Genomic DNA, 110,287 nt, shown 5'->3' with positions numbered 1-110,287 from the left:
GGGAAGCGCGGCCGCGGCACCGCGGGCAGGGCCCGCCCGGGACCCACCTGCGTCCATGGCGGCCCCGCCGAGGCTGCGGCCGCCGCCGACTCTCACGCCCTGCGCGGCTGCTGGCGCGACGCGCCGCTCGCGGCCAATGAGAGCGCCGCTCGCCGCCGGGCCCCGTGCCTATTGGCTGTCAGTAGTTCGTCACAGCTCGGCGCCACGCGCCGCTGTCTGCTGACAGGGAGCTGCCATGTTGCCGTACGGAGAGGCAAAGCGGAGCGCGGGGCGGCAGCGGGCCTGCGGTAGGGCCGGAGCCGGGGCTGGAGGGTGGCGCGAACTGTGAACGCTCAGTTCCTAGAGCAGAGCGCCGATGGGCGCTTCCCGTGACACGTACACCTCGGAATGATGTGATGAATGGGCGCCGCCATGGTGTTGTACGGAGCCGGCCCAGCTCCGCCCCTCTGTTCCCCGGGAGAGTAACCCCTTCCACCATGCCCGCCCCACTCGGAGACGCCTTTCAGGGCTCGGCTGCCACGGACCCAGCGGCTCGTCGGGAGGCGGACGCTCAGCTGCGCCGACGAGGCAAGCGAGAGGCGCCGCGAGCGAACCCCCCTTTCCCCACCTGCCCCGCGCCGTACAGCTGCACCCCGGCCAAAATGGCGGCGGCCATGTGGCGGCCGCCATGTTGTGCCGTACAGAAACCCCTTCCCCACCGGCGAGGGGCGCCGGGGTGACCCGGCTCCGCCATCTTGCCGTACGGCGGCGCGGCGGGGCCGGGGCCGGGGCGGGGGCCGGGGCGGGCCCGCCCCGGCGCCGTCTCCTTCCACAGGTAAGGGCGGCCCGCCCGGCCCGCCGCAAGTGCCGCGGCCGGGCCGCCCGCGCCCCGGTCCCGCTCCCCTCCCCGGGCCCCCACGGCAGCGACTGCCCTTTGTTTCCCTCAGGGGAGACCGGCTCGGGGCTCCCGGATCCTCCAGCCCCGGCCGGGCAGCGGAGCGCCCCTCGCCACGGGGCCCGGCCCTCCCCGGCCTGTCACCCCGAGCGCCCCCGGGCTGTGCCCCCCGCGCCCGTCCGCCGCCTCATCCCTCGCTGGGGATGCTGCCGGCGGTGAGTCCCCGGGAAAAGTGCCTGTCTCGGGAGTCCCATTGGAAACGGAGCCTGGTTCCCCTGCTCAGGGGCTTGCTTGCACTGCAGGCATTGCTACACCTAATTAAGTGTTGTTAAGCACACCCGGCGTAAGAAGCAGCCGGGTTACGCTGGGCAGCGTGCTGGCTGAGCTGGCTGTTTTGGTGGTGGTCACGTCCCCCTTCCTTGTGGACGGGCTGTTCCTCGTGGGGCTGGTGAGAGGAATAATGGATCGATTGCTGATGAAAATGGAAACAACACCTTATAGTCCTACGCTTCCTACGCTTGTTGTGAAGTGGAGCTGTTGACGCAGTGAATGAATATCAGATATTTCAGCCTAAAGTGAAGTAATTCTTAAATGAGTGTAATTTAATTCGTAAATGAGTGCAGCTTACCAAAACACAACTTTCCCCGAAATCTCCTAAACTTAGCCGTCGCCTTGGACTTGGTCGCCTTAAAGGTCTTTTCCAACCTCAACAGTTCTATGATTCTATGGTTCTGTAATTCTTAAAGTACCAACCCTCCTGATTTCCAAAACGTAGCTTATTTTTCAGTGGCTTTTCTCTGTTCCCTTTTTAGATTCCCTCTGAAGGATTCGAAGCGCTTGATTCAGTGGCTGAAAGCCGTTCAGAGAGACAACTGGACTCCCACCAAGTATTCCTTCCTTTGCAGCGAGCACTTCACCAAAGACAGTTTTTTCAAGCGGCTGGAAGACCATCACCGGTTGCTGAAGCCCACTGCTGTCCCCACCATCTTCCAGCTCGCGGAGAAGAAACACGGCAAGCTGGATTATGTCAGGAGCCGAAGGAAAATAGCCAGGCAGGTGCTGGTGCAGGATGGGGAGGCCCCGCAGGAAGGCGGCGGTGAGGTAGCACACAGAGCCCCATCTCCTGGCCAGGACTTCATGGTGATGCAAGGGACGAAAGAGATGGAGGAGGCCGCTCTGAAAGAGGAAATAGGGTCGATGTCCAAGGAGGAACAGGCCCTCCACAGCCAGCTGGACGGCCCTCGGAGGAGGACGTTAGGGGATCATTTGGGTGCGAAGCCTGGGGCGCAGGTAAAGCCCGAGAGGTCTCCTGGGAAGGACTGTGCCAGGGGCAGCTGGGCGGGGAGCTGGGTGGCAGACAGGAGCGGCGTGTCCGTGGACGACTTCACCCCTCCTGCCTCCGGTGCTTGCAAGTTCATCGGCTCCCTCCACTCGTACAGCTTTTCCTCCAAGCACGCCAGGGAGAGGCCGTCTCTCCCCAAGGAGCAGCTAGAAAGGAAAAGGCCAAAGAGAGACGTGGAGCCGAGCTGCAGCAGCCAGCTCTCGGGGCACGACAAGGCCGTCGCAGAAGCGTCCCCGACGTCGTCCCTCACCGCCACCCCCCAGAAACCCTGCCCGGCTGTGTCGGCGTCCCCGGCGGACCTGACCCCTCGGCCCGCCGCCGAGGCCGTGCTGGGCCGCAAGGGCGACACGGACGCCAACCCCATGTCCATCAACGAGGTGATCATGTCGGCCTCGGGGGCCTGCAAGCTCATCGACTCCTTGCACTCGTACTGCTTCTCCTCGCGGCAGAGCAAGAGCCAGGTGTGCTGCTTGCGGGAGCAGGTGGAGAAGAAGAACGGAGAGCTGAAGCTCCTGAGGCAGAGGATCAGCCGCTCCGACAGCCAAGTCAGGAAGCTGAAGGAGAAGCTGAATGAGATGAAGCGGAACAGTTTCCCTTACTTGAACAGCCTGATATCCCAGGACTGTGGTCAGTATTCCCAGGGGTGCTGCTCTGAGGTGGAATTCCCTGTTTTCCTAGGGGCTGTTTAAGTTGGAGGCTGTGAAGGTGTGATGGGGAAAAGGGATGAGAAAGGGACACTCTGGGAAGGAGAAGTAGCAGCTTGTGTAAGACCAATGGATGCAGGTTAAAGAATTCACTCAGCGGGCACACAAGTTAATTCTTACATCCCTAACCTTCCCAAGATGTGGAATCAGAATTTCGCTTGTGGTGTTGCAGGCAACTCTGTTGATGAATTTATTTTCTTTTCTTTCTGGATTATTTTAACTTGTTTGTGATGCAGTGGCTCCTGCTAGGATTTTCCTTCTCCTTTGGCACGTGCCTGTGATTTTTTTCTGGTGTGTTAATGAGCTGTCCTAGCAGCAGGTATCTGGGAAAGCTGTTACTGTCCTCAGTGGCATAAGAAATAGTTTTGATATTGGATTTCATATAATGCGCTCAGTACTGAGCATACAGGAAATATAAGTGAGGTGGGAGGTGTCAAACATGGCAATGTCATGATGCACATTGAGGTCATGATTTGTGAGCAAATGTCTGTCTTTGCTTTGATCCTTTCCTCCCTTGGAAGGCAGAAGAAGTCAGGAAATGTAATAAAGTAGGGAGTGATGGAAGATGTTTCTCTATCAATTACAAAAATAATAATTAACCACCTGAAAGCGTAAGGGAACTCGGTGAGGGATCAGGTCATGTAAAAAGTTTGTTACCTAGAAGTCAAATTGGGCCATAACCTTTCTTGGAAAAAAAATGTCTTTTAATGTACAATGTTTACACAGTGCCTGTGGTTGCAAGGTGCATTTCAGAGCAGGAGTTTAGGACCATCTGATGGTGGTGTGTGTGTGGCTGCTGAGAAAACGTTGGGCTGCCTTGGAAAGGATTTGTGATGTGGGGCTTGCTTGGAGAAGTTGTCACCCTTGGAGGGTTGGGTGTCTCCTGATGGCTAATTCTCACCTTTCCTTTAGGAGAAACACTCCATGGCTTCTTCTGGAGCTGTTGGGCAGTCAGAAAAGTGATGCTGGCATAGGCAGACACATTCTCCAGCCTGTTGCAGCATGGCCAGCTTCCTCACTGGAAAGACTCTAAAATTCATGAAGGTCAACACCCAGCACTACTTTTCCCATATGTATCTAATTGTTCAAAGTATGGGAAAACTCACACTTTTATTTGGGTAGAGGGGGAAAAGCTTTCCCCTGGGAAATCAGCATCATCTTGTTGTACCTTCTGGTCTGTCCTTTTGTATTGTTTAGGTGTCAAACTAACAAAAATAACTAAATACCACTTTAAGGTTCCATAGTTGTCATTCATGTATATACATATATTTATGTATGTATATGAAATATTTATTTATACATATATTTAAAAAGGTGTCTGCCTTTGTTGGAATACCTTCACTGAGATACTAATTGCAGAAAGAGTATCTTTAAGGATGTTTTTTTTTATTCTGGTAAGCACTATGATTTTTCTCCTTTTTCCCAGGATTAGTGCTTTTATAGATACATCTTTGAGAAGTGAAAATTTTATATTCTTGTAAAAGATATTCTTCATATATGCTCTATTTTATAAGGGAAAACGTAATTTTCCTTAATGAATTGACCAATTCATTACCCATTCTGCCATCTTTCATCAACAAAACTGGAGATCAGTGTGTGAAAATGAACCATTTTGGCAATTGTAGCTTGGCATGATGGGGAGTTTATATGGAACCCTTTAGCTGGGAATTTTTTTAAAGGGTTGGTTGGTGGATTTTTTTATTTTTTTTTTTAGCTTCGTCTTGGTGCTTTTCTGTTTTGGACTCTTTTTTTGGTGTGCTTGTAGTACTAGTGTATGGCAGTGAAAATAGCTGATGAAGTGCAGCCAGGTGAGTCTGGTTCATGCCCAGACACCAAGTTTTACTGTAATACAAAGCTGAGTTAAGCAAGGCTTTTCTTATTCATAAAAATACAGTCAGGCAACACATTAGGTTAATAATAGTCTTTGTTAGCAGCCCTGTCTCAGCTGTCCCAGCTCATCTGGTGTGTGGTTGAGGTGATGGTTTTAGCTGTGAACCTGAGCCAGCATATTTTTTTCTGCTAAAGGCAGTTCCTTGAGTGTAAGTACCTGACTGGATTGTGCAGGTTGTTACCTGTCTGCATCCCTCACGTTCAGCTGTTTCCACAAAATCCTGAGCACGAAACATGAACTTAGGTCCACACCCACTCAGCAGGATCTCATTCTGGTGCTGGTTCTCACATACTTTCGTCTAATGAGAGAAATAAATTCTGCTGGCTGTATCCAAGCTGCAGCAGGCTGGGAAGAGCAGGTTTCTGCTGCACAGCACTGCCTGCCAGCCACGCTTGATGCTGGAGGACTCAGGCTGGGCAAGTGGCTCCCAACTCCAGCTGTCACAGTGTGCTTGAGGGGTGTTTCCTAACCTGTCTAACCAGGGGCATTGACTGGTTTAGGAGAAGCCCCAGGCTGTTTCCAGCACAGCACAGCTGCCATGGTGGCCTTTTCCATCTAAACTTTGAATTTAGGTGTTTGTTTGGTAGGAAAATATTTCCTTCTGCTTCACAAGGTCCACGGACCAAAGGCTGAGGAACGCTGCTGGCAGATGAGTATGGTTAGGCACGGTGTACCAGGCAGGGCAGGGTGAGATGTGGCTTCTGGATGCACTGGGAGAAATGAGGGAGATCCAGCAAGCAACCAGGGATGTGTCCTGGAGAAGTCACAGGTGTCCTAACAGCACTGTCCTCTGCTACCCAAGCACTGTCTGAGCGTCTCCTTCTGCAGGAAGGTTTCACAGCTCTGCTGTGTCAGCTGTGCTCACTCAGACAGGAGGTCCCAGCAGCTCCTTCCACAACACCTCCTCCTCTTGCCGTGCTCCAGTTTGGTCTGGTTATAAAACTACATCTCCCAGCAGGCAGCAGGATCGGTGTCCTACCCAAACATGAGCTCACTTCCCTCATAGCCATCTTATCACCCTGCGCAGAGCGCTTTCTGGGGCGGGGGGGCTGCAGGTAGAGCAAATAGCAAAATATCTGCAAATATGGCTGGGCATGGAGCAGACACAGGTAGGATTCCATGGGATTCAAGTTTCTATGTTCAGCAGAGAGGTAAAGCTCTTAGAATTCAGCTGCTTGGGGGTATGAGGAGCCTCTTCCATGCTGCATGTTTCTTTTCATGAAGGTCATATTAAAGGCAGGAGAGTTTGCAAAATGAGTTCCTGTGAAAAACGGCTAGAACTCTGCTAGGAATCCTTGGGAAATCTGGCTTGGATTTGTCTTTGAATATCTGTGCAAAGCCAGTGTGGAAATGGGGTCATTTACAGTACGTTTTACATGCAAATGAAGCATAGTTGGCAAACTTCGGGTGAGCAGAAGGACGGAGCACTTAATGTGTGATTTTGTGCTGAGGTGGAGTCCTGAGGCCTGGTCTGTGGGGCCTGAAGTGGTGTTGCCCATTGTGGTGCAACAGATTTCATTCATGTTGCAGAAAAGGAAAAGCAAAATCCTGTTCCTGACTGGCAATGAGAAGTGGGGTTGTGCGTGGTTGGAGGTGCTGTGCTTTCACCTGTCTGAGAAGGACTGGACCAGCAACGGGCTGGTGTCCAGTTCTGCTTGAAACTGAAATGTGTCTGATGGGTCACAGAGATGTGCTGTCAGGAAAATTGCCTCCACCGGGGCAGGCACTGCTAGCCTGCAGTTGTATGTTAACTTGAAGCTAGATTTTGGAAAAAAACTGTTTTTATTCTCAGACAGCAGGTGCTGCTTGTGATTTTTTTTTTTTTTGTGCTCTGTCTGGGGTGGGAATGGCCAGGGTAGAAAACTGGTCCATAGGGTAGGCATTGCGAAGAGCAAGAGAGCTGTAAAGTAAACTGAGAGTGAGATATGTGTGCTTAGGGGCTGAATCCATGGCAGAAGGTATCTTGAGAGATTTCACCATGGCCTGAACACTTGGGTGGGAGGTGAACTGTTTTGTGCTCAGCATGAGAGCACAGCGTGCCAGCTTTGGGACTTGGTTGAGGGAGGTGGCTCTTTGACCTCCCCCTTGGAGAGAAAGGCAGTTGGAAGGGAGGAAACAAGATTTTTTGCACTGCTGTTGGTTTGGGGTTTTTTTTCAGTGGGATGGTCTTGTTCTTTCCAGGTTTTTTTGCCTAACAGTCTACAGAGTTTGTGCATTAAGCATTTAATTTTGCAGTGAGTTGGCAATGACTCACAACAAAAGCCCAGCTTGCAGCTAGGAAGCAATGAAACAGCAAACTAAGGAAAACTCGAGAGAAAGGCTGAGCTCAGGTAGGATGTTTGGTTTCTCATAATAGAGTAGAATTTAAAAAATATTTTCTCTGTCTTTTGTAAAGCAGAACTTTGGCAATGACTACAGGCACTGGAGCATTACCACCTTGGTACTTGGCTATGAAATCAATTACTGAGTCTATAGCATGAACATTTGTGAATATAACCAAATTCCCAGCTTTTGGAGCAGAGATGGGATGATCTGTTCAACAGCTGATCTGCTGGCACCTGGTGGGATGCATCTTTCTTGGGGGAGAAAGATGTTCTAGCACAGGAGCTGGGAGTGCTTGTTGATAGGGCCTTAAACTAGGTTGGAAAGAGGAAAGGGACAAAACCAGGGTCACCAGGGAAGAGCAGTGGGCTGGAGTGCCTAAACTTGAGGAAAGGAGCACTAATGGGATCCCCCAATCTGCTTCACCAGGTGCTGGTCACAGTGTACCACACCAGAAATGTCTCTGCATTGGTACCCAGCAGGAGGGACCAGTGAGGAGCTGGAGGCTTTGGCCCAGTCCCAGAGAACTGGCATCACTGGCATAAGTGGAACCTGGTGGGAGTTTTCCCTGTGATTGGAGTGCCCTGAGGGACAGTTCCAGGCTCCTCAGGAGGGATAGGCAGGGCAGGAGGGGCAGAGGGTGGCACTGTGTGTAACAGAAGGGTTGGAGTGTCTGGAGCTCACAACTGGCAGTGGCACAGTTGAGAGCCTTTGGATAAGAATTAAGGGGCAAACAAATTTTGGCATTGCACTGTGGGAGTCTACTCTGGACCTCCCAGCCAGAATGATGACACTGACAAATTATTCCTTGAGGAATTAAGGGATGATTCCAAGTCACCTGCCCCAGGGGACTTCAACCTGCCAGAAATTAAGTGGGAGCATCTCACAGCTGGTACAGCCCGGGCCAGAAGGCTCCTAAAACACCTGCATGGCAACTTTATGGAACAGGTCCTCAGGGAGCTGATTTGGAAGGATGATCTTGATCTCCTGCTTGTTTTCAGAGAGGATCTCATGAGCAGAGTGAACATTGGGGCCGACTTGGCCACAGTGACCACGGAGCCATCGAGTTTAAAATCTCTGGTGACAGGAGGAAAAGTGCCTGGAAAACCTCAGCTCTGGCCATGAGGAGAGCAGACCTCGGGCTGCTCAGGGAATTAGTGAGTAAGGTCCCCTGGGAAATGTTCTTGCAGGTGCTGGGGTCTGTCAGTGCTGGTCACTTTTAAATATCATTTCCTAAGGGCACAGGAACAGCAATTCCTAAATGTCAGAAGTCAAGCAGGTGATGCAGAAGGCTGGCTTGGCTGGTTTCTCTTGGAAATAAGATGGAATGATGGAAGATGCCCAGTAGAAGCAAGGTCAGGTGATGTGGGAAGAACATAGAGATGCTGCTCACCACTGTTGGGAGAAAGTTCATACAGGCAAAGCTCAATTGGAGTCAAAGCTGCCAAAACTGCAGAGAACAATAAATTTTTTTTTTCAAATATATAAATGGCAAAAAGGAGTTTAGAAATATCATTGCCCCATTCCAGGATGAGAATGATCACCTCACAAACAGGGACAGGGACAAGGCAAAGGTGTGTAATGCTTTCTTTTAAACCCAGTTAGCAACTGTGCTGAAGGAAGAATTTTAGGGAACTGCCCAGTTGATGCTGCAGATCCCACACTTTGAAGACTCAAGTATTTTGTTTGGGGATTTATTTTTGGGGTTTTTTTTTTGTTTTTTGAGGGGTTTTTTTGGTGGTTTTTTTGGGGCATTTTTTGGATGTGGTTGTTGTTGTTTGTATAGTTTTTTCCCTCAAGTTTTCTGCAGGAAGTGTTCTCCAGCTCAAGGAAACGGGTTAGCTGCCTTGTTAGCAGCCAGCTGGCCCCTCCCTGTGGCTTTACTGATAAAGCTGTGTAGGAATTTGTACCAGCTTAGCTTTCTGTGCCAGGGATCCCACTCGAAAGCCACACTGTGTAGCCGTGGCCTGAGGGGGCTGTCCAGCTGCTCTGTCTGGTTTGTCTCACAGCAGGGAGAGCTCAGGATCTCCTGGGGCAAAACCTGGACAGCCAGTTCCAGTGCAGGGTGGGATTTGGCTTGTAAACTCTCTGGGAATGGAAAAGATGTAGGAACAGTCTGCCTGTGAGTTTGGAGGGGTGGAGCAGGGTCAGGTGGTGAAATGGAAGTGACCTGTGTGCTCAGGGCCTGGGCATGGGGGTTGTGGCCTGAGTGACTTCCTGAAGGAAAGAGATCAAGGTGATCAGGTTGCTTATGGGTGTGTGGTTTTGTCTCCCAGACTGTTACAACTCATGAGTGTCATGGCTCATTTCAGTGAGGTTTTGTAGAACCACAGGATGGTTTGGGCTGAAGGGACCTTAAAGCTCATCTTGTTCCTACCCCCTGCCATGGGCAGGGACGCCTTCCACTTCACCAGGTAGTAGAGGAATGGGATCTTGGAGATGCTGGGTCCCTAATGGCTTCCAGAAAGTGTAGGAGAAAGTGACTGCAGGAATGTCCTTGTTAAGAAAGAGGATGCAGGGAGAGCTTCCCTGTTAGTAGGCAAAAGAGGAACTGTGCATATGAATGCAAGAGAATCAGCATTTAAGAGGATCCCCTCTGAGGGTGAAGCTTTATGTGTGTAGAAGGGTGACCAGGGTCTCTTGTGCTGCAAATTCTCAGATGTCATTTGTATTCTTGATCTTATCATACAGTTACCTTTTAAGCCACATTTGTGGGGTTTTTGTAAAAATTATTTGCTAGGAGTTTAGACCTTTAAAAAGGTATATTAGACCTTTAAAAAGGTATATACAGGCTCCTTCATCAGTGACTGTATCTATAAACCTAAAATTTGAAACAAAGCAGCTCAGCATGGAACTTCTTGTTGCTGCAGTAGTCTTGCATTTACCTGCCCCATGACATTAAAAAGCAAATTGCTTTTCAAATAGCTGCTTTTTTTTTTTTGCTTTTTTTTTTTCCTGGTGGATTCAATCAGACTCTCTCCTGTCTGCCTCCCCTCTTGCTTTTCCACTCTTCCAGCCCAGCCTTCCAGCCAGGAAAGAAAAAATTCTTAGTCCACTAGTCAGAGACCAACACTGAAGGTAAGAAGAGCATGGGATGAGATCAGGATGTCTGCACTCACTGCACTTCACTGAGCCCTTGGTCCTTATTCACTTCTGCTGCTCTTGACTTTTGCAAGCCACATGAGAACTAAAGAGCTCTTTAGCTTTGCTGCCATATAGGTAGTTTAGAAAAGTAATAATGATCACTTGGCTATGCTGTTTGCCCAAGTGCCAGAGACTTCAGGATGTACAGTTCCATCTTCACTTCTCAGCTGGCTGGAATTCCAGCTCTTTGGAAGTGAGACCAGCTCACCAGGTCAGGCAGCTCCAGAAGGTGCACAGAAGGCAGTGGCATCAAGCTGTGGGTGCTGGAAATGATCATTTGGCTTCTCTTGGTTTGTAATCAAGTCTAAAGAGTGGGAATGGCTGCAGCCATTCCTTTCATCTGTTGTTTTGATGCTTCTCCTGAAGTGCAAGCAGGAGAAAAGAAAGTGCCCTATGAAAGCACTGTGGTGACAGAAACTGTCCTGCTCCTGGGATGCTGACCCAGGAGAGGGCAGCAGCAGCCCAGGCTGAAGGCTCCTGCAGCTTTTCCTAAGCTTTACTTTTCTCTTCCATCATGGGAGATGAGCTTGCAAAAAGTTTGGAAAGAAATGCAGCAGAGAGTGAAAGGCAAACATCAGCTGGAGGGAGGAGCAGTATGCTCCTTATCCACAGAACTGTGTGCTCCCCTCATGGAACTGGAAAGGTGAGTACAAGGGAATACTGCCCAGAACACTGACACTGCTGTACAGATTGTGGGAGCCCTTTCCAAGCTGCTGGGGACTGCACAGTCTGACAGGGTGTTCTGCAGATCCTGGCTCAGATGCTGTAGACCTTTATCATGATTTCCTAGTGAGCTCTCATGTTTCCTCATGTTGCTTCCCCTGCAAAATACTTCAGGATGAAGCAAAGTAGCAGCACTTTGCTGACATGGGCTGGCTTCTCAAATGTGCTCTCTGTGGGAGAATGAGTACCACAAGTGGCCTCTTTTACCCAGGAAAGCTGCTCTTCCTTCTCCTTTGGCATTTCAGGTGTGGACTGTCCTTCCTCCTTGCTCAGTCTTTTAGCCTGACATTTCATAAAGAGCACAGTGAAACTCAGACTGGTCAAGCAAATTTTGGCCACAGTCTATTTCTTTTAGGTTGTGATTTCTGCCTGCAGTTGAGTCTGTGCCTTTTAGATCAGCCAGACAGGCAGCTTGTTCTTTATTCTTGATCTCACTAGGAGTGGAAACACCCCCCTGCAGCGCCCACCTTGCCAGTATGAAATATTTATCTCATGAGGGGGAAGAGGACATGCTTTAAGCTTACTTCAGTCATATTTCTCTGCATAACAGACTACTGAGAGTAGCAAGCACCCAGTTTGTGTGGGAATCCATCTTTCCCAACATCCTGTGGGTGATGTTTTGCTTTCCCTACTTACACCTTAGTAGTGGATCTGCTCTGCTCTTCACGTGGCTTTAAATTGTCTGTCTCCATTTTCCTGATGTATTTTTTTCAAGTCACAACCTCTGAAAGTAAAATGCTAAACTGTTTATCAAAACTCTCCTATAGCACCAAGCCTGACAGAGTTCAGGAAGCATTGTACAATGCTCCCAGGCACATGGTGTGACTCTTTAGGATGGGCCTGTGCAGGGCCAGGAGTTGGACTTGATGAGCCTTGTGGGTTCTTTCCAGCTCAGCTTATAGTGTGGTTCTGTAAAATGATTTGTTAAAGAAGTTTTACCTTTGTGAAACAGACCTTGGTTTCTTTTTCATAACTGCAGTGACAAAGGGAAGTATCATTCTCTTCTGTTTACTCTTTGCCTTACAGGCACCCAGGTATTTTTAAGATGTTTGCCTTAGTCCAGAGCCTTAGTAGAACAGCTTCTGAATGATCCTTGCTTGTCTCTTTGTAAAAGTTCAGGCCATTGTCAACCTCTTAAAAATATAGCCAAACTTTGATCTTGAGTATGTACACAGCCTGATTTTCTTTTGAAATGAGGACTCATTTCCTCAGCCTCTGAAACAAACAGGAATGGTGTGTACTCAGTGCTTGGGAGAGATTAGCCCAGAGTGTTAGAGGTTTCATTATCATTTAATGATTATTCTTTATTCTGAGGTTTCAGGCATCTTCTTCCCTGCACATAGATGGAAGGGGGCTTTTCTTTCAGTTCAAGCTACAGAAAGGAGTCAGAAGTGGACCACCTGCACGAGTGCCCTATGTATGGCTGAGAGCTGGTTTGGAAACAGACCCACTTTCCATGACTGTTCATTGTTCCCCATCTCCCCCCTTGGAGCTGGCACTGCTCTGAAGAACAGCATTGCTGTGGTGTTGAACCATTCCTGAGGTGTTTTGTGTTCACCTCCAGCCAGCTGGAGGCAGCTCACAGCAATGTGCAGAGCACAGATCCTTGAGTTTTCATTCTTCCTTCTTTCTTTTCCTCCACAGAGACTCCCCAGCTGAACCCTGTGATGGAACCCCTGTCCTGGATGCTGGGCACCTGGCTCTCAGACCCACCAGGAGATGGCACCTTCCCCACAATGAAGCCCTTCCAGTACCTGGAGGAAGTGCACATCTCTCACGTGGGACAGCCCATGCTCAACTTCTCGTAAGTCAGGGGGTCTGCCTGGGCTGGCAGCTGCTGCTGGATTGGGGCAGGCATGGCTCCAGGGTGATTTGTTGGTTGGGTTTTTTTTCCAATGGCAAAGTACATAAATTTTCACCTACCAAACAAGATAATGCTGTGGTATGTGACTGCATGGTCTAACTTTGATTTTCCTTGAAAATTTGTGATTAAATGGCATTACAAATGCCAATTACAGTGGCCCATGAAGGGGAATTTTAGATGATTAGCTTTAAGGCATTTGCAACATAGTGTGGCAAAAGCTGGTAGGCCAAGAAATGCTTATAATATATTGTAATTAAGAAATAGTTAGCTTCTGATTGAGATAGCACGAATTATAACATCTGTATTGACTCACACTTCACATGAAACTGAAAATGGAATAAAAGTTTTTAAAACACCTCTCAGTTGCCCCGTCTCTGAATCAGAAAAGGCAAAAACTTGTGATTAATTGGCATTCTTTTTGAAATTCCCACTTAGAATAAATGAAGGAGCTATGGCATGGCTACAAGTTTTCTCCATTTTAAGCTGTGGTCCTCAGTCTTCACCACTGTGAAAATCTGAGAAAAATTAGTGCTTATCAGACCATGTGGGACAGGAGGCAGGTAGCTTAACTACTTGCTTTGGCTTCAAGTGGTTGTTCTAAGAAAAATCAAAAGAAATCCAGAGGGAGGAAGTGACAATTTGGCTGCTGCTCAGTAGTGCTCCAGTGTTCCTTCAGGAGGGGTGAGTTGGAAAGTGTGTTGCTTTGAAAACCAAGAGAAGAAGATTTACAGGATGGAAGTGCTGTGTGAGAGATGCCCTGTGTTCCTGGAGTGTGATGGAGCTGCCAGCTCAGCCTGTGACTGCTTTAGTCCAATTTCCAAAAGAAACAAAGCTCTGACAGTCTTGCTCTGGCTGCACCTCCCTCCCCAGCTTGTGAACAGTTCCTTGAGTCCCCTTTCTTTTTTTGCCCCTCCTTTTCTTTGTGCCAAGGAGTTACACAGCTGTGAGCTGCTGAGCTTTAGGAAGCACCAGGAAAATAGGCAGCAGTCCTGAAGGACAGACACCCTGTGCTTTCCTGGCTCCTGGAGCAGTGGCTCTTAAGAGACAGTCCCTGTATGCCTTAAATGCTCCAAGCACTGAAGGCTGCCTGATTTAAGTTTGTTTCTCCTTTGATAAGTATAATCACCCATGATATGGGTGACCAAACCTACAGTTCTTAAGAATAAATAAGAGTCTGAAGAATAAATAAGTCTGAGCTGAATTTGTTATCTTTTTGAAAGGGGTGATGGGAGAAATATGTTTGCTCTGTTGCTTCCTATGGCAAGGAATATACAGAAAAAAACAACTTTTCCAGGTGTAAAAGCTAAATAAGGATGATACAGTAATGCCAGATACTTATTTGAGAAAAGGAAGTTTTTGAGACATGTGGCTTCAGCATCTGTGAAACATCTGAGTTCCTGAGGGGTTTCTGAGCTAGTTCTTAGACCCAGGGTTCGTGGAAAGTCTAAAGCTTGAACTTAAAGATTTAACTCCAGCTCTAAGAAATAGCTATGCCTCTGGAAAGTAATTGTATTTTTCCAGGTTTACATCTCAACCGTGAAGTGTTGTCAGTCTTGTGCTCTTCAGTGAGTACTGCAGGCACTCATGTGGTTAAATAAGAGGAAACCAGGGCAAAAAATGCCTTTTGAGTGCAAAACACATCAGCATTTGTGCTCTGTTTGCCCTCAGGTTCAACGCCTTCCACCCGGACACCAGGAAGCCCATGCACCGCGAGTGTGGCTTCATCCGCCTCAAGCCTGACACTAACAAGGTGGCCTTCATCAGTGCCCAGAACACAGGTACACTCCTGATACCCACACTGGGGAAAAGAAGAGCTTCTTACCCTGCTGGGCCATCTCATCACTTTTTCAGAAAGTTCTTGCGCCTCTCACAGTTTTATTTAATTAATTTGCCCTGTTGGAATCGCTGCTCTTTGGTGCTGGACCCAGGGTGGTTCCTAAACTAGGAGAGCCTCCCGGTGTGTGGGTGCAGCACCTTGGTGCTTCTTGCCTTATGATGTCTGAATGAGAGAGAACCACATCTCAGTTATTATAAGTGAAAGTTTAAACCCCAGCTGATGCTTAAGTTTGCACCTAAAATGACAGGTGCTGAAGGGAGGAGTGCCAGTTGTGCTGTGGCACTCATCGCACACGGTGTGAGTAAGTCCAGCTGGATTTTTGTGAGCAGCATTCCATGTCTGATCTCCAGTTGTCAATAAATAAAAATAAATAGGGCAAATTAAACCATTCTCCACAGGGAGTACTGGTCTGTTAAGTAGCCTAATAGAGCATGGAGTGGTTTGGGTGGGAAGGAAGCTTAAAGCCCATCTCATTCCACCTCCCTGCCATGGTCAGGGACACCTTCCACCAGACCAGGTTATTCCAAGCCCTGTCTGACCAGACTTTGAACACTTCCAGGGATGGGGCAGCCACAGCTTTTCTGGGCAATCTGTGCCAGGGCCTCACCACCCTCACAGGGAACAATTTCTTCCTAATATCTAACCTAAATTTCTCCTCTTACAGGTTAAAAGCTTTTTCCTTGTCCTGTCCTTGTCTGAATGTGTAAAAAGTCCCTCTTCCTCTTATTTATAAGCCTCCTTTTAAGTACTGAAAGGTCAAAATAATAATTGTGACATGCTTAAATAAATTTTGTAGCCTAATAATATGTGTGCCCTTGCTTTTCCCTAGGTCTGGTGGAGGTGGAGGAAGGGGAGGTGAATGGACAAGAGCTGTCTATAGCTTCTCACTCCATAGCCAGGATCTCCTTTGCCAAGAAGCCCCATGTAGAGCAGGTGAGTGCACACAGAGGGAGCCATTCCCACAGCACTGCTTGCCCCAGGAGAAGTCTAGTTGGGAGGATGTTATTTAGCATGCTTTAATTACAGAATGCCATCAGGGGTTCTTGGAAGTACTGCATGGCATCCTGGCTTATTCTTTCTGTAAGAGCCTTCAGAAGAGATTTTTTACATTATGAGACCCAGAGGGATCATTGTGATAAAAACTGACAGGCTGGATCAGACCAGCTAACCCAGAATCCTGTCTCCAGAATGGCCAGTAGCATGTCCTTAGGGAAGAAGAGGAAAGTCTTGAGTAAATACTCTTTTATGGCAATGGGATTAGTTATTAATGCTAGTTTTCTGGATTGACTGCAGTATGAGGATGCACATTTAAGGTGTGGTCAGTATTGGGCCTCACGAGGATATTTCAGGAGCACCTGCAGCTCTTGCTCTCTTGCTTTCCAGGGCATTCAGACCTTGCTCTGGGCTCTTTTCCCATCTGTGCCTGCAGGGTGGGGCTGGCACTTGCTGTCAGCTCCACTTTTGGTTGGCTGCTTTTGGAGTTTGACTTTTTTGGGTGTGTAGTGGGGATTTGTTGATACAGCTGGTAGGGTACAGCCAGCTGTGAGTGCAGTGGCACTGCTGGAGTCAGTGTGGCATCCTGAGGTCACCTCTGGAAGTGTCAGTGTCACATCTGAAGCTGTGGTGGCTGAGCAGCAGCTGAGACAGCGAGGCTGAACAAGCTCTCACAGCCTGGTTTGTGTGTGCTATAAAACTGACCATTAGACAGCAGAGAGCACAAGTTTGTGCAGATGTAGACAAAAATTTGATTTGCCTACACAGATAGTGTCCTAACTTTGGGAAGTCCCAACTCCCCTGCCTTTGGATGCATATTTTCAGTTGTTGGGTTTCCTCTTTCCCAGGAACAGCTGTATTGTGTCCTTCCCATAGCAGAATTAAAGGCATTAGATACTGTGGATGTCAGCAGGGAGGCAGAGCTCTGGATTGCAAACATTTAAATAGAAGAGACTGTCCTCTGAGCCACTGCCTGAACTGTGGGCAGATAGACTGGCAGGAGGAGAGGGCAAAGCACAGAAAGCCAGCAGATGTCTTCCTAGCTGAGGGCTCCAAGGCTGGCCTTGGCTGGAAGAAGGAAGCTCTGGGGCTGGAGGTCTGTGCTCATCTGGCACCTGTGGGAAGCTCAGGCCCAGGGACTGGTCCTAGTGAGTGTCTGGGAGGCCCTTGCTGGTGAAGGAGGATGTGGAATGAGAGGAGTTGTCAGGAAACCAGCTCCCAGAGCCTTTTCTCCTTCCCCAAGAACAGCTTAAATTGCCTGTGGAAACAAAGAGGCCACAGGTTTGTGAGAAGGACATGTGTGCTGCTGCTGTAGTTGCTCATTTTGAGAAAACTTCACCATATTGTTGCATTCCTGGTGAAAAGTGATTCAGGGTGGCTGTGGCTTGGCTGAGCTGTCACTGAGGCAGGAAGGCTCATTTCCTGCACCAGGCTGTGTCCTGAGTGGTTTAGGTTGCTTGAAGAATCACCTTTAAAGGTGTTATCAATGCAGATTTAATATAAATTTGTGAAAGCACAGCTTAACAGAATTTAATGGCAAGGTTGCCTCTGTTGCTACTCATGGACGAGGAGGGGGCAAGGACAACCTCCATTTGTTAGATGCAGGGAGAATATATTAACTGAAGATGAGGAAAAGGCAGAGGTACTTAGCACCTTCTTTGCCTCAGTTTTTACAGTAGGACAGGTCATCCTCAGGACAGCTGGCCTGCAGAGTGGATAGGCAGGGACAGGGAACAGAACAGTCCCCCCTGTAATCCAGGAGGCAGCAGCTGGTGACCTGCTGAGACACTTACATGCTCACAGGTGAATAGGACCAGATGGGATCCACCCTAGGGGCATGAGGGAGGTGCTGGATGAGCTCACCAAGCTGCTCTCCATCATTTACCATCAGTCCTGGCTCACCAGAGAGGTCCCAGAGGACTGGGGGTGCCAGTGTGGCTCCATCCACAAGAAGGGCCATAAAGAAACTCTGGGCAACTCCAGACCTGTCAGCCTGACCTCAGTGCCCAGCAAGGGAATGGAACAGCTCATCCTGAGTGCCATCACACAGCACCTATGGGATAGCCAGGGGCTCACACCCAGCCAGTGTGGGTGTAGGAGGGGCAGGTCCTGCCTGACCAGCCTGATCTTCTTTTACAACCAGCTGACCCACCTGTGGGTGGCTGTGGGTGTTGTCTACCTGGACATCGTGTCCCACAGCATCCTTCTGGAAAAGCTGCAGCCCTCAGCTTAGACAGGAGCACTCCCTGCTGGGCTCAGAACTGCCTGGCTGGAAGGGCCCAGAGTGGTGGGGGTGGTGCTGCATCCAGCTGGTGGCCAGTCACCAGTGGTGTCCCTCGGGGATCTGTGTTGGGCCCAGTCCTGTTTAATATCTTCACTGATGGTCTGGGCGAGGGGATTGAGTGCACCATCAGCAGATTTGCAGATGACACAAGCTGGGAGTGAGCGTCAGTCTGCTGGAGTTATTATTGAGTGCACCATCAGCAGATTTGCAGATGACACAAGCTGGGAGTGAGTGTCAATCTGCTGGAGGTATTAGGGCACTGCAGAGGGACCTGGACAGGCTGGATAGATGGGCTGAGTCCAACAACATGAGGTTTAACAAGTCCAAGTGCCTGGTCCTGCACTTTGGGCACAACAACCCCTGCAGCGCTGCAGACAGGGTAACTGGACAGTGCCCAGGTGGAAAGGGACCTGGGGATACTGGTCAGCAGCAGCTGAACATGAGCCAGCAGTGTGCCCAGGTAGCCAGGAAGGCCAATGGCATCCTGGCCTGTGTCAGGAATGCTGTGGCCAACAGGAGCAGGGGGGTCATTCTTCCCCTGTACTCAGCACTGGTGAGGCCACACTTCAAGTGCTATGTCCAGTTCTGGGCCCCTCTGTGTGGGAAGGATGTTGAGATGCTCAAACACATCCAGAGAAGGGCAACAAGGTTGGTGAAGAGTCTGGAGCACAAGTCCTGTGAGGAGTGGCTGAGGGAGCTGGGGGTGTTTAGCCTGGAGAAGTGGAGGCTGAGGGGAGACCTCATCATTCTCTGCAACTCCCTGAAAGGAGGGTGTAGCCAGGTAAGGGTTGTTCTCCCAGGCAGCCAGTGACAGGACAAGAGCTGCACCAGGGGAAGTTTAGGCTGGACATGAGGAATGAGTTGTTCACAGAAAACATGATTAGGCACTGGAATGGGCTGCCCAGGGAGGTGGGGGAGTCACTGTCCCTGGAGGTGTTTAAGAAAAGCCTGGATGTGGCACTCAGTGCCATGGTTTAGTTAATAAGATGGTATCAAGTTATAGGCTGGACTTGATGGTCTCAAAGATCTTTTCCAGCTTAGCTAATTCTGTGATTCTGTGAACGTGCCTTGTTCCATGGATAATTGCTTAGAGCTGGTATTGTGGAGAGGGCTGCTTTCTTTAGGAGAGAAAACTCCTTGTTTATTTGCCTCTGTAGTGAGGCTGTCCTTCCTTAGTGGTGCATTGACAGCAGGCAGGTGGATGGCAAAGGGAAGAAAGCACAGGTAAGGGATTCAGCATGTGGACAGTCATTGCTCGATTTCCTTATTCCTTTTCCTCCCCCCGCTTTAGATTACCAGAAAATTCAGGCTCAATTCCGATGGGAAACTCGAACAAACTGTCTCAATGGCAACCACTACGCAGCCCATGACTCAGCACTTACACATCACCTACAAGAAGGTGACACCCTGACACCAGGAGTGCCGGGTCTCCTCGCTGAGGGCAAGGAGCAAGGACGTCATGCACCAAGAGCAGCAGCTCAGGAGCACGGCATGGCAGACCCTGGAGCTGGCTGCCTGCGCTCGTCCCTTGGGCCCCAGAGCTGCCCATCCTGTTGGGAATGTTACTCAGATGTTTCTGTAATGGTATATAAAAAAAATAAATAAAAAGCTTTTATTTTTATGGCTGTGTCTTTGGTGTGACTGCAGGGTGGTGTGTGCTGCCTGCTGCTCGGCAGTGCTCGTGGAGGGGATTTGTGCTGCCTGTTCATTAGTGGGTGTTGTGGTGGAGATCCAGCCTCCTGGACAGCCTGGAGAACTTTGGGGAAGCTACAGGTTTTGGAATGGATTTGCACTGCAGGGAAAGACTCTGAGAACTGCAGAGCCTGTCCAGTGAAACTTGGCTTGAATATCGAGAGGGAGCACCTACACCTTGCTCTGGGAGTTTGTCCAGCAGTTTGAGGGAATTGCTGCAGTGTGGGAGGTCAGGGCCAGACTTCAGTGCAGAATATCACAAGAATTTGGAGGACAGCTGTGAGCCAACGAGCAAGAGAAAGTGCTAACAGCGGGACTCAATCTCCAATTGTCAATTTCCAACTCTGGAATCAGGATGCAGCCTTTGACCTTTGTGAGATCTGTCACCGAGTCCCTCAAAAATGAGGGAGGCAAAGGACTTTGATCACTGCCGGCCTACAGCAGAGACTCTTCAGCAGAGGCTTGGACCAGATGACCTCTGGAGGTCCCTGCCCGCCCCAGTCACTCTGTGAGTGTAAGAGTGGCACAGCCCCACCCCAGCAGGAACCACCTGGAAGGGATCTGGGCAAACACTGAGGTGTGCAGCCCACTGCCAGGTGGGTTTTGTGCCACAGGATCTGTCTCTGTGGATGGGGGAGCTCCTGAGTGTTCTCCTCAGAACCCTGTGATGTCACCAGAGTCAGGATCACTCTCCTGCAGTGGGTAACTACAACCACAGCGCTGGGCAGTGCCAGAGCACTCAGGCTGTGACCCACAGCAGCCGAGGAGCTTCCCAGTGCTGCCAGCGACTGAGGAACCTCTGAGTGACAGCAGTGACTGAGGAACCTCTGAGTGCTGCCAGCGACTGAGGAACCTCTGAGTGCTCCCAGTGACTGAGGAACCACTGAGTTCCACAAGTGGAAGCCAAGCCTTCGAGTCCTGCCAGCGGCTGAGAGCAGTCAAGTCCGGGAGCAGCAATGGCCGAGGTCAGGGAGGAGGCACCAGCGCCACGAGTCGTGCGGGTCTGCCGCATCTGCGTGGATTTCCTGCAAAGCCCCGCTGCTGCCGTGGAGCCCTGCGGACACGTGTTCTGCCACGCCTGCATCCAGCCCCAGGCTGCCCCCGACGCCGCCGCCACCTGCCCGACCTGCCAAGGGCCCATCGGGAGCATCCGCCTGCTGCAGGGCCATGAGAACCAGGCCCCGGTGGCCCCGCGTCGCCCCCGCCGCCGCCTCCATCCCTTCGTGGCGCGGTGGCGCCAGCGGCAGCAGCGGCAGCAGCAGCAGCAGGGGCAGCAGCAGCGGCAGCAGCAGCAGCAGCAGGGGCGGCAGCAGCAGCAGCGGCAGCAGCAGCGGCAGCAGGGGCAGCGGCGGCAGCGGCAGCAGCAGGAGGAGTAGGCAGCTCCTGGAGGTGGCCGGCGCTGCTCATTCCCCGATGGGGACAGGGCGCCGCGCCCCCCCGGGCTCCAGCAGCGTGTCCAGAGGGTGTTGGAGGAGCTGGACGGAAACGGGCCGGGGCAGGAAGGTCCATCGTGGCCACCGAGGGAGCGGGCGAGAAGAGCTGGCCTCGGGACCACGTGCACCTCCTCCCCTGGATCCCATTTGATGTGGATCCTCCATGGCCCCTCTGAAATGAAAACCAGGATGCTAAGAAGGGCCTCGTCTGGTTTCTTCTGCTCCTTTGCTCATTAGTGCAGGACTGGGGGAGTGGGAGCTGTGGGACAGGGAAGGATACAGCAGTGGGAACTTGGGCAGAGGGTGGGATAAGGCTGAAGAACTGGTGGAGAGGGAACAATGTGGATGTTGAAAATGGAAGAGAGGGGTTGCTTCTGTGCTGCTTTGCTTATTCTTGGGGGGATAAGAGCAGCCCAGAAAGAGAAGAGGAAGGGGAGAGCCCCCTGGATTTCTCAGCAGATTCCTAAAGGAGTAGTGCCTGCTCTTCCGGAGGGTCAAGGTGAGGACAGAGACTGAGATGGAGATTGGGGCAGACCCTCCTTCCCTCACCCCACAACAGCGGCAGGAGGCAGCCCTGGCATAGTCACCAGCTGAAGGGCACTGCCTGAGGGAGAAGGGGCAGCTGGGACAGACCTGTTCAGGGTGTCTCCTCTGAAGAAGCCCAGAGCCCTTCCCCATTTGGGGCCTCACCAGGAGCTGTGTGGTGGTTGTGCATCCCAAACGGTGCCAGGTCCTCATTGTCACCCTGCTCCATCCCGTTCCATGAGCCAGGTGGCTGCAGAACTCCTGGCATTGGGACTGAGCTTCTGCCCACAGCTCCCTGCTGCCTTGGCAGACCTTGTTTCCCAGGAACAGCCCTCAAACATTGGTGTCAAGAGTGTTGGGGGCTGTGTCTGCCCCAGCCAGGGCGGCCAAGCACGGGGTGAGGCTTCTCAGGGCGACCATAGCCTCACTGTGCCTTCTGCCCTGGAGACGATGGAAATCTGGAAGTGTAGGTGGGAAAACCCTGGCAAGCAGGAGGTGGCTCTTTGGTGCTTCCCAGCACCTCCCCCTGAGCAGCACCCTCCTGTTGGAGGCCCAGGCTGGCTGTAAGAGATCCCTTGGAAGGAGGCATCCTTCATGGGAGCTGCTCAGGGATCCAAATGGTGTTTTTAGGGTATGGAGGAAAGAGGCAGGAGGGATCACCTCCCTCTGGCAGACCAGTCACATGTCCAAGGCAGGGCATTGGAATGGCTTCCCCCCTGAGGAGATGGGCATGGTCCATGCTCTGCAGCGAGGTTCCTCCTTGGGAACACAGGACAGCCCGTGGCACTCCCAGCAGTGCCAAGGCAGTGCCATGACGCTTCTGGGAGCATGGAGAGGGGTCACGGTTGAGTGAGGCTTGGAGTGAGAGGCTGATCCCACCTCTGCAGCACTGGCAAGAGGTTTGCTGTGCTTTGGCAGGAAAAAGCATCCTGGATCCCAACCATCCCTATGGCTGAAATGGACCTGGGGCAGGGGATGTGTGTGCAGGCACCGCCCCTGGAGCACAGCCAGTCCTCCATGCTCCCACTTCTGTAAATGGATGTTAACTTGCTGGGAACTGCTCTCAGCCTTGCTGGTTTCCAGCAGAGCTTTTAGGAGGAGCAGTGGGAACCACCCCAGTGCTGGCTCCAGGCGAGTCCCACCGGACCACGGTGGTTTTGGCATGTGCAAAAATGAAATAAAAGCGCTGGTCTCTGGGGAGCCAGCCAGCCCAGAGCGGATGAGCGCTGCCATTAATGTGTCATTAATGTGCAGCCCTGGCGTCGGCCCTTTTGGCACTGCAGAGGTAATTACAACCCAACTATAAAGCCTTGCACATGGGTTTATTTACTGCCTTATTAGCAGCATCTGTTCTCCCACAGAAGTGGCTCAGCTGTTTGCTCTCATTCAGGGAAACCAGTGGAACTCACCTCCTTGGGCTGGAAAGTGAGCTGAGGGAGGTGAGCACACCACTGTGGTTTCGTTTTCACCCTGCTTGGTGGTTTAGTGCCTCTCCCCAGCACCTGAGCCCAGCACAGCACCAGGGGGACACAGAGCTTCACCCCAAACCTGAAGGACATGGCTGTGTTTGAGATCCAGCAGCGTTTCTCTTCCCACCTGTCTCCCAGCATTGCCCCACAATGTTTTACCATCAGAAAAATCATAGAATCCGGGAATCATCAAGGTGGGAAAAGCCCTCTAAGATCATTGAGTCCAACCATCAGTCCAGCACTTCCACTAAACCATGTCCTCAAGTGCCACATCCACACATTTTTTTGAAAACTTCCAGGGATGGTGACTCCACCACTGCCCTGAGCAGCCCATTCAAATACTTGACAAGCCTTTCAATGAGGAATTTTTCCTTAATATCCAGCTTAAACCTCCCCTTGTACAGCTTGAGGCCACTTCCTCTTGTCCTGCCCCTTGTTCCCTGGGAGCACAGCCCAACCCCCCCGGCTGCCCCCTCCTGTCAGGGAGTTGTGGACAGCGAAAAGGTCCCCCTGAGCCTCCTTTTCTCCCAGCTGAGCCCCTTTCCCAGCTCCCTCAGCCATTCCTTGTAAGGCCTGTGCTCCAGGCCCTTCACATCTGTTTCCTCCTCTGGACACAGCTCTCCTCTCCAGCAGGAGCCATGGGTGACTGGGCATGCTGTGCAGGACCCTCCGCTCACTCAGAGCTGCAGCTGCCCAGGCTCCCCAGTGTTTGCTGCTGCTGAGCCACAGCAGCCAAATCAGTGCTGCAGCATCCTCTGCCTTGGCTGCTGGCCTGGCCTGGCTTTGCTGCTGAGCACATTTCCCAAGGATAAACGGATGCTGGGTTTGTTAACTGAATGTCATGGCACATGCAAGTTAAGTGGCTGCAAATCCACCAGAGAAGCCAGCTCGTTCAGGGCACAGAGCATCACAGGATGAGGGAAGCACCATCCAAAAGGCTTTTGTTGCCTGTGGTGAGACATGAGGCTCCTCAACAAAAATTCGCATTGTAGTCCACACCAACCAAGGTGCCAGGTTGGGATGCAAAGCTTGGAATTAAAAGTGTAAACATTTATTCATGGGCATGAGATGTCCCAGCCAAATCAGGGCACCCAGCTGGGGTTTTTTATGAAGTTCTTATGTCCATCACATGCTCGGGTACAGCACAAATTGACTGAGCACTGACACCCACACTAACAGATCTCAAATCACAGTAAAACTTGGCAAAGCCGCTGTGTTCCTGCTCGTCCATGGATCCAGGTGTCCTTGAGTCCCTCTGGCTGCAGTGACTGAGCTGTGACACCAGACAAGGCTGGGAGGGTCTCAGAGCCTGGGATGCTGCAGTACCTCGGTCATCCCAGGGATAAAGCCGTTCTTTATCCCTCGGGGACTGCTCTAAGCCCCCAAAAGCAAAATCCTCTGGGCTGGGCTGTTTGTTTTACTTCAGCACGAACAATACCAAAGTCTTCAATAAAACTCCACTGCTTCTTCATATCACAGTGTTTAATTAATATATATAGTATCTATATACACATAAAGTTAATATACTTTTGTACTATAAAGGAAGCTTGACATTCAGAGAAGGGATTTTTCACCACATTTACCAAGCCTGCCACACACCTGGGCCTCCAGCAGCACCACCAGGACAAAACCCATTCCTCAATCACCTGAAACAACCAAGTAAACAAGGAAAAGAGTGTGAGCCAACCCCAGCAGCTGTGCTAAGAATCATCTCTGGCTTTCTTCGGGGTGGGGGAGGCCGTAGCCCACAGACCCATTTGCTGGGAGCAGGTTTGCACAGATTTCCCCCCAACCCGAGGTGGGGGGAGGAAGTTTTGGTGCATTGTAACCTCTGCTCAGGGGCAGTGAACCCATCCTCCCTTACAGAGACTGGCTGTGGAACCCCCAATCCCGGGAATGCCACATACACAGGACATTAATGTTAGAGGCAGCTGAGGTTAATTAATCCATTAATCCATCAGAGGCCCCCCACAGTGCCCCCCAGAGTCATTCCTGAAGCCTTGCACCACAGGACTGCACGGCATGCAGCAAACCCAAAATCTGTTGTGAGAGACAATGCCTGATTTTCCTACCTGGCCTGAGCACATATTAAACCATTGAATTCTATGCTTTTTGGGGGGACCTTTACCACCAAGAAGACCAGCTGGAGAGGATCAGCAGAACATCACTGGGATCCACAGTGTGCTGATATTTGTCTTGTTCTCTCCCTCTTACACTCTTTCTGTCCCCCCATTTCCTATTTCTTTCTTTCCCTCTCTCTCTCCCACAGTCACTACCAAACAAAACCCATACCATTGTCACCGGCGTAGGTGCCAGTGACATTTGCACCTTAATTCGGGCAGAGGCGCTTCTGACCCCCTCGGTAACCTCATCCTGACATCTGCCCGAGGGGCTGGGGCTGGCTGCGGGCACTGCCAGGGTGACTCAGCCGCTCCAGCAAACCCGGGACCCGCCTGGGCGCTGCAGCTCCGCGGCGCGGATCGCTCCTGCAGCCTGATTTGCTGGGAAGCTGCCAGCCGGCTGCCGCCTCCTCCTCTCTGCAGGCAGCTCTGCCCTGCTCCCCGCTCCTCGGCGCTGACAAAATGACCCGGCGGAGCGCGGGGACACGGCGCTGAGCCGCTGTGGCGGGCGCGGAGCGGAGGAGCCGGGGATGCGGCCGGAGGATGCGGCACGGAAGGTACGGGAACCCCGGCGGGGGGCAGCGGGGGCAGCAGGGACCGCGGGTGGGCACGAAGGATCGCGGGTGGGCACGAAGGATCACGGCCGCTTTCAGCCTTGCGCTCCGTCCTGCCGGGCGCTGCGACCGAGGGGACACCTGACCCCCCAAATTGGGCGGCAGGCAGCGTGTGCCGCGGGAGAGGCTCTGCCCTTGTCCCCGAGCCCTTAAGGACAGGAATTCCAGGTGCTGGAGGACGGACAGGTATTCCAGGTGTTGGAGGACCCTTCCTGCATGGGTTTATGAGCTGCTTGTGGCCATGCCCCGCAGATGAGCATGTCTGCCTTGTGGGGCCACAAACAAGAATTAGGAGTGTATTTGACCTTATTTCAACTGCTCCTTCTCCAAAAATCAGATCTGCTGGGGGTTGTGCTGATGCAGAAATCCAGCCTGCCAAAATCTGCCTCCCAAGGTCAGTGGGGCTGTGGGGGATCCCAAGAGGGAGGCTGATAAAATAGCTTTTCCTTGCCACTCCATGATTTAGTGTCAGCACTCCTTGTCCCCACAAGGACTCCCCACCCTTGGGAGAAATGCAGGATTTGGCTTGAAGAAAGCAGACAAAATCCTCCTTAAACACAGACCCCACAGCTTGACCAGAGCATCACCTGAGTCTGGTACTTCCTCCATTACCTAATCCCAGCTCTCCTGGGAGGACATCACCCTTCTTGGGCTCCAGAGACCCCAGGAGCATTTCCACCTTTGCTCCAGCAGCTCTCCCATCTCAGCAAAGGGGGCTGTGAGTGTTCAGGGAGGCTCAGGAGTTTTGCAGCAAGCCCTCGTGCATCTTGGGGCTCTCAGGGCACCTTTGCAGGGGACACAGGACTCCAGCACCTGGTCTCTGCAGCCAGCACGTCCATATTCCCAGATTTTCCATGCAGGGCCATGCTCAGGCTGCTCACACAAGAGACCTAGTTTCTGCTCTCCCTGCTGCCAGAAATATCCCAGCTGCCTGCAGTGGAGAGCAGGTGAGGAGGGCTGGCAGGCTGGCAGTGGTGGGGCAAGCATGGTGCACGCTGAGGCTGGTCACCACACACGTGGTGACACCCTGTGTCAGGACTGTGGCAAGGGGATGGCAGATGGACCAATCTCCACCCTGGCAATGATGGATGGGGCACCTCAGTGCTCTTAGTTCATGGGCATCCTTTTTTTCTTTGAAGGCCAGGTTGGACAGGGCTTGGAGAAACCTGCTCGAGGGGAAGGTGTCCCTGCCCTTGGAAGGGGGATGAATTTTAAGGTCCCTCCCAATCCAAACTGTTCTGGGATTCTCTGATTCTCTTCCTCAGGATGGGGATGTTTGGGAGCTCCCAGCCTAGGAACAGGAGGAAGGAGGCTGAGAAGCACGAGACACAGGAGCCATGTCGGCGCGCGGCCGGTGCGCCAAGGTGCTCCCCTCCGAGCTGAACAAGGTGTGCCCCGAGAGGGGAGATGACCCTGCCACACACCCCAAGAAGATGAGCGACTTCGAGGTGGTGCCCAACCTGCAGCAGAGCAGCAGCAGTGTCTCAAGGAGCAGGAGGAAGGCGCATTTCCCCGCGGGCAACAATGAAAAGGCAAGTTCAGGAGGTGCTGGGAGAGGGGACAGTTGGGCACGCACGTGAAGGAGTGTTAAGGAGTGGCTCACTAACAGGAGCATTAATAACTGATCGGGTTAGTGTTAGGGACAGACAGAAAACCTCCAGACATCTGAGGCACATGTCCAGCGCTCATATCCCTTCTCCTTGGAGTGCATCTGGCTTTGTCCTTGCAGACAGCGATGGAGTTTCATCCTTCACACCCCAAGAAGCACCCAGATGTGCTCCCATCTCCTCGGTGTCTGGCCCCTGGAATAACTTCTGGGCCTTTCCAGAAAGCCTGACCCCTTGCTGCTTTTCTTGCTCCACCAGGAAAATCTCATCTCCTGGATTCCTGAAAACATCCGGAAGAAGGAATGCACCTATTTTGTGGAAAGCTCCCAGACATCAGATTCTGGGTAAGCGAAACACTCCCTCCTTCCCTCCCCTTCAGGAGAGCAGAAGTGAGGGTTGGTGATACAGCTACAGCACCAGAAAATCCCAACTTTCTGTCACAGGGATTCAAAACCCTCTTTTTAAATGGTTCTTCAGCATGTGGCGAGTCACCACATGGCTGAGATTCCATGTCCCAGGGAAAAACATTTCCAATGCTTTTGCAGGCAGCCATTTCCATCCTAAATATTCCTGTCCTAAATCTCTACCAGTGGGAATATTTGGATTTTTTTCCCCTTAATTTCCCCCCAGACATTGCCCTTGTTTCTGCACAAGTTCTGAGCTGGAGGAGCAGCTGGGTGGGAGATGTGGGGCCCGTGTTGTCCCTAAGGAGAACGGCACCTCCTGCCCAGGCTGGGGCTGGGCTTTGCCCGTGGGGTTTCAGCTGCTCTCCATGAAGCTGTTGGTGTGTTTTTCAGGAGGATCGTTTGTGAGTGTGGCTATCTCAGGGAACAGCACCTGGACGATGCTGCCAAACCTCCCATCTTCCTGGGGAAGGAATGGGACCCCAGCAGGCACATCCAGGAAATGCCGACGGATGCCTTCGGTGATATCCGCTTCACAGGGCTGGGGCAGAAGACAGGGAAGGTGATCTGCTTGTCCCATCCGTGGGTGTGTGGGGAGCCAGTGTTTGGGTCTCCCATGGCAGATGGCAGAGGAGCGTTTCCCTCCTGGATGAGAGGATGTTGGGAAAGGATGGAATTGCCCCAAAGGCAACAGTGACTCAGGCAGTGGAGGGGTTGAGACAGGACCTCTCCTCTCAGCCCTAAACCCCTTCTGAAACCACAAGACTCGTGATTCAAGGAGTGGCTGTTCCCTGTCCTTGCCCTTAGATTTGTCTGGGGAATGTTTGTTCCCAGGAAAGAGAAGGGGAATAGGGTCCTGGACAAAGACCTGGATCAGCAGCAGCAGGACTGTGCTGTGGAATGGTGTTGGGAAGCCTCTGGGGTGGGACAGGAGGAATTGTGCTGGAGGTGTCGGGTTACCCCGACCCAGCTGTTTATACCCAAATGTGTGCGTGGTCCCTTTTCCTGCAGTACGTGCGCGTCTCCTCGGACACCCCCCCACGGGTCATCTACCACCTCATGACACAGCACTGGGGCCTCGACCCACCCAACCTGCTCATCTCAGTCACCGGGGGAGCCAAAAACTTCGTCATGAAGCCAAGGCTCAAGAACATCTTCCGGCAAGGCCTAGTCAAGGTGGCCCAGACCACAGGTAAGAGACTACAGAATAATAAATTGCAGAATCATAGAATAGTTTGGGTTGAAAGGGACTTTTAAAGGTCATCTGGATGCAGAGGGCCTCCCTGTGGTTGTAGCTGGCCATGCCAGGTTCAGTAAGCTGGGCTGTTCTGGTGATGCTGAGCTCCTTTAGCAGACCTGTAGGTCCCTACCTGGACCACGATCACCAGGGATGGGCTGCTCCTGCTCAGTCACTGCACAGAGGCTCAAAAGGAGCTGGACTCAGAGAGGTGCTGAAGAAGGCGTTGCCTGTGCTCCCAGGGCAGGGAAGAGACACCTTCTGGGGGATGGAGCACCTCAGGGACCCACGGCCATATGGGGGAGGCTGGGAGATCACTGTGGGCAGAGCCTCGCCCTTGCCATGCCCCTCTGTGACCCCCAGGAGCCTGGATCATCACAGGGGGGTCCCACGCTGGTGTGATGAAACAGGTGGGAGAGGCAGTGCGAGACTTCATCCTGAGCTGCAGCCACAAGGAGGGCGAGATTGTCACCATTGGCATTGCCACCTGGGGGACCGTGTACAACCGGGAGAGCCTCGTCTGCCCCATGGTGAGCCAGGCAGCCCAGGAAAACCCAGCTGCACCAGAAGTGACGGGCATAGAACTTTAGAATGCTTTGGGTTGGAAGGAACCCTATGGCTCACCTTGTTCCACCCTCTGGCTTGAACTCTTCCAGGGATTGTCCCAGGCTGGCATTTGCCGAGAAGCCTCTCCACCCTACCCGGTGGTTCTGTGCTTCTCCTTGTTCCACCCTCTGCCATGGGCAGGGAGCACTTCATTAGACCAGGCTGCTCCAGGAGCCACCCAACTCTTCCAGGGATGGTCCCAGGCTGGCATTTGCTGAGAAGCCACTCCGCCCTACCCAGTGGTTCTGTGCTTCTCCTGGGTGGACTCTTGTGGGTGTGAGGGCCAGTGGAGCATGGGGCAGGGCTGATGTGAGCACTGTGGGGGCACAGGGACATTTTAGCCAGACTGTCCCCACAGGCTGACCCATTCCTGTCCCCACGTGCTGGTTACCTTGGCTATCAGCTGCTCCTCTGCCAGGCTTCTCCCAGAGTGTCTCCTCCTGCACCTTACAGGGGGGCTTTCCTGCTGAGTACGTGCTGGATGAGGAGAACCAAGGCAGCCTGTCCTGCCTGGACAGCAACCACTCCCACTTCATCCTGGTGGATGACGGGACCCACGGGAGGTACGGGGTGGAAATCCCCCTGAGGACCAGGCTGGAGAAGTTCATCTCAGAGCAGACCAAGGTGAAAGGAGGTAATGGTAGCACACAGCTTGGCCTGAGGCAGGAATGGGCTATCCCCCTGGAATGGTGTCCTTCCTGGGCTCCAGCAAGGGGCTGTGGCTTCCCCAGAGGATCCAGGAACAGGGGCTGAGAGCATTGCTATGATAAACGTGGAACCTGGTTCCTTCACAACACAGATCAAAGAACCTTTCTCTGCCAGACTTATGGGATCACTAAAGGAGTCCCCACACCTTGGGATGCTGAGCTGGTCAGAGATAGTCATTTCTCCCAGAGGGCCAGGTCCCAAGGGAGTTTCCAGGTGTCATCTTCTCACTGTGCAGGTGATCTCCTGCCATAACACATGCACACATGTGCTCACAGAACCCCAGAATCCCCTGAGCTGGAAGAGACCCATAAGGATCCTCAAGTCCAACTCCTGGCCTTGCACAGAGCACCCCCAAAAATCCCATCACATGTCTGACCTGCCATGCCAGACAACCACAGGGCATGGTTTTCCTCCCCTCCCCTGAAGCCTGAGACGTCAGGGACACTGCTCCCACCTTGCCTTTCACACTCCACCACCCAGAGGAGACCATACCAGGGGATCGGCCCCATGGGAAGGTGACTCTGGATTTTGCTTCTCTGCAGGTGTTGCCATCAAAATCCCCATCGTGTGTGTGGTGCTGGAAGGAGGCCCTGGGACTCTTGATGTAAGGAACTGCTTGTGGCAAGCTGAGGCAGGGGGCAAAGGAGGGACAGCTCCTTCCCAGGGCGCTGCTCCCTCTGGTGCCACACGGAAAGGAGCGCTGGGAGCAGCAGAGGGTCCCAGGCTCAGAGAGGGCCTGGCTGGGGTCCTGAGCAACCTCCCCGCTCTGTTGCAGACCATCTACAATGCCATCACCAACGGGACCCCCTGTGTGGTTGTGGAAGGGTCGGGGCGGGTGGCCGATGTCATCGCGCAGGTGGCCAGCCTGCCCGTGGCCAAGATCACCATCGCCCTGATCCAGAGGAAATTGAGTGTCCTCTTCCACGACACCTACGAGCTCTTCACTGAGGGCAAGCTGGTGGAGTGGACCAAGAAGGTGAATGCCTTGCAGGCTCCTCAGCTTTGGGAGAGCAAAGAGGTGCCAGGGGTCCTGGCTACGAGCAGCAAGGGTCCCAGTGGGAAGTTTAAGCCTCATCTGCCCCCAGCCACCCTCGTCATTGTCCTGCTGGGCACCCCAAGGGCTCAGGCTCTGCTCCTCCACTGCCTCCTCCCTTTGGGCAGAGAGGGAGTGTTTGTGGCCAGCCCATGGTGGAGGACACAGCACAGGGGCTCTGCAGGCAGCGAGGAATTGCCCAGCACCGTGCAGGGCCTGTGGGAAGCAGCAGGGAGGAGATGCTGCTGCCCACTGCTTGCCCTCGGCTCTCCTTGCAGATCCAAGACATAGTGCGGAGCCGGCAGCTCCTGACCATCTTCAGAGAGGGCAAATATGGCCAGCAGGACGTGGATGTGGCCATCCTCCAGGCCCTCTTCAAAGGTGAGGGGTGGGGGCCTCCCTGGGAGGATGGGGCAAGGGGAACAGGATGGGGGTCGAGGCACCTCCTACCGCTGCTTGACTTATGGGGTCACCAAAGGAGTCCCCAAACCTTGTTACTGGGGAGAGATGATTATCCAAAGGGCCACACATCCAAGGAGGCCCCCAGGTGGTATCTGCTCACTGGGTGGTCTCTGTTCTAACACGTGCACTTTGCATGCAGCATCCCGAAACCAGGACCACTTTGGTCGTGAGAACTGGGACCACCAGCTGAAGCTGGCCGTGGCCTGGAACAGGGTGGACATTGCCCGAAGTGAGATCTTCACAGATGACCACGACTGGAAGGTAGGGCCATACCTGTGCTGCTTGTCTGGTCAGGCTTACAGCTTGCCAGGCACTTCTCACCTTGGCTGTGCCCAGGAGAGTTTTAAAGGGATTTCCCCTGTGCATTAACTGGGGCTGTTCTTCAAAAATGCTCTCAAATGCCCAAAGCAGAGCTAAGCACGCACAAAGACAATTCCTATTTTGCTCAAAACCAGTGTTTTTAAAGACACACCTGGAACCTAAAATACCTCTTGACAGCTCTGCCCTGTGGTCACTGTTCAAACAATTGTCAATTTGTCTCTAAACTCATCTCACCCAGCCTGGTGTTTCTCTGCTCATATCTTATCACAGAGTGGGGCAGGGGCCAGCTCGGCCATCCCTGCCTGATCCTGCTGTTGAGAAGCCAAGGCTGAGCAGGGTTGTCTGTCCTTCTTGATGGGGCTGTGGAACTTGGAAGGGATTTTCCTATTGCAGTCAACCGTTTGGGTTCCCCCAGCTCACACACCTTTGATGAGACTGGGAAGGGCTGGTGGGAGCTAGGAACCCTAAAGTGAAACATTTGGGGATATATGCCCCATCCCTGGAAATGTTGAAAGTCAAGCTGGCAACCTGGACACCTGCAAGGTGTCCCTGTCCCTGGCAGGGGATTGGAAGGAGATGAGCTTCCAACCCAAACTGTCCTGTGATTTTGTGATATTCCTGAACTTGGGATAGGTGCTCTCTGCCCAACCCATCCCTTTGCCCAGCAGCCAAGGGGGCAGAGGGCTCCACTGCCACGGGAAAGTGCCCTCTTCTAACCTCCTGGGAGTGTCCCACAAGTTTCAGTGCATGCCACGTGCTCTTTCACATCCAAAGACTCCTCATGTGCTCAGGGACAAAATCTGCCACCAGTGAGGAGCACGGTAGGGTGCTGCTCTGAGCCCTCACCTCTGCCTCTGCCCTGCCAGCCCTCAGATCTCCACCCCGTGATGGCAGCTGCCCTGATTTCCAACAAGCCAGAGTTTGTGAAGCTGTTCCTGGAGCAGGGAGTGCGCCTCAAGGATTTTGTCACCTGGGACACCCTGGTTTACCTCTACGACAACCTGGCGCCGTCCTGCCTGTTCCACAGCAAGCTGCAGAAGGTGCTGCTGGAGGAGAGGGAGCACACAGCCGGCTCCAAAACGCCCAGGCTCCAGATGCACCACGTCTCGCAGGTGCTGCGGGAGCTGCTGGGCTGCTCCACGCAGCCGCTGTACCCCAAGCCCAAGCAGACGGAGCGGCCCCGGCTCTCCATCCCCGTCCCGCACATCAAGCTGAACGTACGCATCTCCGGGTCCCCGCGGGCAGCAGGGAGGGCACACTGCCTCAGGGAGCTCTCCTGGAGGCTGCAGCTGGGTCTGTGGCCTCTTGGCTGCTCAGAAATCATACTGAAAGTGCCTTTTAGTTGTCTGCCCTGCGTTCCAGGTGCAGCTCCCTACACCTGTAGCGCTGTGTGGATGTGTGGTGCTGGTGGGCAGGACCCGCTGGGGTGGGGGCACAGCCTGATCCCAGCCCTAGAAAAAGTGAAAATCCCAGGATGAGTCCAGTCTTGGCCACCCCTCTACCAGGGCAAAGTCCTTTCCGTGGGTGCTGGAGCAGCACCAGGTGTTTGAGTGGCTTTGTGCTGAGCGTTGCACACCTTGCAGGTGCAGGGCTCGAGCCTCCGGTCCCTCTACAAGCGCTCTCCTGGCCGAGTCACCTTCACCATGGACCCCGTCCGGGACCTGCTCATCTGGGCCGTGGTCCAGAACCGCAGGGAGCTGGCAGAAATCATCTGGGCCCAGGTATCACAGCCCAGAGAGGCTCATATGGAGCCAAACCTCACAGCCCCTGGAACCTGCTGGTATTTGGGATAGTGGGAGAGCTGTCCTGAGCCTGACCCCAGCCAAACAGGAGCCAGATAGCCAGCCTGAGGGCACTTAGTGTCCATCCCCAGCCATGCCATGAGGCCAGATCCCTCCCTTCCTGGCCAAAAAAGGCAGAGGGGATGTGCTGGGCCAGAAGTGGGCTAGTCAGGCTGAGAGAGCCCACAGGAGCACGGCAGCTGGGGTGGAGAAGGCTTCCACTCGTAAACAGCATTCCAGAACAAGAGGCAGTGTAGCTGCTGGCACAGTGAACATGCCAAGGAGTCACTCTGTCTCATCAGCCAAGGGCAGGGTTGTTCCCATGGCAGTGGGTTATCCACAGGCATGGCAAGCTGTCCATCCTGAGCACCGATCTGTTTGGGCCACCCTCCTTCCTTCCTGTGGGAGCTGCGGAGGGCTTGTTCTGGGACTTGACAGACAGAGTGTCCATGCTTTCCTTATTCTCTTCTGTGCCAGAGCCAGGACTGCATGGCAGCTGCACTGGCCTGCAGCAAAATCCTGAAGGAGCTGGCCAAGGAGGAGGAGGACACGGACACCACCGATGACATGCTGGCCCTGGCCGAGGAGTACGAGCACAAGGCAATCGGTGAGCAGGAGGGCTCCTGGCCCCCAGAGCTGCTCCTGCCCCCCAGAGCTGCTCCTGGCCCCCAGAGCTGCTCCTGCACCCTGCAGGGCTGGTGAGCTTTACCCAGGAGATGTCTGGGGGGTGAGAAATGAGGGTCCCATCCTCACAGTTGGGGATTACGCTCCAAAGGCCATGCCCACACACTGGTGGGAGTACAGGGAGTACCAGAGTGTGGTGCAATGTCCTGATCCTGCTCAGAAGGGTGACTCTGTGGGTGCCTGGCCCAGAGCCCAGCCTTGTCTTTCTGGTACTGGCCCTTCCAGGTGTGTTCACAGACTGCTACCGCAAGGATGAAGAGAGAGCCCAGAAGCTTCTCACCCGTGTCTCTGAAGCCTGGGGGAAGACAACCTGTCTGCAGCTGGCGTTGGAGGCCAAGAACATGAATTTTGTGTCCCATGGGGGTGTCCAGGTGGGCTCCCAGCAGTGGTCCTTGGAGGGAATGTACCCAAGTGTCCCCAAGATCCAGAGTTCCTCATGGGTGGCTGTGGGACTCCGCCCTTCGGCCTCTGTAGCCAGCACTCCTCTTTCTCCCTCTTCACAGGCTTTTCTAACCAAGGTCTGGTGGGGGAAGCTGTCTGTGGACAACGGCCTTTGGCGGGTGGTTACCTGCATGCTGTTCTTCCCCCTGCTCTACACCAACCTCATCGCCTTCAGGTACTTCTGGCAGCTGGGACACCTTTGCACTGGGGCAGGGCTTTCCTCCTGCCTCCCCCTGAGGCTGGCTGGGGCGGCTGCCGTGGCACCTCCTGGGCAGCCGAGCCCACGTCCATCCCTGCTCCCAGCAGGGAGAAGAGGCTGCAGCCCGTGGGCTGCCTGGCGCGCCTCCGAGCCTTCTTCACGGCACCCATCGTCATCTTCCTCATGAACACCCTCTCTTACTTCACCTTCCTCCTGCTCTTCGCCTACGTGCTGATGGTTGACTTCCAGCCGCGGCCGTCCTGGCGGGAATACCTCATCTACTTCTGGCTCTTCTCCCTGGTGTGCGAGGAGACCCGCCAGGTATGGGCAGGCAGAGCGGAGCTGGGAGGTGGCACAGGAGGGGAGACACCCCTCTGGGTGCTCCTGGGAGGTGTCACACAGCTCATGTTCCCATGCTGCTTCTCGTGTCACCCCCTATTCTGAGAGGTCCCAGCACGTGGAACCACCAGATCCCCTGTCTCTGAGGGCAGGGATTCTCCTTGGCTGCATCTGGCTTGGCCCTGTACATTTGCAGAAGAAAATGCTGTAGGGCTGGTGGGCATTTCCCAGGAGGTGGTTGTATTGGGAGTGTCAGGAGATGGAGGGACCTCTTCCTTTGGGTGAATTCTCAGCAGGATTTCCAGGTTTTGCTTGACATTTGAGACTTTCCAGCTTTTGCTTCAACATCTCAGTGCCTTTCTCCTCCAGCCTGAAGAGCCCCAATGTCCCTGGCGTCCCCATGCTCCTTCCCAGATGTCCCTATACTCCTCCCATGCCCCTAGAGAAAACCACATAGGCCCAGAGTCAGCGAGAGTGTCCAGTGATGCCAGATGATCTCTGTGGTCTCCCCCCTCTATGAGGCACATGAGTATCTTACACCCAGCCCCTTTTCTCTTCCCAACAGCTGTTGTATGATCCAGATGGACTCGGGGTTGTGAAAATGGCTTCCCTGTACATCAAGGACTTCTGGAATAAGCTGGATATCTGCGCCATCCTAGTCTTCATCGCAGGGCTGACTTGCAGGTGAGCTGCAGAGCTCAACAGTATTTTCACAGAATCATGGAATCTCAGACTGGTTTGGGTTGGAAGGGACCTTAAAGCCCATCCAGTTCCACCCTGCCTTGGGCAGGGAGAGTTTCCACTGTTCCAGGTTGCTCCAAGCCCCGTCCAACCTGGCCTTGGACACTTCCAGGGATCCAGGGGCAGCTACAGCTTCCCTGGGCACCCTGTGCCAGGGCCTCACCTCTCTCCCAGTAATTCCAACCTAAATGATTCTCTATGGTTTTATCGTGGTACTGAGGTATTTCCTCTCTTCCGTGTCCAGGCTGATCCCATCAACTTTATATCCTGGGCGCATCATACTGTCCCTGGCTTTTATCATTTTCTGCCTGCGCCTGATGCACATTTTCACAGTCAGTAAAACACTGGGGCCCAAGATCATCATTGTGAAGCGCATGGTGAGAGCTCCCCTCTGTCCTGCTGGGGTGAGGCTGGACCACCCTGCTGCAGCAGCTGGATATGCCACCCAAGTTATCCCATCCTGGAGAGGGGCTTGCTCCAGGACACAGCTATCCTTCCCCTCTCTCTTTGCAGATGAAGGATGTCTTCTTCTTTCTCTTCCTGCTGGCAGTGTGGGTGGTGTCCTTTGGGGTGGCCAAGCAGGCTATCCTGATCCACAATGAGGAACGCGTGGAGTGGCTTTTCCGTGGTGTGGTCTACCATTCCTACCTGACCATCTTTGGGCAGATTCCCTCCTACATCGACGGTACGGGACACTGGCTGTGACAGCCATGGCACGAGCAGGGTGGCTATGGCCAAGCTGATGTACCAAACTCATGCCGTGCTGGCCCACGGAAGTCCCACGGAGCTGGCAGTGAGCAGAGCACCTGGGATGGCGCAGATGGAGGTCAAGCCCCTGCCTGGTGCTAAGCTCCCTGGATGCTGGCTGCTGTCTGAGAGCAGAACGTGCTCCCCAAGACACCCGAGGTCTGGCCACCACGGAGTCACTCTGTGCTCTCCCACAGGGGTCAACTTCAACATCGACCAGTGCAGCCCCAACGGGACTGACCCCTACAAGCCCAAGTGCCCGGAGACAAATGCGGACAGCAAGACACCCATCTTCCCAGAGTGGCTGACGGTCATCTTGCTGTGCCTGTACCTGCTCTTCACCAACATCCTCCTCCTCAACCTCCTCATTGCCATGTTCAAGTGAGTCTGGGGGGCTCTAGATGTGGTGGAATAGTGGGATCCCACTCGGGGATTGTAGATGTGCTAGAAGTAGCTGCAGCTCAGGGCTGATGAGGGAGCTGGGTAGAGCTGGGACACCATTCAGACACGAAGTGCCCTCTCATCCCCCTGGCACGGCTGACACCTGGGCTCTGCCCCAGCTACACCTTCCAGCAGGTCCAGGAGCACACGGACCAGATTTGGAAGTTCCAGCGGCATGACCTGATCCAGGAGTACCACGGCCGCCCGCCCGCGCCCCCGCCCCTCATCCTGCTGAACCACCTGCAGCTCCTGCTCCGGCGGGGCTTGCTCCGCCGGCCGGCCACGCGCCACCAGCTCAGTGAGGACCAGCGTCCCCCCCTGCCCTTTGCCCCTCCTCAGGGCATGGTACCACGTGCTGAGGCACAAGGCTGGGCACAGGGGATGTGCTCCTGGGGTTTGGGGCGGGCAGGGATGTGACAGCGCCGCCGTGCTCTTCCTTTGGCAGAGGAGAAGCTGGAGAAGAACGAAGAAGCCGCCCTTCTTTCGTGGGAGATGTACCTGAAGGAGAGCTACCTGCAGCACCAGCAGTGCCAGGAGAAGCAGAACACGGAGCAGATGATCCGGGACATTGCACAGAGGTACGGCTGCTCCCTGGAAAGGAAGTTCCTTCTGTCCTTCGGTGTCCTGGGCATGGAAGAGTTGGGATCAGTGCAGGGGTGGCTGCTGAGGGCGTTCCAACCTGCACTGTATCTCCAGGGTTGATGCGCTGGCAGAGCTGCTGGACTTGGACCGGGTGAAGAGGACGGGGGTAGTGGAGCAAAGACTGGGCTCTCTGGAGGACCAGGTGAGGCAAAACAAGGACAAGTACCCAAGAAAGGTGAAATTTTTCCAGGGTCTGAGTCAATTGAACCAGAACATAGAATCCCTCTGAATCAATACCCTTTGAGGCAGTTTGAGTTTCCTTGCCATTAACATCTGAGGGTTAAAGGTTTATAGGAAAAGTTCTGTTTGACTCCAAAGTAAACAGGATGCAGGTGGGAAGCGGTAGGGTGGGCCACTGCCTCCACTGGTCACCCAAACAGTTAGAGCTGACCCAGCTCTTCTCCTTGGCCTGAGAGGGCCCTCCAGACCTCCTGGAGACAGAGACTGTCTGTCCCCTCCCTCTGGAGCACTGGGGTGTCCAGGGAGCCCAGCCTTGGCATATCCTGTTCCCATCTCCCTTTCCACCTGCTTTGTAAAAATATTCCCCTGGAGAAAGGTTTCCAAGGCAGACACCAGGACACTGCCAGGATCCCTGCTGCCCACAAGGCGCGGCGGTCGGTGCCAAGGGCAGCGGTGCCTCCTGCCAGGGCTGGATCCCGCGGCCCTCGGGGAGCAGCGGGGCCGGGGTGACCCTGTGCTGTGCCCTGCAGGTGCACCAGAGCGCCCAGGCCCTGAGGTGGATGATGCAGGCGCTGCGGGGCAATGGCTTCAGCTCCGGCGAGGATGTGCCGCCCGTGGGTAAGCAGAGCTGGCTCCTCCCCAGCAGCAGCAGCGGGGCAGCCCAGGAGCTGGACCGGGGCTGAGCCGCCCCTCACACCCCTCTGTCAAGCAGCAAGGCAGAGGTTCCTTTGGTCCTGGGAGGTTTGGTGTCTCCATGATGTCATCCAGCCCCTCCTGAGTCCATTCCCACCCGCCCCGGGGTTTAATCCAGGACCTGCCAGAAGGGAAGCCGGGGTCCACGGCCCCAGGGGACATCAACATCCCCATGGAGAGACCCAGCCAGCCCCCTCAGCAGGGCCCCAGTGCACAGTGCTGGACTTGGTGCCCTGCTTTGTGGGACCCTGCTGTCTGTGTTTGCCTCACAGGCTCCTCCAAAGCCTTGGACACCAAGGAGATTGACCTGGAGGGGAGAGCCGAGGAGAGCCGGCCCCCGTACCACGTGCTTGCCCGACACCTCCTGTACCCGGGGTCTCACACTCTGCGCTTCCCTGTGCCCGATGAGAAGGTGCCCTGGGAGGTAGGAGCTGCGACACCGGGCGGTGGGGCTGGCAGGAGAAGGTTTGAGGCACATCCTGGCAGTGGTGGGAAGAGGAGCCCATCACCCCATTTGAGAGCTGTTGTTCTTCCCAGCCCTGGGACCCTTGGCTTCCCAGAGTCACTGCTTGAGTGACCCCAAAGAACAGGGCTAGGATCCATTCCTGCTAGGACCTGCGGGGCTAGGAATGCCTGGGGATGCTTGGTTGGACACAGGGTGTACAACCACCCACCTCTGCATTTCCTGAAGCACGGCTGGCTCAGGGGCAGGGACAGGATCCAGCACTGGCCTCCATGGGGGTGTGAGCCCTCCAGCCAAGACTGAGCTCAGCCCCCAGCAGAGCCTGGAGTATCATCTGCACAGTGATGCCATGAGCTGGGCAGAGGAGAGACTGGGCCATAAGGTGTCTCTGGGGTCCCAGCCCCTGCCTGCTGTGAGAGCAGGGACACAAGCAGGGCTGACACAGCCATGTGCTGTGCAGGTGGATTTCCCACTCTACGATCCCCCTGCCTACTCGGCTGACCACAAGGACATGGCTGTGCAGGACCCCTTCAGCCTGTGAGTGTCCCCCCACGGCTCCCAGCCCTCTCCCCCTTCCCTGGGTGGCACAGCCAGCCCTCCCTGCCGGGCTGCCTCCCACCCTGCAGCTCCTTGGAGTCTCTCCTGAAGATCAACTACAACACCATGGACGGGCTGATTGACCGGCAGAGCTTCCACGGGCTCTACACCGTGCAGGACGGGCTGCCACTGTGAGTGCCACTGCCCAGCAGCTGCCTGGCAGGAAAAGCACGGGGACACGGAGAGGCCAGGGCTGCCTGGGTACATCCATCCCATTATAACTGCATGCACTGTCCCTAGGGCTGGCCCCCCAAGAAAAACCCCAAAAGATGTGGGATGCAGTGGTAGGGAAGGGTTCTGGGGGTGCACAGAGGGAGTCCTCACTCTCACCCTGGCAGGAACCCCATGGGCAGGACGGGGCTGCGAGGCCGGGGGAGGCTGCACTGCTTCGGGCCCAACCACGCCCTGCACCCCGTGGTGACCCGGTGAGTGTTCCTGCTCCAGCACGGGCTGAGGGCTGCAAAAGGGGCCATGGGGTCACCTCAGAGAGCTGCCAAACCCCACACTGCCAACGTGACCGCTGCTGGGCAGGGGGGAGCCACGGCCAGCTGCAGCATGACAGGGGCCTCTCCCACAGCTGGAGGAGGAACTTGGATGGGTCCATTATAAGGAAGAGCCTGAAGAAGATGCTGGAAGTTCTGGTGGCCCAATACCCCCTGTCAGATGTCTGGGCTCTGCCTGGGGTAAGGGCTGGCAGGAACCAGAGCTGGGGAAGGGGAAGGGAAGGGAAGGGATCCCACAGAAAAGGGGGAATCCCAGGTGTGTGCTGCAGCCTGGCTGAGGAGGTGCCTCTGCCCCTCCTGCAGAGCAGCTGCATGCCAGGCTGCTGGGGAGCCGTGGTCTCCTTACATTCACCCACTCACCCTGACCCGCTGTCTCCAGCCTCTCTCTCTCTGCTTGGGCAGAGCTGAGGACTTGGGGCAGGAGAGGGAGGATGGGAGGCACCAGCAGACCTTGTGGTATCTCCTGCAGTGGTGGCAGGCAACTGCCCGATGGCCAAGCTGGTGGCAGGGAGGGAGGCTGGAGTGTGCTGTGGCAGGCCCCAGAGCTGACATCTGCCTTGGCACAGGGCTCACTGGAGCCAGGAGAGACGCTGCCCCTGAAGCTCAAGTGGATCCTGCGCCGGGAGTTCTGGCCCCAGTTCCAGAACCTGCTGAAGCAAGGCACTGAGGTGGGGGCACACGGCTGTCCCTGGGGTGTCAGTCACAGGAGGGCTCAGGGGCATGTGGGCATCACCCTGGATGACACACAGGTGTCATCAGGCTACAGGCACGTGGGGACATCACCGCAGCGTGGGGACATGTGGGCATCATGGTGTCACAGGGCCACGTGGGTGGCCCAGGGCACAGAGGCAGGGTGCATCACCTCTTGGCCACTGCTCCCACCGGAGAGCAAGGGGCAGGGGAGGTGAGGATGTGCCATAATCCATGTCTGGGAGGTGAGGATGTGCCATAATCCATGTCAGGGAGCAGCCCAGAGACCCGAGGGAGGGCTGCCCACAGCAGAGTCTGTGCCTGCAGCAGCGGCTCCCCATGGCTCCAGCTGCAGCAGGGGCAGGCTCTGGCCTCCAGTGGGGCAGAAGAGCTGCAGGGCAATGCCCCACCCACCCCCAGGGTGCCCTCAGAGAGGTGATGAGGGCTCTGCTCACGTGACATCTGCATGCACAGGTGCACAAGGGGTACCTGGACGACCCCCGCAACACGGACAACGCCTGGGTGGAGACGGTGGCCATCAGCGTGCACTTCGACACCCAGAACGACGTGGAGATGAAGCGGCTGAATTCGGTGAGGGGCTGTCACCCCCGGGGCTCCCTGGCCCAGCTCACAGCTCCCTGGGCACTGCAGCCACATCTCCAGAGCCACATCTCCACAGGACTCTGGCTGCAGGCAGCGGGGGAAGAACAGGGGGTGAACACGGGGCGGCACCTCAATGCGTGCCCCAAAAGGAAAGGCAGGAGGTTGGGGATGGAGGTGCTGTTGAGCGGGCTGGCAGCACACGTGTGACATCTGTCCCCTTGCAGTTCCTCCAGGGCTGCGACCCGGAGCTGTGCATCCGCTGGCAGGTGCTGGACAAGAGGATCCCCCTGCACGCCAACCACAAGGAGCTCCTGCGCAAGGTCTCAACCCTCCTCGGTGCCTACTACTGAGGGACGCCTCGTGCTCAGCTCCTGCTGCCCCACACCAGGTTCTGGCTGGGACCTGCAGCTCCATCCCAGCTGCCCTGGAGAACATGGGAGCTGCTGGGGTTGAGGCACTCCAGGTGCCTCTGTGAATGTATGTTGCAGGTCTCTGGGAGGAAAAGAGTCCCCTCCCTGAGGGCACGGGCTGCCTGGGCAGTGCATCCCAGTCACCTGAGCCACCAAGTTCAGCCCCAGCTTGTGTCTTGGTGCTTCCACATCAGCCCACAGCACTAGCCCAGAAGGATCCCCCTGCACGCCAACCACAAGGAGCTCCTGCGCAAGGTCTCAACCCTCCTCGGTGCCTACTACTGAGGGACGCCTCGTGCTCAGCTCCTGCTGCCCCACACCAGGTTCTGGCTGGGACCTGCAGCTCCATCCCAGCTGCCCTGGAGAACATGGGAGCTGCTGGGGTTGAGGCACTCCAGGTGCCTCTGTGAATGTATGTTGCAGGTCTCTGGGATGAAAAGAGTCCCTCCCTGAGGGCATGGGCTGCCTGGGCAGTGCATCCCAGTCGCCTGAGCCACCAAGTTCAGCCCCAGCTTGTGTCTTGGTGCTTCCACATCAGCCCACAGCACTAGCCCAGAGTTTGGGCCACACAGAGCCACAGGGCTTTTCCTGTGAGATGGTCCTTCTGTCCACTCCAACCTGCTCTTGGCTTCGGGGTGGGCACTGGGGGCTCACCAGTCCCAGCCATCCCTCCACCAGAATATCCATCACTGCTCCCTGCTCCTGCTCTGAGCCCTGGCAGCCCCACTGCCACAGCTCCCACAGGATTGCTCTGGAGAAGGCCTGGAGTCACTCCTGTGGTAGCTGTACCCATACCTCTTGTTGCCTCAGACCCAACAACATGGTCCTGAGCTGTGATCCAGCACTTCTGAAGGTGTGAGCAGCTCTTGGCTTATATACCTATGGTTTCACAGCCCTGCACAGGCGCACCTGCCATGCCCCAAAGTGTACGTGATCCTGCTTGTGTATGCTGAGCGCTGGCTTGTAGTTAAACTTCCCTCCCCTCTCTGAGCCAAGGCCCCAGCTAAACGTCACCTGCCTGTCCCCACCCCTTGTGCACAGGGATGGGAAGTGGCAGCTTGCTGGGACACAGGTGATCCGTGCTCTGGTGTTCCTTGGGCAGGTAGGGACAGGAGAGGGGACATCTGTGTGCCAGTCCCAGACATCCCTGCATTTAAGAGGTCTTTCACTCACGTTTTCTGCTGCTTGCCATGGGAAGAACAAGGCACAGTGGACACATTTTTTGATCATCCAGAAGAGCCCCACGGTGGCATGTTGTGCTTGGGACTGCTCAGGAAGGGATTCTGGTTCCCCACCTCCTCCCAGTGGATCAACAACTGGCCAGCCAAGGCTGCTCATCCCACGCTGGTGGCCACCATGGCACAACTGCAGTTTCACCGGTGATGCACAGGGGTTTGGCAAGGGGAGGGGGCTCAGTCTGGCAGTGTATTCAACCCAGCTCAATAAACCATTATTAAACACGGCAGGCTGCTGGTGTCTCACAGCCGTTTAACCAGGGGCCATTCCTGGGGGCCATGCTTGGAGCACACCTCCAGGACAAGCCCAATTCCCACCCCAATCTTGCTGTACAAACTCACTTTGCCCGCAGACTCACCCCAGTGATGGCTGGCTCACAGAAGGGTTTGGTTTGGACGGGACTTCAGTGATGGTTTCCTTCCAAGCCCCCTGCCATGGGCAGGAGCGCCTTGCAGGCTGCTCGAGAGCGTTTAGAGCTGATGTGGGAGCTGTGCTCCGAAGTGCTGGCACGGCACCTCCTCCCACTGCCCCTGGACTGATGTCTGCTCCTGCTCCCGTCCCCTCCAGGCCGGGGCACGGCCGGGGAGGGACGATCGTGCCTCACAGCAGCTGATGAAGCTTCTAGACTCAGCCTCCCAAAACTGCGGAAATCTCATTAGCAGCACTCAATTCTGCGCTCCGGGCCCCGCAGCCCCTGGGGTTCTGCCCGCTGTCCCGCCGCGCTGCTGCCCCCGCCCCGCTCCCGCTCCCGCACCGCCCCCGGCCCCGCACCGCCCCCGCACCGCCCGGCCCGGGCCCGGCGGCGCCCGCAGCAACAGGTGGGGCCGGGCGGGATCCGCCACCGAGCCGGCACCGGCACCGCGCCCACAGCCCGAGCGAAGCAGCGCCGGTAAGTGACGGCCGGGCTCCGGGGGCGGGGGCGCTGCGCGGAGCAGCGCCGGGGCCGGGCAGGGCAGCCGGGGGGCCGGAGCATCTGCCCCGCACACCCCGGGCACCGGGAGGCTGCGGCTCCTGAGAGCCCACCGAGCCCTTCCACGCGGTGGGAACCGGCATCGCAAAACGCATCCTTGTTCCCCCGGAGAGACGTCCTCGTTCCCCCCCGTCAGAGCCCGGGGCATTTTGCAGAGCCAGAGGGATTCCCGGGAAGCCCAACTTCAAACCCCCGGGCAGAATCCACTGCTGTGGGCAGGGCTGCGGGCAAAGCTGCAGACAGCGTCCTTCAGGTGAGCACACCTCGGGTATGAGCGTCCCGCAGGTGTGAGCGTCCCTCTGTGGTACCCTGAGCACGGGCACACCTGAGGGATGCTGCTGCTACCAGGGGAATGCCATTAGCAGAAGGATTCTGCTACCAGAGGGACAGCAACTTGGTGCCCATAATGACATCACATGGGACATTTAATTCCCATGAGAAATGTTCCCTTGGCCTCCCAGTCCTCCCCTCCATGAGGATCTCTTCTCCCAGGATGGCCAAGGCAGCAGCAGGGACATGAGCAGCACCAAAGGCAGAGGAAAAGGTGTCCCACCTGCTTCACCTCCTGCCCTGCCCCTGGCAGCACTGGGGTGTCCTTTGGGGTTCCCACACCACCCCCTTTACTGTGCTAGGCAGTGGCTCCTCCCTTTCCCTCCCACCCCCAGAGTCAGGCTGTCAAACCACACTCTTTGTTTACTTTAAAAAAACAAACTCACCTCCAAACACTTCTTTGGTGAAACTCGTGGAAACCTGGCTTGTACCAGCTCACAGACCAGAAGGGAAGGGAAGGGAAAGCAAAAGAGCTCCACATCTTGTTATTTAAAACCCTGGTGGTGATTAAATCAGTCTGATGATCCTTAGAGTCTGACTCATCACTTTTTTTAAACACTCAGGGCTGGTGAGATAGGGATTTACTGCTGCTGCTCTCCAGCAGCAAACTACTTGATCCCCCCTGGAAACTGGCAGCAGGACGGGGCAGAGGCTCCCAGGCTCATCTCCACACCCCATCTTGTAGCTCCCTTTATCCACCTGTGTGGTCTCTCCAGAGACAGGGCTAGGGAAGCTGGGGTTTCTATTTTTAATGAAACCAAATTAAGCTGTCCTGGGAAAGACAGCCAGTGTCACTCCACCCTCGTTCTGCAGTCTCATGAGCCCAGCCTCTCACCCCTTTGCCAGGGCACATCACACATGAGCCATGCCCGGTGTTCCAGGAAATAATGCCGTGTCACATCCCCTCCACCCACAGCTTCCCTTCAGCCATGGGAGAGGCCTTGCAGGAGCGCCCGGGGGCCGTCCTGCTGCCCAGGAGCTGCTGCCGCCCCCGGGGAGCTGCCAGCAGCCATGCTGAGCTGGCTGCCTGCAAGATGACCCTCACCAGCAGCACCAGCACGCCGGCCCCCAGCGTGGCCCAGGCTTTCTTCTGCCTCCTGCTCTGCATCCCCTGGGGCAGCTCCTGCCCCCCCAGCTGCCAGTGCACAGAGCGGGCAGGGGCCAAGGCCGTCCTCTGCAGCTCCCAGCACCTGGAGGAGATCCCCAAGGACATCCCCAGAGACGTGGTATTCCTCAAGCTGGATGCCAACAGCATAACCAGGATCCCCAGCAATGCCTTCAGGCACCTCTCCCACCTGGAGGAGATCGACCTCTCCAGGAACGCCATCGAGAAGATCGACAGGGCAGCTTTCAGAGGGGTGGCAGCGGGGCTGAGGAGCCTCGACCTGTCCGGCAACCGCATCCGCAGCATTCCCAAGGAGGCCCTGCTGGCTCTCAAGGCCAAGCTCCGGCTGGCCAACAACCCCTGGCACTGCGAGTGCGCCCTGCAGGAGCTGCTGTGGGAGGCGCGGCTGGACCCGGACTCCGTGCGGGACATCACCTGCCACACGGCCCCGCGGGAGGAGTACGTGGGCAAGCCGCTGCTCCAGGTCCTGGACGCCGGTGCCAACTTCTGCAGCGTGCGCCAGAGGACCACGGACGTGGCCGTGTTCGTCACCATGTTCGGCTGGTTCGCCATGGTCATCGGCTACGTCGTGTGCTACGTGCGCCACAACCGGGAGGGCTCCTGCGGGCACCGGGACCAGCTGGGGACGCGGCCGGGCGCCCAGGCCCGTGCAGAGACCGCCAGCACCGCCCTGTAGAGCGGGGCTGGGTGCCGGCTTCAGGCTTCTTCACAGGGAGCCCGTGGGCACCTGGTGGGCATCAAAGCTTCTCGGCGGGATTCTGCAGTGCTTTCTTCGGCTGAGTGCCACCAACCCCTTCCCCAGTGACACTGGACTGAGCGTGAGCAAACGATGCCGGGGAGGGATCCAGGGACACCCCGTGTGGGCCTGTTCACAGTGACCAGGTTCTGGGGACAAACAGCCCCAGCTGGAGCTGGGCTTGCAGGGAATGCAGCCGCAGTCACACGCTTGTGGTTGGGAGACAACAAGGCAGGGAGAGATGGGCTGTGGGGCCAGGCGGTCCCTGGGGTGCAGAGGTCACTGCAGAGGGGTCACCCCATCCTGGCTCCATTGAGGCATCAGCCTTGCCAAGGGCCGGACAACCTCCCCAAGGCCCTCACTACCAGGGGAGCTCCAAAACCTCTGATTTCCTCAATAAAGCCCTGCACTTAGGAAAAGCCCTCAGGGTTTGTGGTGTGCTGGGAGATGAGTGGCCAGGGAGATGAGTGGCCAGGGAGGGTGGTGGTGCTCGTGGTGCTTGGGGGGCTTATCCTAATTCAATCTCTCCCAAAGCAGACCAGCCTGAATTCAATGTACCAGCACAACTCCCATTAGGTGCCATCCCCTCCCACCCTCAGCTGAATCTCAAGCAGGGACCACTGGCCAAATACATCTGGTCTTGCCTTATCTTGCCCTTCCTGGGGGCTGAATTACGGTTGTTGCTCACAGCTCATTGATGGAAGCAAATCAAATTCTCCCTTTTCTCACAAGGGAGAAATGGCCCTTCCTGGCAGAGCCAGCTGCACTGAAGAGGGAGAGGAGGAAGGGATGCAGAGGCTCACCCTGCAGGTCTGGACCCTGGAAAGGCTCAGGCTGTGACCCCCAGCCCTTCTTGATGGGGCTGGCACCTCATGAGTCCTCCCCAGTGCCAGGATGGATGGCTCAGCCCAGCAGGAATCCTGGCTCTGGGGAAGGCTGAGAGGTGCTCTGGGACACTCAGGTGAGGCAGGGGGTCCTGGGTGGGGAGAACAGAGGGGCACCCTCACCCCAGCACACTCCTGTGCTCAGGGGCACCTCGTCCTCACTGGGCTACCCACAGCCACAGACATTCAGGGGTGACTTGTTGGGTGAAGGGATGCCTCTGCCATGGGCAGAGTAGCTGGGTTACCCGTGGGGGAGAAAGGCTGGGTGCACACAGTTTATTAGAGTTCTGGTTAAGCAAAAGAGTCCCCCAGCAAAGGCGAGGAAAAGAAAAGAGGCCACAGTTTCACCTGAAGCAGGTTTGGGTTTTTCCCACTCCCGTGGTAGCTGGATGGGTCCAAATGCAAAGCAGGTTTTCTCAGGGGTCTCTAACCCCATGCAAAGGTGCACGGACCAGCAAGGACCAGCACTGGCCCTCGAGCACACCAACAGGTCTCTACAACACACACAACACTTGTGGAGGGAGACCCAGCGCAGCCGTGGCAGAGTGGGAGGGTGGGCAGGCACCAGTGGCAGTGGCACGAAGGTGACATGAAGAATGGCTGCAGTGTCAAACCAGGTGGTCCTCAGGAACATCACAGCCCCAGGCAGACAGAGCCAAGCCTGGACACGCTTTTCCCCACAATTTCTCACAGTTTACTCCCCTCTGCCATGCACCCATCCCAGCAGCTCATGCTCTGCTCTGTCCCTTCCTTCCCTGGCTTTGTGCAAGCTTTGGCCACAGCTACTGGCAGCTCTGGGTCCCTCCTGGGACTGGAAACTGCCAAGCACCATGGCCCTGGTAAGCCAGGGGCTGCACCCAGGCTTCAGGAACCTTGGGTAGGACATGGCTCTGGAGCATGGTGGCAGAGCTTTCCCAGGAGAAACAGCCTCTGGACAAGGCTGCAGGAAGCCCTGGAACTCCCTCCTCCTCCTCCTCCTCCCTTCCTGCAGAGCGTTCAGCCAGCCACTGTCCAGCTGATGCTGCAGCCATTCCCGGGCTCTGTGCTCCACCTCCAGCCGGCAGCCCAGCCGGTCCTGGCGATGGGCTGAGCGTGTCTCAGCCGCCTCAGGTGGTTTTCAGCTTGAGCACCTTGGAGAGCGGCTCCCTGGCGCTGGAGTAGAGCAGGTAGGAGCCCTCCGCGGTGTGAAACGCCTCCCAGTCCCTGCAGCCCACCGTGGGGAGGTGGTGGGCTGCCACGAAGCCCTCGTAGCCTTGCCACCTGCACAGGGAAGGCAGTTAGCTCCTGGGGTGGGCACCTGGGAAGGCAGGGAGCTGAGCCCTGCGGCTGCCATCTCCCAGCTCCCTGCTGTGGCTCAGGGTGGGATGTCCCTCAGTGGGGCTTCCCATGCCTGCCTGAAAGCAGGGAGCAGTCCTACCCCTGCTCCCTGGGCAGGTGCAGCAGGCTGTGGCCGTGCAGGGTGGTTCCTGCCGGAGCAGCCCCCAGCCTGCCCTCCGCAGTACCTGTAGATGATGCTGTTCACAGAGAAGGTGAAGCCATCGAAGGAGTTGGCCACCACCAGGAAAGAGTCATCTCCCACCGAGAAGAACTCCCAGTCCAGGGCACTGGGGATGGAATGAGCAGAGGGACAGATGAGATGACCCCTGTGTGGCCACCCCCCCCCCCCCCCCCCCCCCCCCCCCCCCCCCCCCCCCCCCCCCCCCCCCCAGTCTCTGACACCCTGAGCACTCACAGAAAACCCTGCTCTTCCCAGGCTGTTCCTGAAAGAAATCCACCCTCATTCCCAAATCTAGCCTTTTCCCAGCTCCCACTGGGACTTGGTGCCAAGGAGCCATCAGCCATCACCCTCCCCACCAGTCTCAGTCCCTGGGAGTGTGAATCCTGCAGGAGCCCTCCAGGAGGCAAGCAAGTGTAGTTTTAAACTGAAAGAGGAGAGGCCCTGGCACAGCTGCAGCCATCCCATCCCTGGAAGAGTCCAAAGACAGGTTGGACAGGGCTTGGAGCAACCTGGGCTAGTGGAAGGTGTCCCTGCCCATGGCAAGGGGTGGAATGAGATGGGCTTTAAGGTCCCTTCCCACCCAAACCATTGTGGGATTCCGTGAGACCTTTGGGTTGCTCAGGGGAAGGACACAGACCGAGGAGCACCCTGAATCCTTGCACAGGTACCTGTAGGTGAGAAGGTCCTGGAATTTAACAAACATCTGGGCCGTGATGTTCAGCTCATAGATGGAGGAGTTGATGGCATAGAAATTGGAGGGTGCTGGCATCCCACTGTCATAGCTGTGGCTGTTGGCAACAGCCAGGAAGACTCTGTCCCCAATGTGGAAAACCTCCCAGTCAGCTGCACCAAATGTCTGTGGGGAAGGAGGCCGTGAGAAGCTGGATGTGGCTGCCCTGTCTAAACACAGAGGGGGGACTGAGGAGCAGTGGCCAAGCCTTACCAGGATAGACTGGAAGAGCTGGAAAGAGCCGCTGAGCCAGATGTAGATGTGTGAGTAGATCTTAGTGGACGTGCCATTGAATGTGTTAGCTACAGCCAGGAAGGAATATGGTCCGATGGTGAAGAATTCCCAGTCGTAGGCTCCAGAGGTAGGAATGGTCTGGTTAGTTTCAAACAGCCCTGTCCTGGGGTTCCACCTGTATATCACACTGTCTATATTGTGGTTGTTCCCTGGGGGAGACAGATGTGCACCATGAGGGAAAGCAATTCCTGCTTTGTGTAGGGAACAAGACCCCAAAACAGGCTCAGCTGCCTTAATGTTTGCCAGCAGGTCACAAGGCTGTTTGTAAGTGACCTGTTGCTCCCCAAGAAGTAGCCAAAGAGATTCCACAGCCTCCATCCCTACCTAGTGTCTCCATTCCTAGAGCCTCCATCCCATGGAACACACCAACAGCTTGCCCCAAGTGCACAGCAGCAGCTTTGTGGCAGCCCTGGCAGAGGAGGGACAGGCAGGGACTTTATCCCCACACAAGCAGCACTCCCTGCCAGCATCCCAGGGTGGACAAGCTCTGCTGGCTGTCTCACAGTCCCAGCTGTGTCCCTATGCCACAGCACATGTCACAGTTGAGACAGCCACGATACACAGAGCGTCACCACACAATTTCAGAAAGCTTTAGCCCACACAGAACAACACCACACCACTTCAGAGGGCTGCAAGGGGCTGCCCTTCTTGTTCTCTAGCCCAGCCTTTTATCCCCCCATGTTCACACACTGCCCCTGTGTGCCCTCTGCTCCCTTTGGTGCTGGTCAGTGCCCCTGGGCACTCCATGGCTCATTGCTGTCAGTGCTGCTCAGCTGCTGCTCACAGCTGTGCCACTGGGGATGAGGCTGGGCCCCATCCCAATCACCACAAACTGTGTGCCTACATCCCTAAGCTCCTGGCATTGGGGGCTTCCCCCTGCCCTAAAGCTCGTGCTCCATCAGCTCCTGGGCTCAGCTCTAGCATCTCCACCTCATGCCTGTGTGGGACCCAGCAGCTTTAAATCCTCATTGCAACAGGGACTTGGGTAAAGAAAGGCTGCAGGAAGAGTGGGAATGGCCACATGGATAAGTGGCAGCTCCTCAGAGACTGAACCTCCAGTCCCCATGAAGGGAACCATCCCCAGTCTGGCTCGGCCATGATGGTCTCAACCCCTGTGTGATGTGCATGGCTGGCAAACTGCCACAAGGGAAGGAAGGTCTCACCCAGCTGGCCCTGATGGAGTCCAAGAGGTGACACAGGGACTGTCCAGCCCAGCCCACAGGTGCCCACGCAGCCTGGTGCCAGCTCTGAGCCTGGTGCCAGAGGCACTGATGCCCCTGAGCCAGCTCTGATGGCAGGGAAGGAGCCACTGGCTCATCTGAGCCCAGCTGGGATCATCCCGCAGAGCCAGGGCTGTGCTGTCAACCAGGGCTGCACATCCCAGCCCAGAACAACTCCCTGGGGAGGGGAAGGAGGCTGGATCATGTCTGCAGGGTATTCAGGCAGGGAGCTCAGCTGGCTCTCACTCAGTTTCCTGTGTGCCCACAAAGCTGAGGATCTGGCTTCACAAAAGGCTCCACCTGTGGCACTAGCAGGTTACACAGTATTGGGGATAAAATTGAAAATAAGCAGAAAGATTCAGCACAGACACCGTCCCCACTCCTGTCCTTGTCCCCTGCAGCCAGAAACCCAGAGGGTGACTGTGTCACCCCCTTGCTCAAAAGCTTTCCTCTCCTCTCAAGGCGTTGGGTGGCCTGGGGGACCCCAGGCGTGCTCAGCTCCCCTGAGCAAGCACGGGGAGCCTGCTCTGAGCAGGGCACTGCCAGGGCCCCAGACAGCACCCTGCAGGGAGCACTGAGGGCTGGGTACCTTCTCTGTGGTTGACCACAGCAAGAAAAGCCTCTCCCTCGATGACAAAGGCCTCCCAGTCCCTGGCGCTGTGCGTGCGGATCCGCTGGTACGCGATGAACTTGGCTTTCCTGCGGCTCCACTTGAATATCACTGAGAACTCCTGACCCCTCTCATCCTGCTCAAAATTCGCCACTGCCAGGAAGATCTGGGAAAGGAAAAGCCAGGATGGCTTGGGTTTCTCCTCTCAAAGCAGCACGGACAAGAAAACGCAGGGGGAGGTGGGATGGAGGTGGCTGGTGTGGCCCTGGCTGGCCTTGAGTTGTCCCCAAGCAACACAAAGTGGGGACAGGGACCCAGTGGCCTGTGGGGGTCCTAGTGGATGGCAGGGGCACAACTGGCAGCCAGCAGCTCTTAGACAAGGTGGGAGAGAGCTGAGCTGTCTGTGCTCGCCCTCCAGCGCCAGGAATGGGGAGCATGGACATGAAATGCACGGGGGAAGGAGGGAGGTTCAGCTGACAAACCCCCCTGTGAGTAAAGGTGGTTCAGAACAAAAAAAAAGGCAGGTATGATAATGATAACAATGACAATAATGATAACAATTCCCTGAGACAAAACTCTGGTTTTCCAGACCAAGAAACCCCTGTGAGAGTGTAAGAGACAAGAGTGGTGCAGCAGAGGCGGCCAAGTGCACGGCAGGGAGCACATCCAAGCTCTGTCATGTTGTGCCACCCCAGTGTCCTTCAGATGGAGCAGCAGAGTTTGGGCCACAAAGAGGCACAGGGCCACAGCCCACAAAGAGGAAAGAGTCAGTGGGGGTGTCTCCTGCCTCCTGGCCTGTACGGCACCAGGGCTTTGTTCTGCCAAGGAGCAGCCACCCCCAAGCACAGGGCTGTGCCGGGCTGTCCCCCTGTCCCTTCACAAAAGGTGAACCCCAGCTCTGCTCTCTCTGCAAGCACCAGTCCAAGGAGCCCCTTTGGGGCATTTCCAGAAACAGCTTCAGTGGGAAGAGAAAACCCTGGAGACAAAGCCAGAATGGGTCACAACAGAGGGGGAGCAATCCCAGCTTCCCTAGGAGTTCTGCACAGAGCTGGCTCTCAGCAGATGGCTTTCCTGGGTTCCTCCAAAGGGATAATTAGCTTCCCAGGGAGAGGATCCAGGCAAATCCTCTGCTCAAGCCCCAAGGCACATTGCCCAGGGGAGAAGAGGTAGCTCTGAATTCCTGGAATAATTAAAAAGCAAGAGAGTTTTAAAATGCAGCAGGTTGGACTCAGTGGGTCTCAAGAGGGAACTGCAGGCCCTGATGGCTCTTGAAGACCACAGGCAGATCTCTGAGATGCAGTTACCTACATTCCCTAAACCATGCCCAAGCACCCAGGCTTCAGAGAATCCAGTGTTGGGCACCTGCGATTTAATGTACTGAAACACTTCCTGGCAGCCTCACCTTCTTCCCAATGGTGAAATACTTGCAGGACTGAGCTTGGTGGGTGGGGATGTTCTGGTAGTGCACAAACTTGCCCTCAGTCCACCTGTAGATGGCCGAGCCCGGGGGCGTGAGCCGGTTGGCCATGGCTGCAAAGAGCCCCAGCCTGGGGATGCTGAACACCTCAATGCCCATCGTCTCCGAGTTGGTCACCAGGTTCTGGTACTCCTCCACGTAGTCCAGCCTGTGTTGGACTGGCAGCCCACCAAAAAAAAAAAGAGGGGTGAGGTTAAAACCAGGTGGTTTTAGCTGGAGAGGGGCCCCACGAGGGCTCTGCTGCTGTGCAGAGCTTGGAAGGTCCTGGTGCCACTGGGGGTGAAGGGCCAGGCCAAGGGGTGGTAAGAGGCTGACTGCAGCACATCCAGCCCCACCCAGCCCTGCCTGTTCTCCAGCAGAGAGCACAGCTGTGTCCTTTGGGAGCTGGAAAGCACCCCATGACATGGATTTTGATCACTTTGATATATTTATCCTCAAGAGAACAGGGAGGAGATGACAGCAGGAGAGGTTAGGGAAGACTAAGAATTCATGCCAGAAATTGGAGCAGAAAGCTCCAGAGTGGCCCTGATAGCAGATGGATGGGCACTGGAAGGGGCAGTGTTGGTGGCACCAAGGGGCACAGGTCAGTAAGACCCTGGATGAGCACTCCTTGAGGAAACAGGGACACCATGCCAATCCTGATGGCTTCCAGAGGTAGGGAAGGATAGGGGGTCACTGCTAGCTGCTGTGGGGGACAAATGGCTCATCCAAACCCACCCTGTGGGTATTGGCAGAAGCAATATGCTGGGAGAGGAGGGAAGGGAAGGACAGCTCAGTTAGGAACATATCCCATCCTCCATGTCCTCTCCAGGGATCCTGGGAAGACAGCCTGGAGTGAGTGAGAGCGCCAGTGGATGAAATCCACGTCATTGTTGAAGAACACCCATCCATCCCAGGCTCTGATTGCCTTTCCCACCTTGGTACTCCCACTCTTTTCCCTACAAAGTGTCCCACCAGAGCCCAGATGACACTGAGACCTGTGTCTGCCACCCTCCCAATCACCCCCAGTATTTCTGGCTGCTGTTGGGTCTCCTTGTTTCCCCTTATCCATCCCACAAATGCTTCAGCACTGGGGCAGCGCCCCAACACCCCGAGCATGGCTCTCGTGGGGTGAGCTGTCCTGCTCAGACAGGTCAGGAGCTCACCCTGCCCACAAAATTCCCGGGAGGGACAGATAATGTGGAGAAGGTGGAGGGACCACAGAGGCATTTAAATCCAGAGGTGCTCTAGAAGTGCCATGGGCACTGAGAGCAAAGCAAGGCCTGGCCAAGCAGAGCAGAGACAGGGGGACACCCCAGCCCCTCACTGCTGCTGCTTCCCATCCCAAAGCGGCCTCAAGGGCAAATCCCAGCTCCTGCTCTGCTGCAAGGGTCTCCTTCCCTCCCCCAGAGTGCCAGCACCCCCCCGGGGTACCTTCCAGCATGGAGAGCCAGGTGCTGCCGTTGCAGAGGTACAGCCCTCGGCGGGAGGCGTTGAACCAGAACTGAGCCTTCTCCTGCTTGGAGCAGCGTGGCCGGGCCCCCAGGGTCACCTTCATGTCCGTCTCTGGGCATGGGGAGGAGCGAGGAGCCTCTCAGTGCACGCAGGGAGGAGCAGGGAAGGGGCAAATGTCCTGCCCTCATCCTGATGGAGGGCATCAGGCAGTGGGGAAAATGGAATCCCAGCACAAATCTGGGGAGCCACAGACTGGGACAACTCCGTGTGTGGGGCCACTGACACGAGCCCAGGGACCCAGGCAGGGCCACCCTGTCTGTTCAGGGACATTTTGGACAGGGATCCCAACACACACATTGAGAAACAGAGAGTGCTGGCAACAGGAACACCCTCCTCCTCTCTGCTCCTGCTTCATTCCCAGCCCCTTGCCCAGACCCTTCCCCACAGAGGTGGAGGGGGCCAGCAGAGCCCTGCCGTGGGCACTGACCGTAGGGGTATTTGAGCACCTCGTTGCTCACTGGCTTCGCAGGGACATCCTGGAGGACACTGGGGACGGAGAGTGTTGCTACTTTGAAGTTCACGGCGTGGCATATCCGGGGGGTGGCATCAGCTCCTGGCAGCAGGACAAGCTGTCTCAGCAAGCCCTGGGAAAGTGGGAGCAGAGGGATGGAGACCAAGTCCCGCAGATCACAGAATGGGAATTACAGGCAATCCGTGCCTTGGATTTCCCGCCTGACTTCTGCTTGTTGCCCTCCCTCCCGGGATGCAGAAGTGCCCACGGGATTCATGCACATCTGTCAGATCCCAGATGCCCGGCTGGGGCAATCTCACAGCTGACGTTAGGGGCACGGGACTTGGAGCGGCTGCCTTGCAGTGCCTCCACATGGGAAGGACCCACAGCCTCCTCTCCCTCCTGTGCCCAGGCCCTGCCAGCATAAGGGGCTGAGAGAAGAGGGCTGTGGGTCATCCCACAGCCAGCCACGAGCACCCCGAGCCCACCTGGGCACTCCGGGACAGCCACACCACGGGCACCTACCGTGAACACGCCTTTCCTCCTCCGCCTGTTGCCCAGGTAGAAGCTGGCTCTCCTCACCGACAGCGAGGCTGGAAATGGTGTCTCCACCACCCTGGGGATGGCCAGAGAGGAGATTTCACACAAGAGCACAATTTCACAGCATCTTCTGCTGGCCAGAGGAGACGCTGGTGGGGGAACATCACCCTGCCCACCCTGCCGAGCCCCGTGGCGCTGCCCCAACCTACACATCCTTGGGGACGCTGCAGTCCACCGTCAAGGAGAAGGACTGGCCGGAGACAGCCAGGATGAGCGTGTGCCACTGGTTGTCGGAGAGGGACACGTTGGGGAAGGTGACGCGGGTCTGCCAGCCGCCGGCGCGCTCCTGGCTCCAGAAGAGGAAGTGGAGCTTGTCGGGGGCGTAGCGCAACCCCACCAGGACGCTGGGGCTCTCCTCCACCATCAGCGTGAAGATGTACTCGTTCCTCTGCGGGAGGGCACGGGCTGGCACCTGCGGGGCCGTGCTGTGCCCGCACCGTGTCTGTACCGTGTCTGTACCATACCCGCTCCATGCCCCTACCATGCCCGCTCCTTGCCTGTACCGTGCCCGCACCGTGCCTGTACGGTGCCCTCTCCGTACCCGCACCGTGCCCGCACCGTGCCTGTACCGTGCCCGCACCGTGCCTGTACTGTGCCCTCTCTGTACCCGCACCGTGCCCGCTCCGTGCCTGTACCGTGCCTGTACTGTGCCTTCTCTGTACCCGCACCGTGCCCGCACCGTGCCTGTACTGTGCCCTCTCTGTACCCGCACCGTGCCCGCACCGTGCCTGTACCGTGCCTGTACCGTGCCATTACCGTGCCCGCTCCGTGCCTGCACCGTGCCCGCACCGTGCCATTACCGTGCCCGGCCGGCCGCGCTCACCTTGGCGGGGCGGCGGAGCGCTCGCAGCGTGACGATGATGGAGAACTCCTCGGGGAAGCGGTCGCAGTGGATGAAGAGCCGCGAGGCGGGGAAGGCCAGGGCGCGGGGCCGGGATGCGGAGAGCTGCAGGCCGCGCACGCCCTGCGCCTGCGAGACCCGCACGCCGCGGGCCGGGGCCCCGGGCGGCACCGCCTCCGACAGCATGTCCAGCGGGCGCAGCTCTGTGCCGGGAGACAGCGCCGTGTTTTATCACCCTGTGGGATGGCGGTGCCCCGGCGCTGGCTGAGCAGCAGGACGGGCCCGTGCCTGGTGCAGGAACATCACCCCGTGCCCTGCTTCAGGGCCAGATTTGCCGTTCAGACACAAGGCTGGCATCTCCACCGCCGCAGCAGGAACACCGAGCGTGCAGAGCCACCTCGCTATGCAGCTCTGAGTGCTGACGCTGGAGCTGGGAGATGCCAGCCAGGCACCCTCGGGCTGCCAGCAGCTTCCTCGGGATGCACCGGCACCAGCGGCCACAGCCAGGAGAGCAGGCAGGGCTGCGGTGCCACAGACTTGCTCTCAGGACAGCCAGCCGTCCCCAAACCTGTCCACAGGGCAGTGGGGACAGCTCCACCCCTCCGGTCCCGTTCAGGCTCTCCCAACCCAGCCCTAATTGCACACACGCACACGCACTCTCCCAGCAGGCACCAAAACCACTCATTATAAATAATTACCCTCTCCCCAGAGAAGAGAACGCCGTGCCCAGCCCCAGGGCATCGCCCCGGTGAGAGCACTCAGCACAACAGCACCAGAAAGTGCCACCCCACGGAACAATGCCAGGTCCAACGTCGTGCCACAGGAAGGGCTGGAGCAGCTGTGGGGACTTCTCCTGGCCTTGGACCCTGCTGGCTTTACTTTTGAATGCTTTTGTGGCAGAGAAGGGAGATGCTGCCCAAGAGATGAAGCAGCACTTGGCTGCACTAAACATCCCTGATTCCATCCCACCCCGCTGAGACCTGGCTTTTAGCTCCAATTTGTACTAATAAATCCGGGCTGCTGGGGCACAGCGGGAGGGCTGGGAAGGAGGGAGCTGCGAGCAAGGCTGGGCTGTGTGTCTGAATCCAAACCAGCTGCAGAAGGGAAGCGCTTCCTCCAGACGCGCCCGGCCAGCCCAGCTCCAGGTGGGCAGAGCAAGGAGGAATCTGCTCATGTGGCTCCATCCAGACCAGAGCAGGGAGATGGTGAGGTCCTTCCTACCCTGGCAGCTCTGTGTGCCCCCTGCCCGCCCCACTGCTGGTTTAAGCTGTTCCTAAAGCAAAGTCTTGGTGGCGGAGTTTTAACTGGAACAGCTTATTTCAGAAATGCATCACTCGGGCAACGGCCAGTTCCTGTTTTTCCCAGCAAAAAGTACAAGCTGAACTCAGGCTTGGATTTGCAGAGGGGTTTAGGAGCCCCCAGTTGCCCCTGAGATGCTGAGGATGAGCTGAGGGAGAACTCAGCTGGTGCTGGACGTTGTGGGCCAGGAAGGGGCCAAGTCCTAAAACCAAACCCAAATCCCTAAATCCAAAGGTCTGCCTCCCACAACCATCACTGCTGAGGCTGGCAGAGCAGCTGGGGTGCTCCAGCCCAGCTTGGGCAGCACAGGTGGCATCAGGGGGCCTCGTGCTGGGGTCCCCAGGATGATGCTGGGGTCCCCAGGATGATGCTGGGGTCCCCAGGATGATGCTGGGTCCTCAGCACCCCCTGGATCCCTCCAGCCAAGGCTGCCTGGGGACAGCAGGGACATTCCCAGAGAGATTGGAGCACCTCAGGGAGGAGGCAGTGGGCAGAAACTCCCGAATCTCTCCCTGTTTTTCTTTTCACATCACCTGGGCTGTACAAAAAGCAAATACAATTGCCATCAAACTGGGACAAGCCCTAAGCACGCAGAGCCTGGGCCCGAGCGGCCCCAAAAGCTGAGCTCAGGCTTGGCTGCCCACACAGCACAGGCGTGGGGATGGGATGGCAGAGCCAGGGCACGGGACCCTCCTTGGCTCGGGAAATGACAGCGGAGCTGCCGCTCCGGCCGGGAACGTGGGACGGAAACTTCTGCTGCCGGGGGGTGCGGGTTGTGCCTGCCAGAGCACAGAAGAGCCCGGGCAGGAGGGACTTTCCAGGGGGACTTCATGGCTCTCTTGTCCTTTTTCCAGTCCATCCCCTGCCCCCAGCAGAGCCTGGGACCACGCTGGTGCCACAGGGACAGGCACAGCTCTTCCCAAGGCTCCCAGAGGGCTGGTTGCTCCCCCGCTGGCCCTGTGGGGCTGCAGGCACAGGAATGACGCCACAGCCTGCCACCATCCATGGGTGCCGGTGCTGGCACGCAGCCCCCAGGCACCTCTGTCACTCGGGGCACTGAGCACAGAACAGCGGGCTGGGCTGCCAGCGAGAGCTGACCCACACCGGGCGTGCCCCCCAAAACAGAGCACCCCCTCTGGGGTTTGCCAGCATCCCAGCCGTGGGAGCAGCCCCGTGCCACAGGTGAACACCCCTGGCCCCCTCCCTCGGCTCCTACCTGTGCAGTGCTGCCACGTCCTGCCTGCCCGGGTGAAGCCCCCGCCGCTGGCCCAGCGGAGCAGAACCACCCAGAGCAGCAGTGCCGCCGACATCGGGGGTCTGCCCTGGGGGCGTCCATCCACCGGGACCCCCCCGCTGTCCGCTCGGCCCTCCCGGCGCTGCTCGGCTCAGCGCCCCGGGGGCTCCGGCATGCTCTGCCCCGGGACCCCGGCACCTCTCCCGGGGCCGCGTCACCCCCGGCTGCTGGAGCCCGGCGCTGTGCCCATGCTCTGCGCGGGCATCGCCCCCGGGGGCACGGCCGGGGGGCTCCTGGGGGGCTCCCGGGCCGGCCGGCGAGGCAGTGCCGGCTGCAGCCTGCACACAGACATTTAAATGAGAGGTCGGTGGTGGGAGAGGAGGAGTCCCGGCTCCTCCGAGGGCTTTTATCTTTTGCCCAACCCTCTGGAAGGCGGCTTTGGGGAGGGATTTTTTAATCATTATTTTTTTGCTTGCTTTCTTTGCTTCCTTTCATTTTTGGTGATTCATTTTTCTGGGCTCGCATGGGGGTAGGTGAGAGATTTACTCCCGCCTGGAGAGAACTGGGTGGGAGCCCTCCTGCCCCTAAATGCATTGGTTTTCAGCTTGTATTGGATGAGAGACCCTCTGACTCCTCTGGACCACTCCACCGTGAGCAGATCCCAAAAACGGCACATTTCTCCCCCACATTGCCCCAGGCAGGTGATGCACACCCCATGCCCCAAGCAAGGCTCCATCCCAAGAGCCAGCCACCAGACCCAGCCCTGCCACTAAAATGCCACCGATTCAGAAACCCTCCAGCTTCTGCTGCTCCAAGGGAAGCACCAGCAGTGGGAAAGCTCCCTGTACACAGTGAGCTCCGCTGGGCTCCACCAGCCACAGAACCAGGCTCTTCCATTCCCCAAACAATTGAAACAGGCTCCCACCCCCCTCGTCCCCACAGCCTTCCTGCAAGGCGAGCGCTAGAATGGAAAGCGGATGGCGAGGACCAAACGCCAGAAACTGTCGCAAACTGGGGGTTTTGTCAGCGAGGAAGAGCCAGAGCCGGACCCACAGCCGTGCTTGCTGTCAGTCTGTCCTCACCCCAGAGAGCTGGGACTGAGAGTGCAGCCCAAGGAGTGCAAGCCAGGGTGGAGAGCAGCACCATGCCCACACCTTGTCCCACACCCCAGGAGGAGCTGTTCTGAGCCCCATGCAGCCCAGGACACCAGAAGGTTGGTGCCTCTGTCTCAGAGGCTGCAGAGTGGCTGTGTGTCTGTCCAACAGCCCCAGCAGGGCTGCATGGAGCTCCTCCCTCCAAAGAGCCTCCCTTTGGGCATCCCCCAAATTAGGGTTCTACCAGGATCATGCTTAAACAGAGCTTAACCTTTCTGCAAGAGGTGAGGCACTGCTGTCTCCTCATCCTCCTCCTCATGCTCATGCTAGGGATGGTGGCCAGTGGCACAGCCATAACCAAACCTGGGGGTCCCAAAAGGAAGGTGGGTGTCCTGAATGGCACCTGGGAGTTCCAAAAGGCAGCTGGGGGCTCTGAATGGCAGCTGCTGGAGATGAGCACAAGGGATGCAGGAGGACAAACCATCCCATGTCCCCTGACAGGCACAGTCCCTCCTGATACTCCTCGCAGCCTTGAGGGCACTCACCAGGGCTGGGACTGGGAGCAGTCGCCTCACTGAACCCCAGGCCATGGGAAGATGGAGACCGGTGTTCCAAGCATGTCTGGCAGAGAGGTGTGCACAGTCCCTCCTGATACTCCTCGCAGCCTTGAGGGCACTCACCAGGGCTGGGACTGGGAGCAGTCGCCTCACTGAACCCCAAGATGAAGAAGATGGGAAGATGGAGATTGTTGTTCCAAGCCTGTCTGGCAGAGAGGTGTGTACTGGAGGGAAGGCTCCTGTCAGGTTGGAACTGGGGAAGGCATCACAAACAAGAATCAGAGCCACCACATTTCCCAGGGCTGCACACATGTGTCAAGTTAAGCGTGGCTTTGGGAGCTGGCAGAACTGCCCTGAGCAAGGGATGGATTTGGGGAAGGCTCCTGCTGAGGCTCTGCAAGGGTCCAGGGAGGGAGGGAAAGTCCTGGCAGAGATTCCGAGTCCATTGGTTTTCCAAAGGGGATGCAGCTACCTTTCAGTGCTTTCTTGGCCAAAAAAACAGTCAGTGGGGACATCCTCAGAGCCAAGGAGAAGCTGTGGGTGCCCCCTCAAGACACAGGGAGACCTGTGGACTTCCAGGCAAGAGGTGGAGGGACTGAAACCCCCAGTGATGAGCGCAGAGGACACGGTGGGCTCAGGCTGCCATTCAGCCACGTTAATGAACAGTCTCCAGGTGAGGACAGGGACACTGAAGGTCCTCAAGGGCTCCCCCCTCACTGGGCTGGGATGCTGGCGTGGCAGGAGATGGTGGAGTGGCTTTGCTCCCTGCCTGGGGAGCCGAGCTGTGATGTGAAGTAAGGACAGGGACACGTCGCTCCCTGCTGTCACACTGGGCCCAGGACCTGCTCCTTGTCCCCAGGACAGTAGGAAGTGGTCTGCAAAATAGCTCCTAAGCACACAGGCGTGCATTCCTGTGTGCAGAAACAAGCACGAGGGGATGAAATAAAAGAGACAAACAGCGAGACGTTTGCCTAATTCGCATGGGGCGTAAATAAAACCATGTGGTGGCTCCGAACAAAATGATCCTTGGATTTTCACCAGAAAGGTTTGGCCATCCCTGGGTTAGGAAAGGTTGAGAAACCCATCTGTAGGCAATCCACTGCAAGCAGAGCTTTCACACAGGGGACAGTGCCAGGAGGGCACCTCGTCGACGCCAGGGAGCGGCTGGACCCTGCACACGGGGGAACGTTCCTGCTCTTCCAAGGCTGTAACTCTTTCCTTATTATTTGCAGACACAAAGCCGTGTTTCAGGGCTTCATGCCTTATTCATTTCAGTCTTTATTCCTGACATCTGTACATAATCAGAGAATCCTTTAGGTTGGAAAAGACCTCTAAGTCCGTCAAGTATTTTTCCCTGAAGCGCAGTGCAGTCATCAGCAAGGGCAAAGCTCTGAGGGACCCCATAAGTACCTGATGGACAAATGCCCATCCCATGGTGTCCCCAGCTTTTGTCCACTCTGCTGTGTGCAGCAGCAGGGCCAGCAGAGCCTGCCACACTCGCATCCACAGGGATAGAGCCGGAGGTCAGTGACGAGCACGTGGAGTTGGTCTCACCTGTGTGAGCAGCAGGGTGGACATCAGCCCTTTGGGATCAGTTATGAAGGGGATGGGGGGAATTGTTCTCAGCGTGACATCCCAGATCGCAGTTCCCCAAACCACAGTTTGGGTTCAACAACTGCAACACCTTCCCCAGGATGGTGGGACGAGGTCTCCATCCTCAGCCGCTTCCAAGGCTCCTCCCTTGTCACCACTGCCCTTTCTCCCAGATTGAAAACTTCCCTGTGTTTCCTGGAGCAACTGCAGCTCCCTGAGTCCAACCCAGCATCATAAAGCAGTTCCGGCAAGGGATCTCCACCCCAGGAAACCTGTCAGCATGGCACAGAAGCGCAAATGTCTTTAACCCCAACGCCTTTCAAAAGCTGAATTCCCAGAAGTTTTTGAGAGGCTCTGCCAGGAAAAGTTTTGTGAAAGACTGGGAGGATTGCAAAAGGCACCGTTTTTAGGAAAACCACCAAAAAAAAAACCAGCACAAAGCCGCCCCAATGCAGCAAGTCCTGCTGCCAGCTTCCCAGCACGGAGCTGCCCTCGGGAGCAATCCCTGCCAGGAGGTGGCCAGCCACCAGCATAGCTCGTGTCCCAGAGCCCTCCCTGGCTCCACAGCCACTGCCAGCCCCAGGGAAGGAAGGAGCTGGGAGCCCCCAGCCTGCTTTGGGCATGGCAGCAGGCAGTGGGCTGCAGCCCATGTGCCTGTCCAGGCAGCCAGGAGGAAGCTGAGCATCCTGCCCTGCATTTGGAGGACACATGGCAGCTGAGCTGGCAGGCTCTGAAAGGGCTCCAGAAAGCAGACACTTAACTTTCACCAGCACAAGGGAAGACAGGCTTTGAGACCACGCTTCCACACCGCAGCTCTCTCGGATGGGGCTGTGCAGCCCCCACAGCTGCATCTCCCCTCGTTTCGTCCTGCATGTGACCAATAGCTCTTCACTACTGCCTGTCCCTTGTTGATGTAGTTTTAATTTTTGTCACCTTCCTCCAGTGTGCCCAAACCTGTTGAAGAGGCTGAGCCACCTCCCCACAGCTGCAGGATCCCCAGGCTCACCACTTTGGATGGACAGCATCCAACCGAGGCAGCCGTGAGCACGCCGAGCGTGGGAACAGTGCTCTGGGTGTTTTCTGTAGATCTCAGGTCTGCACAGAGGCAAAAGAGCAGGACAGGGGCCTACAGGTCACTGGGTGATGGTGCGGGAGATGCAGGAGCTCTGCCTGGACCCCCTGCTCCACCTGCAATGGGAAAATTCTGCTTGGCTTGGAGCTCCGCTGAGATCTCTCTGCGAAGGGAATAAACAGCAACCCAGAGGCCAAGGGGAAGCAGGCAACATTCATGTTCCATGCTCACTGCCTGTGCTTTAATCTCCTTCAGCAACGACTCTCGTCCCAACCCCGGGGTTGTGCAGAGCAGCTGGGGTTTTGGAAACACCTCTGAGCTTTCCTGCACCAGGATCAGCAGCTCACCAGGCTGAACAAGCACACCCAGGGGCTCTGTGTGGGGAGCTGTCAGCTTGGCCAAGCAAACCCCATGCCAAGGGCTCTGTGCTGACTGTTGCCCAGAGATGTTGTGGACTCTCCATCCCTAAAAATGTTCAAGGCCAGGCTGGATGGGGATTGGAGCAACCTGGGCTAGTGGAAGGTGGATTGGAGGCAGATGAGCTTTAATATCGCTTCCAACACAAACCACTTGGGGATTCTGATTCTGTGATCTCTCTCCGTAGGCTGCCTTGGAGGAACACCTGAGCCCCAGGGCTGGCTCTGGCATGGTGAGAGGAATCTCCCTTGGAGTGCAGGGGGAAACCCTCCTCCATCTGTGCTTGTAGCCTTTGATCTGGGCAGTGACCACAGGCAGCAGCTCTCAACAGGCAGACGGCAGAAAGCAGCACCAGGAGCCACAGCAAGGAAACCCGGGGATTTTCCTTCAGTGCTCAGGCCCACTGAGGACTGCCAGGAACAGAAAATGGGAAGCACGGTGCTGCTTGGGCCGAAACGACCCCATGGCTGCCAGGTTAGGGAGCAGTCAGCAACTTCTCTGCCACAAGTCCACCTCAGAGCCCTGCCCCGGGAGAATGCAGGCACCACAATCCCCTCCCCAGTGCTGGCAGCAGCCCGGGCTGAGACCACGGGCCGAGCTCCCGCAGCAAACAGCAGCTTTAGCATCTGCAGCCGTAAGAACACCTCCTGAGCCCAGACCCAGAGAATCACTGGCCAGTTTTATCGCTCCCTCGTATGACAGCGTCGCGCTGTAATTATCCCAGGAGCGATGATCCCGGCTCGGGAGGAGCCGGCGGGCTGCCCGGTGCCAAGGCGGCAGCCACGCTCGCTCTGCCCGCCCGCCGGCAGCGAGCGCGGCTCCATCTCCTCCGACATCCGGCAAGGAAAGGGAACAAAGGCACAGAACAATTCCTATTGTTCTCCATGACTTTCTTCAGGGCAGCGCAATGCTGCTGCCCGGTTGTGAAAAATGCGTATTTTATGATTGGCTTTTCGCAAATATTAAAATGAATATTATATGCGTTATGTTAGAAAGTTATGCCGCATTCATTTTCTTAAGTAGTGTGTTAAATATAGTTTTAGGTTAAAACATAATGTTAAAATAGAAACTATGCTGTGTAGGATACTTTTTTTTTAAAGAAAGGACTCGCACTGAGATAGCAGCCATAGGACACCTAAATCTTTCAGAGAAAGAGAATTTATTGCCCCATTATCAGAAGAAACGAACTTCTTCCTGCTTCTCTCAGCCCTGAAGACGCTGTCAGGATTAAGAGGAAGAAGTTGACGCTGACCAGACAGAACCCTTTGTTTGAATGGAATTTATGCATCATGTGTGAGGTGCATGAATATGCAACAGGCTGTTGTTTTTAAGGGTTAATCCTCTGTTAATGTGTGTCCTTTTTCGGGCTTATTTTGCCCAGAAAGAGGTACCCAGACTGTCCCTAACTCTGTGTTCTTATTTTCTCCTATTGACCTAATCTCAATTGTCCAAATTTTATTACACTAATTATATTACTATTTTTATAACCATTTAATTACTATGAAACTTGTAACATTTTTAGAACGAGTGATTGGTGTTTTTCACAGCAGTCACGCCGGCTGCAGCACCGCGGCTCCCTGTGCTGCTGGGGACACGGGTCCTGTGCCGAGGTGCCTGCCACCAACCCTCCCAGAGACAGCATTCTCAGCAGGGTTATCCACTCCCCACAGCTCCTCTCCTGCTCCACAGCAGCACTGGGCATTCCTGAGGGGCTCAGGCATGGGAATATGGCACTGCTGGGTTAATGGTTTGCCTCCACGATCTCAGAGGTCTTTTCCAACTGAACAATTCTACAATGACACCCAGATTCCTGTAACCAGCCAAGGCACAGTGCTGTGGTGGGGACGGGGCGAGCTCAGCACAAGTTCAAAGTGAAGATCACCCCAATCACTTCTGTGGGTCTCCAAGGGGGAACAGAAGCATCTACAGAAGAATCATAGAAAGGTTTGGGTTAGAAGGGACCTTAAAGCTCATCCAGTTCCACCCCCTGCCATGGGCAGGGACATCTTCCACTATCCCAGGTTGCTCTAAGCCCCGTCCAACCTGGCCTTGGACACTTCCAGGGACAGGGCAGACACAGTTTCTTCTCTGAGCAAAGAAGGCATCTCCTGTGTGAGAGAGAATTAAACCCACAAGCCTTGTAGGATGGTGATGAATGGATAAAATAAATCAAACCAGTGATCAGTCAGTGACAAATCAGTCACTGACTGGGTGTTCCAGGGACAGATGCTGAAAGTTTCAAATGCTAAGTGAGGCTGGATGGGGACACTTTGGACAAGTGGCTTCTCCAGTAATACTGATGTTTTTGTAAAGCCACACTTCATACAGAGCCTTAGGAGCTTCCTACAGCCCACAAAGCCCAGGCCCCCTACCAAGGCCATGCCTCGGTTCCAAGAAGATCCCATATCAAACCAAGATCTGGCAAGGACAAAGCTCAACTTCTAACTTCCTCTCCAGACAAAGGGAGCTTGAAAACACATGGACTCCAGGCTGCCTGTCTGCCATTCTCCTCCATTGCAAGAACTGGTGAGAAAAGCTGAGCTCTGGCTGAGCAAAGCCTCTCTAGAGCCACACTCACAGCAAGCCTATTAGATACCAAGGAAGGATCCCCAGCACCAGGGGTTTTTGCTTCAGAACAAGTTCACCTGATCCAACCCACTCCATATTTCACCATTTCCTAGCTCCCAGAAGGATGGATGGCAAGGGGAAACAAGGCATCCCTGGGGATGAGCTCTGCTGTTCATTTTCAGCTTGGAGACCCGGGCATGTCTCTAACACACCTGTCTCACAGAGGGAGATCCCCCAGCACCTGACCTGCTGACCAAGCTTGGAGGGATCCAGCTGGGATTGGCTCTCTCTGAGGGGCCCTCCTTTGACGGGCAGAAGAAGACAGGGATCCTGGTGAAGCAGCACACCAGGAGAGGAGTCTGTGTGAGCCCACCCCAGGCAGACTCAGCAAAGAAACCCCGATTCATTCAACATCTCCATGCCAGCCCAATTTGGTTCAATCTGCCAAATTATTTTGGCATGGGGAAAACTGTTTGGAGCCCAAACTTCCATCCCAGCTGTGGGTGGAGAGCCTCCCCAAGCTGGGCCCTGCACCCAAGAGCGTGGGTGCCCCCCACCCCCTGCATGTTGCATCCTGCATTTGTGCTGCTTTGAACCCACCTCCCGTGTCACCCCGCAGCCCTGGCTGCAGCAGGGGCGTTTGCTTCCACTCCTCAGTGAGCTCTGGCCCAGGACAGCCCTTCCTGGCCACCCCCTTCCTGGCAGTCCCTCCAGCCAGGGACAGAGCCCCAGCCTCATCCCCCACTCAGGATGCAGCACGGAGGAAGGGGGCTCAGGCCAGGACTTGGCTCATCTCCCCCACGCCCTTCAGGGACATGACCAGACAGACCCGCTCCCAAATCCCTCCTGAGAGCTCCCACACACACTGTCACACCAGCAGCTCCCCTGTAATAACCCCGGGGCCGTGGCACTGCCATTCATCATCTATTAACACACCCCATCATCTCACCCAGTCCCCTCTCGGGGGGTGTGAGCCACCTTCAAAAGCCACCTGGCTGCTTCTCCTGTGGCTCTAACAACACCTGCCCAGGGAGAAGACCCACGGGAGCAGGCTGGGAGAGGCAGGAAGATCACCAGGACTGGAAGGCACAGACCTCCCAGCCACCCCACGCTCCCGTGGGGCCATGAGAGCACCAAGCAGGACCACCAAATGTTACATGGCTGGAACACTTCCCTCCTCAGTGACGGTTTCATCCCTGCAGCACCAGGGAGCCTGGCACAGCATTTTTGGTGCCCAAGACATCAGGTGGCACCTGGCAGCAGGAGAGGGGACATCAGGAGCCCTTGCAATGCCACATCCAAGACAATCCCAGTATCAGCAGCACGGCTGGCACTGGGAAGGGACACTTCAGATCTGTGCTGCTTCTCCTTTCCATTCTCACAGGGTAAAACACAAAGAGCATCCTCACCAGGAAGACACCTGGCACAGAGCTTCCCTGTTGCATCCATCCCAATGCAGAGCACCACCTTCCATTCAAGATATCACCCCAGAAAGGCAAAAAAAAAGCTGGCAGGGAGCCCGGGGCTGGCTCTGCCCCCGAGCTGCAGCCGTTTCATGTGGCTCCAACGCCTCTCACACTTTCAAAGGCACACCAAGCCAGTTAATGGATGTCTCACAGCCCACTGTGTGTGTTCTGACACAGCCCCTCTGCCAAGGAAAAACAACACTGAGCGTGTGTGGATGTGTGTATATACAAAGGCTTGACAGAGGATGTTGCTTGCATTTTTACAGCTTTGTTGAAGGGTTTGGTTGGGGTTCTTTTTTTAATGTAAAAGCCTAAAGCAAATACAATCCAGAGAAAAGGATTTTTAAAAAAAAATCTTTAATACTTTACCTACATGCATAACACCTGTAGAGCTCTGACACTCACCAAGGAACATATTTTATAGTAAGTGTTTCAGGCTGATAGAAGACTGAAAACTGCTCAGGAAAACATTGCTACTGGCCACTACTGCACATCCTGCCAACATGAGTGTTCATTCAGGGACACAATTAAGTCTTTCAGGGAAGTCTATCCCAGGAGCTACACACCAGCTTTACAAGTTTTAACCTTCAGGTGTTCCCCACCTGCAGTAAGGTGTCTGTGCCATGGAACCCTCTCAGCTGGTCACAGCAGGAGCCCACACACCTTCGCTGTGTGAGCTGAACCCTCCTGCTTTATGCAAGGATTCATTTTGTTGCATAATAATGGAGTTTTAGCTCTTTTTGGCAAATAGAAACAGGGAATCTAACGTGCCAACCACACTGCCACCTTCAAACCTTCCATAGAATCCCAGAATGGTGTGGGTTGGAAGGGACCTTAAAGCTCATCCCATTCCAGCCCCTGCCATGGCCAGGGACACCTTCCACTAGCCCAGGTTGCTCCAAGCCCTGGCCTTGGACATTTCCAGGGATCCAGGGGCAGCCACAGCTGCTCTGGGCAGCCTGTGCCAGGGCCTCACCTCCTTCACAGGGAGGAATTCCTTCCTGAATGAACACAATGGGCAATGAATTTCTTTTGACAAACACAAATGCTCACCCACTGGCTTCAGCTGAGTAAACAGCCACCAGCTAGGACAGCTCTCACCTCAACACCAGGTTTCAGTCCTCTGAGGTGAACTTCTGCCCACATTTTGTCACCTTTAAGACTGAGAGGTAGATATAGTCACTGGGTGGCTTCAAATGCCTATCAGCAAGCCCACTGCATGTCAGCTACTTAAAAAAGAAAGGTTTTTTACTTTTGAACAGAGACTTGAGGACTGAGGGAATTTTGAGTGGGAACTGGGCATCTGAGAAACCTGCTCAAGTGGAAGTTGTCCCTGTCCATGGCAGGGGGGTGGAACTAGGTGGTCTTTAAGGTCTGTTGCCACCCAAACCATTCAGTGATTCTATGAGCTACGTGTCCTCCTCAGACCCAAGTGCTGATACCAGCACGTTCTGAATGAATTCACCTGCTGCACGTTCACCAGAACCTCCTAGGCCAGACACATGGATATAACAACATTTGTAAGGAGCAAACTACACCCCATCTGCCCACCATCAGATTTTTAGTTTTCTTTGAATCACCCAGCCACTGCCAGCATTAGAGACAAGACATTTGCCTGGAAAGTCCATGCAATCTTGTCAGCTCTTTCACTCCTAAAGTATGACGTGTTTTAACTGGGTTAGAATGAACCCTTGCACTCCTTTGGAGCAGTCTCTTGGCCGTGTGGTTACTCAAATACAACACCCACTGCAATACATTCGTGTACAACTATAAAAGGAGAAAATATAAGCACTTTATTTTCAGTATACAGACTAAACCCCACATTAAAATGAAGATAATGAGCAAGCACACATGAATAAAACACCCAGCACTTAAGCAAACCCAATTTTGCCACATCTGTGTTTCTGCAGTGGCTCCTGCAGCTCTCCAGTGTTGTTCCCAAAGGTGGCTGCAGTACTCCCAGGAACAATTCTCCCTCTACTCCAGAAAACACTCCCAGTTTGCATAAAGTGCTACATTTTCCTGTATGCCTTGAAATACTAGTTAGGTACAACACTATTTCATCATCTCTGCTCCCAAGCTATGTCCAGTCCCACTTCCACCCTGACATCAAAGCCACAATTACTTCTACAAGGAGGTAAAATCAGCAGGTTGTAGCAATACAACTCTTCAGAGGTGCACAACGATGGCAAAGTGTGATCTGCAGCACAGACAGCAAGACAAATGCTGAACAGTTGTACCACACACATGCACACCATCACCTCTGTAAAGCTTTCTTCGTGGTGTGACTCCTTCCACATCACAATTTTTCACATTTAAAAAACAACAAACCAGCCCTTGTCAAATTTAGCCCATTTAAAGCTGCCAACAACATTGGATTCCATGTGCTATCAATGGGCATGTTATTGCTTGTAGTAAATTGGAGAAATTTGGACCTACACATGAGATTGGCTTGCAAAGCAGAAAGGTCAGCAGAGGCCCCCCAGCAGATTTAGGAACTGACCAGCTGGTATTTCCTGCACCCTTCACACTGGCTACAACACTGCAAATGTCCGAAGCACACACACCACCATCCTCAGCAAACAGCCCATCCTCTCTGGCTCCTATTTAATGCACAAGAGCACTCAGTGTAGAGTGTCACAGGTCACTTTTGTAAGTCCATCATGCTCATGATGGACCTGGCTCGTTCACCTGAAAATGGGTGACAGGGCTGGAATGGCAAAGCAGTGCCAAATCCTCTCAACACTCACATGCCACCAGAGTGAGCTGATATTCTTGCAGAGCTGTGAACATGCCCAGCACAGCAAACACATCCTCACTGGATTTTCCAACTGCCAATGACCTACCTCACCCAGGTGACCTTGCACAATCCAGCCTTTACACCTCATGCCTGTGAGTGTGAAGTTTACAACTGGGTGCCTTCAAGGACTAATAAAGCAGCTCTTGGGATTTCTGCCAAGCCAACACTGACTCAAAGGCTCAGTACAAACTCACAGTGGTACATGGGAACACCAGGCCATTCCAGACCCCCAGCCAGTCCTCACAGCTCACTCCCTTAAAGTTCCTTTCTTTGCTAACACACCTTGACTACAGCCCTGCTTTACAGCCTCTCCTGCTAACTATACTCTTTAAATCAGATCTGACTGCAACTGCTGCCCTTAACCTAACAAGTACAGAATGGATAGAGTAACTCCTGTCTACTGCTGCTCCAGATGCAATGCTACCTATAAAAACACAACTAATTCTGCCAGCAGACGATCCAAACCAGCACTGCTCTCCAACAGCAGATGGGTGAGGGAGGGCTGCAGATTGCCAAGTCTCCAGGCTTTCCACACCACAAAGTAAGGCAGCAGCAAGCAGCCTTTGAAACAGCATTGTCTCTGTATTTTTCTCTACCATTAAATCCCTTTTCCACACAATTTAGTGAGTGAACTAGAGGCTTCTCTGGAGCAGTGGAAGAAAAGAGATGGTAAATAAATAACGAATTATAAGAACTAGGCCAATAGTTTTACAAAGTTTTCCTTTTTGGTACCAGCACTGAGCACTGCTCGTTTCCAGGTGGAGAGAAATACAAAACACTTCAGTCTCTCTGTGAGCTTAAAGTCCAAGTGACTTCTGCACGATCTGCTTGGCAATTTTGTTAAATTGTTCTCTGTCTTCCCGCCACATCTTGGAGGCATCTACATTGGCTCCACTTTCATCATTTGGCTCTGAAACAAGAAAGACAAAAGTAGGTGGGCAATGGAGCTTCTTGCTTCTTCAGGAATGCCACTTCCCCAGGGCTTTGAAACACTTCCCCTCCTTGAGACTGCAGAAACACCACTACAGCAAATCCAGTGACAGCTCCTGCATTCCCAAAAGGCTCTGATTTAACCGACCACAAAAGAAAGGATATCACAACAAATTTGAGTTAGGCAAGAAACAAGTGGCACAGGAATAGGACTTTTTTTGTATGTGCTTTCAGCAGTGGAGCCCCACCATGCACGTGGCCAACACAATGTGGCACCCCCAATACTGTCAAAGGCTTTTAAAACCATGCGTTTCTCCCTGCAGAACATTTTTTCCCTTGTTCTCCAGCTTCCCAGACACAAAGCCCCTCCAAACAGGCCACCCAAACAGGCTGTCACTTGTTGGGATGGCTTGTTCTATTAAAAACCAACAAAACAATCCAAGGGAACCCATGGAATATGCTTTCACTTCTGCAACATCTTTCATCAGATGATTTCAGAATGCTTTACGAAGCACATGGAGTGCTGAAGCTCCAGGGGTTCCCCATTTTTTATGGAGGTGAGCTGAAACCCAAGATTTACAAGGCCTGTGGGCAGCATACAGCAGGACACTGTCCTGGGGTTCCAGAAGGCACTACCATACTCTGCTCACCTCCCTTGACACACCAATCACACCCACCCCAGCCCCGTTCCTGGCAGTATCTAGGTTCCATCCTTCTCCACATGATCCTGATGGTCCACCTGAAAAACCAGCAGGTGTGCAGGTCACCCAGCCTGCTAAACCTGGGCTTACACTGCAGAGCCAGGGCTCAGAGTCTTCCAGTACCCTGAAAGAAGCTGACCATTGGTGTTTTAGGCTAATTTCTCCAAAAGCCATGGGAAAACAGGATGCACAGGCAGGGAAGGAGACCAGGTGGCTCCCACACTTGCCAGTCCAGGTGAGGCTGCACCACAAACCAAGCTCTTGGAAGCCATGGGAATCCCATGGGTACTATTTGTCTGCACAGCTTCCCAACTGCAGGTTACTATTCCAAAGCTAAAACAGTCCCATGCAGGAATCTGTTGCTTGCTCTTTGGTCAACTTTGCAGCTTCTAGACCCACGTATCCTTCAAAACCAGTTCTAAAGGACATGGCTCTGCTTTCCTCAGGCAGTTCAGTGGCCCTGTCCATTGTGTGGAAAATTTTTCAGAGAGCTGTACATGACAGAGGTGATCCACAGCCCTTGTTAGATTTAGGGAAAACCATTTGAAAGGCTCCACAAAGAGTTTTTCACCCCAGGTCTCTTCTCAAGAAGCCTTCTTCTGAACCAGAGATGGCAGACTGGGGCACATTCCCAGGCTAGGAACAACAAAGAGAAACAGAGTGTGCTGGCTTCTGAACCAGAGGCCATGGACTCCAGTTTACTGTACTGGTTAGGTCTGATAACCCTTCAGCTGCCAAAGCCAAATCCAACACAGGCTGTAATCCACAGCTTTAAAACATGAAGAACAGCATAGCAAATACAGAGAGGGCTTTGTCCAGCTGAGCCTCTGGGACCACCAGACCCATCACTATGTCTCAGCTGCTACCAACCTGCAAGGAAAGCTTTGCAGTAACCCCCAAACAGGAACACCTGCTACTAATTCAGTTCACTTTTTCCAATTTTTTTTCCACCCTTCTCAGAGCACTGGTTCACTAATAAATAAATAAATAAATAAATCCCAGGGCTTTAAGACCTGTGGTTGCTGCTGAGCAGCTTTCCAGGTGCTTTGCTCAGTGAACAAAGCAAAAAGCAAGAGGCAGCTGCAGGTGACTCAGGAAGGGCTGCCAGGACAGCAGTGCTCACCTGCCAGCATGCTCACAACCGACAGGAGGATCTTCTCCACGCTCTGCACGGGACTCCACCGCTCCGCGCTGCTCTCGTACCCCATGGGATCATCCCCAGGAGCATGAAGGATGGAGATGCACACTCTCCCATCTGGGTAAACTGCACAAAAAGTACACAGGATTGGTTGTTACTTAGTGGAAATGCTCAGATGCTCTCTATCTCTTGGGCATAGATCAGCCTTAAGACTTAGCTCGTCTATGATTAAAACTAAATCCAGGTTTAAATTTCCTCTTTAAGAAAAGGACACGGCATATGAAAGACAAAACCCCAGGACAAATCTTCTTTAAGCAAAGCTAACAAACTCCTTCCCCAAGTGCCTGCTGGGAGCACTTGTGGCATTTAATAACCAGTGAAAGGCTCCATGGAAAAAATGAATGATGCAGCCTGGTGGAATAAGGCAAGAATTATGCAGAGACACAGCTCCAAGCAGGTAACCAGTGCCACTGAAATGGAAATGAATGCACTGAATGCACATTGGAGTCCTCCACTGGACTGTGACCATGAAAAGGATTACACAAAGGAGGGAAAAATGTTATATATATTATAAACATGAGAAAAAAGTGTTATCTTAAATACATTATGAATAGTAGAACTGATCTTTTTTGAACATTACTGAGGTGCAATCAGAAGAATTCCCACTACTTTTTTTTTTTTTTTCTGCTTAAAGCTCAGCTGCATTAAAGCACCTGGAAACAGGGAAACCTATGAATTAAGGATCCAGGTGCTTCCCCTCCCACCTTTAGCATAAGCAACAGTGTCTGCAACAGTACAAGTTGTCTTCACAGACTGGACTCCCCTGACTTGGTAATGAAACCAAACAAAGGTTTGAAGAGGCACCTCAAAAGAAAACACTGCTCTACCAGTGGCCTCATTCTCCTTAAATAGCAGGGTTCTGAGGAATGACAACTTTAGCACAATAATTTCAGGGCTTCCATTCCTCAGGTGACCAAGCTGGTGCCATTGCCAGGAAAGTAAGACAAAACAAGTGGGAATGACTGCTGGAAGCTGCTGTGCTCATTTCCAGCTCCCTCCATTCACCCAGCTATGTCTGCCCAAGCATGCAAGCACTGTGGAGGACTTTTATTTACAGTCCTTCCTGCAGCCCCAGGCTGGGGACTGGAGCTGGTCTAACCATAGCTGGAAGAGGTGAAAACAGCAGGTGCTGAATCAGCACTTCTTGCAAGTCAGGAACCCACGGGCAGAAGGGATTTCACTGCTGAGGGAGTCTCCTGTTCCTGTGCAGTGCCTCATTTAAAACAGCTGGAACACAGCAGCACAGTCAAGACATCAAAGGCTGACTGCAGGAAGATGTATGGATCTTCTCTCCCTCTGCTCAGGTGAGACCCACCCCTGTCCAGCTGTGGGGCCCCAACCTAAGGATGTGGAGCTGTTGGAATGAGTCCAAAGGAGGCCACAGAGAGATGCTCCAGACACAGGCTGTGAGTGCTCAGCCTGGAAAAGAGAAAGCTCCAGGGAGACTTCAGAACCCCTTCCAGTGCCTAAAGGGGCTCCAGGAGAGCTGGAGAGGGACTTGGGGCACGGGGCAATGGCTGCACACTGCCAGAGGGCAGGGTTAGATGGGATATTGGGAAGGAATTGTTCCCTGGGAGGGTGGTGGGAACCTGGCACAGGTTGTCCAGAGAAGCTGTGGCTGCCCCTGGATCCCTGGAAGTGTCCAAGGCCAGGGTGGACAAGGCTTGGAGCAACCTGGGACAGTGGAAGGTGTCCCTGTCCATGGCAGGGGGTAGAACAAGATGGGTTTTAATGTCCCTTCCAACAATCCTTCCCAAACCACCTATGATCTCCCCACACTGATGCTCAGTGCCAATGCAAGCAATGCCATTCATCACTACTTAGTTACTTTTGCCAAGGTCATTGTAATGTAAGAGAAAACAGTTCTGTGGTATCTCAGTTCCCCCTGCACATAAGATAAACTGCAAAGATGAGGAGACACACCAGACTTTTTAAACATTTTACTTGTGATTTCTCACAGGGGGGAGAAATAAACAGAAAAAGCACAGCCCAGCCACCCCTTTTTTCAGCCTTTCTGGGTAGAAGCAGCCCGCCACAACCCCACCTGAGAAGATTCAAGTGTCTGCTTCAGGTGATCTCAGCTTCAGATTAAGAAGACTCCAAGACATAGGGCTTTAAGGAGTTGAGTTGACCATCCAGTGTGTTCCAATTATCCCATGGAAGAAACACCCATGTGTAAAGCCACTCTTTAATACAGGAGTCAGGCAATTTGTGCTTCTCCACACCCCACTCCTCCTGGCAGTGCTGCACACAACACAGCTGCAAGCAGTGAACCTCAAGCCAAGGCCACAGCTGGAGCTGCAGGGACAAGGATTTGCTCAGGGAGACCAGTCCTGGCAAGAAATTTGGGTAAATTAGTCCAGATGGAGCAAGGTGCTGACATGGCTACACTGCTTCCAAGTGCCAAAGTGCCCTGTTGTGACATCAGAGCTCCAGAGGTGATGTCACACTGCCTTGGGCATGTCCACACAGTTCTATGCTGTGACATGCAGGTGTGTCCTCCACAGGAGAACAAAGATGTGGATTAAATGGGCAAGAACCTGCACAGGTGATGCTTCCAGAAGGGAGTAACAGAGAAACTTCAAGAAATTGCAAAATTCCTTGTATATAGGGTGAAATAAATTGATTCCCAGCTGAGATTATGACCTGTGTTTTCCAGGTGCAAGAATGACAGCTGAAGAGGAAGCACTAGGCAGGAGCACAGCTTTTGCCTTTTCCTTAAGGAACCTTAAAGTTTTTTGAAAAAAACCTAAGGTTTTTTTCATGTCCAGGGCTCAAACTTGTTAGCTGTATTTCTTGTCACTGCAATTACTCCCACTGACGAGTCTTCAGATAATACTGTCACCACCACACATTCACTAAGGTTGGAAAAGGTCTCTAACTCAATCAGTATCACAGAGCAAAGACCAGCAAAGTCTCAAGATTAAACACCTGAAAATGTGTTGTCTGCTTGGACAGAGCACTGTGTTTCAGAGATCCCCTCAGAAATGTTAAACCTGTGATTTCATGGAGCAAAAGCCATGCTGCCTAATAAAGCTGCACCCATGAACAACTTTTCATTCATTAAAACAACACCAAAATACCTAAATACAAGCCACAGAGCAAGACTGAGTTCATGGTGTGGTGGGACAATGCTCTCAGGCACATGGTGGGATTCTTGGGGTGTCCTGCATAGGGCCAGGACTTGAACAACATGATCCTGATGGGTCCCACCAAACTCAGCATATTCTATGATTTTTATGTCTGGAAAGAGCCTGCACTAATCCACTAAGTCTCACATCCTGTATAGAAGATTTAAAGGCATGGAATTTGCTGGAATCCTTTTTGGATGAGCAAAAGTTTTATTAGGAATAATGGGATAAAGATAAAAGGACCCTAAGACAGAGCAAAACTGCTGGGCAGCTGATTGCTCTTGCTGCCTGCTCGAGGCTGGAAAGGGAGAGAACCACCCTTGGGAAGGATGCCAGATCTCCTGCTGCAAAAGTTTCTTTTTAAGCTGCACAAGCCACCCACCCCCCTGTGCATCCTGCTGCACCAGACTCACTGTTGGGATGGAACATCTCACACGTGAACCTCATCTTCGGAGGGCTCAGTGGGTAATCCAGCGGGAAACTCAGGATGGCAGGGAAAACCCCATACTCAAAACAGGTGTCTTCAGGACCCCTAGAAACAGAAAAAATGTTATTCACCAATGTTCAAACAGCTCTTTCACCCAAATTCGTGTCTAATGACACGTGTGAGGCGTGGGTTACATCATCTTCTCCAGGAAACAAAGAGTTAAGGTGCTCTCACCCCACACCTCATAAACTTAAATCCAAATATGAGGCTTGGGAGGCAAGGGGGAAATCAAAGCTTGCACGCTAAATTACTAGGAAGGTCACAACACTGTTTAATTAGCAGGGTGTGTCTGGATATAATTGGAGTATCTGGCTCCAAGGCATGTTCCAGGATTGGAGTGTCTGCACGTCAAGCGAAAGCAGAGGCAGGTGTGGGACTCCTGTGCCTTTGAAGATACTGTTATGCTCTGCAAGACAGAGATGTCAAACGCTGGAGCTCAAAATTAATTTATAAATGCCACAGAGATCCCAACTGCCAGTATCTAGCACAACCACACAAACACTTATCACTGTCTGATGCAGAAAGCACAGCAAAGGTTTGTAAAAATAAAAACACAGCTCAGAGACCGTAATTGTCAGAGGAGATGCAGGACAACAATGTGTCTTTGCAGACTTCAGCTATTGAGTTTGCCCTCCCTCGAGTGCAGGTGGAGAACAAATGGCTTCATCAGGGCTCTTGTAGAAACATTTCCTTATTGTGTTCAGAATCTAGTTCAAAGTGCAGTTGAGTTGAGAACATAAAGACAACTATTTTACCCTGCCTACATAAAACACTTGTGGAAAGTGAGCAAAAAAACAAGTTATTTGTGAGCAAAAAAACAAGTAATAAATCATTAGTCATGATTTATTCAAACTTGATGAACCATCTGGAAGTTGTAACACAAACATGATTTCCCTTGATTGGAAAGATGATGAAAAAAGCTTCAGCATCAAAAACTGTTGCCAAGGAAACCTCATGCATTTAGTAAAAGGCCGTTCAAACAAAAGTTCCACTGTCTGCGAAATAAGGGTTAGGAATATATTCATGCTTCCTCCTCCCAGTCCACATTCTCCATGCCAGAAAGAACATTAAAGTTGGAAAGCAGCAAATCCTAAAGAGCTGGAAGACTTATTGTCTCAAACCTGGGGATTCAAAAGACTTGGCTGGTAGATAAACACAAGAATGATGTGATTTAAACATGAATATTGACACTGGTAGGTAAGGTAAGAGAAATGCACCAACATTTTGCAAGAATGAAAGCTCAACTGTCTCTCACTTTGTTCCCTTTCTAGCCTTTTCCCTAAATTTAGTCAGGATTCAATTCACATCTGAGAGTAAACTGAATGCATTTTTTCCTGACCATTTTAATTCCAGCTGCATTTTAAAGGCTTATTGTTGAACTTCTGAGAGTATGTACATACAGGCATTGAAAAGCTGGTGGGTGTCTATGTTCTGTTTTGAGAGCAAACCCACAGCCTTAAGGGCTCTTCTGTCAAATACACTCAACCCAACATACTCCATTTTAGGCCCTGTATTATGTGAGCAAAATGCTTTTGTTTTAGCCACTCAGCGCTGCCAGGATCAACTTCAAAGAAATTATTAAAGTTAATCCAAGACAGCATTTGCAACTACAAAACACTCAGCATTTGAACTTGACAGCACCACTTTTAGCTCACAAAGGACATTGGCAGGGCCAGGGAGGTAAAGAGCATGGCAGCTGCTGCTCTGCACTGATTCCAAAGCTGACAAGAAGACAAAACATGAAAATGAGAAGCTCTGAACGCCAGGAGCTGGCTGTAACTCATGCAAGGGGCAGAGAAGAGTGGTATCTTCCAAACAGGAGACAGAAGTAGTTTGAGAAGGACAGCTATTGGGAGTTGTTTAGTTTGGAGTAAAGGCTCCTCAAGGGGACCTTCTCCTACAACTGCCTGACAGGAGCGTGCAGCCAGGTGGGTGTCGGGCTCTGCTCCCAGAGGACAAGAGACAAACCAAGAAGAAACAGCCTCAAGTTGCAACAGGGGAGGTTTAGGTTGGATATTGGGAAAAAATTCTTCCCTGAAAGGGTTGTTCAGCCTTGGCACAGGCTGCCCAGGGCAGTGGTGGAGTCACCATCCCTGAAAGCACTCAAAAAACATGTGAATGTGGCACGTGGAGACATGGTTTAGTGGTGGATTTGTCAGTGCTTGGGGAATGGTTGGATTTGATGCCTCAACCATTCTGTGATTCTAATTCTATAATCACAGCTTCACATACGTTTGTAAATGGCTTATTTGTAAAAAGATGATGGAAAAACACCAAACCCCACAATCATCAGATGCCCAAAAGGGGAATGGAAACAAAAGTCATAAGCCTAATTATAGATCTAATTACCTTTCTCAACAGCTTTGTGATACGTTGACTTCAATTTCTACTGTTTTGTTTTCAAGCAATCTTAAGGCTAATAAAGTTCTTAACCATTGCGTGCTTTTGTGTCTTTTGGGGATAAACTTTAATAGCAACACACTTGTACATGCCAGCCAAAGAGGGCAAAACTTGGCCTTGAAATGTTAAATCCATGAAGACAACACAGCCTGGAGGATCTCACGCAGCACTAGGGAATTGAGCAACATAAGGCAAACTCTCCTGAAACGACGTTGCAAAGATCTGGCTTTCAACAATGCTCCCCACCTCTGGTCTTCAGGAAGGTTTTCACATGGGTATTTTCAGTTCTGTGCCCATCCCACTCATTTTAGGAGTGTAAGATTTGTTCTCTCTTTTATTTTATTATGGTCTTAACATTTATGCGTTTCACATTCCTCCAGCATTGCTGCTGCAGACAAGAACACTGGAGATACAAATAATTATTATTTCCATTATTTAAAAATGTATTATTTTATCTCCAAGTCAAGCTCTTACATTAATCTATGTAACATTACCCAGTCTAGCTTTGAATTGATAAATGAGAGATGTCTTTTCTCTCTTAGGTCTCTTTTTTTAAAGTTATGTGCCATTATATGTGCTCCAGCTTTATATAAATTGGGTGAAGGAAACAAAGTATTCTGTTCTTTTCACAATTATGTTTCTTACCATTTGCACTTCATCCATCTAAAAATTTGAAGGCAGCTTTACTCCCAGTTTCTCATCTGCACACCTCATTCCCTGAACCTCACACAGCACATTTGAGATTACAAAACACTGGAGGAGACCACCACAGACAAATACAAACAAGTCATGTAATTTACTTTCCAAAGGCATTGCAAACACTGCTACTAACAAGGTTTGTAAAGAGATGAAAGTAACCAAATGTGTTTGGGGTAAACATGTTTCTATTGTATCACACCTTCAAAATTGAGCAGATCTTAAAATATAACTTTATTATGACACACACACAATACAGAAACCAAAATTAAAGCACCTCCGCCTCTCATTTTACGCTGACAAAGACCTGAAGCTCAACACTCAGCACTTTAAAGGCCTTTCTAGTCTGCAGAGCAGCTCCTCTGTTCTTTAAGGATGTGACAGGAAACATCAGAAAAGGTATTTTCTAGGCAATTCAGAAGTACTTCTGAGCATCCCTCAGGAAACCTCTACTCAGCCACAGCACCTCTGCTAGGAGGAAGTACCAATAAGCAGGAATTTCCTTCCATGTTCCAAGAAGTGCATTAAACCCTCTGGGATTTCCACACTCCCAGTAATCACAGCTGTCTGACCTGAAATCTGGCCCATTACAAAGCAGATGTGCTGACTATGCCTCTCACAGAAAGCATAAGACCCTGCAGCCAAAATCTCTGATGTCAGGCAACAGAACAACCTATTTCCATGCTAAGTGTTTATTTTCAGAGGACTGAGCTACCAGGAAGCACACACAACCTGTTATCCCAGGAGAAATCACTGCACATAAGCAGAGGCATTTGCCAACTCTTGCCATCAATGAGCAAACAAGCAGTGGTGATCCAAACCTCCACTCACTCACCAAGGTCTAAAATAACTCTGGTTTGCCATGCAGGAGGATCACCCACACAGCCACTTTGTGTGGAACAGGGAACTCGCTGCAGCTTTTGTATTGGTTGCACGCCTGAGCCCAAGAGACAGAAATCTCGTTTTTCATCCCTAGACAACACATTCCAAGCAAACCCAGCTAGGAAAACTCTGCCACCCACGCCAGCTGAGAATCTCCCCAGTCAGCACTGGTGGTTGCAGGAAAACCTGCCCAGATCACAGCGGGCACGGAGCGAGCAGGGCCACAGCCACTGCCTGCTGCCCCCAGAGTCCTCCAGACAACCAGCCCTGGCTGAAGGAAAGGAAATCACCAATTCTTACCAAAAGAATCCTGAAACACAGAGCCAGGATCTACCCTAACAACACACCACCAGCTTCAAGATGGACTCAGTGGTCTGGAGCTTCTTCATCTTTTAATTGTGCAGTATTTGCATAAATTGTCAGATGTGAGCGACAAACGTCTTTTTTCCTCTCCTCTAGCATTTTAGAACTTTATTTTGTAAAAATCACCAGTTATTCCATGTACTCAAAGTTCCCAAAGAAGGTACAGCATGAGTAGGAGTACGAGAAAGAGAGAAGACAACCTGTAAGATGCTGGGCAAAAAGATTTTGTCTTTTCATGGCAAATTTTGCTACCAACAACCACACCACCAGCTGGGGAGTGGAAGAGAGAGAACACAGATTTGTAAAGGAGTTCAATTTTATCACCTCCAAAACACAGCAGGTCAGGATCAGAGCTATTCACCAACAGAAGAGTGAATCTCTTTCTACATAAAACCACTGCATCCAACTCTTGACAAAACCAACCGATTCATGAAGTGTAAAGAACTTCAAAAGAATTTTTACTTAAATTTCAATACATTTTCTGATCAGAACCTTTCAATACTTCAAGAAAAAATCTGAATAGTAAGTAAACTAATTTTACACATTGATTTTTTTCTCCTGTCACTAATAATTTGAGTATTTTGCTCCACTCAAAACTTGTCCTGCACTTGCAGTAAGGCAATGTTCCAACAAGTATGTGTGACCTACAAGCAACTGTTTGTTTCCTACAGTGTTTGTAAACGTAACATATATCCAAGGGAGCCCAAATGAGGATTCCTGACAAATCTGTGAGCTTATTATTATGACACCTGTGAAGAAGTTATGATAACAAGTTGTACACATCACCACTCTGTCACTCTGTTTAAAGTCCAGATTTCCAGCCCAAGGCAGGCCAATGCTGATGCCATACAGAACTGATAGTACTTTTTTACATTCTTGCTCTCCTAGAAGCTCATCACAGCAACTGCTGATTTCAGACACCAAACAGCATTTAACTCACATGATCAGGGCTTCCCATTCAAAGAAGTTCTCTTCATTCATGGGACCTGTGAAACAGAACAGAACAATGCTCAGAGCCACCTGAACACAAGGTCACAGCTCCAGAGAGCACAAACCCTGCTCAGCTTCTCACCTGCCACAATCCCTTCTGGTGGGTTCAGGGTCAGCTCTGCAAAAACAGAAACACAAGGAAGATTGAGGTGACTTGCAGCCCAAACATTTCAGGGGTGTGTGAGTGGCCATGGCTTAGCACAGGGGCCCCACCACCATTGCTTAATGCAGCACAGTGTTCTAGACAAATTTGGTACTTTGGGGTTTTTCAGGCTCTTAGAACTAGCCTTGGAATCACAGAATTATTTAGGTTAGAAAAGACCTCTAGGATCATTGAGTCCTCTGTCTTCACAGAGGCAGTAATTTAAACCTGAGAAGGAAGACAAAAGCATTTCACAAAGCCTGGGAAACACTCTTCTCTTGCACCCCTGTGGTATCTGCTGGATACCCATAACAGCCTGAAGTTTGTATTCCTGTAACCTCTTTGCACCATTCAGGTTTGATGCACCTCAGTGCAAAACCCAGAACAACACAAAAACAGGAGAAGCAGACACATGAGATTTCAATCCAACCTCCTAAATGGCCTGGAAATTGTGAGTTAAAAAAACAAGAAGCATCAATAAAACAGCTATGGCTGCACAGGCAAATTTGGATCCATCAATCCTCACTTTCTCTGGGAAACTGATGCAATTCCAAATTCATGAAACTATCTTCAGCATCAGCCCCTTACCTCAAGCTGGTGAAGGCCAGTACACCACGTGCTGATAAAATAACAACCAGATTTTCTCTATCTAGTGGACTGACCATCAGTTTCTAGGTTCTGATGTTCTGCAGGGAGGCAGCAGCAGCAGCTGAGGCACAATTCAGCCACAAACAGGCAACCAGCTGTGCCAGCAGTGCTGGGGGCTCAACGCCAACCCCAAGGCTCTGAGTGAGCCACGGGGCAGCTGCTGGTGCTGGTGGCAGGAGGTGACACTCCCAGCTGCTTATCCAGCACAGGGTTTCCTGATCAATGGCCTCTGGAGCACCAGTGGCCAGTAACACACAGAACACAGCCAGAGACACTTGACCTAATTTCTGTTCAGGCTGTAGGTGAAAGCTGTGTGGGTAGTGCTGCACAGAACAGATGCTGTCTTACAACAGCTCCTTTGCTGCAGGATTCAAACAAGATGCTGAGATGCATTGCCAGGAGAGATCTTCAGTTTGCTCAGAATGCCCTTAACCTTGGAACAGCCCTCTCTGAAGTTCCAAAGCCTAGCAGCAGATGGAAACTCAGCCCTGCTGTTTTCCACACGTCCTTGCATTCCATGGCAGGTTTTTCCAGCTTCACAGTGGGTCTCCAATAGCTTTTCTTGTTGATGTTTTTAGACAGAAAGAGGGAGATGTCAAACACAGGAGCTCCTGGAATCATTTTGCTCCATCTTGTGGTTCTCTCTAAGAAGAAAATCCCCTGATGTTTCCCTGGAAAAGCTGGCAGCAGCTTTCCCTGTGGTGGGCAGCTACATGGAATTGTGCCATACAGCACTCCACTCCAAGGAGAACAGGGGCAATGGGAATAAACAGCCAAAGCCCACAGAGCAAAGGGTCTTCATGAGGACAGAGGTACCATTCTCCACTTCCTTGCTCAGCTCCCCCTTCAGAGAAAGGTTTCCCTCCTTAAGGATCAGGTAAAGTAGAATCTGGGCACTCAGGGGCACGGGAGCTTTGATTTTGAGCGACTGCACCTGGTCATTGAGAAAGGTCTGCATGGGGACAGTGACATCCTAGCCTGTGACTGCCCCAGGTTGATCAAAAGGAAACTGAGAGCCCAGTTGAACATGAACCACTAGGAGCTGACACAGCATCAGCTGCTACAGCTCACCAGAGCCTCCAAAACAGGGTCACTTCAACAGAATGTCGGGGGGGGTGTCCAATTATTTATAAGTGAGCAGCAGAAAGCACTGAAAGGCTAAAACCAATGCTCTGATCACATGCAGAGCGACTCTGACAGACCAGCTAGGCCAAACAGTCCAACTCAGTGTAAAAATTGTCCATAATAGCCGAGCTAAACCTCCCCAGGTGCAACTTTTTATTTGTTCCCTGGGAGCAGAGCCAGACCTTGTGAGCTTAAAACAGAGCTGACACCAGATAAGCGCGATGCTGCTATCAGGAATTCGGGGCACAGCACACAGTGCTTTCCTTCTCATTTCACGGCTCTTTGTGGAGTCATTATCAGCCAATTCCACCTTGGAGATGGCTCTCAGGAGAACTGAAAACACATCTTGTTAAAGCACTGAAGAGACTGAGATCATCCTTAAAAGAGAAGTTCAACAGTATGTTTCCTAAAAACTGCAGCCATTTAGCAAACCTGTAAGGGGATTAAAAGCTCAGGACTCAGGAAATATTATGGGTACGTGCTCGTTGCAGTATCTGACAGCATCTGGACTGAGATGCTTGAAAACAGCCAGTTTTCTTGTGACTCCACACAACTCTCCCCAGGCCCTAAGGATGGGAGGCACCCACTGAAGCCCTGCCAGTTTCAGAAGGTTTATTATTTCTGTGACTTCCCAAATCTCACAATTAACATAAATCTATTATTTTCAACCTGACAGCACTTCCAAAGAAACCTGTTGGCATTACAGTCCACTGTCCTGTAGCCTGTTTGTACCAGGAAGGAAATCCAGTGCATACAATCAGGCACTGGGTCTCTAGAGATTTAATTCTTCCAGAGTGACTCATTTTAGACTTGAAATTTCAGACAGCATGAGACATCTTCAAGATCTGGCATCAAGAACCAGTAAACACAGAAAAATAATGTTTCCATCTTTTAACTCTCACAAATAAAAGCTACTGAGAGACTTAGGTCAAGCCTTAATACTATTATACATCTAGATTTAACAACAGGTACATGCTCTAATAAAAATGATGCCCTTTTTTGTATCTGATTTTTTTTTTTTTAAGCTTCAGCCAAACTAGTTCTGGCAGAGTAGACAGTAAATCTGAGAAAGCAAAAAGTCAAACATGCAAAGATTCAAATGAGGACAAGAAACCCAATCCATATCATCTGGATGTCCACAGCTTCCCTTCCTTCTTGAAAAGGAAAGAAAAACAGTGCAATTTCACAGCCTCTCCCAAAATGCAGTAATATATCTGAGCTCCAACAGGTAGAAACCCCTCACAATGTCAAGAATTTTTCACAGAAGGAAATGATAAATCTTTAAATTAAGACTTAAACATGTGTGCGCACATGCACAGGAAAAGATGAAAGAGAAAAATTGAAAAAGGAAAAAATGGAAAGAATTAGAATTCTGGTAAGGAGAATACACCCACCAGCAAGGCACTGACTGCCAACACCACTGTCACTACTAGAAGTAACTAAAGGGAAGAGACAGAGGAGAAGAGGGAAAGTAAAGACAAAAGATGTGTCCACAACTTTGTACATAACACACACAAGATTTCACCCAAGGTGAGCAGTCAGGAGAGGGTCACTGAAAACCAGGGCAACCACATCCCTGCCAGCAACACACATCATCAGGAGTGAGAAACTTCACACTGAGCTGAACCTCACACTCCAGCCCTGTCCCAAGGCAGGACTTGCTCCTTCTCTGCAAAAAGAGGCAGCAGAACTACCAGGAGCTGTTCTTATTTTTCATAATAACTTTAGCTGAAAATCTCTACAGGCCTCAGAGATTCTGCAGAGCTACAAGTAACTGGCACTCTTTAGAGAAACACTAGGGAAAGGTTGTAAGTCAGGATTGATTCTGGGGTTTGTGCTAAAGGGAAATAACAAACATGCAGCAGAGGGGAATCCAGAGACACCAAAATGTCTGTTTTACTGCACTGCTGCAGCTCAGGTTTCCAGAAAGCACTGTGCACTCAGCCACTGCCAGTTACATTCATTTTTTACAACACTGTGTTTTATTGGGCGTGGGAAAGTGCTCGTAAAGGCAGATCACAGACAAAACATTATCTCTGTTCATGACCAGTGCTACCCTGGGAAACTAGGCACAGAAGATTCACCTCATGTCTGCACGTGACACTAAGTCAAAATCTTTCTGAGGTCATTTAATATCATTTTTCCTAAAGATTTTGTTCATACAAGACACTCCAGTAGGACCTCTGTGCTCCTCAACAACAAAGGATCGTAAATGCTTTTTTGAGACTTAGGGGATTGATAGGAAAGGACAGAAGCAGTGCCAAGACTTTCTGTTGTTGTTTTTCAGGTCGCTGCCTCTGGATTACAACAGGAAAATGCAGATTTCTAGGACACACGTTGGCAGCACAAACTTCACCACTCAGCAGCCCCAGCTGGCAGTGGCAGCAGCCCGAGCTGGGTGGGGAGCCCTGAGCCCTGTGTGACAGCTCAGCTTGGAGAGCTGTGCTCTGCACAGCAGCCTGACAACAGGCACAGGGCTGGCAGGAAATGTGGGCTATAAATACTCTCTCTCACACAGGCTGGAGTATTCCACTGAATGATGACAGAAACAATGTCATCCGTGCCTGGACAGCCCGGGGAGCACAGTCAGTGACCTTCCCTGGAGCACAGAGTCTGTTCTTTCAGCCCAGCTCCCTCCAGCCCCACCAAACGTTTCTCTTCTCCATTCTACTTCCTTGCTGTAAATAAAAGCCAGATCATTAAAGCCCCAAAGCACCTATGTACACAAACAAGTATTTCTTGCCAACAAAAGGCACCTTTGGACACGTCTCAAACCCATCAAGGAGCAGAGGAGCCATCCCAGCAGCTCCAGGATTCCTAGAGGGATTCCCAGCCCTCTGCTGCAGGTCTCTGGTCCCTGTGGTGAGCATCACCGCAGTCACATCCCACAGTGGTTTTTAAACAAACAAGTCTGTGCCTTTCACTACTAAATTCGAGTTTAAATCCTTTTACTGGCCATTCTGCTTCCACTGAGGACTTCACAGAATTACAGAATCGTTCAAGTTGGAAGAGAACTTAAAGCCCAGCTCATTCCACATGGCCAGGGACACCTTCCACTAGCCCAGTTCACTCCAAGCCCTGTCCCACCTGGCCCTGGACACTTCCAAGGACGGGGCAGCCACAACCAGAGGCCATCTGCCCTGACAAACACCTCTAATTACTTTTGACATAATAACAGAGCTCTGCAACAGAGATTGCCATACCTGTATTCTGTTCCATCTGGAAAATTTAACAGGGAAAAACATCAAAATAACTGGCCACTTGCCCAGGGTTCCCAGCCTCCCCCTAAGGTCCTGAAATCACAGGATTCCAGAGGTGTCACCCGCACACCGAGCTGTCCCCTCGGTGTCCCAGCGGGACAGGGGCAGGACCCCCTTCCCACAGCCGCCTAAAGCCGGCAGTGCCCCGTACCCAGCCGGTGACCCTCACCCCGCCCCGGGAGCTCTGCAGGGAGGCAGAGAGGAGCCTGCAGCCGGCGGGGGTGAAAGAGCGGCCGGCGGGGCACGGGGCGCCGAGAGGGAGGCCCACGGCCTGGCCTGCCCGGCGGCCGTCACGGCCCCGCCCGGCCCGCGGGCTCTCCCGGGCTTTGGGAGCGATCCCGGCAGGAGGGCAGCGCGAGGGGCCCGGGGAGCGCCACTCACGCTTGTACTCGGCCATGAGCCGCTTCAGCGCCGTCCCCGCCATGGCGCGGCCCCGCCGCCGCTTCCGGGTGCGCGGCCAGAGCGGCCGCGGCCGGGCGGGGTGCGGGCGGCGCTCTATCCTCCGGCTTCGCCTCTATGGTAGCGCCCGGTCCTCCCGCCGGCACCGGGCGGAGCGGGAACGCCCCGGGAGTTCCCTGTGGGAAACGACAGGGAGGGAGGACACAGGAGAATCCGCAAAATGCCCCACGGAGCGGGGGTAGCGCGGGGTTGTAGCTGCGCACAGCCTTCGCATTGCCCGGAGCAGCCCCCCCGCGGCCTTTCCTGCCGGGATGGCCACAGAGAGCGGGGGCAGCGGCCCGAGCCCCGCCGTGGATCGGCGGGATTCCCCACCGCAGCTCCCCAGCGCCGTGGAGAAGGGAATAAGGGCTTTTCCGGCGAGAGTTCAGCAAGCAGGAGCATAGCTAGCGCGAACAAATGGAAAGAGAAAAGGCTGGGTGTGATTCCATGGAGCAGCAGGACAGCCCGAGTTAAAATTCCTCTGGAACGGGCTTCATGGAGTCCAAACCACCACACAAATAATTAAACCTCAGCAAGGTTGGAGCGGCAGGACAGCAGTTTATTATTATTATTTTGAAGACACCTCAATGTCTCTCCTCACTAGCTCTTCTGCACAATTTGGTGACATTAAAGGCATTTCTCCCCCCCATCCCCCCCAATTTACCAAGTTTACCTACCAAAAAGAGGTATTAAAAAGAAACCTGAGGCCTCAGACTTCCAGTGCCCACAGAGAGAGAGTCAAAGTTAAGGGAGCATGGCAAAGAGACAGATGCTGTCCAGCCCTCAGCAAACAGCTAGAATTTCAGTGATGGGAGTTTTATAAGATTTCACAACCAAAAAAACCCCCACAGCCTACTCTATCACAAGCATTAGTTTTTTAGACCAGCTGCCCTGCTACCTCCAGTTCTGCAATAGTGCAGGACAAAAAAAAAAAAATCCCATTTCTGCACTAAAAAAGTATATTTTGGCCTACTTTATCATAATATGAAAAAACACCTGTAAACCTGAAGTACTTAAACCCTTTCCTAAGCATAGTGTTGTGTTCTAGCCCCAGTCAAGGGCATGATGCTGCCCCAGGGACTGACTGAATTTCTAACACCAGCTAAAAACTTAAAACCTGTATCTGTGGTCCTTCTTTCAGGCACATCTTAAAAGGAAGCTTTTACACTCACATTTGGCATGAAAATACATTGAACTATTTATATAATTTGAGTTAAAACAGAGGGACAAGACCAACCAGAGCCAGGAAAGAACACTCAGTGTCCCAAAACATAGATGAATGCTTAGGCCACAAATTTAAAGAAAGAAAAAAGAGAATACAAACAATACATTTTTACAAAAGGCTAACAACATAGAGACAACACACATTACTTAATCTGAATTTAAAATTGTGAAATTCAGACACAGCTCAATCCCTGCAGATACTACTTTGACTTGTGCACTCAGAATGTCAAAGACAACAAGCAACTTTGGTAAATATCCTGAGAAGTTTCAGAGAACCCTGTGTGACTGGCATGTTCATTTGTTCCTTAATAAAACAACAAATCCAAGGACAGATGAGAGAGTGAGGTGTGATGAGGATCCTCAAACTGTTCTCCCAAAGAGGCTGTGTCTGAGCACCCTCCACCTGTCTGCTGCTGGTACACTTCGATCGTGTCGTTGTGTTCCATCTCCAGCTGAGGGAGTAACACAGGAATTATTTTAACATTTTAAAAACACAGAAATTGTAAGTAATAGAGTAAAACTTGAGAAATACATGGTCAAAAAAGCACGTGGCTCTCTGCTCCTAATCAGCACTTCAGGAATAACTTCAATTAACTAAGACATGAAACACTTTCCATCAGTCACCCTGCACAAATTTGTTGGAACATGCTAAACTCACAGCAACTATTTCAGGATCATTTTGATTTCAAGCCCCTTTGATCACCTCTCAGACACCCGAATATCAGTGCAGCAATTTGCAGTAAGAGTGTTTTTCATACCTGTGCAGGTGTGTCTGCTTCTTTAATTGGCTGTCCATCAAACAGGAACATAATGTGCCTCATTGACAAGCCCTGCAAGTTCAAAGTTATAGATGAGAAACCACACCTGATTTCTGAACCCAAACTAAGTATTCACGGATTTACCGTCAGAACACATGGTAACAAAATTAACACTCAAAAGACAAGGGGGATGAGATAAAATAGATTTAGATTAGGAACTGGGAGGGAATTCTTCCCTGTGAGGGTGGTGAGGCCCTGGCACAGGGTGCCCGGAGAAGCTGTGGCTGCCCCTGGATCCCTGGAAGTGTCCAAGGCCAGGTTGGATGGGGCTTGGAGCAACCTGGGACAGTGGAAGGTGTCCTCATGGCAGGGCATGGGACTGGATGGGCTTTAAATTCCCTTCTAACCCCAAACCATTCTGTGATTCTCAGATTTAACCACCAGGACACTGAGCATATTTGTCTTGCTGTCTACACTGAGGAAGGTCAAATGCTGGTAACTTTACATGGCCCTTAAAACCTGAGTTACCACACTACTGTTCTGACAGCGTTTAATCACATGAGGAAGTCTTTATTCCCTGCATCAGGGATTGAGGACCTTGCTCTGCCCTCTAAAATCCATGTGATTCACACTTCTGTCACACACAGGAATGCTAGAACTCCTGTACCTCTCCAAAAACCCAGAGAGGTGTCAGGGTGCAGCAGGCACAGAGCAGGGCAGAGTGTGAAGTTTGAATAAGCAAAGAAAGGATCCTGCAAGTAACAGACAAGGGCAAACAAAACCTGACTCTGTTTCCAAAGCCATTCACGTGCCCACCCTCTGCTCTGCGTAAAACTGGGAGCTCCAGGCTCAGGAGCTGAGCTGTGGGGATGAATCCTTCAGTTCAGGATGCAGTGAGGAACAGCCTGTGACACCTGGGGAACACAGGTCACAACTGTGCAATAGGCAGCAGGAGACACGGGAAGGGAGAAGGAAACAACCCATGAGGAAGCTGTGGCATAGAAGAATTTATTTTGTGCCATTTCCCAAATAGAAAATGCACTCAAAGCTGACGAAGGTTTTCAAGATGACAGGACTGAGGGTTAGTGAATTGTCTAAAAGTCAGGATCACAACTGGAGGAATTTTTGTAACTCTGTCATGGGACATTAGGGAGCACCTGAAGAGGAAGAGGCAGCTTCCATTCACCCATAAGAGCTCCGCACCGAGAAGCTGCCAGCATCCCAGCTCCTCATTCTCCCACACACCTGGACACCCTCACTCTGCCCACAAGCATGTGCCACGATCCGGGCAGAGAAGCAGCGAGGGCTGCACCAGCAGGGGATGCTCGGCCGGAGCGGCAGAGCCCCTTGGGTCCGTGCGGGTCCCCCCGGAGCCCCGGGCCGTGCCCGCGCCTACCTGTCGGCAGCAGTACGCCTTCATGAGCTTGCTCAGCGGAGTGTGCCGCTTTATTCTGAACTGCACCACGGAGCCGTCCTGCCCGACAACTTTCAGGTCGATGTGCTCGATCTCCGTTTTCACGCATTCCTGGACGGAAAACTGCAGGATGCGGCGGGCTTCAGAGCTTTGCCGGGTGAGCCCCGCTCGGGCCGGACCCCCCCAGCCACATCCTGCGGCACCTCGGCCGGCCCCGCTCCTGCTCCCCCCGGCCGGGACACCTCGGCCGGCCCCGCTCCTGCTCCCCCCGGCCGGGACACCTCGGCCGGCTCCGCTCCTGCTCCCCCCGGCCGGGACACCTCGGCCGGCCCCGCTCCTGCTCCCCCCGGCTGGGACACCTCGGCGGCCTCGCGCCACAGGGGAGGCGGAGCCGCACCGAAGCCGTGCCCCGGGAGGAGGAGTGGCGGCCGCTCTTCGCTCCCTCCCAGCTGCCCGCTTGGATGGGGCTTGGATCCAGCCTCTCCCCTCCCGCCTTCCAGCCTCTCCGCTCCCGCCGGCTCCTCCCGCTCCTCTCCCCGCCTCACCCGGAGCTCCTCCTTCGCCATGGCGGGGGGGGGAATAGCAGGGGTTCGCGTGGGGGGCGTGGCCAACGGCCAAGGGGCGTGGCGGGGCCGCGTGCAGGCGCGTTCCCTCTGAGCCGCACGGGGGCGCTGTGCTCCGGCGCGGGGAAAGGCGTGAGGGGAGCGCCCGGGACACCCCCGGGACACCCCGAAACAGCCCCTGGACACCCCCGGGATGCCCCGAAACAGCCCCTGGACACCCCCGGGATGCCCCGAAACAGCCCCTGGACACCCCCGGGATGCCCCGAAACAGCCCCTGGACACCCCCGGGACCGCACGTTCCCGGTCGCACGGCAGCTCCTGAGTGCGGGAAAATAGGGGACGAGAAGCCTTCCATCAAGAGTCCAGTGTCTCCAGCCCAGTCCAGCCCAATGCTGGGGTGTTTGGATCCCCCTTAAGCCGAGGAGAAGCGAGTTTACCTCGATTCATAACTGAGGAAAGAATTAGATTCTAAACATACCCGAAAGTGAGATTAAAACACAAACGAGGTCAAATGTTGAGATCCAAACAGATATTTCAACCTTTATTTTTTCATAAAAGAAAGAAGGTAGAAAAGTGGGGATAGCCAAGAATAATTACTTGAAGCACAGGGAAGGTGTTACCACCACCATGGGTCCAGCGCTGCCTCACAGAGCGCGATGGGCCTTTCACAGCCGAATTCCATCCGACAGCTGCCAGTGGAGGAGCAGAGCCAGGCAGCTGGACCAGCACTGTGGGAGCAGGCAGCAAAGACTCCCACACTTTGTAGATTTAGAAGCTGCAGCTTCTGTGGCACTTGCTTATAGAGGGTTTTGAAAGTGGCAATGTCATGTCCACCTCAAGGCAACAGCACGCCCGTGGTCAGATTCATGTTTGCTCCCTTAAAGTTCATTAGCTGGTCGTTGGAATTCAGCCGAGGTTTTCCTCATGTATCAAAAAGAAAAACATTTTTCTTCATTTTACTCGTTCACTATACAGGGCCAGGTGAGAGCAGGGCGGGAAGTTGGTGCTGGCAGAGCTGCCCCTGCACAGAGGGGCAGAAAGGGCTCTGTGCTTCTTCAGAGGAAACCCCCTAAATATGAGATCCATCCTGCCTGAGTCCACTTCTCCCACAGGCAGTGCCCTTGAGCCGGTGGCCAAGGCTACCTCCTCCAGCCCTAGGGGTGTTGTGAGGCCAGGAGAGAGGAGGAGGTTCTGCCCCAAACCTCCATCTCAGCTTCTGTCCCCACCCTGGCCGTGAGGAAAGCAGATACTGGTCCCTTCGGAATATGCTCAGAGTCTGAAAGGATTTTCCCTTTTCCATTCACTTTCCCGGCTGTGCCCCCTCAGAGATGAGGAAAGTGATACAGAAACAAGCAGGATTGGCCCCTGTTGGGGTCTTAGGAGCTGGATATTTTTGTTTTTCTCTAAAGGAATTTTCCCCAATACGTGTTGCTAGGATGCAGTAATGACTGGATATTTTAGAGAGAAGAAAGAAGTTGTCAGCTCAGGGGAGGGTTACAGCTGGCTACTCTCTCTTTACCTGATGTTTCCCCTGGAGGGCAGAGATACCTCGAGATTTGGACTGGGAAAGCAGCACTGGGTCCAGCCTCTGTCTTTAGTGCTCTGGACATTCGGAGGGGAGAAAGGCTGCAGTCGCTGTGTGGAGAATTCGTCACCACTGCAGGGCTCTGCCTTCTGCTGCCTTTCTTTTACCGTGAGTGGAGCTCTGCTCGTAAGAGCGGGTGTTGCACTGGGACCTTATTAACACCCTACCTCACTAAAAGAGTGACTTTTTACCATCTGCTCGGCTGCCTCAGAGGGAAAACCTGGGATCCCGAGCCCGCCTTTCCCTGCCCTGCCCTGCCGCTGCCCCACCCCCGCTGCTTCTGCGGCACTGCTCCGAGCATTCCCTGCACTATAACTCTTCGTTCCCTGCCTGCCGAGACTTCTCGTGGTTCCTGCTACAGCTGTGCAGTTTGATACATCTCATTTACCACCCGGGATTGTAAAGCAAGCCTTTCTTCCATGCCTGCCCGTCCCGGTAAAGCCACCATTACGGCGTGGTCCCCGAGCTCGCAGCGGAGCTCCCCCTGCAGCCGCGGGGGAATCACCGCACCTGCCCTGCCCGCCGGGAGCCAGCAGCGCCCCTGCCGGCTGTGCCCGGAACTGCAGCGCAGGGGAAAGGGCCTGCAGCCCAGAGAAGGCTGACCCTGGGTTTGTGGTTCTGTTTCTTGCTGCTGCCGTAGTTATTGGTGTGTGTTTGCCTTGTTATGCATTCGTGGCAGTCACCCTAATCATTGTGTGTACTTGCTTGTAGTAGCTGTTGCAGTTGTTGCAGCACTTTGTGCTGAAAAATTAACTATTGAGATTGTCTAAAAGTCTCAAGAAAAGGAGAGACTTGAAAAATAAGACAGAGTCTAGAAATTTTCAGTTCTCCTGAAGCTGTTGAATAAAGCTTTAGGACTAACTAGAAAAAAGATAAAAGGATGTAAAGTTATGCACAAAGGAGGATAAATGTAGCTGGAACCAGTGGAGAAACAGATAGAGGACTACAGAGGGTTTTTTGCAAGTTACGTAACAAAAACCAACAGTGCATGCCCAAAGAAAAAGTTCAAAGTAAGGTCACCAGTAATATTGAAGCCTTGAGTGAATATGACCACCAGGCACCCCTTTAGATGACCTCCAGGACCAAAAAAGGAATTCTAGTAAAAGGCAAATGCATGCAAATTAGTTCTAGGAAAGTGGTGTTTGTGTATTAGCTAGGAGGTACATTGTAATGAATATGTATGATCAGCATGGAATAAATACCCTGTTGTGAACTCTCACCACACACATCACATTAAAGGAGATACTCTTCCATGTGTCCAACGCGGATAAAGAATGCCTGCTTTGCAATGCTTCAAACGGAATAAGAAAAACTTTATTTCACAGCTAATATCCTAATGTCCTAATGTTCTAATGTCCTAATGTTCTAATGTTCTAATGTCCTAATGTCCTAATGTCCTAATATCCTAATAACAATATCCTACTCTCTCCCCAAGTTTCAACAACTATAGCTTTGCCTTCAACAGCTCCCACTCCCCCAGTCTTGAAGTAATGTTCAAACTAAGAAGAAACTAGACGAGGCCCTTCTCTGCATCCCGGTTTTCAGTTGAGACGGGCCGTGGAGGATCCACATCAAATCAGATAACACGGGGGCGGTGCTGGTTGTCCCCTGCAGCCATTGCTTCAATTCCTCTCGGTGGCCGCTGTCCCAGCCCATTTCTTCGCAGGTCATCCAGCTCTCTCCGGGGACGCTGGCGGGGCACAGGGCTCGGTGGCCTGTCCCCATCAGCAAGTCTTCGGCGCCGGCCACCTCCAGGAGCCGCATCCTCCTGCGCCTCCTGCTGCTGCCGCTGGCGCCACCGCGCCACGAAGGGATGGAGGCGGCGGCGGGGGCGACGCGGGGCCACCGGGGCCTGGTTCTCATGGCCCTGCAGCAGGCGGATGCTCCCGATGGGCCCTTGGCAGGTCGGGCAGGTGGCGGCGGCGTCGGGGGCAGCCTGGGGCTGGATGCAGGCGTGGCAGAACACGTGTCCGCAGGGCTCCACGGCAGCAGCGGGGCTTTGCAGGAAATCCACGCAGATGCGGCAGACCCGCACGACTCGTGGCGCTGGTGCCTCCTCCCTGACCTCGGCCATTGCTGCTCCCGGACTTGACTGCTCTCAGCCGCTGGCAGGACTCGAAGGCTTGGCTTCCACTTGTGGAACTCAGTGGTTCGTCAACCTCTCGTGGGACTCAGAGGCTCCTCAGTCACTGGCAGTACTTGTAGACTCCTCAGTCACTGGCAGCACTCAGGGTCCTTGGTCACTGACAGCACTCAGAGGTTCCTCAGTCACTGGAAGGACTCGGAGGTTCCTCTTCACTCACTGGCAGAACTCAGAGGGTTGTCTTCACTCACTGGAGTAACACAGAGGTTCCTCAGTCACTTGCAGGACTCAGAGGTTTCTCACTCACTGGAGTAACTCAGAGGTTCCTCGGTCACTGGAAGGACTCAGAGGCTCCTCACTCACTGGAGTACCTCGGAGGTTCCTCGGTCACTAGCAGGACTCGGAGGCTCCTTGGTCCCTGGCAGCACTTGGAGGTTCCTCCTCAGTCACTGGCAGGACTTGGAGGTTCCACACTCACTGGCAGGACTTGGAGGCTCCTCAGTCACTGGCAGCACTCACGTTCCTCGGTCACTGACAGCACTCGGAAGATCCTCAGACACTGGTAGCACAGAGGCTCCTCAGATGCTGGCAGCACTCGGAAGCTCCTCAGCTGCTATGGGACAGAACCTGAGTGCTCTGGCACTACCCAACGCTGGTGGTTATAGTTACGCAAGTGGTGTCATAATGATCATGAGTGGTGACATCACAGGGCTCCAAGGGACACACCCAGGAGCTCCCCCATCCACAGATCCTGTGGCACATAACCCACCTGGCAGTGGGCCGCACACCTCAGTGTTTGCCCAGATCCCTTCCAGGCACTCCCTGCCAGTCATACCCACCAGGACCTGCAGAGAACCTGCTCTGCAGAGCTGCTTTCCATGGCGTGTGCTGGGGCTGCACCTCCTCAGCAGGAGCACTCTGCTCGGCCCTTGGTTGAACTTCAGGAGGTTCCATCAGCCCATTTCTCCAGCTTGTTGAGGTCCTTGTGGGTGCAGAGTCACCTGCTGGTGTCTCAGCAGCTCTTCCCACTGGAGGAAATTCAGCAAACTTGCTGAGGGTGCTCTGGGCCCCATTATTCAGGCCACTATCAAGAAGGAAGAGGACCGGTCCCCGTACTGATGCTGGGCTACACTGCTGATGATCAGCCTCTATATCAGCTTCATGCTGCTGAACAACACCCTCTACTTAAAAACCAGTATCAACAATTAAAATCACCACCTCATAGGGCAGAACTTATTTGCATAGTTCTGCCTCCCCCAAGCCTCCTGCTTTCTCCAAACTCATGAGAAATGTCTGCCTGATCATTTATCAGCCCCAGTGAGCATTTCCCCCTTGAAATACAGCAGCTCTGGAATACAGCATAGGATCTGTTGAATTGTTTGCTTCTTCCACCACTTCTCCTGAAATATACCTGGTATTTTCCTGAAAATACCATTGTAGCACTACACACTGACACCACCCCTTGGAATCATTTTGTGACCTTTGCAAAGAGGCTGAGGTTGTTTGGCAGGGAGTCTCCAGCACCAGGCACTTCCAGGGCCCAGCTGCTGCTGCCACCATAGCCCTGCTGTGAATGGAATGGAAGAGGCTGTGGTGACAGCAGGCCACCCCAGCACAGTTATCCACCTGCAGCTGGGCAGCCTGTGGTCACAGCTCAGTCTGTCCCTGGGATTTCACCTCTCAGACTGTTGGCTGTTTGTCCCACCTTTCCTATCACTTGGTTGGAATTGGCCTAGTGCCAGTTTTTTGTGGCCTTTATGTGCAGGGCTGTAGAACTCTCCTTCGGCTCAAAGCCAAGCTCCCTGTTACATCTCATTAACCCCTTCTTTCCAAGTTCCCTTGTGCATCCTCCTAGTACCCACTGCAGGTGGTGGGGTACTGTCTCACTCCTCAGCTGTGGTGTCCCCATCACTATCTGCTTCCCCATCCCAGTCAGGACAGCTTTCCATCGTGGCAGCCTTGCAAAGGATCAGATAATCCTCATGCAATGTCTTTTTAGCTGCCGGGCTCCACTCTCAGTTACACTGCAGATGCTTCTTCCCAGACCTGAGCAGGTACCTTGGCCACTCAAGAGCACAGCTTCACTTCCCCACCATGGTCCAGCCAAGCCAAAGGGTTCACCAGCTTTTCAGAGCACCAGCCACATGATCCCTGCACACAGCAACCTTCACAGGAGGAATTAGAAACAGCAGGAGTAGCTCCAGCCCAGGCTATGGGAGGCAGCCCCTGGGATGAGGATGCTGGAGCCCAGGATGAGCTCAGGATGAGAGCAGAGGACACAGTGCCTCTGTCCAGGGATACTTGGTGCTGCCCTAGCAGCATGGCATGGCCTCTGCTTGTCCCCAGGGCATGGCCACATCCCATCCACCATCCATCCTGGCTCCCAGCAGGTCTCTCTGCTGCCCTGGCTCAGCAGAGGAGGACAGAGCCAGTCACAAGTGGGGTTTCAGGAAGAGGAACTTGCTTGCAGTTCCCCAATAGGTTTGGAGACATCACTCCTTAGCTCTAGGAGCAGGGCCCGTGGGAGCATGCAGGGTACCCAGTATGAATTTACTGGTCCCAGTTCCAGGGCAGGAGGGGGACTGGAGCCTGGTGCAGCCCAGCAGGGGAAAGGCAGCTCAAAAGGCTTTAGCACCAGCTGTTCCTGGACCTTCCTGGCCCTCAAACAAAGCCCCCCTGTACCTTTGGTAGGCAGAGGTGCCACGGGCCCTTTGGGCCAGCACATGAAGGACCCCTATCAGCACTTTCCCTTCTCTTTACTGGGCTCCACAGTTCATCCTCCATGCACAGGGGGATTCCAGCCAAAGCGGGATTTTTTTGAATCACCCCCTCCCTGCCGTGCACACCCGGACACGCCGCTCTCGGCACCGCCCTCGGCTCCTGCCTGGCAGCACCAGCGCGCAGCCCCTGCCCGGAGAGAAGGTGGGAGAGCAGCCACCACGAGAGCTCGGCAGAGTCAGTCCCTTTGTTCCTCCCGCCCGAGCCTCTTCTGGCAGTAGCCAGTGACAATCGGGATTCAAAGTCACCCGCAAGTCCTGCCCTTGTGGAGCCCTGGCAGCAGCTCCCCGAGCTCAGCTGGAGCAGCTGTGCTGGGCTCCACAAGCCCGGCCATGCAGAGGGAGAGTTTTATCCCAGCCCATGGGAGTCTCCCCGGCAGGAGGCCACGGGCAGCTTTCCCCAGCCCAGGCTCTCCCGGCCCTGCCCAGCCTGCACACGGGGCTGCGGCTGCTGCATGGCCAGTCCCGGGCAGGCTCCAGAGCAGGCAGCTCCATCCCCCTTCCCACCCCAGCCCCTTACACTGCTCGGGATGCAGTCTGAGCCCCCAGGCCACCACGTACACAGGGCCTCTCTCCTAGAGATGCCAGGGGACAAAAGGCCCAACTCTTGCCAGAAGAGCCAGCTCCTTCCTTGGGGAGCAGCCTTACTTCCATCCCAAGCTCTTCCTAACACCTGAACACCTCTGGGAACAGACTCTTCCTTTCAAGCCCAGCAAGAGCCCGAGGCAGCCTTGCTTCTGCCTCCCCCAGCTACCCACAATGAGTCAGAGCCACATAGCAGTGACAACTCCATCAGCCACGACTCCCAACCTGTGCCTGCTGTGGAAGGAGAATTAAACTCTTTCAGACCAGAACAGTAATTGAATCAGTTTAATATACAGTCAGCATATTGTAAATGCACTTGAAACTTACAGTATTGCTAACAGATGTGGCCATTGAGCCCAAGACCACCTTTCTAGAAAGGCACAGAGAGGTAGGAGAGTTGGGGCATTTCCCCAGATTAGTTGCAAGTGAGAAGGTGCACGTAAGACCTTCCTCCTGGAAGCACCAGATCACCAGAAACTTGTGCTCTTTGAGAGGACTGCTAATGTGCTGGGATAAGTGCATGCACCTGGAGTGACAGCCAAAGCCTCCTGCTAACCCTTATGTCAGGAAACTCTTGCTGGCTTTTGCATATACTAAAAGGAAAAAAAAAAAGGGGGGGGTGGAGAAGAGCAGAAGAGGCTAGCTCTGTGTGTATGAAGTGTTCTTGGTGAGGCAGGAGTGAGGGAGATGTGTGACACTGCTTTTGCCCTTGGCTGGGACAAGGACTGTTATGTGCATTGCTTTGGACACCACAACCACCCAGGGGTGAGTGAGAAGAAATGCTCCATCCTCCAGTATTGTCACCACAGTTTCTTGCACCAGCAGGGCAAGAGCAAAGTCTGGCCAGACCAAGCACCTGGAGTGGGGACAATGGTGTCACCAAGGATTTGGGTTATCTTCTGTGGCAGTTGAAGTGGCACCATGGTGGTGGGGGGAAGCCTGGAGACTTTTGGCTCTGCAGAAGGCACTCTTCACCAGGATGGGTGGGTGTGTCTGGAGATGCTAATTCTCAAATTTTGCGTAAGGGTTCTCTTCCTTGAACAGGCCTAGAAGAGACAAGAGATTTTTTCAGACAGCAGCTCCCACAGTGGTCACAGCCAGCAAGACAACCAGTCCTGGGAAACAACTCTGTCATTTAAGCATCTCAAGCCTCCAGCTGCAGTTCTCCCAAAACACCGGCTCTTACTTGAGCAGTGCCCACACTCAGCACTGTTTCACTCTCCCCTTCTGCACAAGAGGAGACATCCACTGAGAAGCTTGACCTGATGGCAAACTCCTCTCCCAGGCAGTCCATGTACAGTCCAGGTAAAGCAGCCTGCCTAATCTTCCAGAGCTCTCCCTCTACACAGCCCTTCTGTCAGACTGGATTACAAGCAAAGAGCCCAGACCCAAATTCAATTAAAACTGTTCTTAGACTTGCTTCCCTGCTCCTGCATCGAGACTGGGCAACAGCAAGGCAGGGTATGGGGCTGACTTTGGGCTAGCAACAAGCCATGTGCCATGCTGTTTGATGCCTTCCCAGCTCAACAGTTTTGAAGAAGAGCCACAAAGGACAAGATTGCAAACTCTGGGGTCAGGCTGCAGCAAGACAGCCCTGACATGGCAAGACAGGCCCAGAGCACAGCTCTTACACAGGCAGATGCTTCCCATACCAAGAGCTCCTTCAGGCACAGCTTTGCCTGCTCTTTCTTTCCTAAAGGAGCCAGCCCATCCAGAGGCCCGGGAATCTCCTGCCTAACCTGGACCTGCAGTGGGCAGCAGCTGCAGGCAGAGGAAAGGTCTCTAGTTTTCCCTACAGCCCCCCCAAAGCCAGAGACCACCAAGTGCAGCATGCATGAGCCCAAGTGCTCCACAGCCAGACACTGGTAGAGCCCCCAGCAGCTCCAGTGGGCAGGCTGGAGGGACCCTCCCCTGCACAGAGCAACTCCCAAGTTGATGTTCCCCTCAGGTAGGTCCAGATTTGGCCAGGTCCATGGGACTCACCTGAGGGACAGTTCAGCCCCAGGAGGGAGGCTGTGCACTCCCATCCTCAGGGGACTGAGACACCACTGCTGGCACAGAGGACCAGAGGGATTGGGGTGGAATTGGTGCCTGCTCTGTGCTCCTGCAGCTGTGGGCATTCTGATCCCTACCTGGCCCCACACCCCAGGCTGCTGGCCCACCACAGGACTACTGGAGGGTTGTGTCTGAAGGGTACAGGATTATAATGGTGCTGTGCCTGCCAGCTTCTGCTTCTACCTTCTAGTCAAGCTCCATCAGCTTCTCCCACATGGTAAGCTTGGAGGACACATTCTGGGGAACATAATACACTTCCTCTTCCCTGCCCAGGAAAAATAGCCCTTGTATGGGCTCACATACCATGACCCCAGCATCTCTACACTTACTCTGAGCCAAGAGAAGCAGGGACCATGTTTTCCCTGCTGGCCAGGTCTCATCTACAGCTGTAACCATGGCAAGGAGCACACTTACAGAAACTGCTTCATCTAAGGCTTAGTTTGAAACACTCATGTCAGCACTGTACCGTATTTTCTTCGGATTTCATCATGCCGTGATTTCATCTCTGCTCTCCTGCGAGAGGCAAACAAAAAAGCCATGAGTCAGTAACTGGGGATACAAAAGGGAACAAGAAGAGCCAGAGCTCCTTGCTTATTCCCAAACAAGGGAGCTCCAGGCTGGCAGGTTTGCTCAGCCTGTCACTTCAGGGAGGCTCTGGGGACCACCAGAGCCCACACATCAGCAGCCCTCGGGGAGCTGCATACACAATACTTGTGATGCTACATCCACGAGTCACCCCGGCATGACACTCCTAATGAGGCTTGTGTGTGAGCTAGGGCTGAAGCAGCCGCTGACTGCATGTGTTGAGCCCCATGTGCCTCCTGGCATCACATTTGATGGCACAGACAGCAGCCAAATCATTTTGCAGCCTCAGGGCCTGTGGTACAAACTCACCTCTCCTCCTGCCGCACCCGCCTCTTCTCCCGCTCCCTGGCTGCTCTCTCGTCATCCTTGTCTGGCCTGGTAGACAGAAAAACCCCTTAGTGCACTCAGCACTCAGTTCTGCAGCAGCACATGGCTGCATCTGAGCTGCTCCACAATCAGGGCACCCCCCCCATACTTACTTTTTGCTCTTTTTCTTACAACAGCAGCAGCAGCAGCAGACCCCCAACATGATCAGAAGTGTTCCTCCCACCACGGACATTGCAATGATCAGGGCTTCAAAGTTTACTGAAGGATTTGACAAAAACGTGTTTAGCACATACAGACACAGCTTCCTGGAATTACAATATAGGATCACAGGATCATTAATGTTGGGAAAGCACTCAAGGATCATCAAGTCCAACCGTTCCCCCAGCACTGCCAGGTCTTCCAGTAAACCATGTCCCCAGATGCAACAGCTCTGTGTTTTTTGAATGCTTCCAGGGATGGTGAGTCTACCACTGCCCTGGGCAGCCTGTTCCACTGTCTGACCACCCTCTGAGTGAAGAATCTTTTTCTTACTATCCAACCTAAACCTCCTCTGGTACAATTTGAGGCCATTTCCTCTTATCCTACAGCCACTTTCTCTTATCTTGTTTATGAACATGCAGCTACTGTCACCAGCAGCTTCAGTCACTGGGCTGGAGATGTGAAACCACCTGGGAAAGCAAATGGACATTGTTAGCTGCGGATAACAATGTAGATATACCTATGCAGACATAGCAAGTGTTGGTACCCACAAATTAAAACAGCTGAGCACATGTCCCTGCTAAGAGGAGTGCTCAGTTACTGGCAAGGAGAAACACATTCAGGTCAAACTCCTCTGGCAGAAACAGGAGCAAAGATATCTTAATCACTAATCCAGGTAAAAAGTAACCATCAAGGGAAAAAAAAACCCAGCAACTGAAGGCTTCAGGGCTAAGGAACCATCTCTGACAGGGAGGAATTACTGTCTATGGGAGCCATCCTCAGAAGTCATCTCTCATGACATGAGCACTTAGCAGCATCTGAAGTCCTTGGGCAAGAGATAAACTGAAAAAAAAATCTGCCAGGTTGGGGCCAGTGCTGCTCAGGCAGGTGAGGGCCAGGTCCTGCTTCCTGCACCTGACTGCCATGTCTCCCCAGGGCTGGGGGGCTCTGCTTGCCCACACACAGAACAAAGCCTGCTGGAACATGGTGAGGCAGCAGCCGTGAGCCCTGGTCCCTGCTCATCCTACTCAGCTCCTGCAGTAATGGCAGTAGAGACACCAGCCAAAACTGACACATCTACATGCCAAGGATTTCAGGCAACAACAAAGAGGAATTTCTTCCAAGTGTGGTTCAGGCTGTTCAGAGAATTGTGCCTGTGGAAATATTTGTTTAGGAGCCACTTTGCACACAACAGCCAGGCTACAGAAATCTCAGTGCACCTGAACCTGCTCAGAGCTCTTTTGAAGGTCATTTAGTCCAACTCCCTGCCACGGGCAGGGACATCTTTCACTAGACCAGCTGCTCACAGCTCTATCCAACCTGACCTTGAATGTTTCCAGGGATGGGGCATTCACCACCTCTCTGGGCACCTCCTCTGGGCTCTCTCTGCCTCATCATCCTTATTGCAACTTCTTCCTTTTATCTGTTATAAAGAGTTCCTCTTTTAGGTACTCCAGCCTGAGCTGACTCCAGCAGCATCAGTGCTTCCGAAACCCTTTTGGGGTTTCAGGATGAGCCTGGGGTTCAGCTCCCTCCTTCCCACACAGAGAGGTCTGAGGCAGAGCACCAGGCACTCCTCCAGCTGACGACAGAGGCTAAGTCACACACACCAAAAATGCAAAATCACATAAGAGCTAATCTCCCACAGGACTAATCTTCTCTATAGCAAGTTTTGCAAGCTAAGGAATGTGATCTTCTATAATGAAACCTTTTGTGAAGCTACTCACATCAAAACTAGCATTTCAAGGTCTTACAGAAGTTTCAGAAAAGCATACCACAGGGCTCACAAAGAGGAGATTCTTCCTCCACAAGCATAAGAGCAGACATGAACTCTTGTGGGCAGACAAGAGAGCCCAGCCTCAAGCACAAAAGCTAACAGGCAATGGCAATTCAGCTCCAGGCTCCTCATCAAGGGGGTGGGTGAGTGCAACCAGGTCCCAGCTTGCTTCCTTCCTTCTCCAGCCCCCAAAAGCTGGCTCCTGTCTGAGCATGAACATGCACTAAGCTTGGTCTAAACAAGGTACCAATCTCTCCAGAAATCCTTCAAGAAAACAGAGCAGCAGGGAGGAGAGGCAGCTGCCCACCAGAAAAAGCTCCCAGAGGAGACCTGCACGTGCAAGGGTAGTTTTAGAAGAGGATTTTTCTCAGGTGGGTAAGAGCTGAGCAGGACCATGGTACACTCAGCACTAGAAGCACACACAGGTTTCCAGAGAAGTCACCACACCTCTGGTTCCAGGAGCCCACCTGGGACAGCAGCCACGTGAAGAACCAGAAGCAGTGCACGGAGTGACCTGCCAGCTGCAGAGGAGAGATCTTCTGGGATTCAGACACCAGGAGGGCTGCACAGGCCCACAGAGAACCTTCCACTCCTGTTCCCAGGCGCTAGCCATGTCTGGAGCCTCCATCACACCAAAGCATAAGGGATGTATTTTGGAGTAGCTAAATCCTCACAGGTCCTACTTGCCAGAAGGCAGGGAACTGCTCATACTCTGCTTCCCCGCCCACGCTTCAGGAAGTTTGCAGAACCTTGACTGCCTTCAGCCTGTCATTGCTACACCGGCAGAGAGATGGGAGGCAGGGGAACCTCCCACAGCAGCAAGCACTCTCACAGCCACCACCCAGGCTGGCACTTACCCCAGCAGACTCCCCAGCGCGCGGAGCGCAGCTCACACAGGTCGGCCGGGGGGAGGATTCTTCGGACAGGGTACTCCATGCACCTCCTGCTGCTGGCACACCACAGGCACTAGGACACAGGAAGCACAGAGTCACTGCTGCACTGACAGTGACCCTCGCTTTGCTTGGCAGCCACAGCACAGGGCCACCTCTGCTGGCTCACGAGATATCACCCAGCAGCAACAGGGTGCTCAGGAGTAAGAGCTGTGTCAGCACAGACCACACCAGGAGAGGCAGGAGAGGGGAGTGCAGAGTTCTAGAGCAAGTAAAGATGCTGAGAATCCTTCTCCTGGCTTAGAATCGTACAATATCCTGAGCTGGAAGGGACTCATAAGGATCATTGAGCCAGCTACTGGCCCTGCCCTCGACAGCCTTAAGAATCCCACCATTAATAACACAGATCCTTTAAGTTTATTTTTGGAATAAGAAGAAAGCCTTTGAGACAAAGTGCTCTACACACACAAAGCTGATGAGCAGGAGAGGTGTGCATGTGCCCAGCCATTACAGACCATCTGCAGAGCTTTGCATGCTCCTCTCCTGGTGGCTCCAAACCCCAACCCCAGCATTCAGTAGGGTTTGGTCAAACTGGTTCTGGCTACATCAGCTGCAAGATCTGACTCAAGTTCAAGTTTGCTGATATCTGTGATAAGGCAGCGGGGACTGGCAGGACACCAGTACACATCCTGCATCCACCCAGTGCCACGGCCCAGCTGCTGGAGGGGAACTTGACCAGCCAGCCCAGCCCACTCAGTCCCTTCTCCAAGCACATTGTCCATCCATCAGGAAGCAGCTCAGCAATTCCATCACTCTAATCAAAAAGCACACAACAAAACCCACCCAGTTTCTAGCAACCTCCTTCCAGAGCACCAGAGAGGGATTGCCCTCTCACCCTCATAGGTGGGTGGAATTTGCAGCATGTCTGGGACAAGGGCAGGGGACCTTTCCAGGAAGGAAACTTTTTCAGGTATGGTGAGAGGCTGGGAGTCTCACTGCTGCTACTCACAGTGACATTTTTCAGGCATTCTTCACAGCTCCTGTTCGTATACTGATGACAATCTGCAGGAAGGAAAAAAGACACCTCAGGACTTTGAAGAGCTTTAGTGGTTTAAAACTCTGGGCTCCTCCAAGCCTGCTCCTACCCACCACTGGGCCAGCAGCAGTGCATGCTGCTGCTGCAAGAGTCACCAGCTTCAGCGTGTGCTCCATGTCACAGTGGGAGGCCCAAATGCAAGGCAAGTTCTGCCTTGCTCTGCTGACAAAGCCCTAAGCTGTGAGTTCCTCTCTTATTTCCCTAAAAGCCTGAGAATCTGCTATGGCAGTAGGGCAGCCAGGGGACACAACTAGAGTCAGTCTGGAGGAACCCTATGAGGATCAGGGCAAGCAGTGGGTAGGTGATACAGTCCTGTAGTACCAGATAGGGAGCAGATCTAGCAAACAAGCCCCAGACACAGAAGTTCCTGCCAGGAGAAGCAGAGGAGCACACAGGGACACACAGAGCCACAGATCGTGCAGGAGGCCTCCTGCTGCACACAAGGGCTGTACCCTACCCCAGCCAGTTCATCCAAATCTTCCTTAAGCAGGACACAGTCCAGGCAATGGAGCAGCACTGCAGCCAAAATCTGTGCTGACGTTCAGAACCCGTTTCCACCCCCATCTGGCAGAGGAAGACCCCAGTTCTACAGACACAGGTGACTCTCAGGACCAGAGCCATCATGGATGAAGGCATCCCCACAGGATGCATCCAGCTGGGCAGGAGAATGGATAAGGTCTGAACCTGAACACAGAACAAGCTGGTCCAGTCCAGCCCTCACTCTGAGCTGAGCTACAGCTCCCAGCAGTGCTCCTGGAAAATGTCTTTCTACAGGATATTCACCTGCAATTCATTGGTGTGCTTCCCTAGATCTGCAGGAAGGGTGGTTTGCCAAGCCCTCAAGAATGAGCCATTTAAAACTTAAATGACTTAAGAGTCTAAGCAGCAGCCTGTTTGACAGTGGTTTAAAAGGAAAACTCAAATCAATTTTCCTGACCACTCACTGCTGGATGAAGGATCATTGCTTTGCAGTGTCGTAATCAGGAAAAAATCAATCCCAGAGGTGCTTGTTTTCCACTCTCACAATCAGCAAAGCTGGATTTTCTCCCTCCAGCTGGCAGGAACCCTCAGCTATGACCCACTGTCAGCAGTCACATGCTCTGTATAGCCTTCCAAACAACTGGGCAATTGATTAACATAGCTCAGATAAGGGTGTTTACACACCAGAGAGGCTGAGATTGCAGATTTTAAACACTCTGAAGCTGTATCTTCCCCATTTCTTCAGCTGAGGCTGGAAAAGCTCAGCATTGCCTCTGCTGCTCTAGGACTGTTCTTTACCAGGAGTCACAAAACACCCTCCCACACCACAGCAGGCCAGTGGTTGGCAAAAGTAGAACATGTGGTTTTAACTGCCTTTGCTTTCCCCCAGGATACCCCCTCTCCTGGCATCCCTAGCTGGGGATCATCCTCCAAGTCATTAAGTCAAAGCCACCCACCTAGAGCTGTTTGGGAATGGGCTGCTTCGAGGACACCACAGCCCTTCAGGATTTGGTTTGTCCAAATGTCCCATCTCAGGTGACCAGACAGCTCACAAGGCATGGCACAGGAAGCACTGCACTCCTCAGGGACAGAGACAGGACAGCAGCTCTTGCTGTGCTAGAAGCCACCTGGGTAATGCTTTTGACAGCTGGCTACAGGAGGAGTGAAGTCAATGGAGAACAGCTCCTGGCTTGGGAAAGGGGGCAGACTTCTTAGGACACTCTGAAGGCAGTTGTCCCCACCCTTTGCTACAGCTTCTTCTCCACCTGGTGCAGACCTCTGGGGGCTCTGCTCCATCCCCCAGACACTAAGGAGGAGCAGCTGGACACCCATCCATATCCAACAACACCCGTCTTCTTCCTGGTCTGGGGCTGCCCAAGCCATTCTCCCCACCCTCCACAGGGCCATCAGCAGGAGCCTGGCTGCCCAGTGACTGCCCCCTGGTCAGGGAAGGTAAGCAGCTCTCTCACCTGAGCTGTTATCATCACTAAATCATGGAATCACAGAATGGTTTGGGCAGGAAGGGCTTTAAGCTCATTGTGTCCCACTCTCCCTGCCATGGGCAGGGGCACCTTCCACTAGCCCAGGGTGCTCCAAGCCCCGTCCAACCCAGCCTTGGACACTTCCAGAGATGGGGCAGCCACAGCTCCCCTGGGCATGGAAGTTCCATTGCAATGGAAGCCAGAAAAGAGGTGAGCAAAGCTCCACTTCCAGCACCCACTCAACTTTCCCGACCTCGAAGGGACACAGCAGGCAGCACGGGATCCCACCTGCGGAACAGCCAGCGAGGGACACGGCCGTCCCTGCCAGCCCTCATTGCCCACTCGGAGCGCCCACAGCTGCCTGAGCAGTGGCCACCCGCACCCGTGGGTGCCGGCCTGCTTCCCGTACCGGACACCCCACAGAAACGGGGTCCAAAGTAACTGCCCGGCCGGGATTTTGGGGCGCTGTGCGAGGAGCGCCGCTCACCCACGGCGGGGCCGCGGACACCGCTTACCTCCGGCCACCTCCTGCGCGGCGACGGCGGCGGGCAGCAGGGCCAGGGCCAGGGCGCAGAGCCGGAGCGCCGGGGCCATGGCGGAGCGGGGCCGGGACGCGCCGGGGGCGGCACCGCCGCTATGTAGGGCCGGCCGGGGGCGGGCCGGGGGCGGCCCCGCGGGGCTGCAAGGCCTGGGGGGCGGCGGGCGGAGCGGCTGTCGCGGGCTGAGAGACCCCTGGGCCCGCCGGGACCCTGGAGGCAGCTCAGAGAGCAAGAAGAAAATATTTTAGGTTGCCCTAATCAAAATGAAGAGGATACCTAATATTTTTCAGCAAACCCCAAAGAAAGCTATCCTCTATCTTGAACAAACAGCGACACTGGCCATCCCTGCCGTAAGCACTGCACGGTGTTTGTGGGGAAGCTGGCTGGGTTTTGGAGGGCAGGTGGCAGGTGAGGGGTGGTATGAAGGTACCCATAGCTGGGGGTGGGAGGCAGCCCTGCAGAGCAAAGTGTGGGTGCCAGGGAAGAGCTCTGGCTTGGAGAGTCACTGACACCTTGGCCTGGAGGCAGCTCAGGGAGCAAGAAGAAAATATTTTAGGTTGCCCTAATCAAAATGAAGAGGATAACTAATATTTTTCAGCAAAACCCCAAAGAAAGCTATCCCCTATCTTGAACAAACAGCAACACTGGCCACCCCTGCCACCGCCAGCTGCATCGTGGAGCTCACCATCCATCTGCTCAGATTGCTTTGCTCTCCCTGCCGTGTTCTTGGTGTCCTTGAGAGCCAGATGGACTGGCTGCCGCTGACAGAGCTCCTGCAGGCTGGGAGCGTAAGTGGCCAAAGGCGCTCGGTCGGCTGAAGCACGGGATGCGGGAGCTGAAGCACGGGATGCGGGGGCTGAGCCTGGGCTGCGTGTGACACAGAGGTGCGTTCCTCCCTCCGCCACAGGCGAGCGCTCTGCTGCCAGCAGCCGTCTCCTGCCCGTGGTTCACATTTTGGCAGCTCCTCAGAAGAAACACGGGGCTCTTCACGTGTGATGGGGACTTGGGCTGTCAGAGACATGGGACCTGTGCGTTTGCTGCTCCAAAAGCAGCTGGTGCTTGAAGCTGGGCAGGCACTAGTAATCACTAGTGTGTTTGCTGGCAGGGGAGTCTCCCTGAAGCCCCCTCTGGGGCTGAGCAGTGCCCTGACATCAGACTCACTGCTGGATGCGGTGGGAAGCGGGAGGAAACACCAAATGAACCATTTCTGTTTCCAAAACACTTCATTCCTTTGTCCTGGGTCTATCCCTGAAGTGACACCTGGACTACAAATCATGCCAGTGGCATGGGCGGGGAGCCAGGCAGCGGGGGCAGGCAAGGAGCTGACAGGAAAGTCAGGGGAGACCAGAATGCCACTCTGATCCCTGTGGCTTTTCCTCTCCCTCTCCTTATTTGTCTCTGAAGGGGATTTTCAAACCCTTCAAGATGGCCTCAAGTGGTTTCCAAGGCGACGGTGCTAGAGTCATCACTGCCATGGAAACCCTCTCTTTGGCATCATATAAATATTTCCCTTGAAGGA

At 53.7% G+C, this 110,287-nt stretch overlaps 8 protein-coding genes across 12 annotated transcripts in view; 3 read left to right on the top strand and 5 right to left on the bottom strand.

Moving 5' to 3' along the window:
• Positions 1 to 102, bottom strand: part of ATG4B (autophagy related 4B cysteine peptidase) — a 19,618-nt gene extending 19,516 nt beyond the window's left edge. For both annotated transcript variants that reach the window (XM_041416192.1, XM_041416193.1), the window contains exon 1: positions 48 to 102. In XM_041416192.1, the coding sequence (XP_041272126.1) occupies positions 48 to 57 (10 nt within the window). In that variant the 5' untranslated portion in view covers positions 58 to 102. The remainder of the gene's footprint in view (positions 1 to 47) is intronic.
• A 5,687-nt stretch (positions 103 to 5,789) lies between these two features.
• On the top strand, positions 5,790 to 19,599 carry THAP4 (THAP domain containing 4). 2 transcript variants are annotated; one of them, XM_041416196.1, is made up of 5 exons: positions 5,790 to 5,920; positions 12,645 to 12,804; positions 14,533 to 14,642; positions 15,531 to 15,634; positions 19,270 to 19,599. In XM_041416196.1, the coding sequence occupies exons 1-5, from the start codon at positions 5,896 to 5,898 to the stop codon at positions 19,387 to 19,389; spliced, it is 519 nt and encodes a 172-aa protein (XP_041272130.1). In that variant the 5' UTR covers positions 5,790 to 5,895; the 3' UTR covers positions 19,390 to 19,599. The 2 variants fall into 2 exon arrangements, with proteins under 2 accessions (XP_041272130.1, XP_041272128.1); XM_041416194.1 differs by lacking the exon at positions 5,790 to 5,920 and adding an exon at positions 6,993 to 7,141.
• A 7,569-nt stretch (positions 19,600 to 27,168) lies between these two features.
• TRPM2 (transient receptor potential cation channel subfamily M member 2) lies at positions 27,169 to 42,303 on the top strand. 2 transcript variants are annotated; one of them, XM_041416288.1, is made up of 32 exons: positions 27,169 to 27,363; positions 27,697 to 27,782; positions 28,236 to 28,404; positions 28,854 to 29,034; positions 29,443 to 29,609; positions 30,139 to 30,319; positions 30,936 to 30,997; positions 31,169 to 31,369; positions 31,705 to 31,807; positions 32,028 to 32,149; positions 33,076 to 33,426; positions 33,793 to 33,930; positions 34,468 to 34,597; positions 34,900 to 35,045; positions 35,178 to 35,290; positions 35,422 to 35,635; positions 36,219 to 36,337; positions 36,639 to 36,771; positions 36,908 to 37,079; positions 37,339 to 37,522; positions 37,702 to 37,880; positions 38,028 to 38,160; positions 38,279 to 38,366; positions 38,935 to 39,022; positions 39,370 to 39,521; positions 40,021 to 40,097; positions 40,187 to 40,288; positions 40,496 to 40,582; positions 40,735 to 40,840; positions 41,227 to 41,328; positions 41,825 to 41,941; positions 42,178 to 42,303. In XM_041416288.1, exons 1-32 carry the CDS (start codon positions 27,169 to 27,171, stop codon positions 42,301 to 42,303), a joined length of 4,524 nt encoding a protein of 1,507 aa, XP_041272222.1. The 2 variants fall into 2 exon arrangements, with proteins under 2 accessions (XP_041272222.1, XP_041272221.1); XM_041416287.1 differs by having other exon boundaries at positions 35,419 to 35,635.
• Positions 42,304 to 44,406: 2,103 nt separating this feature from the next.
• LRRC3 (leucine rich repeat containing 3) lies at positions 44,407 to 47,159 on the top strand. The gene is made up of 2 exons (XM_041416336.1): positions 44,407 to 44,488; positions 45,816 to 47,159. The coding sequence occupies exon 2, from the start codon at positions 45,829 to 45,831 to the stop codon at positions 46,699 to 46,701; it is 873 nt and encodes a 290-aa protein (XP_041272270.1). The 5' UTR covers positions 44,407 to 44,488; positions 45,816 to 45,828; the 3' UTR covers positions 46,702 to 47,159.
• Positions 47,160 to 48,751: 1,592 nt separating this feature from the next.
• Positions 48,752 to 59,469, bottom strand: TSPEAR (thrombospondin type laminin G domain and EAR repeats). The gene is made up of 12 exons (XM_041416368.1): positions 59,376 to 59,469; positions 56,843 to 57,063; positions 56,169 to 56,407; positions 55,945 to 56,035; positions 55,396 to 55,552; positions 54,888 to 55,019; positions 53,400 to 53,632; positions 51,977 to 52,163; positions 50,087 to 50,316; positions 49,812 to 49,999; positions 49,148 to 49,249; positions 48,752 to 48,905 (listed from the first exon to the last, which is right to left on the bottom strand). Exons 1-12 carry the CDS (start codon positions 59,467 to 59,469, stop codon positions 48,752 to 48,754), a joined length of 2,028 nt encoding a protein of 675 aa, XP_041272302.1.
• Positions 59,470 to 69,932: 10,463 nt separating this feature from the next.
• UBE2G2 (ubiquitin conjugating enzyme E2 G2) lies at positions 69,933 to 88,411 on the bottom strand. Of its 2 annotated transcripts, XM_041416270.1 has the most exons (6): positions 88,295 to 88,411; positions 82,821 to 82,856; positions 82,689 to 82,734; positions 77,334 to 77,452; positions 73,715 to 73,855; positions 69,933 to 71,870 (listed from the first exon to the last, which is right to left on the bottom strand). In XM_041416270.1, the coding sequence occupies exons 1-6, from the start codon at positions 88,335 to 88,337 to the stop codon at positions 71,758 to 71,760; spliced, it is 498 nt and encodes a 165-aa protein (XP_041272204.1). In that variant the 5' UTR covers positions 88,338 to 88,411; the 3' UTR covers positions 69,933 to 71,757. The 2 variants fall into 2 exon arrangements, with proteins under 2 accessions (XP_041272204.1, XP_041272205.1); XM_041416271.1 differs by lacking the exons at positions 82,689 to 82,734; positions 82,821 to 82,856 and having other exon boundaries at positions 88,295 to 88,383.
• A 1,248-nt stretch (positions 88,412 to 89,659) lies between these two features.
• On the bottom strand, positions 89,660 to 92,313 carry LOC121342075 (translation initiation factor IF-2-like). Its single transcript, XM_041416185.1, has 4 exons — positions 92,293 to 92,313; positions 91,730 to 92,203; positions 90,334 to 90,405; positions 89,660 to 90,027 (listed from the first exon to the last, which is right to left on the bottom strand). Exons 1-4 carry the CDS (start codon positions 92,311 to 92,313, stop codon positions 89,881 to 89,883), a joined length of 714 nt encoding a protein of 237 aa, XP_041272119.1. The 3' UTR covers positions 89,660 to 89,880.
• A 7,298-nt stretch (positions 92,314 to 99,611) lies between these two features.
• Positions 99,612 to 108,849, bottom strand: LOC121342188 (PTTG1 interacting protein). Its single transcript, XM_041416414.1, has 7 exons — positions 108,745 to 108,849; positions 106,182 to 106,234; positions 105,140 to 105,248; positions 102,460 to 102,565; positions 102,290 to 102,355; positions 101,862 to 101,908; positions 99,612 to 100,386 (listed from the first exon to the last, which is right to left on the bottom strand). Exons 1-7 carry the CDS (start codon positions 108,821 to 108,823, stop codon positions 100,343 to 100,345), a joined length of 504 nt encoding a protein of 167 aa, XP_041272348.1. The 5' UTR covers positions 108,824 to 108,849; the 3' UTR covers positions 99,612 to 100,342.
• Between the last annotated feature and the right edge of the window lie 1,438 nt (positions 108,850 to 110,287).

Source organism: Onychostruthus taczanowskii, unplaced genomic scaffold (assembly GCF_017590055.1).
Source record: "Onychostruthus taczanowskii isolate IOZ18803 unplaced genomic scaffold, ASM1759005v1 scaffold51, whole genome shotgun sequence".
In the NCBI taxonomy this organism is placed as follows: Eukaryota; Metazoa; Chordata; class Aves; order Passeriformes; family Passeridae; genus Onychostruthus; species Onychostruthus taczanowskii.
This window is presented reverse-complemented; position numbering and strand designations above follow the sequence as displayed.

What these genes read in the sequence shown, in the direction of transcription:
- THAP4 (XM_041416194.1), top strand. Translation starts at nt 7,096, where the DNA reads ATGAAACAGCAAACTAAGGAAAACTCGAGAGAAAGGCTGAGCTCAG. An exon ending in GAGAGAAAGGCTGAGCTCAG is followed by an intron (nt 7,142 to 12,644) that starts GTAGGATGTTTG and finishes TTTCCTCCACAG; the next exon opens with AGACTCCCCAGCTGAACCCT. An exon ending in AGAAGCCCCATGTAGAGCAG is followed by an intron (nt 15,635 to 19,269) that starts GTGAGTGCACAC and finishes CCCCCGCTTTAG; the next exon opens with ATTACCAGAAAATTCAGGCT.
- TRPM2 (XM_041416287.1), top strand. Translation starts at nt 27,169, where the DNA reads ATGTCGGCGCGCGGCCGGTGCGCCAAGGTGCTCCCCTCCGAGCTGAAC. An exon ending in ATCGCAGGGCTGACTTGCAG is followed by an intron (nt 36,338 to 36,638) that starts GTGAGCTGCAGA and finishes TTCCGTGTCCAG; the next exon opens with GCTGATCCCATCAACTTTAT. An exon ending in GTGCAGGACGGGCTGCCACT is followed by an intron (nt 40,289 to 40,495) that starts GTGAGTGCCACT and finishes TCACCCTGGCAG; the next exon opens with GAACCCCATGGGCAGGACGG.
- LRRC3 (XM_041416336.1), top strand. Translation starts at nt 45,829, where the DNA reads ATGGGAGAGGCCTTGCAGGAGCGCCCGGGGGCCGTCCTGCTGCCCAGG.
- TSPEAR (XM_041416368.1), bottom strand. Translation starts at nt 59,469, where the DNA reads ATGTCGGCGGCACTGCTGCTCTGGGTGGTTCTGCTCCGCTGGGCCAGC. An exon ending in GGAGGAAAGGCGTGTTCACG is followed by an intron (nt 55,553 to 55,944) that starts GTAGGTGCCCGT and finishes CCACTTTCCCAG; the next exon opens with GGCTTGCTGAGACAGCTTGT. An exon ending in TGTGGTCAACCACAGAGAAG is followed by an intron (nt 50,317 to 51,976) that starts GTACCCAGCCCT and finishes TGTCTCCCCCAG; the next exon opens with GGAACAACCACAATATAGAC.
- UBE2G2 (XM_041416270.1), bottom strand. Translation starts at nt 88,337, where the DNA reads ATGGCGGGGACGGCGCTGAAGCGGCTCATGGCCGAGTACAAGC. An exon ending in GCTCATGGCCGAGTACAAGC is followed by an intron (nt 82,857 to 88,294) that starts GTGAGTGGCGCT and finishes CTGTTTTTGCAG; the next exon opens with AGCTGACCCTGAACCCACCA. An exon ending in TGAGATGTTCCATCCCAACA is followed by an intron (nt 73,856 to 77,333) that starts GTGAGTCTGGTG and finishes CTTTTTGTGCAG; the next exon opens with TTTACCCAGATGGGAGAGTG.
- LOC121342075 (XM_041416185.1), bottom strand. Translation starts at nt 92,313, where the DNA reads ATGGCGAAGGAGGAGCTCCGG. An exon ending in AGGCGTACTGCTGCCGACAG is followed by an intron (nt 90,406 to 91,729) that starts GTAGGCGCGGGC and finishes TTGAACTTGCAG; the next exon opens with GGCTTGTCAATGAGGCACAT. An exon ending in AAGCAGACACACCTGCACAG is followed by an intron (nt 90,028 to 90,333) that starts GTATGAAAAACA and finishes TTACTCCCTCAG; the next exon opens with CTGGAGATGGAACACAACGA.
- LOC121342188 (XM_041416414.1), bottom strand. Translation starts at nt 108,823, where the DNA reads ATGGCCCCGGCGCTCCGGCTCTGCGCCCTGGCCCTGGCCCTGCTGCCC. An exon ending in CGCGCAGGAGGTGGCCGGAG is followed by an intron (nt 106,235 to 108,744) that starts GTAAGCGGTGTC and finishes TCCTTCCTGCAG; the next exon opens with ATTGTCATCAGTATACGAAC. An exon ending in CGGGTGCGGCAGGAGGAGAG is followed by an intron (nt 101,909 to 102,289) that starts GTGAGTTTGTAC and finishes TGCCTCTCGCAG; the next exon opens with GAGAGCAGAGATGAAATCAC.